Raw genomic sequence first — 144,179 nt, 5'->3', positions numbered from 1 at the left:
TAGGTCATCAACATTTGGAACACATAACCGACTTTGATAATGAAATACTCCATCTCCCCCTTGTGAGAGAACCTCAATCTTCTCATCAACCACCAATTTCTCATGCACTACCAATCATAATTCCAAACTATTTCAAACAAGAACACCACCCTCATTAAAGTCACTCAATCTTACCCTTAAATGGGCCAATTGGTGAACATCTTTAACTAACTCTTTCTCGTCATCTTCCACATGAGCCACACTATTCATGGATAACCGATTAAGATCATAGAGATTAATGTAGGAGAATTCATGAAAAAATTCTTCAATTCAATGCAATAACCATCAATTTATCTTAAAATAGATTCATAACCATGAGTGGAATCATAATTCATGCAATTTGAATAGAGATTATAAAACCCATAAAATTCTATACTTGAATTTAATAGAAAACTTGAGAAATTGATTGGGCTTCATGGATGAAAGAATCCATGAATAAATACCCAATACTTTGATTGAGAAGACCAAGGAATGTGGAAGAATTTGAGAATTTTGATGGAGAGCTTGAGTGAATTTCTTTGAAGTCTTCAATAGATTTCCTTCAGAGCTCTTGTAGAGAGAGGAGTATTTGAGTAGGTGAATTATAGAAGAATGAATGAAATTAAGGGTTTAGGGTAGTTTATAAAGTAGAATTAGGCCCTAAAAATCTCCAGGTTTGATTAACTAACAATTAGGGAAAAGTCTAAAGTGCCATTACTTAAAAACTAAATTCGGATGAAAACTCCCTCCGAAGTCCGTGACGCGGAGCTGTTTCCTGATAGGCTAATTTTGAGCAAATGAGATTTTGGCCAGATTTTGACTCAAGAAAAAATTACACTGAACGGGAGCAAGTGGGCGACACGGACCTTCCGCGCACCTCACTGTTTTGCGCAATTTTTTGAAAAATCTATTTTTCAATATATGGGTCCTAAAAATCCACCGAGACCATTTTTCCATAGATTTTGACCCCCTGATCGATATTTCGGACTCGAATCTGCCAAAAAGATTAAGGATAATGCTTTATGTGAGTGACCTATTGCCAAGGCATTCTTAAGGCACCTATGTGAGTTTTGAGGAATGTTACATTTTGAGAACACATGCCATAAGAAGACAACCGAAGACTACTAGAATTCACATTTGAAAAACTTAGCATACAATTTATGCTCCCCCAGGATACCCAGAACAATACGAAGGTGATTTGCATGCTCCTCCTTATTACTGCAGTAGATCAAAAGATCATCTGTAAACACATCATAATGGAATCCAAGATTGGCTTGAACACACTATTCATCAAACTCATAAAAGTTGATGACGCATTAGTCAACCCAAGCGACATTATCAAGAACTCATAATGCACATATCGTGTTCTAAAGGTTCTTTTAGGTATATCCTTAGGCATAATATTTAATTGATGGTACCCTGACCATAAGTTAATCTTTGAGAACATTGAAGCACCCTGCAATTGGTCATAAAGGTCATCAATGCGAGGTAAAATATACTTATTTTGAATAGTAGCCTTCTTTAATTTCCTGTAGTCTATGCACAATATCATGCCGCCATTCTTCTTTATCATAAATAAAATCAAAGAACCCAAAGTGAAACAATAGGAGAATGAATCATTTTTCTAAAAGCTTCTGAAGTTGAATCTTGAGTTCCTTAACTCTGCCAGAGCTATGCGATAAGAAAGAATAGAGATTGGGCGAGTTCTCAGTACCAAATCTACACAAAAATCAATATTCGTATCCAGAGACATATCATGAAAGTCGATAGAAAATAACTCCTGAAACTCTGAAACTAGAGGAATTGACTCAAGAGAAGGGGATTCTGCGTCAACATCCCGAAGATGAGACAAGTAGGCTAAACAACCCTATCCCACTAGCCTTCTAGCCCAAATAAAGATATGATTTTTGCTACCTTAGGCTTGTACAAACCTTTCCACTCTAATCTATCCCTATCTGGAATTTCAAGAGTTACTGTCTTAGTGTTACAATTTAGCACAACATAATAAGAAGACAACCAAGTCATACTCAATATCACATCAAAATCTAGCATATCCAAACTGATCAAATCTACCCAAGTCTGGTAACCCACAAACATCACAAAACATAACTTGTACACATGGATCACTACCACAAACTTTCGGACTGAGGTAGAAACATAAATAGGGGCATCAAGGATATCACAATTCAAGTCAAGGCTTAAGGCTAATTTAATAGATATGTATGAATATGTAGAATCTGGATCAAACAAAATAAAAGTCACCAGTCACATACAATAATAGTAGCTATTGTCACACGTCAAATATATCAACATCTACCTGGTAGTGCCGCTCCCCTTCCCGCATTACCATTTCCTCAATTTCTAAATATATTATAGCTAAATATAGTTTTTGATAATTCATCATTAATCCGTCACTAGATAGGATTTATAACAAATTTTATTGTTAGCTACAAAATATAGATGTGCTAATTCATGTTTTTAATATGAATTACTATTAAGAAATATTGGTTATATCACTTTGTCAAAATTTTCATGCCACTTCTTTTCGAATTTCTTTTAATCAATATAATGACTTGACCAATTTATATCTTTCATTAGTTTTCATAAGTAATATCTTGTGCTATTATTGCTTAATTTCATATTTATTAGTCCTCATCTGAATTTAAAATAATAGGGATATAATTAGGACCTTCATTCTATTTCTTCAACCAAAACAAACATTGTTTGAGAAGAACTAAATTAAATAAGATCTTGTTATAAAATGTAGGACGCTATGAAGGTGTAAGGTTATTATAAAAATAAGTGAAAAGACATAAAGCCACCATTAAAATTGTCCCATTTTTTCGAAAAGACACTTTAACTTTGCAAGCGTCCTATTATCCCCATAAACAATTTTGAACTGATATTATTACACCAATTTTCGACCAGTCACAAACTTTAAAAAAGCAAGTGTTATCACGCACTAGTTATTACGTGACACGTGTTAGTTTTAATTAAAATATTTTTTTAATTTTAAGTTTTTCTTTATTTTTTTCTTTCTCTTACTTTTTAACTTTTTTCCACTCTATCCACCGTCATGTTTCAGCCCCTCCCCCAATTTTCTTTCTTTCTTCTTCTTCACCTCCCACCCTCACCCTCATGTTTAAGCCCTTCTCCATTTTTTTCTATTTTTTTCTTCTTCAATCAACTTCCTTTCTTCTTAATGACACATTAATTAAGAAGGTCACATTAATTAATATTATAGATAAAAAAAATAGTGAAGTAGATTATAAAAGTGGAGGAAAAATTTAAAGAATTTGTCACCAAAAAATGCTTTTTCGCTGGATAAAATGGTGACTAGTAATGATCATTTTCTTCTTCATTTTTTTCTTGGACTTTTTATTATCTTTTCATTATCTTTATCGAAAAAATTAAACATCAACGATGAAATTTATTACTAATGTAGTGCAAAAAATATCTCTTTGTCGCCGAAAAATATTTTTTCACCGGATAAAATTGTGATCAATAGTAACCATCTCCTTCTTTATTTTTTTGTCATTTTTATTACCTTTTCATCATTCCTATTAAAAAAAAATTAAGCACGACGACGAAAATCGCCATCAACGCATTGAAGAAGATAGGAAAAATAAAGAATTCATTAGAAAATAAAAATTAAAGGAGTCAGCCTAACATGGACAATGATAGGCAGACCAAAGATTTACGCAGTTCTTGCGTGCTATTTTTAGGATTTCTAACTGCGGATGACTGAACACTTTCTTTTAAGAATGTATCTGGTTCCATCTTTCTTTCGTTACTTAAGTCACCTTTTTAAGCCATGCCTTTACTAAAGAATTCTCGCCATCTCAGTAAGGGTTCCCCTCTCTCAAAAAAAAGAATCTGTTCCCATGCGGATCATGGCCTTACCACTCAGAAAGAAAAATAAAAATAAAAAAGTATAAATAAAAATAGAAAAAGGGCATCTTTCTCACACTCCTTTGAACTTATGGATCTCTTCACTTCTTAGCCTTATCTAACATCTTTTTATGCTTTATTGAGTCAAGGGTCTCCCGAAAACAGCTGTTCTACCTTGGTAGGAGTAAGTTCTGCGTACAATTTACCCTCCCCGTATCCCACGTTGTGGGATTACATTGGATTGTTATTGTTGTATTGTTGTTGTTTCTCACTCTCCTTGAGAGAGTGAGCTACACTCTATCTGTCAGGTGGCTATAAATGGTATAATAAAATCAATATAAAATTATTTAGGGAGTCATATTACACCCGCAAAGTTAAAGTATTTTTTTGAAAAAGCGGAACAACTTCAATGGTGATTTTATGTCTTTTCTCTAAAAATAATAGTGATGAATAGTGGATGTTATCTTCATAATGTGGGAGAGTAATGAAGATAAGTAGTTGAATTTCTGACATTGTAGTGGACAACTAAAGTAAATACATTTTACAATATTTTCCATGTCCAATAACCGATAATGTGCGTCGCTAAACCTTATCAGGAAAAAGCCTATGAAAAAAAAGACCCTAGTAAGAATGACATTTTGGCAATATATGATTGGTTGATCCCCCAAAGATATGAGGCATTTCAATAAATCAAAGGGTTTAAGGCTTCTGTATGACGGTATGTATAAGGCTTTATTATATTTTTCAACAGACACTTCAAACCATTTCTTTTAATATATCTTTGATTGAAGTGTTATATTGGAATGGTTGTAATTTTTTTTTTCACTAACGGTATTTTATTAATGTGAATATTTAGTTAAATAATAAGAATATTTTAGTAATTCAATTTTAGCTTAAGATCTTTTTACTTTTAATATAATATAGAATGTAGATGGATAAATTATTTTAATTTATATTTCAAAATGACATATATGGCAAGAAGTGTGATCTAAAAGCATTAAACTAATTCAAGTCAATTTGTTTAGTTTTTCTTTACTTTTAACATTTCAGAATAGTTTAATAAATTGCTACTTTGGAAAGAAAAAATCTTTCCCCTTGAAAAGTTTGTCATTATACCAAACTACAATTTTGTACTTTCTCACTTTATACTTCATAGATATACAAAAGATATTTTGGACTTGGAGGAAGATGATGCCATTCCTTCTTTTGTTTTTAGTTAAATATCCTCCCATTGTGACTTTTTATTGATGTCATCTCTCATTGTTGTTTCCAGCTAATTTTCATTCAGAAATTTTTAAGAATTCTAAATCAAAAAGTAAAACTTCATAGCAAGAGTGAATTGATTGTTAAAAAAAAACAATTCATATTAGATCATTTTAAAGTTTGAATTGATTATTCTAATTTTTTTTAATTATGTAAAAACAAAATGTAGTAAAAGCACTTCAAATTCTATTGAAGAACAATTCGGTTGAAGTCATTTTTTTAGTATTTGATCTTTGTCAATTGTTTAATTTATGTCCAAATAGAATTCGTAATCAAAATTTAATAGTAGATTTTATAATTTCTAGTTAAAGTAGGTCACTATTATAAATAAAATGTTATTCTTTTACCTATTTTCATGTAATATAGTGTCGTGGAGAATTGCATAAAAGCATTAAAAAAATTATTAAGTTTATCAATAATTTTTTTTTAAATTTTTTTCTTTGGCCTTTTTACTCCGATAAGATATATACTTATATCTAACATATCAAATTTAAATACTACACATAACAATTTTAAGTAGGACACATTTCACATTCATATAGGCGATTGTACCATGGGCTTTCATGCATGCACTTTAATTTTCTCTTGCATGATAAAATTTGTTATTTTCCTCATTTGACATATAAAAATAATTAATAAGTTTTATTAGTATATAAGATTATTGGCAAGGGAATATTCCTTTTCTTTAACAAAGTATCTTTGCTTAATAGAAAGGTTGAATATACTCATGTTGTTTGTTTCTCAATTCCATAAACTATTATTACTTTTGTTCATGCGTGTCCTTTCTTACCCCAAGGGATAAATTCTATTACAATCTTTTGGTTATCAAGTGTGTCTTTTTTATAATAATAATAATAATAATAATAATAATAATAATAATAATAATAATAATAATAATAATAATAATAATAATAATAATAATAATAATAATAATAATAATAATAATAATAATAATAATAATAATAATAATAATAATAATAATAATAATAATAATAATAATAATAATAATAATAATAATAATAATAATAATAATAATAATAATAATAATAATAATAATAATAATAATAATAATAATAATAATAATAATAATAATAATAATAATAATAATAATAATAATAATAATAATAATAATAATAATAATAATAATAATAATAATAATAATAATAATAATAATAATAATAATAATAATAATAATAATAATAATAATAATAATAATAATAATAATAATAATAATAATAATAATAATAATAATAATAATAATAATAATAATAATAATAATAATAATAATAATAATAATAATAATATTAATAATAATAATAATAATAATAATAATAATAATAATAATAATAATAATAATAATAATAATAATAATAATAATAATAATAATAATAATAATAATAATAATAATAATAATAATAATAATAATAATAATAATAATAATAATAATAATAATAATAATAATAATAATAATAATAATAATAATAATAATAATAATAATAATAATAATAATAATAATAATAATAATAATAATAATAATAATAATAATAATAATAATAATAATAATAATAATAATAATAATAATAATAATAATAATAATAATAATAATAATAATAATAATAATAATAATAATAATAATAATAATAATAATAATAATAATAATAATAATAATAATAATAATAATAATAATAATAATAATAATAATAATAATAATAATAATAATAATAATAATAATAATAATAATAATAATAATAATAATAATAATAATAATAATAATAATAATAATAATAATAATAATAATAATAATAATAATAATAATAATAATAATAATAATAATAATAATAATAATAATAATAATAATAATAATAATAATAATAATAATAATAATAATAATAATAATAATAATAATAATAATAATAATAATAATAATAATAATAATAATAATAATAATAATAATAATAATAATAATAATAATAATAATAATAATAATAATAATAATAATAATAATAATAATAATAATAATAATAATAATAATAATAATAATAATAATAATAATAATAATAATAATAATAATAATAATAATAATAATAATAATAATAATAATAATAATAATAATAATAATAATAATAATAATAATAATAATAATAATAATAATAATAATAATAATAATAATAATAATAATAATAATAATAATAATAATAATAATAATAATAATAATAGTAATAATAATAATAATAATACTACTACTAATAATAATAGTAATAATAATAATAGTAATAATAGTAATAGTAATACTACTAATAGTAATAATAGTAATAATAATAATAATAATAATAGTAATAGTAATAGTAATAATAGTAATAATAGTAATAATAATAATAATAATAATAGTAATAGTAATAGTAATAATAGTAATAATAGTAATAATAATAATAATAATAATAATAATAATAATAGTAATAATAGTAATAATAATAATAATAATAATAATAATAATAATAATAATAATAATAATAATAATAATAATAATAATAATAATAATAATAATAATAATAATAATAATAATAATAATAATAATAATAATAATAATAATAATAATAATAATAATAATAATAATAATAATAATAATAATAATAATAATAATAATAATAATAATAGTAATAATAATAATAATAATAATAATAATAATAGTAATAATAATAATAATAATAATACTAATAGTAATAATAGTAATAATAATAATACTAATAATAGTAATAGTAATAATAATAATAATAATAATAGTAATAATAATAATAATAATAATAATAATAATAATAGTAATAATAGTAATAATAATAATAATAATAATAATAATAATAATAATAATAATAATAATAATAATAATAATAATAATAATAATAATAATAATAATAATAATAATAATAATAATAATCTTTTCGATTTTATCAAACGTCCTCAAAAGATAATTTAACATCATAAAATAAAATAAAATAAAAATAAAAATAATGTTGTATTATATCAATACACTAATAAATAACTTTCTTTCCATGCCACCTCCAGTTTACATGAGAGCCTATAATTTGAAAAATCCTAATTTCTTGGCTTCATGCGTAAAGTTAACACGTCCAAAATAATTTATTTCCCCTAAATCATCTATACCTTAATCTTTTGGTTAAACTATTTTACTATGCAACACTCTTTACAGAAATGAATACATAATACATATAGCTCCGATATGCAAATACCATTTTGTGCTCTTTCATTTTAATCTGTGTTTTATCGAAAATGTTGACTTCAAGTTTGGAATGAGCCATTTGATTAATTTAGATTACTGTTGAAATTCTTTAGGAGTTATTTAACTACATACTCTTCGTTTGTCTATCTCCCACTTCCAAAACAATTTTTTAAAGATAAATATTTAACGAATTTAAAATAATAAATTATGCGTACATATACATGCTCTAGTCTCTATAGTGTGTCCAACTCTTAACAATTTTTTAAATCTCTTTAAAAATTATTATTATTTCTTTAAATTCGTACTTTGGGGTGGATTTGCAAAGTCAAAACTTCTATGAAGCATTTATAAAGTGTTCAAAGCATATACATCACAAAGTTTCCACGTGTACACCCCAATTTATAATGTATCTTCTTCACAGCTAAGTGAATTTCCTGGAAACTAATTACTTAGGCATAAACTACACGTTTCAAGTGTGAAAATTATTGTATTAGCTTTGACTTAGAATTTTTCTTTTCTGCCAATACAATTGTTAATGTGTTTATCTAAAAAATGGCGCATTAAATTTATATGTGATCAAAGATATGTGTTTCTGTAATCGTAAAAGAAATTAAGCGAGAAAACTTTCGAGTTGGAGAGTTGAAAGGTTCAGACTAGGCTAGATTCAGATGAAATCTGAAGTCCGGGGCAATTCAAGAAATGATTGGGCAAAATGTCTAAGTTCAAGCTAGTTGTCTTTTTATCTAAGACGTTAAGGAGTCCATAGGGCTTTTTGATTTGAGTGAGTAGAACTCCCGATCAAAATCGGCATAAAGGGATTGGTCTGGGACGTCAATGTTTGAAGGTGTGTTACGAAATGGACAATTTTGTTAGGATTTTCGAGATTCTGTTCCATGTCATCCGCTATAGTGGTGACACACCTCTATAGTGGTCGAGGAAATTCCCGCTATAGCAAGCACTCCTGCTACGGCAGCGCCGCTATAGCAGAATTATGCCACTATAATGGGGTAAGTCACAATAAATGTAAAAAATTTCTCAAAACCGTTCATTCTTACTCAAGAACATTTTGGGGAAGAACAGAGGCAATACAGGGTGAATTTCATCATTAGTCACCTCAAAAATTTCTATGCCAAGATCCGAACCATTCTTCATAGGCGTATAGGCTTGAATCCGATGATTCTAATTTAAATATGAGTTAGGATCAATTTCTAAGTATTTGAAGGGTATTAGATGTGGTTTAGGTTCATAAGGGATCTCTAACACCAAGCCAAGTCCAAAGAATTTCCATCGGCTAAGTTTTCGTATGAGTCCAAAATAGGGTCAACTTCAAACGCCCATATCTCCTATTATATGATGAATTAGGTATCCCATAACTTTTAATTAAAGATCTTTGAGTCTTCTTTCCAACGCCATCAATTTACCCCATTTGGAATTCAGAGTAGAAAGTTATGATCGTTTTACCAAAGCACGTCCGGATAGGACAATTCGGCGAGCTCACCAGTCAATTTGGCGACTCGCCAAATAGTTCGGTGAACCACAACCTAGCTCACCGAATAGTGCCCAAAATTCTTCAAAAACTGTTGGATTGGGCGATCTAAAGCACTATTCGGCGACTCGCCGAATAGGTCGGCGACTCGCCGAATAGGTCGGCGAGAAGACCTCCAACTCGCCGATTTGACCGACGGAACTCATTAAAATATCATTTTTCTAAATCTTATAACCTAACAACATTCTTATACTCTAAAATCTCCTCCTATAAAAAAATCCTCTCAAACTCAAGGATTCAAGCTTCTCAATTGAAGGCCTAACATCAAGCTTCTCCAATTCTTCTTAAAGTTTCACTCTAAGGTATGTGGATTTTCATCCATGGGTTCTTCCACCCATGGAGCCCAAATGCTTTCTCAACTTAATATTTCAATTTTAAATGATGAAATCCTATGGGTTTTTACATGATGGTTCCAAATGCATAGATTATGGTGTATTTAAAATTTATTTACTCATATATATATATATATATTGACTCTCAATTTCAAGTGATGAGTATTTTTTATGGGTTTTCATACTACGATTCCAAATGTATAGATTCTTGAATATTTGAAGTTTATTTGCCTATATTGGCTTATGATGATTCTTATTTACATGAAATGGATGGTTTATCAAGGTTTTTATATGAATGTTTGAAAGGTAGTTTTAAAGTACATATGGTGAATTGTTTTTAAGAGGTTTGATTTGATGTATTTATATCACTCTCATGCATACAACTATTCTTTAAATGTATTTGAAGGTCTTTATGAAATGAACCCACCTTGTTCTTATGATAAAGCAAAGTTGAAATGAAGTTTGAATCCAAATGAATGTTATGAAGTAAATGCTTATGAAAGGGGAGTCTTTATGAAATGATTGATTGATGAAGGGTCTTGTTAGCCAAAGTCAGGTTTCAATGTGAAAGGACAATTCTCACATTGAATCAAATGAAATGTTTAAGGTTATGATATGACATGTATGACATCCCTATATGCCGTCAATGCTTTTGAACCATTTTTCCAAAAGAAAAGGTCTGATTAGCATAGTACGCGAAATACCATCACTGATTGTAGACCTAATTTTCTTATAAATCAAGGTTCATTAGTAGAACGGTAAATAGGGCATGACAGCCATGATGATATTATAAACCAAAGGTCTTAATGAGCTATTTCACCGATTGATGTTTTAATGTTAAAGTTATATAATTCTTATGCTATATTGATGTTTAAACATTATTCCATAAGATTTGACCTAGCACCAAATATAACATGTAGATGGGGACTCGACCAAAGGGGTTCTTAAGTAAAGTCTCATGTTGTATTAACTATGTGCCACCATAGGAGCCCTTATCGTCTAGGCCTTTGTAGCCATCCACTATTAAAGTTAAAGTTAGAATATTTTAAAGTTGACCAGAGTTCTACCCCGGCAAGGTAGTCTCCCCTGTCTCGATGTAGGAGTCATCGACCTGCCCCGATGCAAGAGTCATCGGATTTCATATAATAGCTCGCATGGTCTTAAATGTCGGTTATGATCACTTCCCACAAAATGAATGTTTTAAGGTTTCATATGATGATGTCTATGCATGCATTCACTTATACATATTGCTTACCCATGTCTCTCTTATGTTCTTCATTTCATAGAATATTCACATATTTGGTACATTCAAAGTACTAACGCATACTTTTGCCTACATGATATCACCATATAGGGACCAGTGTTCCTCCTCTTCAACATGGTTAGTTTGGATAGTTTGAAGGCCACTTTTGGTGAGTTCCCATTATTTCGGGGATACTACTCCTACCCTTTCTAGCATATGTTATGTTGAGGCATTAAGACACCTATTTTGGTATTTCACTGTTAGTTTATTTGAGGGTGAATTAGGGACATGTCTTAGTCCCCGCCAAGTCTATTAGTAGAGGTATGTTTGGACATAAATGTATGATGATCTACGGTTGATGATGACTCTTATTTTATGACGTTCTCTCCTAGTCCCGCTTTCCCTTTTTTCTTCTGCTTAATATATATTGTTATTACAGATGAAAGGCTAAATGAATGCTAAGAGGCTTGGGTGAGGTACCTCTGAGTTCCTCATTCGCCGTGTCACGTCTAGGCCCTAGGCTTGGATCATGACAATTAGGAATCATCATAAAGTAAGTAATTCATTTTTTCAACTTGATACTTTGATTTCTATGTCTTAGACGGGGTATTTGTTACCCTAGGGGAGATTTTGAGTTTAACCTAAGGTGGGAAAAATTCACTATAATAAGGATTGTGGGGTTTCAAACCTTGGGTTGATTATAGATTATTTGCTCTTGATTTTATAACCGCAATTCACTAGTGTAATCATATAATTGGTGGTTTTAGGTGAATTATTAGTGGTAAAACCCTGAATTGGCTAGAAAGATCATGAAATTGGCTTGGAGTTTGGGATTAAGATATAATTCAGAAATATTTAGACCATTTGAAATTTATTTTGTGTTTGTGTTATTATTTTAGACCTATATTGATTTGAGGTAGGTGATGGTTGAATTATTTTTCAATTTACATCACGTGTGTATGTTAATTGTTTTGTTAGTATGACTTGTAAAATATATGTTAGGGGATAATGTATATTATGGAATGATATATTGTAGTCAACCTCATATAATAAACTTTTCTTAATTGCTTGTGGTTTAAAAGTATGGTTGTACTCATTGTGATTGTGATTATGTATGCTATCTGTGATTCTTAGTTGACTTGGGTACTATGACTTGTACAAATTATTGATTGGCTTGGGTACCACGCCTGGTATGGAATATTTATCGATTGGTTTGGATACCACGCCTGATGCAGGTTAATACATGGTTGACTCGGGTACCATATCTGTTACATGTTTGATTATTCTCCTGTGTATTGGTTCTGTGAGTGAATCAGATATATTCATGTAGTGATGTTGGCCATGTTTTATGTGATTGTTAATCAATGTTGGTGACTGAGAGTCTTGTTGTATTCCTGACTTGGTTTATATATGTGTTATCTTGCATTTACTAAGTTATAGTTGTATGTTCATATTTTGTGTATTGGAGCTTGTCGATAATCCTACCAGTCCATTATTGTCCTTGTGTATTGATATTATATTTTCTCTTTCTTTATTGAGTACAAGATAATTCTATGGTGACTGCCTAACTTTAGTTGTGAGTCCCACATTTTTTGAATCTAAGGTGAGCTACTTCTTTGATGATATCATGGATTCATCGTTCCGTTATGGCCTATTTTTTGGATTTAGACTCTTTTATTTTTGAGTTGCATCTCCATATTCTAGACTATGCAAATATTTTGGTACAAGACTTTTACATTCTAGGGGAGATTATTTCTGCAAAGACTTTCAGTTAATGATTTTGCTATAAATCTTGGTTAATTAATTAAAAATGTTGTCTTCAAACTATTAGTTTATACAAATGATTTGGGTAATTGATTCTCCCATCAAGATTTTAGTGTGGGTGCCTCTCACAACGGTTTAGATTGTGATAGTTTTAACTTAATTTTCTAGATCCAATAATTAGCGATCGAGTATTTTAATACTAATGAGTAAAATAATAAGTAAAGTAAGCAAGAGAGAGAGAGAGTTGCAAGAACCTTCACACTTTGGTGATATTGTGGGTGTTGGGTTCAAAAAAGCAGATCTCGACTCTAATAATAATTGAAAGTAAGAATGCATTTTAAAAAAAATGACTTTGGGACATGTCGACAACTTTTACTGAATATTTATGAAATAAAATAAAAAATTATTGTCCTCATTTTGTCTTATTTCTTTTGATTGTTTTAAAAACCTTTTGTCTTCCTCACTAGTTGAACATCAGCATGGGAGATGTTGTCTTCACCAGCTCATTGTGATGTTCTATAGATGTGATCCTCCGGTAATCTCCTTTAATTCTTTCCATTCTTAGTCTTCTTGTAGTGATTCTTTCTCTATTTATTTTTCACGTTTTTATTTCGATTAATAGAAGTAGATATGTTATTTTTTTTGAGTGTATTCAAGTAGGAACAAAATGTATCTCACTAGATTTTTTAAGCTCGCCGACTTTTTCTCATCCATTAAAGGTCTACCTTCTCTCTAAGCTCTAAATTTCACCCCGTGTGAAAAAGATTCAATTTACTACTAGTTGTTCTTTCTTGCCTTAATTTCCTTACTTTCTTAATCTTGAAATAATTTATAGTACTTTGTCTCATCAAAATTCACCTTTCTGATCTATTTTCAACAGTTTTAGATATGTTTCGTTCTATCTGCTTTCTGTCTCTCCACTTGCTAAGGTGTGGTTTGAATATTTTTTTTAGTAAGATTAAAGTTCTTAGTTTTGAGATTTTTCTGGTGTTGTATCACTGCCTTTCTTTATAGCTACTATGAACTATAATGATTTCTTATTGTCTATGTTTTTCACCATTTTAGTGGGTTTGAGTTATTTTTTCTGAACTTCTTTTGTGCTCCATTGCTTTCTGATCTGCTGCATTTGTTAATTGTTAGTGATAGATTTTGTGTTGACTATGATATTTAGGAACTGAGCTTTGTCCAAATTTACAAGTGTCTTTTTTCTCTTTAGTAACTCTATAAATCATTTTTATTCATGTCGACCAATTTCTTGTTGAGCTAAGTCAGCCATGTAATCAAGAATTAAGTTACCTTATATGTATGTATGCTGAATTGTGTTATGCAATAATCAGTAAGAGCTTTAATGTCTCCTACTATTATACTGATTTTACACTGTATCCTCCACTCCCTTTATATAATGTTTTGCATTAGTAGATAATTAATTTCTAATATGAATCTTTCATACCCCTGCGTTATACAATATGACATAATTTCTCTTATTGACACTGTCTCTGCCTTGAAATTGGAGGTATCTGCAATGATGATTGCTTGTGTAAAATTCACATCTGCTTTATTGCCTCTAATGCAAAATCAATATGAACTTTTTCTAGGATTACACCTATTAGCACCATCAATATTACACTTTATTGTGTGTATTGATAGGGGTTTCCACAATACCTTCTTGTAGTGCATAATAAATTTGAGTTTGTTTAGGTAATCAATATTTTTTTTCAATATATTGGTATGTTCCCTAGTTTTGAAAACTTAGTCTTTACCGATTGTCATATGTCAATATTTACTTGGTACACTAGTCTATTAAAATTTATACTACCATTATGCTTTAATGTATTCTTTCTCTTCCATAATTCATATCATGGTGCTTTAGCTTGGTGTGTTCTTGTAATGTCCATCACTTAGTAATATATTTTAACAATTTTAATCATTTTGAATTAATACCTGCACAAGTAACAAACATTCTCTAGAGCTTTGTACTTGTAGGGGATACTAAAAAAATATGTGTTATAGTCTTTCTTTATGGATTAAAGCAGCAGTAACAGCTAGAAGAAAAATGAATGCCTATTCTTTGTGCCACCTCATCGATGGACAACCTGAATTTTCAAGCCATCCATGAGGTAAGTATCATCTTGAAAGGGTAATCTTTTGCACTAGATGTTGTTAAAGATATCTTCCTCCTCTTCTTTATACCTTATTCAGTTTCATGCACTATAAACTGAAAAATTTCCATTCTGTTCCACCATCCAAGAGGAAGTTTCCTATATGGTATAGAGCCTAGTGGTCTGCTTTTGAGTTTTAGTCGAGTAAATAGGTCTAAAGTTTATCATCAATGACCTAATTATGCTTTACTTCCCCCATGTCTTCCGTAATGGGATAATGACCTTCATAGGTCAGGGGAAGAAAAGTATGCTAGCTAATCTTGATAATTACCATTGCACATGAAAAGAAAGATATGCGTTCATTTGTACCAAATGTATATCTTCATATTGACTTTTTGGAATCACAGAACTTTGACTGTAAGTTATTTTTATTAGTGCTTATTTTTTTTATTCACCCTTCCCCTAAATCTCTTTACACTATTATGCTTTTTACTGGACCTCTTCTCGAGATGATATTGATATCAAAGCTTGGGTCCAAATGATCTTAGATTCCAGGAGAGAGGAGTAGCATACCTGGGAGTTCATAGCTTCGGTTAAGAACTGACAAACAAAATATCATGGTTCAAAACTTTTTTCTTTCTTTTGCTTATTCCTTTTTGTCTTTTGACTTTTTGGATAGTCTGAATTTATTAATTTATCGGAATAAAAATAGAATGCTCCATACTCCAAAGAGATAAGTTCATCAAAAGTCCAAAAGGAGCTAAATTCATATATTACAAGTAAGTGGGGCAACAAAGTAGAAATCATTTGTTTCTACAATTGGTGACACTTCTGGTACTTTCGATCAACTACCTAAAACGAAAAAGAATGACCACTCCTTATTATTGAGGAAAGATGCCAAATCACCCCTTCCCCTTTTGAAGGTTGAAAATTTTCTCATTGATGTATGATTTGTCTCGACTGAGGTGGAACTATTAACTATCAAAACCTTTCAAATAAGGTCCAAACACTAAAATCAAATTGATAGACGGGTGAGACCTCCACCTTAGCTATATTAATATAATTATACTAGAAGAAACATCATAGGAGGCACTCTATATTGAAGATATGGTCCCAAGAGCAAAGAAGAGAAGAAAGAGAAAAAAGAAGAAAAGAAAAAAAGAGAAAAAAGAAGAAGAAGAAAGAACTTGTGGTTCTAGGATCGTTCTGGCGCGTCATTTAGTAGAGATTACAAAAGAGACCCTTTAGATATTTGGCGCCCCAAGGTTTTGAATCCCTTATTTTGTAATCCAAAAAGATAGGCCCTTGCCTTGAGTCCATAGTCTCTGATGAGGACATGGGACTTTTGTGAAAGTATCCTACTTCAACCATTCTATATGAGGTCACTTATCTTTTTGCTTGGATGAGTGATTTTCTTCAACCATTATTTTTATTTTTATTTTTTCATCTCCCAGCCTTATGAAATTTATAATTTTATAGGGTCATACTATTTTCTCCAAAGTTCTTCATCTTTTGGAGAAGGAGGAAAAGGCTTCGGTGTTCAAACTTGATTATCCAAAAAAGGGATTAAAATTACAGAAAGAGAGAAAGAGAGCACGCGCGTCAGGATGAAAAGACTCAATTTGCTCAAGAAAAATACATTCTTTTTATGAAAATGAGCGATTATTTTTAGAGCTGAATGTCCTCCAAATTGAGATTCAATATGTTTAGAAGAACTTAAGGCCTCTACTCAGAGGGAGAAAAAGGTCATCAATGAGATTTTTGCTCTGATAGAGGCACTGAAAAGGATCTTTCTAGAGATATTTCATATTTGCAATAGGAAGTGACATCTTTCCATATAGATGTATCTAAGGCACATTCTCGAATCAAGAAATGAAAAAATTTATTGAGAATCATATAGCAGGGATCGGAGCTCAAAAACTAAAAATTGCTTATTTCTTTAAAAGCCTTTGAGGTGTGGAAAGATAAACTTCAAACTTTGGAGAGGGTCAAAGCCTATCCATTCATTATTAAGGGGATATTTATCTAGCCTGATCAAAGATAATCTAAAAAACAACCTAATAAATGACTCTCAAAGAGCTCGCGTCCTCCTCTGGGGAGGAATATTCAGAAGAAAGTGAGGGGGGAGAGTAGTGAGAGTTACAAAGATGACAATTCTTAAAGCTTGATATCTTCCTGTTCTTCCTCTTTGTAACTTAGATGTTTTGTCTAATTGTATCTTACTCTTGGTTAATGTAATATATTACTTTCTTTGACTTATAACATATTTTTATTATTTTTTTAAAATTTTACCACTTTTATCATTGAATGCTAATATCTCAATATGCAGTTTCTAGTAAAAATAATTTATTATTTTGAACATGCTCAAGAATTTTGTCCATTAATGCGACATGCTTAGAGTGTTTTTCCTATCACCTTATTTTTCTTTTTGGATGATTTATAAGACTATTAATTGTATCAATCACACTTTGTGTCCTTTTATAGCCTTCCTACTTAATAAGTGATGGTAGAAGTTTGTTCCAAAGCAATATCTTTTGAATATTTGAAATATTATTTGCCCGAAGTCGCAAAATGGATGTAGATAGTTACCAACCGAGAATATCTAATTTCGTTCATTCTTTTATAGTCATATATTTATCTTTGTATGGGGTTCTACAACTCTTGTCCAATCTAAAAGTTTATTTTTAATTTTCTAAATACATGACTTTGTTTAATTCTGGGCTCCTTTTTAAATAATTCGGTGCTTATAAGTTATTATGTTTATCCATTATTTTGACATTAAGTATTGAGATGGTTAAGTTCTTCTGTATTTAATATTATTATCTTTAATTTAGGACATACGTAAAAGAGACATGAAAGATAGTCTTTCATTGATAACTCATTTTTCTATATATCATTTTGCGACTATGTCTGTGTTGTTATTTTCTGAGGTCAACCAACATTCTTTTACGTGAATACAAAATATGAATGAATATAAAACATTGGGAATTAGATTTTTTGTTGTACTTCTGGCGACAAGAAGTAGTTCTTTTGTCTATATGGCTCTTTGTGTTGTCCCAATAATTCATTCAGAGTGATCTAAGTGTTTCTTTTTGGAAATATAAGGGGTATCACCCCCTAGTTTTTGTTCCTCAAGCATGATAATTCAAACACTGAGTAATTTATTTTGAGTTTATGTTGAATCCCTAATATGCTTGATGTTTACCTCATTATAAACCTTGCTAGAAAAATTTAATTGAAAAAAAGGTTGGCTGAAGGAAAAGGAGAGTATAGCGCGCATCTTTTTGGGATCCATATTTTGTTTTTAATTTTTCTTCAACAATAGTACTTTTTAGATGACTAATATTTCAGTTATTTTGCAACCGTTTTGTCATTCATATCTTTCAGTAGATAAAAAACGTTTACGTCTATGGCTACCACTTGATATGATCCTTTCCACTTTTAATTCATTTTTTCTGTGCTTGTATCTTGAGTATTGAGAGTTATTGTTTAGAGAACTAAATTTTTGATTTTGAAATATCAGCGTTTAGTCTACCGATTATATTACATTTCTCTTCATTATTTTTGGAACATCATCTGTATGAGAAAACTCGATGCTCGTCCTAATACGTCAGATGAAAATTTCTCTAAATGATTGATTATTAATGATACCAAAGATAAATACTGATTATAGCCTGAAGGGAAATAGTTTTGGACAGGATATATGGACCTCACAAGTCCTGTATTAGTCTCCCCCAAACATGCCTTGGTATAATGCCTGAAAAAAAGTTTTTCTAAGTTTGGTTCAAGTTCGAAGGAAAAAGGGCAAGCAAAGGCTCGTCGAATCACTCGATGACTAGCCAAGTGCATTCAGCATATTGCCAAAATACATGACAGCTCACTAGTTGGTCAAAAGAAATTAGCTTAGAGGGGGAGAAATCAAGTTCGGCAACTGGCCAAATTGGTTAGGTGATCTGAGAAGTCTCACCAAAAAGTCCTGAAAATTTTTCTCAGAAAGCAAGGACTTTAGGAGAGAAGAAGGAAGCTTTGGCGACCCTCCAAATAGGTTCGGAGAGTTGGCATATCTTTCTAAAAGGTTCAAAAAATATTGCTCAGATTCAAGATAAAGTTGTCCAGAAGGGAAAGAAATAGCGGCTCGCCGACTTGGACGACGAGATGAGGAACTCGTCAAATGTTTCAAAGAAAATTTTCAAAAAAATCAAACACTTTGGCAAGCTGAGTAGGAGATCGGCGACTCGCCGATCAGGATGGAGAGCTCGACTGATCTAGCCGATGGGTCCCTACCAGGTATTTAATGGGGTTATTTCAGTCTTTTTTGACTCATTTAATCCCTAAATAATGTCTTTTAGACCCTTTTTAAAGATCTATAACTATCCAAACCCTATGAATTCCCCTTATTTTCTCGCAAGCCTTAAAACTAAAACTCATCTCTCTTGAACTCAAGTCTTCTTCTCAAAGGATCCTCCCAAGGTGAATTAGGGTTATTCAAGCTACAAGTATCCTACTCAAGATTTCAAGCTTGATTTTAATCAAGGTATGTGAGAATGCATCCATGGGTCCTATTCCATCCATGGAGTCTCAAATATTTATTCCTTTTTCTATCAATTTCAATTTAAGAATTTTGATCAATTTGCATTGGGTCAACTCAATTGTGCTTTTTCTCAACTATAATGATCTATGCATGTATTATTTAACTTCACTTACATATTTTCATTGTATTTTACAAGGACCCATGCATTTTTGTTATGAATTTCAAGTATGAACTATGATTTCATGAAGAAGGATTTAAAAATATTTATGAATGATTTATGTAAAGTTATGAACTATGTTTCCAAGTATATTTTATGTAAGTAATCATGAATTGTGAAAGGTTTTCTCACAATACGCAAGAAATCATGTTTTGGATGCTTAGAAAGGTAAGTGTCCACATGTTATGTTATGATTATGATTTTCAAGGAGCTATTCTTATTTTGTTATTTTATGAATGTGAATTGGTATGTATTTGCCTTTTTAATTGCTTATGTTTTCATGTATTCTATTGAGATTGACTTAGCATCGAGCGAACTTTGTAGTAAGGACCATGAGGGAACCCTAGTAGCAACCCTTAGTTTCAAAACTATGTATGGCTTAGCTAGTGTATCCACATATAGCTCATGTTCATGTTCATATTTATATAGAGTCTACCTTGGCAAGTAGACTCTCTCTTCTCAGTGTGGAGTTATATTAGATTATATGTTATAGCTCACATGGTCTTAAATATTGGTTAAGGTTGATATCCCACATACGTATATGCTATGTGTTAACTCGGAAACCCATATCTTTATATATGAAATTACTTCTTTTTTTTCCAAATTCCTTTACTTACAGTCAAGTGGATGAATGCCCCTTTCTTTCTACTAGTTATTACATAAGCAATTTGCAGGAAGTAAACGGCATGAGCAGAGCAAAAACGAAGCAAGGGAAAAGATGAAAAACGATGACATTCCTTATGGAAAGAGTCGACCTCTAAGGTATAGAGGAAGGTTGGAGAATATAGGTTACAGAGTTCATCAGTCCAAGTCTTAAAAGAGAGACTCCTACACATCCATTCTTCCAGTATGAACCTGTCATGACCCGACCTAGGGCCTAGTCGTAACATGATGATCGAAACCTGAAAGGCCCCAACCAAGCCTATTATTTATATCTTAAGCATACATAAGGTATAGAAAATGAGGAAACATCATAGAAAAGAGTCTAACAGAAACATAAGGGAAACATAATCCGATAACATAAGACTCTACATACTTGTCCAACAATGCCTTTAGTCATGAACATGAGCGGGGGCTAAAACATATCCCTAGATCACCCTCAAGTAAAGAAATAAATGTCCTTGGAAGTAAAAACAACAACTCATACTTGTCCTCGATAGATGAGGACTGACCAAGACTTCGCCGTAGGAACTCAACTAGCCACGCAGATGGATATGATCCTCAACCTCAACCCCTACATTATGAGAAAATGTAGAAAAATGTATGTGTTATTATGTTTGAATGTATTACGTATGAGGGCATGACATGCAACATAAATAATGAGATACAATGATCAATTAAAATACATGATAAGTGAAGAAAGATAAGGACATGCGAGAAAAATAATGATCAAGCATTTAAAAAGCATAATTAATTTCGTGAAAGTACATAAGAGATCATACATATGTGGGATAGGAACCATAACCGACATTAAGACCATGCGAGCTATAACATGGAATCCCGATGTTACCCCTACACTGGAAAAAAGGGATTCTACTTGCCAAGGTAAATTCTACCCCGCTAGGTGGGTGATACGTACGCTATATGTGGATCCACTAGCTAAGACATGAAGACAATCTATAGTGGCACGTAGTTTAAGAGACATGAGGCTTCTACTAAGGCTTTTGGTAGGGCCCACTTCTCAAGTCTACTTGGTGCTAAGTCAAATTCCACGGAATACATACATAACATAGAAATCATAATGAACATATATCATAGTCATGATCATAGGCTTGAAATCATAGAGTAGCTCATTTTCATAACATAAGTGCAATGCGGGTATTGTCCTTCCACATTACATGACATACCTACATAGTCGTAGTTCACACATAATTCATATCATACCTTAAGGAACTACATTGGGCCCTAGGTAATCTTTTCCATAATTTGCATGAAATTTATGGTTTGTAACATACTTGTAATTCATGATCATAGTTGAAATACATAATCATAATTCATACTTGGAAATTAGGCTAAAACATGAATTCTTGATCAATTGACTTAAAAATCATGATAATACCTTAAAATCATTGAATTGCTAATCATGCTTCATAATTTATCATAGAAAACAAGCTTCATGCATGGACAATTATAATTGGACTTAGAACTCATGTAATTCATATGGAAATATTGTTATGAAGATCAAAATAATGATTAAAATCATAATTTAAATAGCCCCATGAAATTCATAAAATTAGCGTTACAAACCCAATTAAAATTCATGAGATTTTGGAAGAAATCCTTGGGACTCCATGGGTAAAAGTGACCCATGGATCAATCTCTAAATACCTTAATTAAATTTGACCTTAGAATTGGAAAAGGAGACTTGTTCCTGAAGAAACCCTATCCCAAAAGCTTGATGAAGAAGATGATGTTTGGAGGAGCCTTGAGAGAGAGGTCTTTTAGTTGATTGGGTGTTAATGAGGGAAAATAGTAGATTAATAAGTATTTAGGATATTTTTATAGTGAATCTATTCCCCAAAACGTCCATATACATTAATCAAAGAATAGAAAATATCTAAAATATCGATATTAAACTGCAGCTGGGGTTGCCACAGAAGACCCATCATAGCCCATGGTGCTCACCATGGTCCGTGGTGGTATCCGTGATATTGGACTTAAACTCGAATTTTTTTGAGAGTTGCAGGAAAAGTTTCAGAACTTTCTTCACGGGAACCTTAGGTCCTGCAACTTGACTTGTAGGGGTGACCACCATAGAGCTCACCATGGTCCGTGAAACATTCCACGACCCGTGGTATCCAATCATGGTACTAGCCTTGGGATCAAGTTTTGAGGCTTCAGGGGAGGGGCCTCCACGGAAGGCTTCACGACCCATAGTACTCACCACGGTCCACGGTGACCTGTCTTGAACCTTTCCTTGCAAAGATAAGCTTCAGGAACATCACCACAGTGGATCACCATGGTCTGTGGTGCTTACCACGGCCCGTGATGGCCTCCGTGGTCATCACCTGGTGCCCAAAATTTGCAGCTTTCTAGATTTTTAGGTTTTGATCCTTGTTTCCTAACTTTTCAGATTTCGGGGACTTACAATATCTCCCTCATGGAAACATTCATCCTTGAATGGGACTTGGGATAACATGAATGGAATAGAAAAGGAACATAAAAGCCTAACATAAATGCATAACATCTCGACAATGTATAGAAATATGAAATCTTCAATCTTTAGAAAAAACATAACTTTAAAACTTATTTCATGAACATGAATGCATATGAAAATATGAGAACAACTAGAACATATGATTTGTACTGTTTGGGTCATGACGAAACTAAATACCTCAACTTGGCACGGAAGGAAAGAGATAAGAATATCAGGATATCATGTCAGCTTTGGCCTCCCATGTAGCACCCTTAATCTCTTGGTTCCTCTATAACACTTTAATTGAAGCTATTTCTTTATTTCTCAACTTTCTAACTTGTCGGTCCAAAATCTCAACTAGGACCTCTTTATACGAAAGACTCTCCTTGACCTCAATGCTATTCAATGGCACAATGGTGTTAGGATCTCCAATAAATTTTCTCAATAATGACATATGGAACACCGAATGCACTGATGCCAAATCTGAAGGCAAATTCAACTCCTAGGCTACCTTACCAATTCACCTCAAAATATGATATGGGCCAACATAGCAGGGACTTAGCTTCCCTTTTTACCAAAATGCATCAAACCTTTCATGGGTGAAATTTTTAAGTAAACCCAATCATTAACTTCAAATTCAAGTTCCCTCCTTCTTACATCCGAATAGGACTTTTGTTATCTTTAGTCCAGTTTTATAACATCCCCTAAAAAAAATTGTATATGGTATTTTAATTCTCGATGAAAATGAAATTGCTTCTATATTTTGGGGGCATAAATTTTCAATGGATGGTCTAAATTCGGTGATTCAAATTTTTGAAAAACCCAACATCATTACCTAGAACTTTGGTGAAGATCATAGCTTAATATGTGGAGGCTAAATAGGTCAAATAAATTAATCATTGCAAGACCTAGTGTACTGATGAAATAGAGTATTTGTAGAAGAAAAATCATATCTAACTTTAGGATGCTCTAAAACAGTTGATTGTTGAACGACATGAAAGACGAAGTCTAGAGCTACAATTTATATGAGACATCTAATCTTAATTAGAAAGTTATCTTATTCAACCATAGCTCCAAAAAAGGGTATTTAATAAAAAGAAAATTCATCTCACTAACCATAGAAGATCTAGATCCATTTGACATCACCCATGACATCAATAGTCCTCCATTTGATATCACCTATGACATCACAATCATCCATTAAATTTTTATATTTTTCTGTACTATTATTTTAATTATTGTTAGGTCCCTCCTTCACACCTATAAATACCACCTTATTTCATCATTTTGTTCATCAGGCTTTCTTAAGCAACTCTTCTCTCTATATACTTCTTTACTCATTCTCAAAATATAGTTTTAGTCCTTAGTAGTGTAGAAATACTATGCCGGTGATTCATATACTCTGGGTAGTACACAAAATGCTCCGGCGAGGAGAAAAGGCTAGGATTCAAGAGTGTTCATTAAGTCCTTTGATTCTGAATAAAGCTTTGGATTTCAGGTATGTAAGGCTTCAATGAGAGTATTCTTTCCACTCTCATGCCTAAATTATTTTGATTATATGATAAATTATGTTTAATTACCCAATTCTCTTTAAACTTTACTTCAAGGTATGTGGGTTTTTATCCATAGATTCTTCTACCCATGTAGTCCAAAACTCTTTCAACTAAATCTCTTGATTTCAAATAAGATTTTCTTATGGATAACTTTTATTTCTACTTAATACCATAAATCATGTTTAAACTAATGATTATTGGTCTATTTTAATGCAAAATAATTTTATATGTATGAATTGATGGTTTGCAAGTATTTTCTCTATTTAGCTCTTTAAAGATTCTTGAAATTCATGGTGGGTTGTTTAAAGCATGATTTTTTAATGATAGATTCTGAATGATAGATTCTTTATGCAATAATGAGAATTCTTGCATATTTGAACCACCAAATATGATGTTTTGAATTTTAAGCTATATGCTATGAATATTTTAAAGTATCAAACTATTATATGGGATTGACTTAGCACCGAATGGGGAATTGAGATGAGATTCGATAAGGAAATCCTAGCAGCAACCCCTTGTCTCATTAACTATGTGCCAACATAGGAGCCCTTGTAGGCTTAGTCTAATGGATCCATGAAAGCCCTTAAAGTTAAAGTTAAAGAGTGAATGTAAAGTTGACGGAGTTCTAACCTAGGCAAGTAGACTCCCTGTCAACATAGGGGTTTATGTTGGATTCCATGTAATAACTCACATGGTCTTAATGTCGGTTATAGTCAACTTCCCACAAATGAATGTATCAAATATTATTTACATGATTACTTAGGCATGTATACATCCACATATGTATGATTTAAATGATATCTACTTGATTATTCATGTATGTACTCATTTATGTACTTTACCTTATAAATGGCCTAGATGTTTTAATTTGTAATGCATGTGTACGTACTTAGTACATTCAAAGTACTAACGCATACTCTTTTACCTACATGATATCACCATGCAGGGACCGGTGCTCTTCCTCGTTTTGCTCCACATGTTTAGTTCATATTCCTTTTGAAGGCTACTTTTGGTGAGTTTCCATGTTCCAAGAACAATACTTTTTTATCTTTCTAGCTTATGATATGTTGAGATCTTTAGACAGTTACTATGACATTTCTTTCTATTATGATTGAGTGTGAGCTAGCGACTTATCTTAGCCGCGTTAAATCTAAAAATTAGAGGTATTGTTGGATATATGTAAACTGAAGATTTACTATTATAATTTTTGCTTGGTTATTTATTGTCATTACCTATGAAAAACTAAAAGAATGCTAAGAGACTTGTTTGAGGTACTTTCAAGTTCCTCATTCACCATATCATTTCTAGGCCCTAGGCTTGGGTCGTGAAAAACTTGGTATTTGAGCCTGAGGTTTTGATGGTCCTCGGAGTTCACATACCACATCAAATAAGATCTTATTAATAGTTGTGAAGTTCACCATAACTATGAATAGAAGACTATGGGACGTTTAGAAAAGTTTTCATTTATTTCAAATTTATGTCATGCCTTAGAGTGTCCTAAGCTTTCCTTTAACTAAGAATCATTTCATATTCTCTAGATAATGACTCATGGAAGAGCACCTCCAAAAGCAAGGGTTGGTGATGAGGACTAAGCTCTTTCAGTTCCCAATGCCCCTCATCATGAGGAAGGGGTAAGCCATGTTGAGTTTCACAATATCATTACATTGTTGGCTTAAGTCATAGCCAAACAAGGACATCAAGGTGTTCCTCCTCTCCAAATGCAAAATTCAGTCTAAAGGATGAATTCGCCCCAGTTCGATGGTACTAAACTAGATAAGGATCCTATGGAGTTCATTGATGTGGTATACTAGATTATGGCTATAATAGGTGTACCACCGAATAAGAAGGCAGATCTAGTGGCCTATAAACTCAAAGGTGTGGCTCGAGTATGGTACAAACACTAGGTTATTGAGAGGGATGATGAAATAGAGTCGATAGGATGGGAAAAGTTCAAAGGTTTTTTCCTAGACTGCTTCTTCCCATTGGAGCTAAAGGAGGCCAAAATCCAAATATTCATCACCTCCATTAAGAGAGCATGAGCCTGAGGGAGTATGCTCTCAAATTCACTAAGTTGTCAAAGTATGCTCTTTCATGGTCTCCGACCCAAGAGCTAGGATGAGTGAGTTTATTTCTGGTTTCTCAAGCTTAGTCTCCAAGGAGTACAAAATGGCCATGTTTGTCACAGAGATGGACATCTCTCGATTAATGACTTATGCAGAATAAATTGAAACAGAGAAGCTAAGAGAGAGATCAAGGGGATTCAAAAAGGGTAGAGTAGATGTTGGAGGGTTTAACCCTCAAAGGCCAAGTTAAGATAATAATAGCAAAGGCCAAGGTGGGAAATGATTTATGGGACAAGGTTCCACCAATACTCCTTCTCCAAGGTTCAATAATAATGGTGCTAACCCAATGGTTCCAAGAGAGAATGTTGGTGCTCAAACTTTCCCCTCTTGCAAGAAGTGTGGAAGGAATCACAAAGTGGAATGCTTAGCCATCTCCCATGCAAGCTTCAAGTGTGGCAAGATGAGCCACCATACTAGGGATTGTAGAGGTGGTGGTGGTAGGCCTCAAGGCCAAATTGCTCATGGTCAACAAGCCTAAGGAGGTGTACAATGCACCATCCTTTTTTTTGCCTTGCATGGGAGACAAGAGGTTAGGGACGCACCCAATATCATTACCGGTATGATATGTATGGATTATTAGATCAGGTGCAAATTTATCATTTGATACTCCATTCCTTTCTAATAGGTTTGATGTGTTACCCTTAATGCTATTAGAGCCTTATTTGGTGTCTAGTCCTGTTAGTGAGTCGGTTGTTGCTAGAAAGGTCTATATGGGTTATCCCGTATCTATCTTGCATAAAGTTATTCCTTGTGATATTATTGAGCTTGACATGGTAGATTTTGATGTTATTCTTGGGATGGATTGGTTACATGCATCTTATGATTTCATAGATTATAGGATTCGTCTAGTAAAGTTCCAATTTCCAAATGAGTCCATTATTGAATGGGAGGGTCATGATTCGGTAGTGAAGGGTAAGTTCATTTCTTATCTTAAGGCCTAAAATTGATTGCTAAGGGTTGTATTTACCATATTGTGAGGGTTAGGGATGTCGACTCCAAAAGTCCTCCTCTTGAGTCAATTCCCATGGTCAATGAGTTCCCTTAGGTCTTTCCCGATGACCTTCCCTATGTCTCTCTCGAAAAGGAAGTTGATTTTAGAATCGATCTCCTCCCTGATACCCAATCTATCTCTATTCCTCCTAACCAGATAACCCCGGTGGAATTGAATGAGTTGAAGGAACATTAAAGGACTTGTTAGAAAAGGGGTTCATAAGGCCAAGTATTTCTCTATGGGGTGCTCTCATGTTATTTATGAGAAAGAAGGATGAGTCGCTTCGAATGTGCATAGACTACCGACAATTAAATAAGATGACCATTAAGAACAAGTACCCAATCCCTAGAATAGATGACTTATTTAATCAATTACAAAGGGGCAAGTCACTTATCTAAGATCGACCTTTGGTTCGGCTGTCACCAACTAAGGGTGAGAGAGTGTGACATTCCCAAAATGGCTTTTCGAACAAGGTATAGTCACTTTGAGTTTATGATTATGAGTTTTGGATTGACGAATGCACCAGCAGTATTCATGGACTTGATGAATAGAGTGTTTAAACCTTATCTTGATACTTTTGTGGTGGTATTCATTGATGATATTTTGATTTATCCTCAAGGTGAGGAAGAACATAAGAATCACTTGAGAGTTGTGCTTCAAATATTGAGGGATAGGCAATTGTTTGCAAAATTTAGTAAGTGTGAATTTTGGTTGAGGGAGGTGACATTTTTTGGTTACGTAGTGTCTGGTGATGGGATTAAGGTTGATCCTAAGAAAATATAGGAATTTAAGAATTGGACTAGACCATTGTCTCCTTCAGACATTAGGATCTTCTTGGGTCTATCCAGGTACTATAGAAGGTTCGTCGAAGGATTTTCTTCTATCTCATCTCCTATGAAGAAATTAACCCCAAAAAAAGCCAAATTCATATGAACAGATGAGTGTGAGAAGAGTTTCAATATCTTGAAAGATTGACTTACCTCTGCTCCTATTTTGACTCTACCGGAAGGATTATAAGGGTCTATGGTTTATTGTGATGCTTCAAAGATTGGTTTAGGTTGTGTCTTAATGCAAAACGATAAGGTCATAGCCTATGCTTTTAGGCAATTAAAGGAGCATGAGTGTAACTACCCTACCTATGAAATTGAATTGGCGATCATTGTTTTTTCTTTGAAGATTTGGCGGCATTACCTATATGGGGTGCATGTGGATTTGTATACCGATCATAAAAGTCTTCAATATATGTTCACCCAAAAGGATCTTAATTTAAGGCAAATGAGGTGGTTAGAAATCTTTAAGGACTATGACATGAGTGTACACTATCATCCAGGTAAAGCTAATGTGGTTGTCGATGCACTTAGTAGAGTGTCTATGGGGAGTGTGGCCCATGTTGATAAAGGGAAGAGAGAGTTAGTGAAAGATGTTCACCGATTTGCTAGATTAGGGGTAAAATTATGTGGTACCGATGATGGTGGTATGGTTGTTCAAAATGGGTCTGAATCCTCTTTGGTGGTGGATGTTAAGTCAAAGCAAGATCTTGACCCGACGTTTATTGAGTTAAAGAAGTTGGTAAAGAAAAAGAAGGTAGAGGTCTTTTCCCAAGGGGGGATAGGGTGCTATACTACCAAGGTCAGCTATGTGTTCTAGTTGTGGATAGTCTAAGGATTTTGATCTTGATGGAGGCTTATAAATCTACATATTCCATTCATCCCGATTTGAAGAAAATATACCGAGACTTAAAAGAGTTCTATTGGTGGGGTGGCATGAAGAAGGACATTGCAAGGTTCGTTTTCGAATGTCCAAATTGCCAACAAGTGAAGACCGAGCATCAAAGGCTGGGTGACCCAGCCCAAGACATTGAAATCCCTACTTGGAAGTGGAAAGATATGAATATGGATTTTGTAATGGGTTTACCTCATACCCGGAAGCGTCATGATTCAATTTGGGTAATTGTTGATAGAATGACTAAGTCGGCTCACTTTCTACATGTTAAGACTTCCTATAGTGCCGAAGACTATTCCAAGTTGTATATTCAGGAGTTGGTGAGGTTGCCTAGTGTGTCGTTATACCTTATTTTGGATCATGGTACCCAATTCACTTTTCATTTTTGGAGATCGTTTCAAAAGGGCCTCGACACTAAGGTAAAATTGAGCACCGCATTCTATCCTCAAAATAATGGGCAAGATGAAAGGATGATTCAAACACTAGAGGATATGTTAAGGGCTTCTGTGTTGGAGTTTAGAGGAAAGTAGGATGATCATCTACCGCTCATCGAGTTTTCCTATAATAATAGTTACCACTCAAGTATTGAGATGGTGCCATTTGAGGCTTTGCATGGGAGATGATGTAGATCCCTGATTGGTTAGTTCAAAGTAGGTGAGATGACCTTATTGGGCTCCGATTTGGTACTTAATGCTTTAGAGAAGGTGAAGATCATTAGAGAAAGGTCAAAGAGGGCTCAAAGTCGTCAAAATTCCTATTCCGACACTAGAAGAAGGAATCTTGAGTTTAATGTGGATGATTGGGTGTATCTGAAGGTTTCACCCATGAAGGGTATGGTTCAATTTGGTAAGAAAGAGAAATTTAGCCCTAGGTATGTAGGGCCTTATAGAATCTTGAGACGTATTGGCAAAGTTGCGTATGAGTTAAAGTTGCCATTGGAAATGGCCATGGTTCATCCGGTGTTCCATGTGTCTATGTTGAAAAAATGTGTGGGTTATCCTTCTTCCATTGTTCCTTTGGGAGTAGTGAATGTTGGTGAAAATATAACCTTTGAAGAAGTCCCGATTGAAATTTTGGACTGGCAAGTTAAGAAATTGAGGAACAAAGAAGTTGCATCTATTAAAGTCCTTTGGAGGAATCAACAAGTAAAAAGTGCTACATGGGATGCGGAAGTAGATATGATTAAGATATACCCTCATTTTTTTCCCCTATCCAATCCTAAGGTATTAAGTTGTCTTTCATCAATTACTTGAAATCCTTGCATTTCAACTTTTCTTGTCATATGCAATGCAAAATTATGAAATATGTTTTGGACGATGTTTTAAATTGCAATATTGTATTAATTATAGGTTGTTGGTTTACACTCTACTATACTCAAGAGGGAGATAATGTAACACCCCCTAAAAAATGTTGTATATGATATTTCAATTCTCGATGAAAATGATACTACTTTTGTATTTTGGGCATAAATTTTTATAAGATGATCTTAATTAGGTGATTTAAATTTATAAATAACCCCAACATTATTACCTACAACTTTTGTGAGACCATAGCTTAAGATTCAGAGGCTAAGTAGGTCAAATAGATTAATCTTTGCAATACCTAGTGCTGTGAGAAAATGGAGTTTTTGTACAAGAAAAATCATATCTCACTTTAGGATGCTCCAAACTAGTGGATTCTTGAATGACATGAAAGACAACTTCTAGAGATACAATTCATATAATACATTAAATTCTAATTAGAAAGTTATCTTGTTCAACCATAGCTCCAAAAAGGGTATTTCGTAAAAAGAAGATTTATCTCACCAACCATAGAAGATCTAGATCCATTTGACATCACCCATGAGATCAATAGTCCTCCATTTGACATCACCCATGATATCAATAGTCCTCCATTTGACATCACCTATGACATCACAATCCTCTAGTAAATTTTCATATTTTTCTTTTCTATTATTTTAATTATTGTTAGGTCCCTCCTTCACACCTATTAATACCACCTTATTTCATCATTTTATTCATCAAGCTTTTTCAAGCAACTCTTCTCTCTATACACTTCTTTACTCATTCTCAAAATATAGTTTTAGTTCTTAGTAGTGTAGAAATACTATGCCGGTGATTCATATACTCTGGGTAGTACACAAAATGCTATGGCGAGGAGAAAAGGCTAGGATTCAAGAGTGTTCATTAAGTCCTTTGATTCTGAATAAAGCTTCGGATTCCAGGTATGTAAGGCTCCAATGAGAGTATTCTTTCCACTCTCATTCCTAAATTATTTTGATTATATGATAAATTATGTTTATTTATCCAATTCTTTTTAAACTTTACTCTAAGGTATGTGGGTTTTTATCCATGGATTCTTCCACCCATGTAGTCCAAAACTCTTTCAACTAAATCTCTTGATTTCAAATAAGATTTTCTTATGGGTAATTTTTATTTCTACTTAATAGCATGAATCATAGTTAAACTAATGATTATTGGTCTATTTTGATGCAAAATGATTTCATATGTATGAATTGATGGTTTGCAAGTATTTTCTCTATTTAGCTCTTTAAAGGTTCTTGATATTCATGGTGGGTTGTTTAAAGCATATTTTTTTAATGATGAATTTCAAAGTATTTATACATAATTTTATTTACATACATGTTTGAAATTTGAAGTGATTTGAACCTATCTAGTTTTACCACATTATCAATAAAGTTTGACTTGAAAGCTTTAACTCAAAATAAATGTTTATGAAAGAAATATCTATGATCAAAAGAGAGTCTTATGAAATAAAAGAACGATGAAATGTTATGAATGATAGATGTTTTATGCAATAATGAGAATTTTTGAATATTTGAACCACCAAATATGATGTTTTAAATTTCAAGCTATATGCTATGAATATTTTGAAGTATTAAACTATTATGTGGGATTGACTTAGCACCGAATGGGGAATTGAGGTGGAATTTGATAAGGAAATCCTAGTAGCAACCCCTTGTCTCATTAACTATGTACCAACATAGGAGCCCTTGTAGGCTTAGTCTAATGGATCCATGAAAGCCCTTAAAGTTAAAGTTAAAGAATGAACGTAAAGTTGACGGAGTTCTACCCTAGGCAAGTAGACTCCCTGTCAACATAGGGGGTTATGTTGGATTCCATGTAATAACTCACATGGTCTTAATATCGGTTATAGTCAACTTCCCACAAATGAGCGTATCAAATATTATTTACATGATTACTCATGCATGTATACATCTACATATGTATGATTTAAATGATATCTACTTGATTATTCATGCATGCACTCATTTATGTATTTTACCTTATAAATGGCCTAAATGTTTTAATTTGTAATGCATGCGTACGTACTTAGTACATTCAAAGTACTAATGCATACTCTTTTGCCTACATGATATCACCATGCAGAGACCGGTACTCTTCCTCGTTCTGCTCTACATGTCTAGTTCATATTTCGTTTGAAGGATACTTTTTGTGAGTTCCCATATTTCGGAAATAATACTTCTTCATCTTTCTAGCTTATGATATATTGAGATATTTAGACACTTACTATGATATTTCTTTCTATTATGATTGAGAGTGAGCTAGGAACTTATCTTAGCCCCGTTAAATCTAAAAATTAGAGGTATTATTGCAAATATGTAAGTTGAAGATTTATTATTATAATTTTTGCTTGTTTATTTATTGTCATTACCGATGAAAGGCTAAAATAATACTAAGAAGCTTGTTTGAGGTACTTTCAAGTTCCTCATTCACCATATCATGTCTAGTCCCTAGGGTTGGGTCGTGATAATTTTTAATCTTTCTCTAATGAGTATGACTTTCTCCATAGCTTCAAATACCAACTAGGATCCTATCAAAGCAACCTCACCTACCTCAAACCATCCGGTAGGGGATCTACACCACTTACCATACAAAGCTTCAAATGGAGCCAGCTCAATGCTAGGGAGCCAGCTCAATGCTAGAGTGATAATTATTATTATAAGAAAACTATATTAACGGCAAACAGTCATCCCACTTTTCTTTAAATTCGATCACGCATACTCTCAATATATCTTCTAAGGTCTGAATCGTGCGTTCGTCCTGACCATCTGTTTGTGGATGGAAAGCCATACTAAGGTTTACTTGGGTATCAAGACCCTTTTTGAAAGATTTCCAAAACTGGGATGTAAATTGGGTACCTCTGTCAGAAATAATAGAAAACAGAACACCATAAAGCTTTACCAACTCTCGGATATATAATCTAGCATAGTCCTTGGCTAAGTATGAGGTCCTAACTGAGAGAAAATAAGCCGACTTAGTCATTCGGTCAATAATCACCCAAATAGAATCATGCTGCCTATGAGTACGAGGCAAGCTCGTAACAAATTCCATATTTAATGCTTCCCACTTCCAACTAGGAATCTTAATGTTTAGAGACAAACCTTCTGGTTTTTGATGCTCAACTTTAACTTGTTGACAACTTGGACACTTAGCCACAAATTTTGCAATATCTCTTTTCATGCCATTCCACCAATACACCTCCCTCAAATCTCGATACATCTTTGTAGAACTAGGATAAATAGAATAGCTCGAGTTATGAGCCTTGGCCAATATCATATTTCTCAAGTCATCAACATTCGGTATGCACAATTGTCCTTGATATCTCAAAACACCATCTTCCCTTTAGGACAAAGCCTCAATGGTTTTTTCAACAAGTGATTTCTTTAGTTCAATCAAAGTGAGATCATCATCTTGTTTTGCTTTTACATCCGCCACAAGAGATGATTTGTATCCATTTTGTACAATGACATCACCATCTTTGGAATCAACTAATTAAGCACCCAACCGGGCTAATCGGTGTACATCTCGAACTAACTCTCTCTTTTTACCCTTAACATGAGCAATACTACTCATGGACAATCTACTAAGAGAGTTAGCAACCACATTCGCCTTACTCGGGTGGTACAACACACTCATATCATAATCCTTCAGTAGTTCAAGTCATCTCCTTTATCGAAGATTCAAGTCTTTTTGAGTAAACACATATTGCAAACTCTTGTGATAAGTGAAAACATCAACATGGACACCATAGAGGTAGTGCCTCCACAACTTCAAAGCAAATACCACCGCCCCCAACTCTAAATCATGAGTTGGGTAATTCTTCTAATGCACCTTAAGTTGCCTTAAAGCATAAGTTATTACTTTACCATTTTGCATTAGGACACAACCAAGACCAACTCGTGAAGTGCCACAATATACCATAAAAACATCAAAAACTTTCGGTAAACTCAGCACCAGAGCGGGGGTAAGCCCGTCTTTCAACACTTGGAAACTTTTATCACAAGCCTCAGACCATTGAAATTTCATCTTCTTCTTAGTCAAGAAAGTCAAGGGCGATGCAATGGAAGAGAAACCTTCTATAAACCATCTATAATAACTGGCTAAGCCCAAGAAACTCTAGATATCAGAAGGACTTAATGGTCTAGGCCAATTCTTGGAAGCTTCTGTCTTTTTCGGATCAACCATAATTCCTTCTCCGAAAACATTATGACTAAGGAAGGCAACTGAACTTATTCAAAAATCATATTTGTTACACTTTGCATACAACTGTCGGTCTTTGAGAATTTGTAACACAATCCTTAAATGATTGGCATGCTCTTCCTTACTCCATGAGTAAATCAAAATATCATCAATAAAAACAATCACAAACATATCCAAGTATTGCCTAAATAGCCTGTTCATCAAATCCATAAAGGCCGCAGGGGAATTTGTTAGTCCAAAAGGCATAACCAAAATTTTAAAATGATCATACCGAGTTCTAAAAGTTGTCTTTGGAATGTCACACTCCCACACTCGGAGTTGATGATAATCTGATCAAAGGTCAATCTTTGAAAAGTAACTGCCCATTGAAGTTAATTGAACAAGTCATCAATTCTTGGGATGGGATACTTATTCTTAGTTGTGACCTTATTCAATTGCCTATAATCTATACACATTCGGAGTGACCCATCTTTCTTCCTAACAAATAGCACTTGAGCCCCCAAGGTGAAATGCTTGGTCTTATGAAGCCCTTATCCAACAAATCCTTTAATTACTCTTTTAACTTCTTAAGTTCTACCAGAGCCATACGATAAGGAGGAATAGAGATACTTTGTATCGGGTAAGAGATCAATGCCAAATTCTATTTCCTTTTGGGCAAAACACTTGAGAGTCTTCCAGAAAAACTTTTGGGAACTCATTAACAACTGAAACTGACTCAAATATGGGAGTCTCGGAATCAACATCCTTAACTTAAAATAAATGGTAGATGCAACCCTTGGAAATCATCTTTTGGGGCCTTAAGACATGAAATGAATCGACCATTAACCACTGAATCATTTCTCTTCCATTCTAGAATAGGCTCATTAGGAAACTAAAACTTAACCACTCGGGTTGTATAACAAATAGACGCATAAGAGGCGTGACCAATCCATACTGAGAATAATGTCAAAGTCGGTCATGTCAAGTTCAACAAGATAACAAGAGATGATTTTATGCAAAATTGACACGATACACTTTCTATAGACCCTTTTAGCCATAATCGAGTCATCTACAGGCGTGCAAATGAAAAAGGCTCTATCAATATTTTGGGACTAACATCAAACCTCATAGCCACATATGGAGTACCAAAAGAAAATTTTCACCTGGATCAGGAAAGGCATAAATATTATAGTAAAGACCCATAATATATTGGTAACAACATCAATAGTCTCTTCCATCATGCCTACCATGAAGGACATAAAATCGGTTATTGCATTGACCACCCTTAGGTTGAGCTTGGGCATCTTGTGGATCTTGGCTACCTTGAAAAATGTGTCTTTGAGAATGACCTTTTTACCCTTGTTAGTTGTATGAGGGCACTCGAATTGCCTATGACCCATTTTTCCGCATCAAAAGCAAGCATCTGTTCCCATCAAACATCTCCCCCCATAACTTTTCGCACATTTTTCACACTTGGGAAATGAAGGTCTATTAGCATTCACACCTTCTCCTTGAGTCTTAGGGTATGGCACTCTATTATTTACAAACTTCTTTCCCAAACTTTGGCCTTGTTGAAAATGGCTATAACTACCACCGGACTTAGCATTTGAGAATCCACCGTCATACCGAGCTCTCTTGGAATCTATCATTCTCATCTTCTTAAGTTTCTCTCCTTCAATTTGTTTGGCAAGAGTCATGAGCCAAGATATTTCCATTTCCTTAATAAGCATAGCAGTTCGGCATTCTTTAGCAACCAAGTCGGATACCCCCGATATGAATTGACTGATTCAGGCACGTGGATTGACAACCAATGAAGGAGCATACTTGGAGAGCTTGGTGAACTTGAGGGCATAGTCCGTCATTCCCATGTTGCCTTGTTAAAGATTGATGAACTCCAACACCTTGGCTTCCCTTAGTTCAAAAGGGAAAAAATAATCAAGAAAAGCAAGTTTGAAGGCTTCTTATTCAATAGGTCCTTCATCCACCCTCTCTATCTTCCATCGAGTATACCTCACTTGCGCAACACTCTTAAGTTGATAACATGCTAACTCCGTATTCTCTTAGGATGAAACCCCTATAATACTCACTATTTTATAAACCTCATCAATGAATTCTTGAGGATCCTCATTAGCTTTTGAACCATGAAACTTTGGAGGGTTCATTCTAGCAAAATCTCTTACCCTTGAAGCTGGAGTGGAAACATTAGGAGGAGAAGCAACCCCTTGGTTAGACACAACTTGGGGTAGCATGATTAAAGCAGTCTGGAACTCTGCATGTATCATTTGCTCGGGCAAAGGGTCATTTCCATAAGGATCCGAAAGGATTTGGGCATCATTAGCATTGTTCCCCCTTGGCAATAGTGGTTTTCTTAGAGACATGATTTCTGAAAATCACAAAGAAAGAATGTTAGGGAGAGGAAGTCTTAAGAGAAACTCTATAGCACGACATAGATCATGAAAGAAGTGGAAATTCCTAAAATGCCTTATTTCCTCCTATTCATAGATGTGGCGCACTTCACACCCATGAATAAGACTCTACTTTACGCGGTATGTTGGACTCCCTAGGACAATTAAGCCTTGTGCTCTGATATCAAGTTTGTCATGACCCGACCTAGGGCCTAGTGATAATATGATGATCCTCTTATTCATATCATAAGCATATATAAGGTATAGTAAATGCGAAAACATCATAGAAAAGAGTCTAACATAAACATAAGGGAAATATGATCCGACAATATTAGACTCTACATACCTGTCCATTAATGCCTTTAGTCATGAAAATGGGTGAGGGATGAGATATGTCTCTAGCTCACCCTCAAGTAAAGAAGTAAATGTCTTTGGAAGTAAAAATAACAACTCGTACTTTCCCTCGATGAATTAGGACTCACTAACACTTCGCCGTAGGAACTCAACTAGCCACGTAGATAGATATGATCCTCAATCTCAACCCCTACATTATGACACAATATAGGCAAAAGTCTTCCAGAACAGGGTAGGAGAGTAGATATCCTAGATAATAACTAGGTCCCAAAGCTAAGAATAAAAAAATAGACCTATCAAGCAAGCAGCAGAAACATAATAATACTTAACCTGTTATTCAGGAAAGATAAACATGCATTGTCATAGAGGAGAGTCAGATCATAGTGATAGAATACATAATAGGACTATCTACATAAGTGTATGTCATCTATAGGACATAAAAGTTGTGCATAAAGCTAGCCTAGTATGTACTAGCTATCAAAAAATGACTTTCCCCAATCATCCAGGAGGCACTACTGAGCTTGAAAATCAATGTTCAGATGATAAAGGTTGGAGAGAGGCTCTTTATTCTTAGATTGAATCACCTAAACCTTTAGAAGTAGACCCAAAGTGAAATTCCTATAAGGAGAAAGCTGTTAGCAAGGTAAAGGAAGAGAGAGATTTAGATTTAGACTTACCTTTGGGCGATATTTGTGCTCGTGACGCTTTTTTTCATACTTCCCTCACCCTCAAGTCATAACCTAATGTAAGTTATTTTAGTCCTATTTGAGCTAGCATAACTGTTGATATGGAATAGCTCTTCTCTAGCTTGGAGACTAGAAAAGTAAAGTCCGATCTATGATACGTCATAACCATCCACCCCAACCCAAGCCTCATTTGATAGTCCAAGCGTCTTGGTCCTACGAAGGGAAACTCCAAAGGAATGATCCTTTTGGCCAATTCTGTTGTGAGACTAGCTCTTGAGACTTCATGGATGTAAGGATCCATGGATGAATTCCAACATACCTAGAAGAAATCTAGCCTTGAAAGTTTGAATAGGAGACTTAGAACTTGAATATCCCAAATTTAACTTGAGAGGAATCCCTTTGGAGAAGTTGTCTTCAGAGGATTTTTAGTTTTAAGGGTTTGGGAGTAAATGAGGGGAACTTAAAGGGTTTGGATAATTATAGGTCTTAGATATAGGCTTAAAACAACATAGTCTAGAATTAAACGAGTTTAAAAGGACAAAAATGTCCTTAAAATTGTCTAGGTCTTTTTGGCGAGGTCGATTGAGATCATCGTTTTGATCGGTAAGTCACTGACCTCCTGGCCTAACTTGCCAATTTTCCCTTGTTGTCTGATTAGAAATATCTGAAGAATTTTGTGAGATAGTCTTAGCTCGTCGACCAATTCAGTGAGTTGTCTTTTCTCCTTCTCTTATCCAACTTGCCTTGTATTTTGATCAGGAATATCTTATTTTCTTGGTGAGACCATTTAGTTTGTGTCACAACTCGACCTAGGGCCTAGTCGTAATATGATAATTAAAACTCCAAAGGACTCCAACCAAGCCTATTGACATATCATAAATCATACATAAGGTAAAGTAAGTGTAGAAAAAATAACATACGAAGGAGTCTAAATCATGAATCATAAAGAGTATAAGAATTTGACATCATAGACTCTAAACATATGCCCAACAGATGTCTCTACTATATGAAAATGACAGGGGCTGAGGCATGTCCCTATCTCACCCTCAATATGAAAAAAATAAACGTTTTTAAAAGAAGAAACAAGAAACTCATAAATATTCCTCGGTAGATGAGGACTAACCAAACACTTGTACGATAAGAAACTCTACTAGCCACATGTGATAGGAGCATGATACTCAACACCTACATTATGAAAGAATTTAGGGAAAATAATGTGTTAGTAATTTTGAATATACTAAGTATGAGGGATGGACTTACAATATAAATCATAAGATGCAATGATCAATCATTGACAACATGATAAAGAGGATAAATGAACTCATAAGAAAACCATAATGATCAAAGCATAAACAGGACATATGAAATCACGATTGAGCATAAGAGAATATACATATATGGGATAGAACCATAACTGACAATAAGACCAATGAGAGCTATAACATGGAATCCCGATGTCTCCTTATACAACGGAAGAAAGGTAATCTACTTACCAAGGTAGACTCTACCCCGCTAGGTGGGCTATGTACATACTCTATATGTGGATCCACTAGCTAAGCCATGAAGGTTTCTACTAAGGCTTTTGGTAGGGCCCCTACCTCAAAGTTCACTTGATGCTGAGTCAAATCCCATGGAATACATAACATAGTAAACATACTTAGCATATATTATAACTTGTTCATAAACTTCATAATTCATAGAATAGCTCATTTCATAACATAATTGCAATGTGAGTATTGACCTTTCATCATTAAAAATCATACTTGCATAATTCATATCGTTAGGTCCTAGGTCACCACATTGGGCCTTAAGTCACCTTTCTTCATATTTGAATGAAATTTATAAGTTGAACATACTTGTAATCCACGATCATAATTCATACTTGAATTTAGAGTAAAACTCATAAACATAGTCAATTTGAATAAAAACCATGATAATACTTTGAAATCATTAAATTCATAATCACACTTCATAATATCATCATTGAAAATAGCTTCATGCATGGGAATTCCTAATTCGACTTAAAATTATGTAATTCATGTAGAAATATACTTATAATTATCACATATAAGGATTGAAACATAATTAAAACAACCCAATGCAATTCATCAAATTAGGATAAACCCAATTGAAATTCATGAGATTTTGAGTAGAAACCTTGGGAATCCATGGGTGAAAGGGACCCATGGATCAATCCCTACATACCTTGATTGAATTTGATCTTAGAGTTGAAAAAAGAGACTTGTTCTTGAAGAAACCCTAGTCAAACTTTATGAAGAAGATGAACCCTTGAATGAGCCTTGAGAGAGAAGTCTTAAATTTGATTGGGAATTACTGAGGGAAAAGAATAAGTGTAGGAGTATCTAGGATATTTTCATAATGGATCTAGTCCTAAAAACGTCCATATACATTAATAAAATAATAAGGAAATAACCATATTACCCCTCATTTAATTGGAATTGGGACTCACCACAAAGGACCCATCACGGTCTGTGATGCTCACCACGGCCAGTAGTGGTATCCGTGATGTTGGACTTGGAATTAAACTTTGGGAGTTGCAGAGGAAAGTTTATGAACATCTTCCACTGAACCCTTCATGGTCTATGGAGTGTACTATAGTCCTTAAACCACGATTATGGTGCAGTACCTGTAGGTTAGTCTGTAGGAGTGACCACCACAGAACCCTCCACGGTTTGTGAAGGGCTACACGACCCATCGTGGTGACTTCTGGTCTTTACCTTGGAATCATTTTCTAAGGTCTCAGGGGAGGGTTAACTATAGAGGGATTCACATCCCGTGGTGCTCACCACGGTCCGTGGTCCCTCGTCATGGACTCATCCTGCAGGACTAAGCTTTAGGGTTACCACCATGGTATCTCACCACGAGGTGTGGTGCTTATGTCATGACCCGAACTATGTCTAAGCCGTAATACAGTGATCGAAACCCCGAATGTGTAATGACCTCGAAGGTATTTTTTGATATTTTTGATAAAATTACTATTTTACCTCTCTCGTTAGTTTTATCGAGTTACTTTTGGTTGGGTATGAAAGTTAATTTTTGGAAGTATTGTGAAAAGTTGAGATTTTGCTTGAGAATTGGGTTTCAAAGGCTTAAGTTGCCAAATTTTAAATTTCGGAGTCATTTTGAGCTTTGAGTCTCGGCATGGAATTTCGTCATTTCCACCAGTTCCAAAATATCAAAATTGGTCTGGGAGAGTTGTCGGAATCAGATTTAGAGTTAAAACATGTAATTTAGGTCTGAAGTTGGAAATTGAGTTAAAGTTTGATCAAAGTTTGACTTTGGTTACATTTGGGGTTCGGGTGCTCGAATTAGATTTTTGATGGTTCTAATGGTTTTGAAAGGTGATTCTAATACTAAAAATATCTTCTCTATAATTTTCAGAGGTGCCAAGGGTATTTTGGGTATTTCAAGTGCCAAAACTAGTTTAGTTGTGACTTATCGAATTTTGGGTCAAGAAAGCCTCAAATTCGAATTTCAATGATTCCATTGAGTCTGAAACGTTGAATTTAGTAGGGTTGCATATATGGTTTGTATATACAGGATTTCGAACGAATTCCGAGGGTTCAATCTGAGGCTTGAGTTGTGACTTAGCATAATTTGATGGTGCTGATGCAGCGTCCGCTTAAGGTAACCTTCGCATTAGTGAGACCCATCGCTTAATAGAAGGCACTCACTTAGGCGGAGTTCATAAAAGCGAGCCTCTGCTAAAGCGTAGGTCCAGTCGCTTTAGCGACAACTTAGAGGGTTTAAGGAAGGTTTAAGGTATTTTCACCATTTTAAATATTTCCAATCTCGGTTTATGTGATTTATTTGAGGTTTTTAGGAAAAAACTAATGTGTAAGGTATTTCTAACACTTTTTCTTAATTTCCATTTAATAATTTTGTTTTTTAACTTTAATTTGTGGATTTCAAATTGGAGATTTTGAGTTTTATTGAACATGAACTTTTGAAAGAGAAATGGGGATTTTAAACTCATTTTTGAAGTAATTTTCCCAATTAGATTTCTTATTACTTGAGAAATAATTTCATCTAAAAAAAATCAGATTTTGAGTTCGATTTTTATATGAAATTTTAGACCATTTTACCCTTTTCACATAAATTTCTTGATTTTAGAGTCAATAGCTTTAAAATATGATTGTGAGTCTATATTTGATTAGATTATGGTGATTTGGAGTATCGTCAGAGAGGAAAGGTAGTGATTTCAGATTGTTCATGCCCTTTGGCAAAGACACGTGGAATTCTAATATTTATTAAGTATGTTGAACCTTGTATTTTTCTATGTAAGGGGATTAGAGTGTGTTGGGTCATTATATTGAATTGAATTATATAAGTTGAAGTGTGATAGTGGGAATTTGGATAGGGTTGATTGTCTAGGTGTTGTGAACTACGAAACATTGATCTATTGTGTATTTATGGATTATATGGCATGTTGTCTGAATATTTATCTTGTTTCATAGATTATTTGTGCATTTAATATATTAGTGATGGTGGAGAAATGATATGAGTGAGGTACTGGATATTGAGACCGTGGTTTCTACCGATTGAGGTGATTTGTCGAGGTTTCTTTGGGAGGCCGAGGTCTTTTCTGGTAGATTTTATAGCCGAGGTCTCTTCCGACAAATATTGTATGAGGTCTTTTTCGGAGGATACATGGTCTATATGAAGCAATAAAATCTGATGGTACTTTTTATTGATCACAAATCGCTTGTTATCACACTATACTCCTTTTGCAAGATCAGCTCTTAGATGTGAAAAATCAAATGATAAAGGGGAAAATGAAATGTTGGATTGAATCGTTTTCTATCTGAGGTGATCAGCGGATGTGTATCGTAGGACGAACATGCATCAAGATATTTGACATTGCATTCATATCTATTTTATCTTGTGATAGATTATGAGTTGAGATTTCATGTGTTTGCCTGGTATTATAGTGAGAATGTATTTGTACTTTCTATTTGTGAACTATCTAATATTCTCGTATAATTGTGATATAAACCATATAGATTGGGCTGTCTGAGTGCAGGTGTGTAGTCATGGAGAATTATGGTTAGGATGTCAAGAGTACTTATGTTCTGCATTGCTTTACTTAGGGTTTAGTTTCCATTTTACTGAGTACCATATTGTTGGTGTTCACCCTTGATTCTACATTTATGTAGGATTTAAGCTTGGCACCTCCTGCTCTTAGTATTTCTTTGATCAGGCCGAGCTTTAGGATATGTGAGAGGTAGCAGCTTGTCTTTTTCGGCAGACCCTCGTCGTCCATGTACTTTATGGTTTATTCTACTTGAGGACTAAGACATATAGATTTGTATCTTTTTCATTTCTATTAAAATAGTGGCTTGTAAATTTGACATCAAGTCTTGGATAGTTATAATCTATTTCCATGCTTATCTTTATCTATATCGTATTAGACTTAACATTTCCACTTTTATTTTCGCTTATTTTGAATCGTTCAGACTCTTAGGCTGACTTGTCTTGGTGGGTTAGGCGAGTGTATTTCAATTGAATAAGGATCGTGACAAATTGGTATCAGAGCCCCAGGTTCATAGGTCTAATGTGTATAAGCCAAGTGTAAGTAGAGTCTCGAGGATCGGTATAGAGACATCTATATTTATCTTCGAGAGGCTTTGGATACAGTTAGGAAATACTCTTTTTACTTCTTTCAATTCTGTCGTGCATGAGATTTTGTATAAATGTTAAGTTGTCGCATATTCGTTCGGCAGATGGGTAGGACTCAAACATCAACTTCTACTAGACGAGGAGAGCCAATCCCCAAGATTGCTACTGAGACCCCAGCTCGGGTAGAGGTATAGGTAGAGCTAGAGGCTGAGGTAGGGGTCAGGTCCAAAGAGTGTCACCAGTCAGGGATCACGATAGGGTTCTTTCCCTTGAGCCGGCGATAGAGGCCAGAGGGAAGAAACTTCCTCCTGAGTATGCGGCTATACCATTACTATAAGATACTTTATTGAGGGTGTTGGGGGTGCTCGAGACTATGGTAGAGACTGGTAGTGCAGCGGGCGCACTCGGTACATCACAGACCAGAGTAAGGGTTAGGTTCTAGAACAGAAGCAGCTCCTGAGGCATAGGGACAGGCGGGATAGCTTCTGGTAGTCCTGATAAATGAGGTTCCTTCAGCCCCAATAGTCGAGGTTCAGGATGCATAAGTAGCTGCATTGACAAAGGATGGGCAGCGTTATTATGAGAAGTTTAGGAAGATGGACCCACCTTACTACTAGGCTTGGAAGACCGATGATGCATATGAGTTCTTGACCATTTGTAGAGAGTTGCTTGAGACAATTAGGTTGGCTGAGTCCCATGGTGTTTGATATGTTACTCTTTAGCTTTGTGGGACAGCTAGAGAGTAGTAGAGGATATATTCTAGATCTTTACCAATGGGATCCTCTAGTGACTTGGGAGTCATTCACCAGTGCTTCTTATGATCGTTTTATTCCTTAGAGTGTGAGGCAGAAGAGTCATCTCAGGTGTGAGAGACTAACGTCAGGATGGGATGTCCGTTTTTGAGTATGAGGTTCGCTTTTGTCAGCTATCCAAATATGTCACTGCTATCATCCCCAATGAGACTGAGAGGTTTTTCTATTTTGTGTGGGGTTTGACTTATTCTATTAGGCAGTCAGTATTCTAGGTATCTAGAGATAAAGCCTCCTTTCAGTTGGTGGTTAGTGCCTCCAAGAAGGTGGAGTTGATAAAGAAGAAGGAGTTTGGGGACCCCAAGAGGTCCCGTGCTTCGGGTACCTTATCTGGAGGTAAATGTTCTTACAGAAGAGGTGGTTTCTTTCATTGTAGAGGGTCATTTGATACCTCTATGCTAGCATCTGAGAGAGGACAGAGTTACCGTGGATCATACAATTTAGGTTAGAGTTCATCTAGTTAACAGTATATGCCTATAGGCTGGGGTGGTTACAGTATCCCTTATTTCTCCGCATCAGCCTTTTATTCTGAGATCATATTTTAGGTGTGGATCCCCAGATCATATGGTTGAATAGTGCTGTATACAGACTTATACTGGTCCATATCGTACTTACACAGCAATACTAGTCAAGGGTCAGGTGCCACTAGCCAGAGGTTCAGCCCCACTGACCTATGGTCGTGGTAGGGGTCAGTTCGATAGAGGTGGTCATACCAGAGGTAGGGGAGCGGGTGATGCCCTAGCATAGCATTATGGTAGAGGAGTTTCCTAGGTAGGTGGCAGACGGGGAGCTCATTGTTATGCTTTTTCAGGTAGACCCGAGGCTGAGGCCTCTGATGCAGTCATCACAAGTATTTTTCTGGTTTGTCATCACCCCATATCTATGTTATTTGATCCTGGATCTATTTATTCGTATATGTCAGTATATTTCTCTTTTGGGTTTGACTTTCTATGTGATCGTATACTTGTGCTCGTGCATATTTCTACCCAGTAGGAGAGCTCTTAGTAGTGGATCGGGTGTACCGATCTTGTCTTGTGTCTTTAGCGAGTTATGAGATATGGGTGGACATGATTATCCTTGATATGGTAGACTTCGAAGTCATTTTTGATATGTATTGGTTATCTCCTTATCATTCCATTCTTGTTTGTTATGCCAAGACGGTAATATTACCTATGCCTAGTAGGCTAAGGATAGAGTAGAAGGGTTCAAGTGGTTCTTATCCTAGTAGGGTTATTTTTTGTATTAGGGCACAAAGATTGATCGATAGTGGTTGTTTGGCATATTTGGCATTTATTCGTGATACTAATGTTGATCCTCCTTCTATAGAGGCTATTCCTGTGGTTTGAGAGTTTATGAATGTATTTCGTACCGATCTTCCAGGAGTTCCACCTGATAGGGATATTGGCTTTCTATTGACCTCGAGCCGAGCACCAAGCCCATTTCTATTTTTCCTTATCACATGGATCCAGCTGAGTTGATTGATCTAAAGGAGCAGCTTATAGATCTATTGAGTAAGGGGTTTATTGTCCCTAGTGTTTTGCTTTGGAGTGACCCGGTGTTAATTGTGAAGAATAAAGATGGGTCTATGAGGATGTGTATCGACTATAGTTAGTTGAACAAGGTAACTGTAAAGAACAAGTACCCTCTTCCTCGTGTGGATGATTTCTTTGATCATCTCCAAAGAGCGGACTTATTCTCTAAGATCAATTTGAGATTCGAGTATCATTAGTTAAGGATTCAGCCTTCAAATATTCCTAAGACATCCTTCTGTACCAAATATGGCTACTATGAGTTTCTTGTTATGTATTTTGAGCTGATAATGCCCCAGCAGCATTTATGAAGTTGATGAATGGGAGGTTTCGTCTGTATCTGGATTTATTTGTGATTGTCTTTATTGCTGATATCTTGGTTTACTCCATGACTCAAGAAAATCATATGCAATACTTGAGAATTGTGATCTAGAGGCTTATGGAGGAGAAGCTTTATGCCAAATTCTGCAAGTGTGAGTTTTGGTTGAGTTCAGTGGTGTTCTTACGACATGTGGTGTCCAAGGAGGACATTAGAGTCGATCCATCTAAGATTGATGTGGTCTAAAGATTGACTAGGCCTATCTTAGTTATAGAGATTTATAGTTTTGTGGGTTTAGCAGGGTATTATCGCTATTTTTTTGAGGGCTTCTCTATGATAGCAGCTCTATTAACTAGGCTCACTCAGAAGAATGTGGTATTTCATTGGTCAGATGAGTGTGAGGAAAACTTCCAAAGGCTCAAGGTATTATTGACTACTGTGCCTGTGTTGTCTTTGCCTAAGGAGGGTGTTAACTTCACCGTGTATTGTGATGCATTAGGAGTGGGCTTAATTGGAGTGTTGATCTAAAAAGGGAAAATAATTGCCTATTCCTCAAGAAAATTAAAGGCTCATGAAAAGAAATATCCCACTCATGATTTAAAGTTGGCGTCGGTTATCTTTGTTTTAAAGTTACAGTGGCATTAGTTGTATGGAGTTTATTATGAGATATTTACTGATCATCGAAGTCTGCAATACATCTTTCACTAGTGGGACTTGAATTTGAGGAAAAGGAGGTGTATTGAGTTATTGAAAGATTATGATTTGAATATCCTATATCACCCTAGGAAGGCCAATGTGGTGGTCGATGCATTGAGTAGGAAGACTTATAGCATGGGAAGTCTTGCAGCTATTCGAGCTGAGGAGCGACCCTTGGCTAGGGATGTTCAGAGATTGGCCAATGAGTTGGTGAGATTGTAGCTTTATGATGAGGGCCAAGTGCTTAATTTTATAGAGGCCCGCTCTTCTTTAATGTATCAGATCTGAAAGAGGTATTTTGGGGATAAGAAGTTATGCATCATTCGAGATAAGGTGACGGGAGGTGAAGCTAAGGAAGCATTTCTTGATTCAAAGGGTGTTTTAAGAATTGGGAGTTATATTTGTGTGCCCAAGGTAAGTGAGTTGGTCAGATTGTTACTTGAGAAGGCCCATTGCACTCGATATTCTATTCATCCGGGGATAATAAAGATGTACCATGACTTGGTTCAACACTATTGGTTATGTGGTATAAAGAAGGACATTAACAAGTTTGTGTCTAAGTGTTTGACATGCTAGTAGGTTAAGTGTGAGCACCAGAGTCTTGAGGGTGAGTTTCAGAGGATGCTCATTCCTTCTTGGAAGTGGAAAAGGATCACAATGGATTTTGTGGTAGGTTTGCCCACTACCGTGGGAAGCTTTGATTCCATTTGGGTTGTTGTTGACTGATTAACTAAATTGACTTATTTTATTCTGGTTAAGGTTAATTTCATGGCAGATAGGTTGGCTTAGCTCTATATTAGTCATATTATTAGGCTTTATAGGTTCCTATTTTAATCATATCGGATCGGGGTTCATTGTTCACATTTCACTTTTGGGAGGCCTGCAACGTGGATTGGGTACTCGATTAGATCTGAGTATCGTATTCCACCATCAGATAGATGGACAGTCTGAGAGGACTATTTAGGTACTTGAGGATATGCTATGGGTTTGTGTGATTGATTTTGGTGCTCGGTCGGATCAGCACTTGCCCTTGGCAAAGTTTTCTTATAATAATAGTTACAATTCCAACATCCAGATGGCTCCTTTCGAGGTCTTGTATGGCTGGAGATGTAGATCGCCCATTGGATGGTGTGATTATGTGGCGGTGGATAGCCTAGAAAGCGATTTGCTTTGAGATGCCATGAAGAGGGTCTGGCTGATTCAGGGTAGGTTATTGATAGATCAGAGTCGCCTAAAGAGCTATGCTGATAGGTAGGTTTGACCTTTGGTATTCATGGTCGATGATCAGGTATGGTTGAGGGTCTTGCCCTTGAAAGGTGTCATGAGGTTTGGGAAAAAGGGCAAGCTCAGCCCTAGGTTTATTGGCCCTTTTGAGATCTTAGATCAAGTAGGAGAAGTGTCCTACAGACTAGACTTTTCACCTATTCTATCCTCTATGCATCTAGTATTTTATGTCTCGATGCTACAACGCTATATTCTAGATGAGTCTCATGTGATCTCCCATGATTCGGTGGAGTTGAGACTAGATTTGACATATGAGGTAGAGCCTGTGGCTATTTTGGACAGGCAGGTTAGGAAATTTAGGACTAAAGAGATAACTTCAGTGACGGTCCAGTGGCGGCATTGGTCTGTGGGGGAGGCTACTTGGGAGTTAGAGTCAGACATTTAGGCCCGTTACCCCCCCTCCCCCCATTTTTTTAAGATTCTAGGTATGTCCCTTGCTTTATGTTCAAGGACGAATATTATTTTTGGTAGTGAATGATATAATGACCCTGTAGATCATTTTTGGCAATTTTCATAAAATTACCATTTTACCCCTTCTGTAAGTTTTCCCGAGTCACTTTTGGTTGGGTTTGAAACTTAATTTTTGGAAGTCTTGTGAAAAGTTGAGGTTTTTCTTGAGAAATGAGTTTTAAAGGCTTAAGTTGCTAAATTTTGAGTTTTGGATTCATTTGGATTTTTGAGTCTCGTAATGGAATTTCGTCTATGCCATCAGTTTTCGAATATGGAAATTCATCTAGGATAGTTTTTAGAATTAGATTTGGAGTTAAAAAGTAGAATTTAGGTTCTAAGTTGGAAATTGAGTTAAAGTTTGATCCAAGTTTGACTTTGGTAAACATTTGGGGTTCAAATACTCGAATTTGATTTTTGATAGTTCCAATGCTTTTGGGAGGTGATTCTAACGCTAGAAATGACTTCTTATAATTTTCATAGGTACCGAGGGTATTTTGGGTATTTTGAGTGCCAAACCTAACATAGTTGCGACTTATTGGATTTCGGGTCAAGGAGACCTCAAATTCGAATTTCGATGATCTAGTGAGTCTGAAACGTCGAATTTAGTAGGGTTGCATATATGGTTTGTGTATAAGGGATTTTGAACGAATTTCGAGGGTTCGATCAGAGGCTTGAGTTGTTACTTAACTTATTTTACTGGTGCTGATACAGGATCCGCTTAAGTGGACAAGCGAACCTTCGCTTAAGCGAAGGTCTAGTCTCTTAAGCGACAACTGAAAGGGTTTAGGCGAGGTTTAAGGTATTTTCACCATTTTGAACATTTTCAAGCTCGGTTTAGGCAATTGCTTTGAGAATTTTCATGACAAAACTATTAGATAATGTATTTATAACACTTTTCCTTACTTTCCATTGAATAATTTTGTATTTTAACTTCAAATTGTAGATTTCAAATTGGAGATATTGAGTTTTCTTGGACATGAACTTTGGAAAGAGAAATGAGGATTTTGAACTCGTTTTAACCTAGTTTTTTAAATGGTTTTCACCATTAGATTCTTGATTATTTGAGGAATATATTTATCTAAAAATAATCAGATTTAGAGTTCAATTTTTGATATGAGATTTTTGACCATTTTATCCTTTCACCCGAATTTCTTAATTTTAGACTCAATAGCTTCAAAATATGATTATGCGTCTATTTTTTATTAGCTTATGGTGATTTGGAGTATTGTCGGAGAGGAAAGGTGGTGATGTGGTGATTTTAGATTATTCGTGACCTTTGGCTAAGGCAAGTGGAATTCTAACCTTTGTTAATTATGTTGAACCTTGTATTTTTCTATGTGAGGGGATTAGGGTGTATTGGGTCATTAGATTGAATTGAATTATATAATTTGAAGTGTGATAGTGGGAATTTGGATAGGGTAAATTGTCTAACGGGACATTGATCTATTTTGTGTTTGTGGATTATATGGCATCTTATGTGAATATTTATCCTATTTTACTTATTATTTGTGCATGTATTATATTTTTTGTGGCATAGAAATGATATGAGTGAGGTACTAGATGTTGAGACCGAGGTTTCTACCAGTCGAGGTGATTTTCTGAGGTTTCTTTCGATGCTCGAGGTCATTTTCGGTGAATATTGTGGACGAGGTCTTTTTTGGCGGATACATGGTCTATGTAAGACCACTATGGTTTCTGGTCTAATTTGATCAGTGGATGTGTATCATACAACAGACATGCATCATAATATTTGACATTGCATTCGTATCTATTTCATCATGTGATTGATCATGATTTGAGATTTCATGTGTTTGCTTGAGTATTATGGTGAGAATGTATTTGTACTTTCTATTTATGGACTGTCTAGTATTCTGGTATAATTGTGTTATAAACTATATAGATTGGGTTGTCTGAGTACAAGTGTGTAGTTGTGGAGGATTGTAGTTGGGATGTCAGGAGTACCCGTATTCCGCATTGCTTTACTTAGGGTTTAGTTTCCATTTTGCTGAGTACCATATTTTTGGTGCTCATCCCTTAGTTCTACACTTATGTAGGATCTGAGCCCGGCACCTCCTGCTCTTAGTACTTCTTTGATCAGGTCGAGTTTCTGGACGCGTGAGAGGTAGCAACTTATCTTCTTCGGCAGACTCTCATCGTCTATTTACTTTATGTTTAATTCTACTTGAGGACTAAGACATATAGATTTGTATCATTTTCATTTCTATTGAAATAGTGGCTTGTACATGTGACATCAGGTCTTGGGTAGTTAGAATTTATTTTCACGCTTAGCCTTATCTATAACATATTAGACTTTACATTTCTTCTTTCATTTTTGCTTATTTTGAATCGTTCAGACTCTTAAGCTGACTCGTCTTTGTGGGTTAGGCGAGTGCCATCACACCCGAATCTAGGTCATGACAGAAGGGATCCAACCAAGCCTCTTGACATATCATACATGAACAAATACAAGGCATAATCAACATCAACTCAATAGACTTAGAGAAATGTGGAAGTACCATAGTCATATCAAATGACAACATAGACTCTACATAGTGTCTCCAACAAGTCTCTACTGATCAACATGAGCGGGAGGCTAAGACATATTCCTAGCTCACCCTCAATGTAATATAGCAAAGTCTTTAAATAAGAACAAAAGAGATAACTCATAAACTCGCCCTCGAATAGATGAGGACTCACCAATCTTGGAGTACTAGAACACAACCTTAGCAACGTGGAGTATGGATGTGATCGTCAACTCCTACATTATGATACAATGTAGGCAATAAAGTATGTGTTAGTATGTTTGAATATACTAAGTATGTGGGTATGCTATGCAATATGAAACATTAGATGCAATGATCAAATAATATACATGCTATATAAAATAATAAATAGTGATCTCTTTGAAATAAAGAGCCTTTACTTTATGTAAAGCGCACTCACTCTAACGACGTACCTTTTGCATGATGGGTCATCGTGCTGGATTGGCATAGAAGGATGGCTACCCAAAGAGTCATTTTCGCAGCTTGGTCCGCATAAGCTCAATTCTTATGGCTTTATGGGTAGCAGTCTCCCATAGAAATGACCTTGTGGTCAATTTCTACTCTTCTTGTTGGAAGGTTCGTTCAGATCTCTTCCGGGGTTAACCCACTCAATATCTGAAAGAGGTTAGGCTTTTAGCAGCCGCAGAGACGGCGGATAACATAGCGGATGATACGTACTTGAAAATAAGCAAATCATATGAAGTTTATAGTCAACCTCTGCCTCTCAGATAGCATTTTTTTCCAACACTTCAATGTGGAGATAGATGTAATATTAATATGATTGATAGTTTCAATTTACTATTTGAGGTTTTTTAAAGTCTCAAATTGATTCCGGCCTTATTCCGTAGTGAATTTAAAGGACATTAGAAAAATATAGTTGATCAAGCATTTGAAAAGCATAATTGAAATCATAAAGGGTACATAAGAAAATTATACATATGTGGGAGATAACCATAACCGACATTAAGACCATGCTAGCTATAACATGGAATTCGATAATCCCCATATCGAGAAGGGGGGAGACTACTTGCCAAGGTAGGTTCTGTCCAATAATTATAATCATGTGGTATATATGGATCCACTAGATAGGCAATCAAGGCAACCTACGGTGGCAATATAGTTTAAGAGACTAGAAGTTGCTACTAAGACTTAGATCGAGCCCCAACTTCAATCCTACTCGATGCTAAGTATATCAACCCACAGAATACATATCATAATCATAATCATAAATCATACTTGTAATTGTCATAAGCTTTTCATAGTAAAATATTCATAAACTTATTCATAGGAATAACTTATTAAGGATCTCAAGTCACCCCTTTAACAAGGATCTTGAGTCACCTTTTCATAAACTTGCAACGCAACTCATACTTGAAACATACTTGAAATCGTACTTGTATAGTCGTACTAGAAAGCAACATCATGTAATGTAGTAGTAATGCTTGCTTAGATTAGATTTAAATCAAAAATAAAACGTAATTCATGCATTTGAAAGAGTAGTGATGAGAGGTAAGGATTAATAAATAAATTTAAAAAATATTTTTTTCACATAAAGCAAACTTGGTGAATGCAATTTATTCACAAAACATAAATCGCGTCCACTGCATGTATTTTATGGCTTACTAGGTGATGTCGCTCTGCTTGTGAGTTTCCTCAGCCCATAAATTATTGGGGGTTGTTCCTGGCGCGATGATGGCGCACCGCCCCACCCTTTTCCCCGATAAATTTCCAAAGTTTTCAGCAAATTCAAAGAGTATTCATCCCTAAAATAAAGTCACATTCTTTAAACATCAATCTAAAGATTATATATGTAAAATCTACCAATTCCCATGCATTTATGATCAATTTAAGATAGAATAGAGTAGAGATCACAAAATGCACAATATTTTATGAAATCAATTTGTAATTTAGAAGATCATGAGTCATAGATGTGAAATTGAGTGAAATAAGAAGAAATCCTTTGAACTCCATGGGTGAAAAGTTCCCATGGATCAACTTCCTCATACCTTAAAGAAGAATTTTGAAGAATTTTGAAGAAACCTTGAAATTTGAAAAGATCTTGAGAGAATATCTTGGTATTCAATGGAGGTGTAGATACCCTTTTGTGGAGAGAAGATTTTTAGGATGGGTGATTATTGAATGAATGGGGAGAATTAACAGCTTTGGGGATTAAATAGATTATGAACCTAGCCACTAAACTGTCTAGATTCGTCCCACCTATAAAAATAGGGAAAAAGCTATATTGTCCTTAATGAAAATCTCCCTTAACCCATAAATGAGTTCACCAAGTCTAATTATTCACCTTATTATATCATGCTCTATCTTTCTCATACACGGTATATTACAATATCTCCCCCTTGAAAACATTCGTCCTCGAATGAGATAAGAGCTAGATTGAGTAGAATAGAGTGAGTTTACAACAACCCAACGTGAATGCAATAATGCAACTTCTAACTATCAACATCATTTAAAAATAATTTTCATGGTATGGATGCATATGTCATGACATGGAGAAGTTGAAACATAGGAGTTTTTAGATTATTTGAGTATAGATGTCTTAAGTACATTAGCATGGATCGGAAGTGAAGAGGTAAGGATATCATTTCCTCATATTTTCTTCCGCTTCCTAAGTAGCGCTTTCAACCTCTTGATTCCTCCATAAAACTTTAACGGATACAACCTCTTTGCTCCTTAATCTTTTTACTTGACTGTCCAAAATCTCAATCGGAATCTCCCCATAAGTCAAATTCTCTTCAATTTGGCGCAATAGAATTTGGATCACCCACAAACTTCCTCAACATTGATACATGAAACACCGGATGAACCATATCCAACTCCAATGGAAAGTCTAATTCATATGACACCTTACCAATACGCTTCAAGATTTTGTTGGGTCCTACATATCTAGGGCTCAACTTTCCTATCTTACCAAAACGCATTACACCCTTCATGGGCAAAACCTTTAAATAGACCCAACATTCACACTAAATTCAAGATCTCTTTTGTTATTGTCCGAATAGGATTTTGGCGACTTTGGGATGCCTTTAGCCTTTCCATATGGTCTTATCTTCTCTATATCATCAAATACCAAATTGGAACCAATCAAAGCTACCTCTCCTACTTCAAACCATCCCACTGGGGACCTACATCCATACAGAGTTTTAAAAGGAGTCATTTCAATACTTGAGTGATAACTATTATTATAGGAAAACTCGATCAATGGTATATGTTCATTCCAACTTCCTTTGAAATCAATGACACATGCCCTTAACATATCCTCCAAAGTTTGAATCGTTCTTTCGGCTTGACAATCAGTTTGAGGATGGAAAGTGGTACTTAGCTTGACTCTTGTACCAAGACCCTTTTGGAATAACTTCCAAAAATGTAGTGAATTGAATACCACAATCCGATATAATATACAAGGAAACACCATGAACCTTTACCAACTCATGAATATACAACATAGCATAATCTTCGGCACTATAAGAAGTCTTAACTGATAGAAAATGTGTCGATTTAGTCATTTGGTCCACAATAACCCAAATAGAATCATCTTGTCTCCTAGTATGAGGCAAACCCATTACAAAGTCCATATTCACATCTTCCCACTTCCAAGTAGGAATCTTAATGTCTTGAACTAAACCTCCTGGTTTTTGATCCTCAACTTTAACTTGTTGACAATTAGGACACTTAACCATAAATTTTGCTATGTTCTTCTTCATGCCATTCCACCAATACACTTTCCTCAAATCATGATACATAGTAAAGAAACACCCAATACATCATACATTCACCCTCATGCCATCAATACTACACCCAAGCCTAATTTCATAACCATTCAAATACACTCACTTGAAACCCCTACAAGAAGTCATTAATAGCCTATCAAAATCACCCACATATCGACAACCACACATTCAATCCTACTATTTTAACCACTTCATAGCTTCCTTGAAGTAAGTATATCCTATGAGCTCTCATGTCTAATTTAGCATCTTGACTCCCACATTTGCACTAATCCCTACTAAAGGACACACCAACATGTTGTTACTTAACTATTGCACTCAATAAGATCTCATCTAACTCTCCCTTCACATCTATAGTCTTAAATGGAATAATCATACTTCAATCTTTACAATATGGAACACCCACTTTACCCCTAATCTTTTCTAACTCATTTATCAAGAACTATGAGTTCCACTCAAAACCATTTCTCTTAGGCCATTTACATTCGGAACTCCTAAGCAATCTTGGTAATAAAATACTCCATCTCCCCCTTGAGAGAAAGATTCAATATTCTCATCAACCACCAATTAGAGTCGCGAATACCATCCTTATTAGAGTTACTCCACCTTGCCTTAAATACCGAATCACAATGGGGCATTAATCAAAATAAAAACTAGCACGATTTTGGGACATACCTCAAATCTTATAGCAAAGTTCGGAGTAACAGAATATAATTCACACATAGATCAAGAAAAGCATAAACATCATAGTAAAAGACACGTAACTTACCGAAAACAACATTGGGAGTCTACTCCATCTCTTGCCTACCATGAAGAGTATACAACTAATTATTGCATAGACCGCCCCTTAGTTGAGCTTGGGTACCTTGTTGTAGTTGGCCTCTATGAGAAACTTGTCCTTGGGGATGACCATATTTGACCCTACACTCCTTAGCATGGTGACCCGGTTTTCCACATCGATAGCACATATTTAAACCCGCTAGACACTCTCTTTGGTGGTTCTTTTCACACTTCTTACATGCGAGATAGATATGACCCCTAACATCAACATATTTGTACCTAGGATTAGGCACCCTATACTTGTGATACTTAGGCACTGTAGCATTATCAAAAGATGTTCCATCCTCAATCTGGACCTTCTTAGTCATCCTAACACCCTCCTTGAGTTTTTTCTCTTCAATTTGCTTGGCATGCGTCATGAGTCTATATATATCCATTTTCTTTAATGACATGGCCATCTTAGATTCTTTAACCAGCAAATCTGATACCCCCGATATGAACTTACTCATTTGGGCTCAAAAATCGGACACCAAGGTCGGAGCATACTTGGAAAACTTCATGAACTTGAGGGCATACTTCCTCATACTCATATCACTTTGATTGAGATTTATGAATTCTAACACTTTCACCTCCCTTACTTCAATTGTAAAGAAATGATCAAGAAATGCAAACTTAAAATCCTCCCATCCTATGGGGCCTCTTTTAATCCTTTCAGCCTTTCATTGGTCAAACCTCACTCGAACAACACCCCTAAGTTGATTGGCCTCCATCTTCACCATCCCCTCCGAAAACATCCCCATAATATCTATAATTTTATATACCTCATAAAAAAAGTCTTGAGGATTCTCATCAACTTCTAAACCATGGAACTCAGGAGGGTTCATCCTTGTGAAGTCTCTAACTCGTGAAGACAATGTGATCATATTTGGAGGTTTCATTACTCCTTAGTTGGCCATCACATAAGCTAGCATAGTGATAAAAGTCCAAAACTCCTCATTATTTACTTGATCGAAAAGAGGACCATTAGCTTAAGGGACTAGTCTTCTTGGAGGCATGTTCTGAAAATCACAAAGAACAATCGTCAAGAGTGAAGGAAGTCTTAGAAAATACTCTATCTCATGATATAGATCATGAAAGAAGTGAGTATTCCTAAAATGCCTTATAGCCTCTTATTCATAGGTGTGTCATACTTCTAAAAATGAATAAGACTCTATTTGATGTGACATATTGGACATTTTAGAACACTTTTAAACTCTGAAGATCTCCAACCAAGCCTCTAGACATATCATACATGAACACATACAAGGCATAATAAGTATCAACTCAATAGACTAGAAGAAATACGGAAGTACCATAGTCATATCAAATGATAACATAGACTTTACATAGTGTGTCCAACAAGTCTCTACTAATCAACATGGATAAGAGGCTAAGACATGTTCCTAGCTCATCCTCAACGTAATATAGTAAAGTATTTAAAGAAGAAAAAAAGTAAGAAATCATAAACTCATGCTCGAATAGATGAGGACTCACAAATCCTTGGAGTACTAGAACACAACTTTAGCCACATGGAGTATGGATGTGATCGTCAACCCCACATTATGATACAATATAGGAAATGAAGTAAGCGTTAGTACGTTTGAAGGTACTAAGTATGCGGGCATGCTATGCAATATAAAACATTAGATGCAATGATCAAATAATATACATGCTATATAAAATGATAAGTAAGGACATGAGAAAAATATAGTTGATCAAATATTTAAAAAGCATAAGTGAAATCATAAAGGGTACATAAGAAAAGTATACATATGTGGAAGATAATTGTAACCGACATTAAGACCATGCGAGCTATAATATGAAATCCAATGATCCCCATATCAAAAAGGGGGAGGCTACTTGCCAAGGAAGGCTCCATCCAATTATTATCATGACGTGTTATATGTGGATCCACTAGCTAGGCCATAAAGGCAATCTACGGTGGCAACTTAGTTTAAGAGACTATAAGTTAATACTAAGGCATTGGTCGAGCACCCATTTCAAGCTTACTAGGTGCTAAGTATATCAACAGAAGGAATACATATCATAATCATACTCATAGATCATACTTGTAATAATCATAAGCTTTTCATAGTTAAAAGTTCATAAACTTATTCATAGGAATAGCTCATTAAGGATCTCAAGTCACCCCTTTAACAAGGGTCTAGAGTCACCTTTTCATAAACTTGCATGAAAATCATACTTGAAACATACTTGAAATCGTACTTGTATAGTCATACTCGAAAGCAACATCATGTAATATAGTAGTAATGCATGCTTAGATGTTAAATTATAAATAAAACATAATTCATGCATTTCAAGAGTAGTTGATGAGAGGTAAGGATTAATAAATAAATAGAAAAAATATTTTTTTCACATAAATCACACTTGGTAAATACGATTTATGCACAAAACATAAATCACAACCACTACATGCGTTTTATGGCTTAATGGGTGATGGCGCTTTATTGGCGCGTGCCCCCAACCCATAAACTACTGGGGGTTGTTCCTAGGGCAATGGTGGCACACCACCCCACCCTAAACATCAATCTAACAATTATATATGTACAATCTACCAATTCCCATGCATTTATGATCAATTTAAGATATAATAGAGTATAAATCACAAAATACACAATAGTTTATGAAATCAATTTGTAATTTAGAAGATCATGAGTCATAGACGTGAAATTGAGTGAAATAAGAAGGAATACTTTGAACTCTATGGGTGAAAAGTGCCCATGGATCAACACCCTCATAACTTGACGTAGAAGCTTGAAGAATTTTAAAGAAACATTGAAATTTGAAGAAGCTCTTGAGAGAATTGCTTAGCCTTTAATGGAGGTGTAGAGAGCCTTTTGTATAGAGAAGATTTTTAGGAAGGGAGATTAGTGAATGATGTGGAGAACTAAGAACTTTGAGGATCAAATAGATTAGGAACCTAGCCACAAAACTATCTAGATTCATCCCCCCTATAAAAATAGAGAAAATACTATATTGCCCTTAATGAAAATCTCTTTTATACCATCAATGAGTTCACCAAGGCTAATTATTCACCTTATTATATCACTCTATCTTTCTCATACCCAAGATATTACATCTTACCACGGCCCGTGATGGACTTCCATGGTACTTACTGGTGCCAAAAATTACAGGTTTCAGAATTTTTATGTTTTATTCCTCGTTTTATGACTTTCCAAATTCCAGGGTCTTATAGCTTGCTAAGTTGATTTAGTGAGTCGGCGATCTTTCCCTTACCATGCCAAGTCCATCCTTTCTCTACCAACTTACATGAATATTTTGGTGAGGTTACTAAGCTCTCAAAGACCATTTGGCAATTCGCCAAACCCAATATTACCTTTCCAATCCTCCTTGCCTTCTGAGCCTATTCTTAAAACCTCTTGGCAAGATCTTTCGCCACTTAGCAAGTCGCCAAGGCTGACTTGGCGAGTTTCCAAATCCTTTGGGTGAGCTTCTACCTTAATTTTTTTTTACTGTTTTCCCTTTTTACTCAAAATTCTAACTTTCAACTTTGAGGGCCTCACAATATCTCCTTCTTGAAATATTCATCCTCGAATGAGACTTAACTAGCATGTAAAGAGTAGGAAAAGAAATATAGAATTCTAACATGAATGCAATAACATATTTAAAATGCATAAACCATGAGAATTTCTACTTTAATATAGATCGTAGCTTAAAACCAATTTCATGAACTTGCATGCATATGAAAAACATGGAAAAACTAAAACTTAGGACTTCATGAGAGTAAATCATGAAGGAACTCAATACCTCAACTGGGAACGAAAGGAAACAGATGAGAATATTGTGAAATCATATCGACTTCTGTCTCCCACGTAGCACCTTCAAACTCTTGACTTCTTCACAACACCTTAACTGATGTAACCTATTTGTTTCTCAACTTTCGCACTTGCTAGTCTAGAATCACAACTGAAACCTCCTCATAGGAAAATCTCTCCTTTACACCCACACAATCCAAAGGCATAATTGATCTAGGATGACTAATATATTTCTTCAACAAACACATATGAAACAACGGATGCAGTGATGCCAACTCCGAAGGTAAATCCAATTCATATGCCACCTTACCAAATCGTCTTAACATTTGATACGGGCCTACATACCAGGGACTAAGATTTCTCATCTTACAAAAATACTCACACCCTTCATGGGTGAGATTTTCATGTAAACCCAATCATTAACCTCAAACTCGAGTTCCCTTCTTCTTACATCCAAATATGACTTCTGTTGGCTTTGGGCGGTCTTTAAATTTTCTATAATGAGTCTAACCTTCTCTATAGCCTCATGCACTAACTCATAACCAACCAATATAAGACCTATATCTACTACCATATAGAGCCTTGAATAAAGCCATTGGAATACTAGAATGCTAGTTGTTGTTATGGGCAAATTCGATCAAAGGCCAATGATCATCCCAATTTCTGTTGAAGTCAATGACACAAGCTCTCAACATGTTTTCCAATTTTTAATGGTACGCTCAGCTTGACCATTAATTTGCGGATGAAAAGTCATATTAAGCTTAACTTGAGTACCAAGACCCTTTTGAAAAGACCTCCAAAAAATGAGATGTAAATTGAGTATCTCGATTCTAGATGATAGATTACTGAAAACATGAAGCTTAACCAACTAACAAACATAAAGTCTAGCATAGTCCTTGACCGAATAGAAAGTCTTAATGGGAAGAAAATGTGCCAATTTACTCATTCGGTAAAAATAACTCAAATTGAATCATGTTGCCTATGATTATAAGGCAGACCCATTATAAAGTCCATATTCAAATATTCCCACTTCTAAGTAGGAATATCAATTTATTGAGCTAAACCTCCCAATTATTGATGCTCCACCTTCACATGTTGACAATTTGGGAATTTAGCCACAAACTCTGTAATATCCCTCTTCATGCCATTCCACCAGTACACCTCCCTCAAATCCCAAGACATCTTTGTGGAACCTAGATAAATAGAATACCTCAAACTATAAGCTTTGGACATATTATTTTCCTTAAGCCATCAATATCAAAAATACACAACCGGTCTTAATATCTAAGAACACCATCTTCCTCTTGGGAGAAAGACTCAATGGCTTTTTCAGCAACTGCTTTCTTCAACTCAACCAAAGTAGGATCATTATCTTTTTTTGCCTTAACATCTGTCATAAGAGTCAATTCAAAACCATATTTCAAAACAACACCACATCACCCGAATGAACTAAGTGAACATCCAAATAAACTAGTCTATGAACATCAAGAACTAACTCCTTCTTCTCATCCTCAATATATGCAACATTATTCATGGACAATCTAATAAGAATATCAACAATCACATTTGCCTTACCAAGATGGAACAATATACTCATATCATAATCTTTCAACAATTTCAGTCATCTCATTTGTTGAAGGTTCAAATCCTTTAGGTTTAACACACATTCCAAGCTCTTATGGTCGGTGAATAGATCAACATGGACACCCTAGAGATAATATCTCCAAATTTTCAAAGCAAACACAACCCCACCAACTCTAAGTCATGAGTCAGATAGTTTTTTTTATACACCTTTATTGCCTAGAAGCATAGGCTATCACCCTACCAGTTTGCATCAAAACACAATCAAGAAAAACCCTTGAAATATTACAACACACAACTAACCCATCGAAACCATTTGGTAAAGTCAACATCAGAGCAGAAGTGAGCCTATACTTCAACTCTTGCAAGCTTTTGTCACATGCTTCTGACCATTGGAATTTCACCTTCTTCTTAATCAAAGTAGTCAAGGGCGATGAAATGGAAGAGCATGCCGAACATTTGAGGATTGTGTTGCAAATTCTCAAGGACCGTCAGTTGTATGCAACATTTAGTAAATGTGAATTTTGGCTAAGATCAGTTGTATTCCTTGATCACATCATCTCTGGTGAAGGAATCATGGTTGATCCAAAAAAGACCGAGGTAGTTAACAATTGGCCTAGACTGTTGACTCTTTCCTATATTTGGAGTTTATTGGGATTAGCCAGTTATTATAGATGGTTTGTGGAAGGTTTATCTTGCATTGCATTGCCCTTGAATACTTTGACTCAAAGGAAGGTGAAATTCCAATGGTCTGAGGCATGTGAGAAAAGCATCCAAGAGTTGAAGGACAGGCTTACCTCCGCTCTAGTTTTGACTTTACCGGAAGGTTCCAATGGGTTATGATGCTTCACGAGTTGGTCTTGGTTGTGTTCTAATGCAAAATGATAAAGTGATAGCTTATGTTTGAAGGCTACTCAAAGCATTGGAGAATAATTACCCAACTTATGACTTGGAGTTGGCGGCAATGGTATTTGCTTTGAAGTTATGGAGACACTACTAGTATGGTGTCCAGGTGGATGTTTTCACCAATCACCAGAGTTTGCAATATGTTTTCACTCAAAAAGACTTGAATCTTCGACAAAGAAGATGGCTTGAGTTGTTGAAAGATTAACACATGAGTGTGTTATACCATTCGGGTAAGGGAAATGTGGTTGCTGACGCTCTTAGTATATTGTCCATAGACAGTGTTGCTCATATTGAGGAAGAGAAGAAAGAGCTAGTTTGGAATATGCATACATTAGCCTGTTTGGGTGTTCTATTGGTTGATTTTGAGGATGGTGGTTCTATAAAGCAAAATGGTTATGAATCCTCTCTTGTGGCGGATGTAAAAGCAAGAAAGAAGGTGATCCTGCTTTGGTTGAGTTGAAGAAAGCGGTTGCCAAAAAAGCCATTGAGGATTTCTCCCATGGAGGAGATGGTGTGTTGAGATATCAAGTCCGGTTATATAATTCGAATGTTGGTGGCTCAAAAGATATGATATTGTTCGAAGCTCATAATTCACGATATTTTATACATCTTGATTCAACAAAGATGTATCGTGATTTGAGGGAAGTATATTAGTGGAATGGCATGAAAATGGATATTGCGAAATTTGTGGCTAAGAGTGTGTTTTGTATGAAGGGAAAATGTTTTCCAATTTTCTCATTTTGGTTGGCTTAAATATTTTGGAAAATATTTTCCAAATCAAATTACAATGTTTTGTTCTTACCCTGCCCCACCCCTACCATGATCCCCTCCCCCCAAAAAAATTCAAATTTCCTTTTTAAGAAAAAATTAAAAGTTGATTTTTGAAAATATTTCACATTTTGAAATTTTCATTTTTTTACCCATTCCTACCTCGGCCACCCTATCCCCGCCCCTCCAAAAAAATAATTTAAAACTTTACTTTTTTGAAAAATATTTCAAAATTTAAAATTTTCATTTCTTTTACCCCATCCCCACCCCCTCCCCCTACTTGCCCCCCATCCCCCTTCACCGCCCCCATCTCCCGTCCCACAAAAAAATTAAAAATTTATTTTTGAAAAATATTTTAAATTTTAAAAATTTTATTTTTTACCCAACCCTCTACCCTGACCCCCTACCCGCCACCACCCAACCAGTCCTCCCCTCCGCCTCCACACACAAAAAAGAATTTAAAATTTATTTTTGAAAATATTTTCAAATTTTCAAATTTTATTTTTTTATCCCACCCCTAACTCTGACCCCAGTGCCAGCCCCCACCCCTTGCACCCCACTCCCAAAATTTTTTTTTTTTTTTAAAAAAACATAAATTATTTGAAAGTTAGATCTGGAGTGGGTGTAGTCGGATTTCGGTTCGAAAGTCGGATCAAATCTAAATTTAAAAGTCAAATCTTGGGTTGAAAGCCAAGTTGGGTCCCAAATCAAAGGTCGGGATCGGATTTCAAGTCAATTACTAGGGTTGATTTTTATGTCAGAAACTATTTTTCTAAAAATAAAATCTACTCTCTAGCCAAAAATAAAAGATAATTTCTAAAAAACTATTTTCATTCACTAACCAAATAATAGACAATATTTTTTACGAAAAGTATTTGTCACTTACCAATTAAAAATGAGAAAATAAGTTAGAAACCAACTTGTTTTCCAAGAAAGCATTTTCCTTCGTACCAAAAACACCATAAGTGTCCTAACTATCAACAAGTAAAAGTTGAGCATCAAAAATCGAGAGGTTTGGCTCAAGTCATTGAGATTCCTACTTGGAAGTGGGAATCCTTGAATATGGACTTTGTTACTGGTTTGCATCGTACTTTTAGGCAACAAAATTTTATTTGGGTAATTGTTGACCGAATGACTAAGTCGGCACATTTTCTTTCCATTAAAACTTCATATTTAGCCGAGGACTATGCTAGATTGTATATTTGAGAACTGGATAAGCTTCATGGTGTTCCATTGTCTATCATTTTAAATCGAGGTACTCAGTTTTGGAGATATTTTCAAAAGGGTCTTGGTACTCAGGTAAAACTTAGTACATCTTTTCACCCATAGACGGATGGTCAGACCTTAGAGGATATGTTGAGACCATACATTATTGATTTTAAAGGAAATTGGGATGATCATTTGCCATTAATAAAGTTCGCCTATATTAACAGTTATCATTCTAGCATTGAGATAGATCCACGCCCGAGATTCATAGACTGTAATGACCTCGATGGACCGTGAAGGTCTACATGGAGGAGGTTCTAAAATGCTTCTCTGAAACCCCTAGATTAAAGATCAAGTCAAGAACCATAGATGACCACCATGGGCCATGGTGAGGATCACGGACTGTGATGGTTCCTCCGTGTAGACCTAATTTTCAGTTAAATGAAAGGTAATTTTGTCATTCCCTATTCTTTCATTAAGGTATATGGAAGTTTTTGGGATTAGATTCATTATGTAATTTTCCTAAATACACCTAAGTCTATGTTTTTCCCTCATAAACTCTAAGATCACTTTTAAGACTTCTCTCCCAAGGTTCCTCAAGAGATCGTCATCTTCCTCAAGTTTTGGTAAGAGTTTCTTCAAGAACAAGACACCTTTTTCAATTTCAAGTTCAAATTCAATCAAGGTATATGGGATTGATCCATGGATTCCTTTCACCCATGGATTCCTAACATTATTACTCAAAATCTCATTAATTTCAATTGGGTTTTTAACCCTAGTTTTATGAATTGCATTGGACTGTTTCAATTATGTTTTTGTCAAGACTCTACCTAGGGTCTAGTAGTAACACAACGATAAAGATTTGAGGGACCCCAATCATAAGCCATCTTAGCATTCATTGCATACATAAGGTAGAGAACCATATAAATATAAGAAGAAGTAATCATAAGTGAGGTAAGGGACTTAGGGAAACTCAACTCTATAAACGTCTAAATTGGACTACACCAATACATAGTCTAAACATGCTTCTAGTTTAATCTTCAGTGGGGTTAGGACAAGCTCCTAGCTCATCCTAGAAATAGAAGAAATGTCTAATCAATAGAAACATGAAATAAAGTCTTATGCTCGGTTGAATGATGACTCACTACCTTTTTGTAGATCTAGAGAAAACTCTAGCCACGAGCGGGGTAGTCGTGAGTGTCGTCCGTCCCTATATTATGAGACAATGTAGGCAAAATATGCGTTAGTATGTTTGAATGTACTAAGTACATGAGTAATGCATGACAAGTAAGAGAACATAATCAATATGCCATAAGATGCATGACCAATCATAATGAGCATGAGTATTTTAAAAGAAATTTTTAAACATAAAAAATTCTTGGTCAATGCATATTATAAAACTTCAACTTTCAACTCATAACTTGATATCTTAAAGCTTAACTTGAAATTGTATGGGATAAGACCTTTAGCCGACAACTAAGACCATTCGAGCTACTACATGGAATCCAATGACTCATGCGTTGAGACAGATCGATTACTCCTACATGGAAATAGGGATGGCTACCTTTACAGAACATTCTCCAAAGATAACTCAACTCAACTCAACTAGACTATGTGGATCCACTAGCTAGGCCATGAAGGCAGCCTATGTGGGCAATATAGTTTGGGACATTAGGTTGCTACTAGGAATCCCTTGGATAACCAACTTCGTTATCCGACTGAACCCCACCTAGAATTCTTCTCGGTGCTTTGTCAATATTCCAACGGAAACTCATAAAAGATACTCATAACATAGTTGGGAAAGATAGTAACTTTCTATTAATCCATCTTTAAAATATTTAGGAATAGATCATCTAACTTGGTGATTCATAAGAATCTATAACCTCGGTGAGGATTGTTCTTATCACCATTTTTAAATATCCAATGATCATAACTCTCATCATTATCTCAACTTTAACTTCAAAAAATCATAATCTCAGTTGTAACTCATTGAAAACTATATTTGTAAATAATTTAACTCATGATTAACTTATAAAAATCATCTTTAACTCATGATCATAGCTTGAAAATAACTCTTATGCATGGGCATCTATGATTCAATGTGAAATCATGCAATTTTTATGAAAACATGCATATAAATATCATTGATAAAATCTAAAAACAAAATCAACTCAGCCCAATGCAATTCATCAAAACTAGAGTTCATAATCAATTGTAAATTGAATGAAAACTTGAGAAATCTTTGGGACTTCATCGGTGGAAAGGGCCCATGAATCAATTACCACATACCTTGCTTGCATTCACTAGGAATTGAAGAACAACCTTGAAGACATCTAGAAACCCTACCTAGAATTTAGAGAGAATCCTTGAAAGACCTTGTAAGTTCTTGCCTTAGGAATTTTAAGAGAATGAATTAGATAGGAGGGGATTTTGAAGAAAAGAGTATTTATAGACTTTGAACTTGGCCATAAAAGTGTCTAGGTTCATTGAACTGAACTTTGGAAAAGATACAATTGCCCTTTATTAATTCTAGAAAATTGACCTTATAGACCCTGTTATACGGGCCATCTTGGAAATGACGATTCGTCTAAATGACTCTTCCTGCAGGTCTAAGAAAAGGTTTGAAAATAGAGTCTTTGAAGTTTTGTGATGGGTGGTCTTTATGACCCGTCCTTACTTCTACAAGTAGTTTTTTCAAGTCGTCATATTGGCTTGAGAAATCCTTGAAACTTGGTCTCTAAAATTGGTTTACGAGGGCTTTGTATGACCCATAATCTTAAGGACAACCTGTCCTGACAAGCTGTAGAACCTCTCCTAGGAAAATATCAAACTATGCTCGAAGGGTCACTCTACGACCCAACCTTATGAGACATGGAAAGCTCTACGAGTCGTAGAGGGACTCTTTCCCATGGATGGGTTGGAAATTTTGAGACTTTTCTCCTTGGTTCCATCTTTCTGACTTATGATGTCTTAAAACTTTTTTTATTACCATTAATCATTATAAGTATGTTTCTACATAAATTGTATGACTTCAAGTTGAATTATGAATGCCCATGAATGAAGATATTTTCACTGATGAGTTACTTGAAGCATGATTATGAAGCTCAATGATTTCAAAGTATTCTTATGGTTTTTACTCAAATTGACTATGTAAATGAGATTTACTCTAAATTCAAGTATGAATTATGATCATGGATTACAATTATGTTCAAGTTATGAATTTTATGAAAGTTGATGAAGAAAGGTGACTTAGGATTCTTAATTGGTGACCTAGGAACCAAATGACATGAATTATACAAGTATGATATTGTGATGTTGAAAGGATTATACTCGCATTGCAAGTATGTCATAAAAATGAGCTAATCTATGAATTATGATGTTTATGAACAAGTTTATGATTATATGTTAAGTATGATTACTATGTTATGTATTCCGTGGGCTTTGAATTAGCATAGAATGATGACTTGAGGTGGGGGCTCGACCTATAGGGTCTTTATATAAAATCTCTTGTCTCATAAATATATGTCAGCATAGTATTTCCCTTTGGCCTAGCTAGTGTATCCACATTTAGCACATGTTCATGACACCCGCCTAGTGGGGTAGAGTCTACCTTAGCAAGTAGATTCTCCTTTCTTTCGTTGTTTGGGGAGACATCGAGATTCCATGTTATAGCTTACATGGTCTTATTGTCGGTTATGATTCTATCTCAAATATGTATATTCTCTTCATGTTCTTTTTTTATTTCAACTATGTCTCTTAAATGCTTTGATCATTATGAGTTTTTCATGATCTTACTTATCCTCTTTATATGTACGTTAATTAATTATTGCATCCTTTGATTTATATTGCCCGGCATTCCAGCATACTTAGTACATTCAAATGTACTAACACATATTGATACCTACATTTTCTCATAAAGTAGGGGTTGAGGATCAAACTCCCTCATGTGGCTAGTAGGGTTTCCATCCGATGAAGATTAGTGAGTCCTCATTTATCAAGGGAAAGTTATGCATTTATACCATTTCACAGACTTTTGTTGTATTCATTTTTTGGGTGAGATAGGGTCATGTCTTTGCCCCCGTTCTTCTTGAGTAGTAGAGGCATATGTTAGACAAATGTTATAGAGTCTATACAGTCCAGTTTAAATCTCTTTTATGATTTATGTTTTAGGCTCATCCTATGTAATTTTCGCATTCACTTTACCGTATGTATGCTTATGATATGTCAAGAGGCTTGGTTGGAGATCTTTACAGTTTCTATCGCCATGTTACGACTAGGACCTAGGTCAGATCCTAACAAATTTGGTATCATAGCACAAGGTTTAAGAGGTCCTTGGGAGCCCACACATGACATGTCAAGTAGAGCATTATTCATGGGTGTGAAGAGTGCCATATTTATGAATAGAAGGCTATAAGGCATTCTAGTAAATCCTCACTTTTTTCATGATCTACGTCGTGTGATAGAGTATACTCTAATATTCCTTTCCTTAATGATTGTCCTTTTTAATTTTCAGAAATGCCTCCAAGAAGAGAACCTATGAATAGAGAGGCCAATTCTAATAAAGACCAAAACCCTTCAGCCCCTGAAGATAATGGTCCCCTACCCGACCAACTGACTAATGCAAAGTTCAAGACCTTTATTACCATGCTAGCCCAAGTTGTGGTCAACTAAGGGTTTGTATTTCCTCTTAATTCTTCTACTGCGGTTTCTAGAGTGAGGGAATTTTCAAGGATGAATCCTCTCGAGTTCCATGGTTCGAAAGCTTATGAGGATCCTCAAGAGTTCATTGATAAGTTTTAGAATATAGTAAGTATTATGGGGGTGATTTTAGAAAAATGACCAGAGTTGGTGGTTTACCAACTCAAGAGTGTTTCTCAAGTTTGTATACTCAATGGAAGTTAGAAAGAATGGGTGAAGGTCCCATTGAGTGGGAAGACTTAAAGCTTTCTTATCTTGATTACTTCTTCCCTCTTAATCTAAGGGAGGAAAAGGTGTTGGAGTTCATTAATCTTAGGCAAGTAAACATGGGTATGAGGGATTATGCCCTCAAGCTCACCAAGCTATCCAAGTATGCTCTTTAATTGGTTGCCGATCCACATGCCCGAATGAGTCAATTCATATAAGGGGTATCTGACTTGGATGCAAAGGAATTCCATACTGCTATGATTGTTAAGTAAATAGACATATCTCGATTCATGACTTTTGCAGAGCAAATTGAAGGAGAGAAACTCAAAGAGAAGGATGAGAGACTCTAAGAGGGCCCGGTATGAAGGTGGGTTCTTTAACGCTAGGACTGGTGGTAGTAGTGGCCGTTTTCAACAAGGCCAATGTTTAGAAAATAAGTTTTATAAGGATAGGGTGCCATCCCTAAGATTCAAAGTGGAGGTGTGAGTGTTAGTAACTCCACTTGTCCAAGGTGTGCTAAGTGTGGAAATAATCATGGAGGAAGATGTTTGATGGAAATGGGTGCTTGTTATGGATGTGGAAATATGGTCCATAAGCAATTTGAGTTCCACAAGGTGCCTAAGTTCAATCAAAAGGTGTCCAATACAACAACCGATTCTATTCTCTTCATTCTAGGAAAGATATGGATGAGACTCCTAATATGGTCATGGGTATGTTACGGGTCTTTCACTTTGATGTTTATTCATTGCTTGATCTGGGTGCCAACTTCTCTTTTGTTACTCGTTACCTTGCTATGGGATTTGATGTATGCCTCAAAGTTCTGTTTGAACCTTTGTCGGTTTATACTTCCATTAATGATTCGGTGTTACCCAAGAGAGCTTTTAGAGATTTTCCTGTGTCGGTCTTGCATAAAATTATCCTTTGTGATCTTGTTGAACTTGACATGACCAATTTTGACATTATTCTTGGTATGAATTGGTTACTGTTACACCCCACATTCTTGAACTCGAAAGGTTCCTACAGTTACTTAGAAGCTATCATGTAAACCGCCTAAGTTACGATGCTATTAAAAAACTCCAAGGAGGGAGAGTGTGACACCCCACAGTAGGGAAGATTGGAGATAAGGTCAAGAGAAGTCGGAGGAAGTTGGAGGCCAAACGATGAGTCGTAGGACTTGATTTGCTTACGTACGCCTCTAACTTAGAAGTTTTACTTACCTAAAGCTATTTGAGTACATACCAAGCTTTCATAGCATAAATGACATAGGCTCTTAAACAAAGACGAGATTACGAACCCACGAGGAAGAGAAAAAAAATTCACGGGGCAGCCAATAGGAGGGTGACACGTGGCAGCCCTAAGCAAGCAGGTGAACCACCTACTTGGGGTCAAGTAGGTGACCCACCTGCTTGGGGGAGGTGGACCCCGCTGCCACATGGCAGCACCCCATTGGCCGCATGGTTGAGTTGGCCCAATGAGGTCCTGACACGTGTCACCCTTAGGGGATGACACATGTCACCTCATATATATATGAATATGTAATACTTCAGTTGTTAATTTATCCAAAACAGCAGCTATACTTAGAGAAAAAAACGTGAGAAGAGAGAAAAGAGAGGCAGCCTTGGTTCTTGAAGATTAAAGGTGAGTTTCTCAACTTTCTTCCGTGAATTAATTATATACGGTGTATATTAAGTACGTGGATACGTATATATGTGTTTTAAGACGTTCATGGAACTAAAACTCCAGCGTAGCAACTGAAATTTGGAAGGAAAAAAGGGGAGAAAACGTGAAAAGGGGCAAGGGAGAGGGCTACTGATTTGACCCTTGTTGGGTAAGCTTCCGGGTTTCGTTCTGTGAATTAATTATTTGACGTGTACCTAAGTTGTATATTGGTGTTTTATAACCTAAAAATTCAATTTGGGGCAGCGAGGAAGTACCACAAGCAGCCCGCTCAATTTCAGCACGTTGAAGAAGTTCCGAGGCACAATTTCGGCTAGTTTTAGCCAATTTCAGGAAAGGTAAGTTCTTCCCCTCTAATTTAAAGTTTATTATGTTAAATTAGAGTGTATTATACACCTTAGGAGCTGATGGAAGTTGGGGAAAAGTCTTCAAAAGTTCGACGTTCGAAATAAGCGAAATTGAAATCGCTATAGTTAATTGTAATCGAATAATGCCTTGTGCTTGTGGTATGTGACTGCTGGTCGTGTGATGATTTGTTAGGGTGCTGGAATGTGTGTTTATAAGGGCGTGGGTGTCTTCTGGTTGCATCCACACGACCCTCCGCTTTGCAATTAAAGAATTCGTGAAAGGAAGATTAAAAACTCTAGTTTTGGTATCTTAGTTTCGAGTGAATTGTTGAGGGTTTATATTGTGTAATATTGTCGTAATATGTATATTTTTGGACTGCTGGTTGTATTGTTGGTTAGCTGCAGGTGCTAAGGACATGTTTGTGTATTCGGATAGGGCACGTTAAAGGGGAGGTGCTGTCCGATTTTCGTTAACTTCTTAACTGGTTAAGGAACTAGTCGAGGATGTGAGCGAGGGGGCGAGCTCGATGAATACTCGTAGGTAGTCTAAGTTGCTGAAAAGTCTAAGGTTGTTAATACTTGCCTTACTTCCGTGTTAAATAGGTTTCGAGGACAACGACGTGGACACGATTACGGGGAATCCATAAGAGGTAGGTAAAGCCTATTCTTTCTCTTCTTTTGGCATGTCGTAGAGGTAAGTAAACAATGATGTGATCTCTGAAGTAATTCCATTTCTAAGTGTCTTTTATTCACTTCTGGGTAATGAACTTTTATAATAGTTAAGCTACTTTCCTTGAGCCTTACCTATACTAAGGACTTAATGAATATACGGGCTCCTAGTTGTAAGGACTATATGAAAACATGTATTCTGGAGTCCTTAAGCAGTTAGCATTATCTTAGTACGTGTCTAAGGACCCCGAAACACTAACTAGTATAGCCCCTAATGGCATTTAAAGGGCATTTAAGGTGATTACATTACAATCCTGATTCTCAGACAATAGCTTAATTTTCTTCTACGGTTGAGTCTTCGATAATGATTTAAATTGCATATGTTCTCGTGCGCAGCTCACTGCATTATTCTTTGAGTCCCTCACTAGAGGGCCGGGATACGTGTGTATATATATGATGATGCGTGTAATAAGGTGGTGATGGCACTGGGCTGTGACGATATTACAGATGTATCCACCGGACCCCTGATAGGGCCGGCTATACGATATAATGTAAACATGCATACTTTGATACTTCACAGGGTACAGGTATAAGTTTTCATATGATATGTTATCCCCTGCTTCGTTGTTTCAGATATGTGTTCAGTTGTGCTATATTATGTTTTACATACTCAGTACATATGTCGTATTGACCCCCTTCTCCGGGGGGCTACGTTCATGCCCGCAGGTACAGGTACACAGTTTGGGGATTCGCCAGCATAGGGGTTCCACTTAGAAGTCTAGAAGTGCTCCATTGTGCTGGAGCCTGATTTTGGTACTAAACGTGGTGTATATATTCGTTTGGTTACGGGTACGGCAGGGGCCCTGTCCTGCCTTATATTACTGTTTTCTTACTTTTAGAGGTCTGTGGATACGTATGTGGGTTGTGCCTGTATATGAGTGGTGTATGAGCCGTATATAAGTTGTATATAAGTTGTATATGAGTGAGATCTGAGTTATATATATGTATGTACAGCTGTACTGATATGACCTGTGATTTAGGGCGTTCCATGTATTATGGCAGCCTTGTCGGCTTGCGTATATGTGTGTTATGGAATGACCCTATATATAGTACTACAGCCTCGTCGACTTGTATGTTTTCGTACATATTGATGCATTTTGGGTATAAATAGGAGACAGGTTATGTATAGGTAGCAGGGGTACGCGTGTGTGTCCGGTTCGGGCACCCGTCATAGCCTACTGGGTTGGGTCGTGACAGAAGTGGTATCAGAGCAGTTCTTCCTTGGAGTGTCCACAAACCGTGTCTAGTAGAGGCTTGTTTATCGGTGTGTTGTGCACCACATCTATAAACAGGAGGCTACAGGACATTTAGGATGTTACTTTCTTTCTTATCATAGATCGTGCGATAAAGTTATGTTTTAGGATGATCCTTCACTAACCTACCTTTATGTTTGTAGTGATGCCTCCACGGAAAGCAACCACTGCCCAGAAAGGCAAGTCAGCAGCTGGGGAAAGTAGTCAGACCCCAAGAATTACTAGGGCCCGTGCCCAGTCTATGCCGAGGATTGTACTTCAGTCTGCGAGCTCTACTACGCTGCCACCCTCAGAGGAGTTTAGGGCAGCAGCAGCTGCAGATCCTGAACCTCCAGTACAGGATCCTCCAGTCCTACAGCAGGGGGAGGAAGACAGAGCTATGCGATAGGTAGTGCAGTTGTTGACTGGACTGATGGCAGGACAGGCCTAGAGGCATGGCCCAGATGATGCAAATAGACAAGATAGCTTGAGGGTTCGTGACTTCCTAGCCTGCAATCCCCCAGAATTTCATGGATCGAGACCTACAGAGGACCCTCAAGAGTTCACTAGACAGATGCAGCGTATACTGCGAATCATTAGGGCCTCGGAGACTGAGTCGGTGGAATTAGCCTCCTATCGGCTTCGTGATATGGCTGTTAACTGGCATGAGTCTTGGGAGTTATCGAGGGGAGAGGGTGCTCCTCCAGCTGAATGGGATGAATTTGCAGAAGCCCTTCTTAGCCACTTCCTGCCTCCAGAAATGAAACGAGCTAGGATTGATAAATTTTTGCAGTTAAAGCAGAACGGCAGGAGTATTCGCGACTATAGCCTCGAGTTTGACTCATTGGCGAGGTATGCCCCAACAGTTGTGGCAGATATGGCAGACAGGGTGCATCGGTACATCATGGGCTTAGATCTTTATTTGGTTGATAGCTGTATGGCCATGGCTTCTCAGCCAGGCATGGATATTGCCCGGGTACAATCATATGCCCAAGGGGTAGAAGAGCGACATAGAAGGCGTCAGCCTGACAGATAGTTTGATAGAAGTCAGCCTAAGAGGGCTAAGTCAGTTGGTTATCCCGGGGAATTTCGTAGTGGGCAATTCCAGCAGTTTGGTAGATACCCCTCCCAGCCAGCTCGAAGTGTACCTCCACAGTTTCTAGGTGGAAGAGTTGAGAGCACCAGATATTTGGGGCCTGGTCAAAGCTCCAGAGCTTCAGGTACATAGGTGGACCAGAGTTCTCGACAGTCAAGACCACTAGTACCACAGTGTCCCCATTGTAATAGACTTCATTTTGGGGAATGTCGCCGAAGTATAGGTGTCTGTTTTTCTTGTGGCTGCCAAGGCCATATTGCGAGGGAATGTCCGTTTAAAAGTACTCCAGGTGGTATAGCTCAGCCAACTGGGTCGGTTGCGGGTTCTTCTTCTTCTGTGGCTATGCGCCCGATGGAGCGGGGTATGCAGATACCGGTAGGCCGTGGTAGAGGTCGTGGTGGAGCTTCTAGTTCTGGCGGCCCTTCTAATCGTATATATGCTTTGGCTAGTAGACAAGATCAGGAAGCATCGCCAAACGTAGTCACAGGTACATTATCAATCTTTGCTCGGGATGTATATGCGTTGATGGATCCCGGCTCTACTTTATCATAAATATCTCCTTTTGTTGCTAATAGAATTGGGATTAAGCCTGAATTAATAGAAGCATTTTAGGTGGTTACACCAGTAGGAGACTCTCTTGTGGTGAAACAAGTATATAGAAATTGCCCGGTTAATGTATATAGTCATCGTACCTTGGCTGATTTGATAGAATTGGATATGGTGGAATTTGATGTTATTATGGGTATGGATTGGTTAGCTTCTTGTCGTGCCAATGTAGACTGTAGAAATAAAGTAGTTCGGTTCCAGTTTCCAAGTGAATCAATTGTTGAGTGGGCAGGAAACACGGCGTCGCCGAAGGGTAAGTTTATTTCATACCTTAAGGCAAGGAAAATGATTAGGAAGGGGTGTATTTATCATTTAGTCCACGTGCATGATCTGGAAGCAGAGGTGCCAACTCTTCAGTCGGTACCCGTGGTTAATGAATAGCCAGATGTGTTTCCAGATGAACTTCCAGGTCTTCCTCCCAAATGGGAGATAGAGTTCACGATAGACATGCCACCAGATACTCAGCCTATTTCTATTCCCCCATATAGAATGGCACCCACAGAATTAAAGGAGCTAAAGGAGCAACTGAAGGACTTGCTGGAAAAAGGCTTCATTAGGCCCAGTACATCTCTATGGGGAGCACCGGTATTATTTGTTAAAAAGAAAGATGGATCGCTGCGAATGTGCATTGACTATAGGCAGCTGAACAAGGTAACAATTAAGAACAGATATCCCCTCCCTAGGATTGATGATTTGTTTGACCAGTTGCAGGGTGCTAAATGCTTTTCGAAGATAGACCTACGGTCAGGCTACCATCAGGTATGGGTAAGAGAAGAAGATATCCCAAAGACCGCATTCAGAACCCGATACGGGCATTATGAGTTCAAAGTGATGTCTTTTGGGTTGACAAATGCTCCAGCGGTGTTTATGGACTTGATGAACCGAGTGTTCAAACCATTTCTAGATTTGTTCGTGATCGTATTTCTTGATGATATTTTGGTCTATTCACGATCAGAAAAGGAACATGTGGATCATTTGCGGGCAGTACTGGGAATACTCCAACACCAGAAATTATACGCTAAATTTTCTAAATGTGAATTTTGGTTCACTTCAGTGGCTTTTATGGGGCATATTATTGGGATCGATGGTATTCGCGTAGATACACAGAAGATTGAGGCCGTGAAGGCATGGCCAAGACTTACAACTCCTACGGAGGTACGTAGCTTTTTAGGGTTAGCAGGATATTACAGAAGGTTCGTAGAAGGGTTTGCTTCCATTTCGGCGCCTTTAACAAGGCTGACTCAAAAGGCAGCTAAGTTCTAGTGGACTGATGTTTGTGAACGGAGCTTTCAGTTGTTAAAAGAAAAGTTTACTACGGCTCCTGTTCTAACCCTTCTCGTGGTCTTGTTATTTATTGTGATGCTTCCGGTATCGGACTTGGATGTGTGTTGATGCAACAGGGTAAAGTTATAGCTTATGCCTCCCGGCAGCTCAGGAAACATGAAATGAATTATCCAACTCATGACTTGGAATTAGCAGCGGTGATTCATGCCTTGAAAATATGGAGGCACTATTTATATGGTGTACATGTGGATATCTATACAGATCACAAAAGCCTCTAGTATATCTTCAAACAGAAGGAATTGAACTTATGGCAGAGAAGGTGGTTGGAATTGCTGAAAGATTATAATGTCGACATCTTATACCACCCAAGGATAGCGAATGTGGTGGCGGATGCGCTTAGCCGTAAATCAATGGATAGCTTAGCAGAGGTACGACCGGGACAGAAGGAAATGATCCGTGAGATCTGCCAGCTTTCCAGTCTTGGAGTCCGCTTAGTTGATTCAGGTAATGACGGGGTTTCTGTTCGAGGAATTGCTGAATCCTCCATCATGGAGGAAGTAAAGCGATGTCAATACCAGGATCTTGTTCTAACGAAGTATAGAGATGAAATTCTCCAAAAGGAAAAGACTCCATTTGACCTTATGGCCGGTGGGATATTACGATACCAAGGCAGAGTCTGTGTACTGGAGGTTGCAGGATTACGACAGCAAGTACTGGGAGAGGCACATTACGCTCGCTATTCTATTCATCCGGGGTCAACCAAGATGTATCACGACCTCAGATGTCTGTATTGGTGGGACGGTATGAAAAGGGATATAGCAGAGTTCGTAGCCCAATGCCCAAACTGCCAACAAGTTAAAGTTGAACATCAGAAACTGGGTGGGCTACTACAGGAGATGGAGATTCCAACTTGGAAATAGGAAGCGATTAATATGGACTTCATTACAGGTTTGCCTCGGACTCTTCAAAAACAGGATTCCATATGGGTTATCGTGGATAGGCTGACAAAATCAGCCCACTTCCTTCCAGTCCGGACCACTTACTCAGCCGAGGACTATGCAAAGTTGTACATTAAGGAAATAGTACGACTTCATAGAGTTCCCACATCTATTATTTCAGACAGAGGAGCTCAGTTTACAGCCCGTTTTTGGAAGTCATTCCAGGAAGGCTTGGGGACACAGGTAAGCTTTAGTACAGCATTTCATCCTCAAACTGATGGGCAAGAGAAGCGTACGATTCAAATGTTAGAGGATATGTTGCGGGCCTGCATAATTGAATTCAAAGGTAGTTAGGATGATCATGTACCACTTATTGAGTTTGCCTACAATAACAGTTATCACTCTAGCATCCAGATGGCGCCGTATAAGGCTTTATACGGCAGGAAGTGCAGGTCGCCTATCGGTTGGTTTGAGGTTAGCGAAACACAACTAATAGGCCTAGACATGGTCTAACAGGCGGTAAATAAAATAAAGCTTATTCGGGAAAGATTATTAGCAGCCCAGAGTAGACAAAAATCATCTGCAGATAATCGACGTCGACCCTTAGAATTTCAAGTAGGTGATTGGGTGTTCTTAAAAGTATCGCCCATGAAAGGGGTAATGAGGTTCGGCAAAAAAGGGAAGCTGAGTCCAAGATACATTGGCCCTTACCTGATTCTTCGCCGAATAGGCAAAGTGGCGTACGAACTAAACTTACCAGCGGATCTAAAAGTTGTACATCCAGTCTTTCACGTGTCAATGCTTCATAAATGTGTGGGTGATCCATCCCGGGTACATCCCGTAGACGATATCCAGGTCACAGAAGAGTTAGCCTATAAAGAGTAACCTATCACCATCCTGGATCGGCAAATCAGAAGACTGCGGACTAAGGATGTAGCTTCTGTCAAGGTGTTATGGCGAAATAGGAATCGGGAAAAAATGACCTGGGAAGCTGAAGAGGACATGAAAAACAAATATCCGTACTTGTTCTCGATATCTACAGGTAACCCCAACTCTTAGAACTGGTATATTAGTTATTTAGATGAAAATGTATGTTATCATAGTAGAAGGAAACCTCCCTATAATCGGCATAAAGTCTTAAGAGAAGTTTTATTCAACATTCGGGGACGAATGTTCTAAAGGGGGGAAGGATGTTACACCCCACATTCTTGAACTCGAAAGGTTCCTACAATTACTTAGAAGCTATCATGTAAGCCGCCTAAGTTACGACGCTATTAAAAAACTCCAAGGAGGGAGAGTGTGACACCCCACAGTAGGGAATATTGGAGATAAGGTCAAGAGAAGTCGGAGGAAGTTGGAGGCCAAGCGATGAGTCGTAGGACTTGATTTGCTTATGTACGCCTCTAACTTAGAAGTTTTACTTACCTAAAGCTATTTGAGTACATACCAAGCTTTCATAGCATGAATGACATAGGCTTTTAAACTAAGACGAGATTACGAACCCACGAGGAAGAGAAAAAAATTTCGCGGGGCTGCCAATAGGAGGGTGACACGTGGAATCCCTAAGCAAGCAGTTGACCCACCTACTTGGGGTCAAGTAGGTGACCCACCTGCTTGGGGGAGGTGGACCCCGCTGCCACGTGGCAGCACCCCATTGGCCGCATGGTTGAGGTGGCCCAATGAGGTCCTGACACGTGTCACCCTTAGGGGATGACACATGTCACCTCATATATATATGAATATGTAATACTTCAGTTGTTAATTTATCCAAAACAGCAGCTATACTTAGAGAAAAAAACGTGAGAAGAGAGAAAAGAGAGGCAGCCTTGGTTCTTGAAGATTAAAGGTGAGTTTCTCAACTTTCTTCCGTGAATTAATTATATACGGTGTATATTAAGTACGTGGATACGTATATATGTGTTTTAAGACGTTCATGGAACTAAAACTCCAGCGTTGCAACTGAAATTTGTAAGGAAAAAAGGGGAGAAAACGTGAAAAGGGGCAAGGGAGAGGGCTACGGATTTGACCCTTGTTGGGTAAGCTTCCGGGTTTTGTTCCATGAATTAATTATTTGAAGTGTACCTAAGTTGTATATTGGTGTTTTATAACCTAAGAATTCGATTTGGGGCAGCGAGGAAGTACCACAAGCAGCCCGCTCAATTTCAGCACGTTGAAGAAGTTCCGAGGCACAATTTCCGCTAGTTTTAGCAAATTTCGGGAAAGGTAAGTTCTTCCCCTCTAATTTGAAGTTTATGATGTTAAATTAGAGTGTATTATACACCTTAGGATCTGCTGGAAGTTCGGTAAAAGGCTTCAAAAGTTCGGCGTTCGAAATAAGCGAAATTGAAATCGCTATAGTTAATTGTAATCGAATAATGCCTCGTGCTTGTGGTATGTGACTGCTGGTCGTGTGATGAGTTGTTAGGGTTCTGGAATGAGTGTTTCTAAGGGAGTGGGTGGCTTCTGGTTGCAGCCACACGACCCTCCACTTTGCAATTAAAGAATTCGCGAAAGGAAGATTAAAAACTCTAGTTTTGGTATCTTAGTTTCGAGTGAATTGTTGAGGGTTTATATTGTGTAATATTGTCGTAATATGTATATTTTGGACTGCTGGTTGTATTTTTGGTTAGCTTTAGGTGCTAATGACATGGTTGTGTATTCGTATAGGGCACGTTAAAGGGGAGGTGCTGTCCGATTTTCGTTAACTTCTTAACTGGTTAAGGAACTAGTCGAGGATGCGAGCGAGGGGGCGAGCTCGTTGAATACTCGTAGGTAGTATAAGTTGCTGAAAAGTATAAGGTTGTTAATACTTGCCTTACTTCCGTGTTAAATAGGTTTCGAGGACAACGACGTGGACACGATTACGGGGAATCCATAAGAGGTAGGTAAAGCCTATTCTTTCTCTTCTTTTGGCATGTCGTAGAGGTAAGTAAACAATGATGTGATCTCTGAAGTAATTCCATTTCTAAGTGTCCTTTATTCACTTCTGGGTAATGAACTTTTATAACAGTTAAGCTACTTTCCTTGAGCCTTACCTATACTAAGGACTTAATGAATATACGGACTCCTAGTTGTAAGGACTATATGAAAACATGTATTCTGGAGTCCTTAAGCAGTTAGCATTATCTTAGTACGTGTCTAAGGACCCCGAAACACTAACTAGTATAGCCCCTAATGGCATTTAAAGGGCATTTAAGGTGATTAAATTACAATCCTGATTCTCAGACAATAGCTTAATTTTCTTCTACGGTTGAGTCTTCGATAATGATTTAAATTGCATATAGTTGCTCATTACTATACTCGTGTATACTGTGACCCATCTTTCCCTGAGTCCCGGGCCAGGATATGTTCTCGGGCGCAGCTCACTGCATTATTCTTCGAGTCCCTCACTAGAGGGCCGGGATACGTGTGTATATATATGATGATGCGTGGTAATAAGGTGGTGATGGCACTGGGCTGTGATGATATTATAGATGTATCCACCGGACCCCTGATAGGGCCGGCTATACGATATAATGTAAACATGCATACTTTGATACTTCACAGGGTATAGGTATAAGTTTTCATATGATATGTTATCCCCTGCTTCGCTGTTTCAGATATGTGTTCCGTTGTGCTATATTATGTTTTACATACTCAGTACATATGTCGTATTGACCCCCTTCTCTGGGGGGCTACGTTCATGCCCGCAGGTATAGGTACACAGTTTGGGGATCCGCCAGCATAGGGGTTCCACTCAGCAGTCCAGAAGTGCTCCATTGTGCTGGAGCCTGATTTTGGTACTAAACATGGTGTATATATTCGTTTGGTTACGGGTACGGCAGGGGCCCTGTCCCTCCTTATGTTACTGTTTTCTTACTCTTAGAGGTCTGTGGATACGTATGTGGGTTGTGCCTGTATATGAGTAGTGTATGAGCCGTATATAGGTTGTATATAAGTTGTATATGAGTGGAATCTGAGTTATATATATGTATGTACAGCTGTACTGATATGACCTGTGATTTAGGGCATTCCCTGTATTGTGGCAGCCTTGTCGGCTTGCGTATATGTGTGTTATGGAATGACCCTATATATAGTACTACAGCCTCGTCGGCTTGTATATTTTCATACATATTGATGTATTTTGGGTATAAACAGGAGACAGGTTATGTATAAGTGGCAGGGGTACGCGTGTGTGTCCGGTTCGGGCACCCGTCACAGCCTACCAGGTTGGGTCGTGACAGTTACATGCCCCTTATGCATCCATTGATTATAGGACCCATAGGGTCAGGTTTTAATTTCTTAATAAACCTATTCTTGAATGGAAGGATAATGATTTGGTGGTTAAAGTTCGATTCATCTCATGTCCTAAGGCCCGGAAAATGATTTCCATAGGGTGCATTTACCACATAGTACACGTTAGGATGTTAATTTTGAAGCACTCCACATTTATGTATAGAAGGCTATACAACATTTTAGGAAATCCTCACTTCTTTCATGATCTATATCATGCGATTGAGTATATTCTAAGATTTCCTTTTTGTAATAATTATCCTTTGCGATTTTCAAAAATGCCTCCAAGAAAAGCACCTATGCATAGAGGGGCCAATGCTAATGAAGACCAAGCCCCTCCGGCCCCTTAAGATAATAGTCCCCTACATGACCAAGTGACTAATGCAGAGTTCTGGACCGCTATTACCATGCTAGCCCAAGTTGTGGCAAACCAAAGGGTTGTGGTTCCTCCTAATGCTCTTACTATAACTTCTAAAGGGAGGGACTCTACAAATATGAACCCTTCTTAGTTCCATGGTTCAAAAGTTGATGAGGATCCTTAAGAATTCATTGATGAGGTTTATAAGATAATGAGTATTATGGGGGTGAATTTGGAAGCGAAATCAGAGTTGGTGGCTTACCAACTCAAGAGTGTTTCTCAAGTTTCGTATACTCAATGGAAGTAAGAAAGGGTGGGTGAAGGTCCCACTGAGTTGGAAGCCTTCAAGCTTGTTTTTCTTGATCGAATCTTCGCTCTTGAGCTAAGGGAGGCAAAGGTGTTGGAGTTCATCACTCTTAGGTAAGGCAACATAGGTATGAAGGATTATGTCCTCAAGTTTGCCAAGCTATCCAAGTATACTCCTTCATTGGTTGCTAATCCACTTGCCCGAATAAGTCAATTTATATTTGTAAGACCCCGTAAGTTGAAAAGTTAGAATCAAGGAGAAAATTCTCAAATCTTGAACTGAACCCAAGTTTATGACTATCTCTACGAGTCGTAGAATTTTACACAACTTCATAGAAATGAGTCGTGGAGGAAGTCGTTAGTGGTAGTCATGACCAACGTTAAAGTGAGGTCTTATGACTCATGTTGACAACCCATTCTCACTTAGACTATTCGTAGACACAAATCATAGGAAGAGTTCTGAGGCTAAGTTCCAAAAGTCCCTCAAGGTCAAGTCTACTACTTGATAAGACTATTCATAGAAGATATGATGAGTCGTAAGAACCACCCATCACAAAACATCAGAAATTATATATTGGCAGGTTTTTGGGACCAGCAGGATGAGCCAACAGGACGAATCGTAGAGAAGATGAGGGGCCGTAAACCTTGTCCGTTCCCAAACTTCAAGGACTCAATTTTTATGTTTTTTTCTCAAATATGCAGGATGAGTCATTTAGATAATTCGTTAGCACTTTGATGACCCATAGAAATGGATCCGTCGGGCTAAATTTCAAAATTTAATAAGGGGTAATTGTGTCGTTTCCAAAGTTTGGTTCAATGAACCTAGACACTTTTATGGCCAATTTCAAGTCTATAAATATTCAATTATTCAAATTCCCCTCCTATTCAATTCATTCTCTTAAAATTTTCTTAGGCAAGAACAAAGTCTCTCAAGGTTTTCTCTTCAAGCTAAAGCTAGGGTTTCTAGATTTCTTCAAGGTTGTTCTTCTATTCTTAGTGACCTAGCAAGGTATGTGGTGATTGATTCATGGACTCTTTTCACCCATGAAGTCCCAAAAATTCCTCAAGTTTTCATTCAATTTTCAATTGATTATGAACCCTAATTTTGATGAATTTCATTAGGTTGGTTTGATTTTATTTTTAAATATTTTCAATGATCTTTATATGTATGTTCTCATATGAATTGCATAATTTCAAGTTAAATTATAGATGCCCATGCATAAAGCTATATTTTCAAGCTATGATTATGAAGTTAAGATGAGTTTATAAATTGATCATGAGTTAAATGATTTTCAATGAAAGTTTTATATGAGTTAAGTTTAGCTATATGATTCTAAAGTTAAAGTTATGATGATGATCAGAGTTAAGATCAAAAGATGTTTTAAATATGGTGATAAGGACAACTCTCACAAAAGTTATAGATTCTTATGAATCACCAAGTAGATGAGCTATTCCTAATATATTTTAAAGATGGATTGATAGACAGTTTCTATCTTTCCCTACTATATTATGATCATGTTTATGAGTTTTCATTAGGATATTGACTAAGTACCGAGAGGGATTCTAGGTGGGATTCGGTCCAGTAACGCAGTTAGTTATCCAAGGGAATCCTAGTAGAAACCTAAAGACCCAAACTATGTTGCCCTCATAGGTTACCTTCATGGCCTAGCTAGTAGATCCACATAGCCTAGTTGAATAGTTACTTTTGGAGTATGCCCTGGCAAGTTAGCCTCCCCTATTTTGATGCGGGAGTCATCGACCTGTCTTGATGAAGGAGTAATCAAATTCCATATAATAGCTCACATGGTCTTAATTATCAGTTAATGGTCCTATCCCACACAAGTTAGAGTTAAGTTATGAGATGTCAAGTTATGAGTTTATGATATGCATTGACCAAGAGTTTCTTATTTTTTAAATTGCTTTTATGCTTTAGTCATGTTCATTATGATTGGTCATACATCTTATGGCATATTAATTATGTTTTTTACTTGTTCATATATACCTCACATACTTAGTACATTCAAATGTAATAACACATAATTTTTCTATATTGTCTCATAATGTAGGGATAGGTGACACTCACGATCATCCTATTTGTGGCTAGAGTTTGCCCTAGAGTCTTGAGAAGGTTTTGAGTCCTCATTCTATAGAGGATATGACTTTTATTCATGTTGCTATGGTTTTGACTTTCTTATTTTCTTAGGTTAAGTTAGGAGGTTGTTCTAAGCCCCCATATAATAGCTCGCATGGTCTTAGTTGTCTGTTAATGGTCCTATCCCACATAAGTTGGAGTTAAGTTATGGGATGTCAAGTTATGAGCTTATGATATGCATTGACCAAGAGTTTCTTATGTTTTAAATTGCTTTTATGCTTTACTTATGTTCATTATGGTTGGTTATGCATCTTATGACATATTGATTACAATCTTTTACATGTTCATGTATACCTCACATACTTAGTATATTCAAATAAACTAATGCTTATTTTGCCTATATTGTCTCATAATATAGGGACGGACAACACTCGCAATCATTCTATTTGTGGCTAGAGCTTTCCCTAGATTCTTGAAAAGTTGGTGATTCCTTATTCTATCGAGGACATGACTTTTATTCATTTTGTAATGGCTTTGACTTTCTATTTTTATTAGGGTGTGCTAGGAGGTTGTCCTAAGCCCCCATCAAATATTAGACTAGAGGCATGCTTAGACAATATTATGGTGTAGTCCGGTTGGACGTTTATTGAGTTGATCTCCCTTAGTCACATTCTCTTGTGATGATTACTTCTGCTTATCATTATCATGTTTTTTACCTTATGTATGCGATGTATGCTAAGATGGCTTATGGTTGGGGTCTCTTGTATCCCAATAGCCGTGTTACGACTAGGCCCTAGGTTGGATCTTGATAATATCGAGGGCATTTGAAATAGTTGTAAAGAAATGTCATATCGCTATGCTTGTTAAGGAAATGGACATATATTGGCTCATGACTTTTGCCAAAAAAATTGAAGGAGAAAACTCAAAGAGATAAGGATGAGAGACTCTAGGAGGGCCCAGTATGAAGGTGGGTTCTTAAATGCTATGACTGGTGGTAGTAATGGCCGTTCTACAAAAGGCTAAGGTTCGAGAAAGAAGTTTGTTAAGAATAAGGTAACATACCCTAAGAGTCAAGGTATAGGTGTGAGTGTTAATAGTCCCACTTTTCCAAAGTGTGCTAAGTGTGGAAAAAATGATGGAGGAAGATGTTTGATGGGAATGAGTGCTTGTTATGGATGTGGCAAGATGGGCCATAAGCAATTTGAGTGCCCTAGTATTGCTAACAAAGGAAAGGAACGTCGTCCTCAAGGCCAAGTTGCTCAAGGAGGCCAAGTGCAACAATGTGCCCAAGCTCAACCAAATGGTAGCCAACGCAACAACCGATTCTATTCTCTTCATGCTAGACAAGATATGGATGAGACTCCTGATGGGTATGTTATGGATCTTTCAGTTTTATATTTATGCATTGCTCGATCCGGGTTCCAATTTGTCTTTTGTTACTCCTTACCTTGCTAGGATATTTGATGTGTGCCCTGAAGCCTTGTTAGAACCTTTTTCAATTTATATTCTCATTGGTGATTCGATGTTAGCCAAGAGAGTTTATAGAGATTGTCCTGTGTTAGTCTTACATAAAATTATCCCTTGTAAACTTGTTGAACTTGATATGACCAATTTTGATATTATTCTTGGTATGGATTGATTACATGCAGCTTATGCATCTATTAATTGTAGGACCCGTAGGTTCAAGAGTCAATTTCCTAATGTGCCTATTCTTGAATAGAAGGGTAATGATTTGGTTGTTAAAGGTCGATTCATCTCATGTCTTAAGGCCTAGAAAATGATTTCAAAAGGGTGCATTTACCACATAGTATGAGTTAGGGATATTGATTCCAAAGCTCCTAATCTTGAGTCAGTCCATATACTTAATGAGTTTTTCGATGATTTGCCTGTTGTTTCTCCCGAAAGGGAAATTGACTTAAGCATATATATCCTTTTCGATACTCAACCTATTTCTATTCCTCCCTACTGTATGGCTCCGGAGAAACTTAAGCAGTTGAAGGAACAATTGCAGGATTTATGGTATATGGGTTTTATCAGGCCAAGTATTTCACCATGGAGTGCTCCTGTGTTATTTGTTAGGAAGAAAGATGAGGCATTCCAAATGTGTATAAACCACCGATATTTGAATAAGGTCACCGTAAAGAAAAAGTATCCAATTTAGAGGATTGAAGACTTGTTCGATCATCCTCAAGCAGCAAGAAACTTTTCAAAGATTGATCATCGATCGGGTTACCATCAACTTCGAGGAAGGGAATGTGACATTTCAAAAATAGCTTTCAGAACTCGGTATGGTCACTTTGAATTCTTGGTTATGTCTTTTGGACTAACAAATGCCCTTGCAGCTTTTATGGATTTGATGAACAAGGTGTTCAAGCAATACTTGGATATATTTTTGATTGTCTTCATTGATGATATTTCTATACATTCTTGGAGTGAGAAAAAGCATGCCAAACATTTGATAATTGTGTTGCAAATTCTTAAGGACCGTTATTGCATACAAAGTTTACCAAATCTGAATTTTGGCTAAGGTTAGTTCCTTTCCTTGGTCAGATTATTTTTGGAGAAAAAATTGTGGTTTATCCAAAGAAGACCGGGGTAGTTAAGAATTTCCGTAGACCATTGAATCCTTCTGATATTCAAAGTTTCTTGGGGTTAACTGGTTATTATAGATGGTTTATGAAAGATTTATCTTTCATTGCGTCGCCTTTGAGTACTTTGAGTCAAAAGAAGGTAAAATTTCAATGGTATGAGGCTTGTGAGAAAAGCTTCCAAGGGTTGAAGGATAGGCTTACCTCTGCTCTGGTGTTTACTTTACCAAAAGGTTCAAATGGATTTGTTGTTTATTGTGATACTTTCCGAGTTGGTATTGGCTGTGTTCTAATGCAAAATGGTAAAGTGATAGCTTATGCTTTAAGGAAACTAAAGACACATGAGAAGAATTTCACAACTCATGTCTTGGAGTTGGCGGGGGTGGTTTTTGCTTTAAAGTTGTGGATACACTATCTCTATGGTGTTCATGTAGATATTTTCACTGATCTAAAGAGTCTGCAATATGTGTTCACTCAAAAGGATTTGAACCTCCGATAAAGGAGATGGCTTGAGATGTAGAAGGAGTATAATATGAGTTTGATATACCATTAGGGTAAGAAAAATGTGGTTGTCGACGCTCTTAGTAGATTGTCCATGGATAGTGTTGCTTATATTGAGGATAAGAAGAAAGAGCTAGTTCGGGATGTGCATAGATTAGCCTGTTTGGGTGTTCAATTGGTGGTGTTAATGTGCAAAATGGTTCCAAATCATCTCTTGTGGCGGATATAAAGGAAAACAAGGTTATGATTCCGCTTTGGTTAAATTGAAGAAAATAGCTGTCGAAAAAGCCATTGGCATTTTCTCCCAAGGGGGAGATGGTATTTTGAGATATCAAGTCTAACTGTGTGTTTCAAATATGAATGGATTGAATGATATGATATTTCTGAAGCTCATAACTCATGGTATTCTATTCATCCCAACTCCACAAAGATGTATCGAGATTTGAGGGATGTGTATTGGTGGAATGGCATAGAAAAGAATATTGCGGAATTTGTGGCTAAATGTCCAAATTGTCGACAGGTGAGGGTTGAGCATCAAAATTCAGGAGTTTTGGCTCAAGATATTGAGATTCCTACTTGCAAGTGGGAAGCCTTGAATATGAACTTTGTTACTTGTTTGCCTCTTACTCACAGGCAACATGACTTTGTTTGGGAGATTGTTGACCTAATGACTAAATCGGCTCATTCCTTCCTGTTAAGACTTAATATTCAGCCGAGGATTATGCTAGATTGTATATTCGAGAATTGTTTAAGCTTCATGGTGTCCTATTGTCTATCATTTCAAATTGAGGTACTCAATTTACATCTCAATTTTGGAGATCCTTCTAAAAAGGTCTTGGAACCCAAGTGAATCTTAGCATAGCTTTTCACCCATAAATGAATAGTCAGACTGAGCGTACCATTCAAACAATAGATGATATGTTGAGAAAATGCCTAATTGATTTTAAAGGAAAGTGGGATGATCATTTTCCATTGATAGAGTTTGCTTATAATAACAATTATCATTCTAGCATTGAGATGACTTCGTTTGAGGTCTTGTATAGTAGGCGTGTAGATCCCCTATCGGTTGGTTTGAGGCAGGTGAAGGTTCTTTGATAGGACCCTAGTTGGTATTTGAGGCTATGGAGAATTTTAGACTCATTAGAGAAATATTGAAAATGGCCCAAAGTCGACATAACTCATATTCATACGTGAGGATAAGGGAACTTGAAATTGATGTTAATGATTAGGTTTAATTGAAAATTGCACCCATGAAGGGTGTGATCCATTTTGGTAAGAAAGGGAAGTTATGTCCCCGCTATGTTTGCCCATATCAAATTTAGAAGCGGATCGACAAGGTGGCTTATGAGTTGGATTTGTCTTTCGAATTGGCATTGGTGCATCTGGTGTTCTATGTGTCATTGTTGAGGAAGTTTATTGGTGATCCTAGATCCATTATTCTTTTGATAGCATTGAGGTCAAAGAGAGTCTTTCGTATGAATAGATTCTAATCGAAATCTTCGACCAGTAAGTTAGAAAGTTAAGAAACAAAGAAATAGCTTTAGTTAAAGTGTTATAGAGGAATAAAGAGGTTGACGGTGCTACATGGGAAGACAAAGAAGATATGATATCCCTATATCCTCATATTGTTTCTTTCGTTCCTAGTTGAGGTATTCAGTTCCTTTATCATCCAATCAGCCCAAATCATGTATTTAAGTTATTCTCATGGTTTCATATGCATTCATGTTTATGAAATGAGTTTTTAAGTTATACTTTAGCTTGAGATTAAAGATTTCATGTTTTATGCATTATCGAGATGTTTTGCATTTATGTTGGGTTGTTATGTTACTTTCCTATTCAATTCATGCTAGCTTGAGCCCTATTTGAGGACGAATTTTCCCAAGGGGGAGATATTATAAGACCCCGGAAGTTGGAAACTCAAACAATAAGGAACAAAAGATGAAATCTCAGAAAAATATAGCTTTTGGCACAAGGGACATCACAGGCCGTAGTCAACACCAAGGCTCGTAATGAGCAATTGTGGTGGTGGTTCTGAAACTCAATCCTATAGAAAAGGGACCATGATAAGGACCCATGGTCCGTGGTGGCCCCTCCCCTGAGACCCTCAAAATATTTCCCAAGGCAGGGACCACATCTCCCCACCATGGGCTATGTTGCCCTTCATGGACCATGGTAGGCGCTCCTACAGACCCTTCTATAGGTCCTGCACTAAGCCTGAGATTCACACACCATATTGACCTCGATGGACCATGAAGGTCTCCGTGGAAAAGGTCCTAAAAATATTATTTGGAACCCCAAGATTCAAGATCAAGTCAAGCACCATAGATGAAAACCATGGGTCGTGGTAAGGATCATGAACTGTGATGGGTCCTCCGTGTAGGCCCAGTTTTTAGTTAAATGAAGGGTAATTCGGTCATTCTTTATTCTTTCATTAAAGTATATGAAGATTTTTGGGACTAGATTCAATATGTAATTGTCCTAAATACTCCTAAGTATATTCTTTTACCTCATAAACTCTAAGATCACTTTTAAGACTTCTCTCCAAAGGTTCCTCAAGAGATCTTCATCTTCCTCAAGTTTTTGCTAGGGTTTCTTCAAGAACAAGTCTCATTTCTCAATTCAAGTTATGTGGGATTGATCCATGGGTTCCTTTCACCCATGGATTCCTAAGGTTTTTACTCAAAATCTTATTAATTTCAATTGGATTTGTAACCCTAGTTTGATGAATTGCATTGGGCTATTTCAATTATATAATTTTTGTTACCAACAATCATTATATGTATGTTTCTACATAAATTGCATGATTTCAAGCTGAATTATGAATTCCCATGATGAATATATTTTCAATAATGAGTTACATGAAAGCATGATTATGAAGTTCAATGATTTCAAAGTATTCTCATGGTTTTTACTCAAATTAACTATGCATACGAGTTTTACTCTAAATTCAAGTATGAATTATGATCATGGATTACATTTATGTTCAAGTTATGAATTTCAAGAATGTTGATGAAGAAAGTGGATCCTTAATTGGTTACCTAGGAACCTAATGACGTGAATTATGTAAGTATGATATTATGATGTTGAAAGGCTTGTACTCACATTGCAAGTATGATATGAAAATGAGCTAATATATGAATTATGAAGTTTATGAACAAATTATGATTATATGTTAAGTATGATTACTATATTATATATTTTATGGGATTTGAGTTGGCACCGAATGATGACTTGAGGTGGGGGCTCGACCTATGAGGTCCTTATACAAAGTCTCTTATCTCATAACTACGTAACACCGTAGGATTGCCCTTTGGCCTAGCTAGCGGATCCATATATAGCACATGTTCATGATACCCGCCTATAGGGGTAGAGTCTACCTTGGCAAGTATATTTCCCTTTCTTCCATTGCATAGGGAGGCATCAGGATTCCATATTATATCTCGCATGGTCTTATTATCAATTACGATTTTATCCCACATATGTATGTTCTATTTTTGTTCTTTTATGATTTCAATTATGTCTCTTAAATGCTTTGATTATTATGTTTTTCTCAAGACTTTACTTATCCTCTTTATCATGTACGTTAATTGACCATTGCATCCGATGATTTATATTGCATTGGAGTAAATGGAGCAATCTATGTCTACCATAAAATGAAAGTGGATTGGGTTTTAGACTAATGCATGATGTTTTTATGGCCCTTTTCTGTAAGTTATGGTGGAACTTTCTAAAAAAGCTGTCAATATGAGGTGAATACATGAGAATTAAGTATTGCAAGGACATACATCTAATCTAACCATGTGGAAGCCAATAAAAAGAGGATCATAAGTGTGGAAAAAAATATTACAAGGTAGGGATGTAATAGAACATCAAATACTCTAGCACACAAAAAAAGAAGAATCTTGGTATGGCATGATAACTGGATAGGATTATGTGATATTTATACCATGATAAGACATAATATGGAGTGAGATGATAGATATGTGATGGTGGAGGGCATTACCAGGCAAGGGGAATGTGATATTGATATCATGAGAAATATACTTCCAGAAGATTTTGTTGATCATATATTAGAACACATTAAACTACCCAAAGGAGATCAGGATGATAGACCCATATGAATGTTGGATACAACAAGAAGTTTCTCAGTTAAATCAGCTTGCATATATAAGACATGGGGAGGATCCTAATAGAATCTATAAATGGATATGGAATAAAGGAATTCCTTTCAAATTGGCTTTTTGAGTTGGAGGTTATGGAAATATAAGATCCCAGTAGATGACAAACTGAGAAGATGGGGTGTGGAAGGGTCATCTAGATGTTGGTGCTATGATCATCCAGATCAGGAGACTATTTCCTATGTCTTCTTAAAATCAAATTTTTCTAACAGGATTTGGTCCTACTTTTGTTCTTTTGCAGGATTAAACATGTATGGACTACCTTTGAGGGAATTCATAATGTTATGGTGGAATTCACATACCAAACCTAGAATGAAACCTTACTATAGAGCTATTCCAAGCTTATAATTTGGGAATTGTGGAAAAGAAGGAAAAAAGGATGTATGAAGGCAAAACCACTTATTTTATCAGAATAATTCTTAATGTTACGAGGAGCATGTACATGCTTCTCAAACTAAGAAGGCCTACAATGAATATCTCAGGGAGTTGGCCAGAAATGCTACCAGAATTGGAAAAAGGGAGCACAAGTTTTAAGGTCACTAGGGTAAAATGAGAATTTCCTCCTGAAGGGTGGGTGAAATATAATATTGATGGAGCATCTAAAGGTAATCCAGGAGTACATTCCTATGCATTTTGCCTAAGAAACCATAATAGAGATATCATACATGCAGAAGGAGCCACTATAGAGAATACTACCAACACAGTAGCAGAAGCTAAATCTATACTAGAAGCATATAAACATTGCAAGTAATAAACACATCAACAAGTAATTATTTAATCAGACTTTATATTAATTTGTAAAGTGTTGGAAAATCAGTGGAAAATTGCATAGATCATTTGTGATGTAGTGGAGGAAATCAATGAGTGTTTACAAGGTAAGCAATATTGCTTTCAGCACATAATGAGGGAGGGTAACCAACTTGCAGACTATCTAGCAAATTTATCCATAGAGAAGGAAAATTGTAAATTCACAGATTTTTAAGGCATGGATACACAAGGAAACATATTAGTGAATAGTGATAAACTAAAAAACCCATATATAAGAGTCGCAGTGATAAAACAGATAATGTGGAAGGGGAGGCTACAGCATATAGTTCTTCACATATACAACATTTACATGGGACTTATATATAATAAAAAATATGAAATTTTGTCTAGCCTAGGCTACTATCAGCCATCAAATAGGAGCCAGCAAAAGGGGAGGATCTAGGTCAGATGGAGTGCACTAATTTCAAGCACCATCTGCGGAAAGGAGAAAAAAGTATAAGTACAAGAAGTAGGAATAAAAAGTTCAAAGAAAAGGACAAATACCTAATGAGTGAGATCTCCTCCATGACTGTAAATCCGGATGCACCACAATAGAAGCAATATCCACCATTCTTAAGAACTCATCTGGAAAGACACAAAAATTTAATAGTGACAATGGGAAAAGGAAACAACAAATACAAAGAAGATAAAGAAGATAACTTACTCTTGTTAGCTAAGGAAGAGAAGAGCAGAAAGAAGATCACAACTCCCTTATTTACCTATAGCATTAGAAGGCGGAAAGTCATGTTCTACCAAAAATGATGCAAGACAAGAGCGAGAGGCAGAAAATGTGGAAATAGGATTAGGAAACCTTACCTAAAAGAAGTGTTATATAGACAGGATAGTGGGCTTGTCTTTTGGGGTGAAGACCCGATTTTTTCTTGTATTTATTTTACAGTTTGTGTGATGGATTTAGGTAATAGGCCCAAATAAGTTTTGTATGTTGAATAATTCTTATGAATAAAATACCAAAATTTATTTTAAGAAAAAGCATGGCCTGACCACATGCTTAGTACATTCAGACGTACTAACATATATTATTGCCTCCATTGTCTCATAATGTAGGGGTAGAGGATTGTGTGAAGGGTTTCCATCCAATGAAGATTGATGAGTCCTCATTTATAGAGGGTGATTTATGCATTTATTGCATTTCATAGACTTTTGTTATATTCATATTTAGGGTGAGTTAGGGACATGTCTTAGCCCCCGCCATTCTTGAGTAGTAGATTCATTTGTCAAATAAATGTAATAGTGTAGGTAGTCTAATTTACATATCTTTTATAATTCATATTTTAGACTCTTCCTATATTATTTCTGCATTTACTTTACCTTATGTATGCTTACGATATGTCAAGAGTCTTGGTTTGAGCCCTTTAGGATTTTGATTGTCGTATTATGACTAGGCCCTAGGTTAGGTCATGACACCCAGCTAAATGAGTTCCTGAGGTGGTAACCATGAGGGGCCACCACGAGTCGTAGTGCTAACCATGGTCTGTTATGGGATCTGTGGTGAGCCTTTCATACAGGCCTCTAATTGGCCCTACACCACGCCTCTTGTTCATGGACCATATTTCCCTCCATGGACCGTTATGATCTCCATGGAGGGGATCCGAAAACCCAACTCGTTTTACCAAAATTTCAAAGTTTAAGTCCAATATCATGAACGGCCACCACAGGTCGTATTGCCTTTCATGGTTTGTGGTGTGTCCTGTGGTTGGCAAGGTCTTTTTTCAGAAGTTGAAGTCCAACCTCATGATGGGGACCACGACACGGATAGGCTTTCAAAGGTCATGGTGATGGAACGTTTTGGTTCCAGATTTAGTTTTAATTTTGGGTTAGTTAGGTCTTTTTCCAATATTTCATTAATGTATGTGGATAGTTTTTGGGACTAGATTCTTACCTATTAACTAACTTGAAGTCTTCTAACCCTCTTATTCTCTCCATAATTTTCAAAATCATAAAACCTTCTCTTTCAAGTTTCACTCTAAGGTCTTCTTCTTCCTCAAGCAATTCAAGGGATTTTATTCAAGGTCAAGCTTTCATTCTCTTAAACTTAGGGCTCATCAAGGTCAAGGTATGTGGGACTTCATCCATGTGTTCCTTTCACCCATGGAATTTCAAAGATTTTTTCTCAATTCTCCTATGATTTCTTCAATTTAAAGCCTTAATTCTATGATTTGCATTGGGTCTTCTCAGTTATGTTATGTATCTATGCTATTAGCATAATTATACATAATTCATTTTATATTACAAGATTTCAAGTTGAATTTCACTGACACATGCTATATGTTAGTTTTAAGTATGATTTATGAGATACGATCGTGATTTTCTAGTTATTTTAATGAAAGCTTTATGAATGAGATTAAAGATATGATTTATGAGATACAATCATGATTTTTGAGATATTTCAATAAAATCTTTATGAATGAAATTAAAGATGCTTTATGTAAAGAACCTTTTGAGTAATGCTTTAATGATGTTTCAAATAAGTTTATGAGAAAGGGTGACTTGAGATCCTTGAAGGTGACTCAAGACTCTAATGAAAGAATGACTTAAGAACCTTGATGAAAAAGTGACTTAAGACTCTAATAATATTTTATGAAAAGGATTCATAATGATGGAAGGCCTGCACCTACATTACATGAATTAAATAATAATGAGTTATTTCTATGAACAAGTTTCTATGAGTTATGATTAGGAAAAGCTTATGACTATGACAAATATGATTTATGATTATGTTATAATGTACATTCTGTGGGATGATTTACTTAGCACCGAGTGGACTTGTAGATGGGGGCTTGACCTAAGCTCTAGTAGCAATGTCTAGTCTCTTAAACTACGTTGCCATCATAGGTTTGCCAATATGGCATAGCTAGTGGATCCACATATAGCACATGATGATATAAATTGGATGGAGCCTACCTTGGCAAGTAGCCTCCCTCTTTCTCAATGTGGGGATCATTAGATTTCATATAATAGATCGCATGGTCTTAGTGTTGGTTACGATTATCTCTCACATATGTAAGTTCTTATAATGATTATGATGTTTTGATGCATTGAACAACAAGATAAATATTTTATTATTCTCATGACTTTACTCATGTTTTAATGATATTGGTATTACATCCATGATCCATATTGATTATGTCTGATATTTATTTTTCATGCATATTCTCACATACTTAGTGTATTCCAAGTACTACCACATAGTTTTTACCTACATTCTATCATAATGTAGGGTCTGACGATCACGTTCACCCTTCTCTTGTTCGTGGCTAGAGTTCATTACCGTCGCTTAGTTGGTGAGTCATCATGTTCCAAGGATGAGACATTTACTTGCTTGTCACTCTATGACTTCTTTTATCCTTTTTATTGCGTGAACTAGGAAATTGTCTCATGCCCCCATCTAGTATTAGAGGCATGTTATATGTTCATCTGAATCTATGTTGTCTCTTATTTTGCATTTTTTAGACTTATATTTTGTTTGAGATTTTTGCTTTCGTAACTTGATTTAGCTTTATTGCTTATTCACCTTATGTATGCTCATGAATGTTATGCTAAGAGGCTTGGTTGGAGTTCTTCGAGATTCAAATTATCATGTTATGACTAAGTTTTAGGTCGGGTCGTGACACTTGTGTAGGTTACGGGCCCTGAACATCTTGATTACCCCTTCTCATCTTCCTTTAAGGTTTACTTTTTGAGTTTGTGATATAGTTTCTTATCATTTCGGCAGACATCATTTACTCTTTCATTATGTCCTTGTTCGACTATAGAAACGGAGATATTTAGACTAGTATTTCTTTGAATCTATTGTAATACTTAGAGGCTTGTACACGTAATACCAGGTTTTGGAGGCATTTGAGTTATATTCTATTTTTCGTATGTTTAAGGTAAGTTTAACTCTTATTTTATTTTTTCTACTTCCGCAATTACCCTAGTTGAGGGTCATTAGGTTGACCTGTCTTGTGCAATAGAACAAGTGTCATCACACCTAGTTTTTGGGTCATGACAAATTGGTATTAGAGACCCAAGTTCCTAGGTCTCACAATGTACAAGCCAAGTCTAATAGAGTTTTGAGGATCTGTGCGGAGACATCTATTACTTATCTTTGAGAGGCTATGGTGATTTTTAGAAAAGTATTCACTTCTAAATTCTCTACCATATGTCCTTGGTCTAGTATAATTCCTATCACCTCAATCCATTCCCCAAATATTAATACGGACTCGTGCATGGTGTTGCACGCTTCATTTGGGGATTAAATGAGTAGTTTAGTGTAAGATTTGGTACTAAAGATGTAGTGGTGGACTTACTGAAAGATGTGTGGTCAGAATTGAACTATTTTGTGATTTGAAAAGTTTAAATAAGGTCATGGTTTGATGATGCGTCTTAAGGATATTCGCTTGGAAAGATGGATAATGGTTTGAGGGGCTTCATGAACATCTTATGTTTTATGGTTATTATTTAGCAACCAACAGAATTTTTGTTAAGTGTTATGCTATGACTGCTTCAGCACTACCTGTGTTCCCTTATTTAGAGTCATGAAATATGTTACTTTTGCTATCGACCTGGTTTACAAAGGGGTGCATATTACTTAGGGCTGGAGACTGAATGGGTTCGATAATGTATTCTAGTTATGTAATGGCAGAAATGTGTGTGGCTATATGGGTATGACATTTTTTATGGTTATGATGTGCTCTGTGGTGGATCTAGTAGGATTTCACAATATGGTACTAGTGATAAATGAAAATGGAGACATCGATTATCAAGTATGAGGACTAACTACTTAAGCAGATATCAATTTTTTCATATATTTAGGTAATAAAGTTCAATGTTGCATTCAAATTTGAGAAACTAATTGTTGTTACTACGGACCCTTGAGTTAGGCATCATTTATATGGAAAACTATATTGGTAGATCATTAGTAAGGTTAAGGTTATTTTCCAACGGTAGTGGATTAAACATTGAAATAATGATCTTATGGATAAAAAATGTTTTCAGTAAGTTTTCACGGCCCAAGCCTAGGGCCTAGACGTGACATGGTGAATGAGAAACCTGAAAGTACCTCAAACAACCCTCTTAGCATTCATTTAGCATTTCATAGATAATGACTATAAATAAACAAGTGGAAACCATAATAGTAAATCTTCAACTTACGTATGTCCAATAATACCTCTATCTTTTGGATTTAGCGGGGACTAATACAAGTCCCTACATCACCCTCAATCAAAATAGAATGAAATATCATAGTAAGTGTCTAAATATCTTAACATATCATAAGCTAGAAAAATAAAGGAGTATTATTCCCAAAATATGGGAACTCACCAAAAGTAGCCTTCAAACAAAATCTCAATTAGCCACGGAGAGAAAAATGAGGAGGAGCACCAGTCCCTACATGGTGATATAATGTATCCAAAAGAGTATGTGTTAGTACTTTGAATATACTATGTATGCAGACATGCAATACAAAGTAAAACATTTAGGACATTTATAAGATAAAGTGCATAAATGAGTGCATGCATGAGTAATTAAGTAGATATCATTTAAATCATACATATGTGGAAAGATGACTATAACCAACATTAACACCATGTGAGCTATTACATGGAATCTAACATAACCCCCTATGTTGGCTGGGGAGTCTACTTGTCTATGTTAGAACTTCGTCCACTTTACATTCATTCTTTAACTTCAAATTTAAGGGATTTCGTGGATCCATTAGCATAAAAAGTCTATAAGGGCTCCTATATTGGCACATAGTTAATGAGACAAAGAGTTGCTACTAGGATTCCCTTACCAAATCCCACCTTAATGCCCCATTCGGTACTAAGTTAATCCCACGAAATAGATTAATACTTTAAATAGTTATAGCATATAGTTTGAGAATTCAAAACATCACATCCAGTGGAATAGCTCATTAAAACCTTTGATGATTCAAATATGCGAGAATTGTCCTTATTGCATAAAGAATCCATCATTCATATCATTTTATCATTTTTTTATTTCATAAGACTCCCTTTTGATCATAGACATTGCTTTTATAAACATTCATTTAGAGTCAAAGATTTCAAATCAAACTTCATTGAAAATACAGTAAAACTAGGTGGATCACTTCAACTTTCAAACATGTATGTACATAAAATTGTGCATAAATACTTTAAAATCCATCAATTAAAAATCATGTTTTAAACAATTCACCATGAATTTCAAAACCTTTAAAGAGCTAAGTAGAGAAAATACTTTCAAACCATCAATCCATACGTATAAAATCATTTTGCATCAAAATAGACCAATAATAATTATTTTAACCATGATTCATATTATTAAGTAGAAATAAGAATTACCCATAAGAAAATCTTACTTGAAATCAAGAGATTTCGTTGAAAGAGTTTTAGACTCCATGGGTGGAAGAATCCATGGATAAACACCTACATACCTTAGAGTAAAGCTTGAAAAAATGGGTAAATAAACATAATTTATCATATAATCAAAATACTTTAGGAATGAGAGTGGAATGAATACTCTCATTGAAGCCTTACATACCTGGAATCCAAAGCTTTACTCAAAATCGAAGGACTCAATGAACACTCTTGAACAGCTAGTCTTTTCTCCTCGCTAGAGCATTTTTGTACTACCCGAAGTACATGACTCACCAGAATAGTATTTTTACACTACTAAAAATTAAAACTATATTGGAGAATGAGTAAAGAAGTTTATAGAGAGGATAGTTACTTGAGAAAGTTTGATGAACAAAAGAAGGAAATAAGGTGGGTATGTATAGGTGTGAAGGAGGGACCTAACAATAAATAAAATACTTATAAATAATGATCTTGAAAATTCAATGGAGGATTGTGATGTTAAATGGATCTGGATTTTCTATGGTTGGTGAGATGAATCTTCTTTTTAAGAAATACCTTTTTTTTTAATCTATGTTTGAATAACATAACTTCCTAATTAGGATTTGATGTCTTATAAATTATATATCTAGAATGTTCATTTTAAACCGTTCAAGAATCAACTGAATTAGATCATTCTACAGCAAAATATGATTTTTCTTCTACAAATACTCTATTTCGTCACAATACCATGTCTTGCAAAACTTAATTTACTTGACCTACTTAGCCTCCAAATCTTAAGCTATGGTATTCACAAAAATTATAGAGAATGATGTCGGAGTTCTTTAGCAACTTGAATCACCTAGTTTGGACTAACCTATGAATCTTTATGTCCCAAATACCGAAGTAGTATCATTTTTATCGAGAATTAAAATACCACATATAATGTTTTAGGGGGTTGTACATAAATACACTTCAAGGCAATTGAGAATGTTAATAAGAAAGTGCATGTAGCAGTTGATTGTTTACAAGATTGGACCGGTATGTCTTGGGTTAGAAGTATCATATCAATGTTATAATTGGTTTTTGGGGGTGAAAAAACTTTGTTTGTCTTGTTCAGGTTATGGTAATAAGGTCACATGTTCATTAGATAGGTTAAAAACTCTTGGTTAATCTTTGAGAAAGAAGTCTACAAACGTTTGACTCGATGTTGTGATAAATTCTATATTGTTCTCAAGTTTGTTAACTAGTACAATTTGGGTTTCTAATGAAACATATAGTAAGACCGACAGATAGGTTATAGATGATAAACTAAGGTATGCAATTTCATAAAATTTTCAAGGTATGGGATTATGTTGATTGATTAAGGGATTGGTTTACATGGTGTAGATCAGAATTAAGATTTTTCATGGTAAGTATACACTTATGATAGTAGGTTTTGTCAAGGTATGAATTTCTAAGGTAATAAATTATTGATCGTGTCGATTATTGAGCATTTGGAAGGACTTGTACATGGTTTGAGTTGCAAATTTTATTACTTAAGATTTTTAAAGCGCCTAATGAAGTGATTCACTTGAAATTTTTGGTTTAGACTATGAGATGGGCTGGTTCTACAAACTTATCAAGGGTTATCAGTCACTTTTTTTAAGATTTGGTTTTTGGTTTGGGTGACAAACAATGATGATAGGAGATTCTATTTTTTATATTGGGTTTGATTGTTCAAATTATGGTAGGTGACTTACGAGTATAGTACAGGAAGGACTTACAATCCTACATAGTTATTGAGGATTTTGAGCTGGATTGATACTTCTTTGTTAATGGAAACTACCCAGACTATTATGATGAGTTACATAGACACTTGGTGGTAAATAAAGCTTATATATTTATGGTATATAGAATTTTTGGGGTAATTCCTTTAAGAATTGGCATGAGTATACAATTGTTTGAATAGTGGTTGAGGCAAGGCATGTGAAGGGTAGCATGTAGTTGTTATTCATTTATGATTAAATAGCTTTAACATAATAGAAAAAGAACTATCATATTTGGTATTAATGGTATAAGTCTTGGTGTCACAATCCAAGCTGGGTCCTAGGTGTGATACGGTAATTAAAATTCCTGAAGAAACCCCAACCAAGCCTCTTAACATATCATAAGCATACATAAGGTAACAATGAAGCAGAAACTCATAAGAAATCCAAAAATATAGCATAGCTATAATGAAGTAAGACAACATAGACTCCATACATATATCCAACATTCTACATGAACTTAAATAGGCGGGGACTAGGACATGTTCCTAGCTCACCCTCAAAAAAAATTAATAACATAACATGGAATAGCCTCAATATACCAACATAGTCCAAGAATGACAATAAATAGAAAGATAGACTCGGCTTGCCCTCGTATCATGAGGACTCACCACACAATCTTCAATAGATCACCAATTAGCCACGAGAATAGGATGGAGCATCCGTCCTTATATTGTGTTATAATTTAGGCAATGAAGTATGCATTATTAAGTTTGAATGTACTAGTATGTAGGCAATGTAATGCATAATAAAACTATGTTGTGAAAATGATCGTTTCAAATAGGATGATAAAAGAAGTTATAAAATCATAAGTAGACATGAGAAGGATCAATGCACAAATAACCATAGGAGTATCATATAAAAGTAAAGGCTAGGACTAGTTAAGTAATGTAACACCCCAGAAGTTGAAAAGTTGGAACAATGAAGAAATCCTAAAAATGTTGACTGGGCTCAAGACTACAATTGACTCTACGATTTGTAAAGGTTCCTATAACTCATAGAGACGAGTCGTAGAGGGAGCCCTTGGGTTTGTTCTAGAACAAAACTCAGGAGAAGTCATACGACTCAATAGGATGAGTCATCGTCTAGTTAACGAGTCGTAAGGATAACTCATAATAAATACTTCAACAACCTATATTTTTGCAAGTTTTTCAAACCTGCAGGACGGATCGAGTCTATGACTCATAGAATGGTTGATGAGTCATAACAATGACTCATAAAAGTAGTCTTTAGAGACTCAAGTCTCAGAGTTTTTCATACCCTGCAAGACGAGTCAGGACTACGACTCATAGACTTAGAGGCAAGTCATAGGGACCAATTCGTAGGTCCAAATCTGAGTTTAATGAAGGGCAATCTTATCTTTTCTCAAAATTAGATTCAATGTATCTAGACACTGTTAAGGAAAATTAAAAGCCTATCAACACCCATTCCTTCAAAACTTACTCTATTCTAAATCATTCTTCAAAAATTCTCCTAAGTCAAGATCACAAATCCTCTAAAGTTCTCCTTCAAATTCCAAGCAAGGATTTCAAAAACTATAAGATTCTTTTCCAATTATGAGTTGATTTCACCAAGGTATGTGGAAATTGGTCCATGAGTTCCTTTCACCAATAGAGTACCAAGGTTTTCTCAAAGCTTTCCTTAAATGTCAATTATCTATTAACCCTAGTTTTAATGAATTGTATTGGGCTGTTTCAATTTCATTTTAATTTGTTATCAATGATTATTTTAAGAATATTTTTACATTAATTGCATGATTTTAAGTTCAATTATTAATTTCCATACATAAAGCTACTTTCAATTATGATTATGAGATTCAATGATGATTTATATGAGTTTTGATTATAAGTTCAATGATTTTCAAAGAAAAGCTTGTATGAATGAAGATTGAGATTCATGATTTAAATGATGAAAGTTATGATGATGATCAATTGTGATCCAAGGAAGTTATTATGGTGTGATAAGTACAATTCTCACACAAATCATATTTAGATGGTGCTAAGGACAATTCTCACCAAAGTTATGGATTCTTATGAATCACTAAAGTTAATGAGCTACTCTTATGATTATTTTTATGATGAAGTTAATGATGATGTTCATATGTTTTTAATGAATTCCATTGAAAAATTTACTAAGCACCGAGAGGACTTATAGGAGGAGTTTGGTCTGGTAACGTAGTTAGTTACCTAAGGAAATCCTAGTAGCAACCTAAAGTTCAAAACTACGTTCCCCACTTAGGTTGCCTTTATGGTCTAGCTAGTGGGTCTACATATAGCTCACAAAGTTAAAGTTGTTCTCATGGAGTCTACCTTGGCAAGTAGACTCTCACTTCTCGATTTAGGAATTACATCGAATTCTATGTTATAGCTCGCATGGTCATAAGATGTCAATTAAAGGTTTTATCCCATATAGGTTTAGCTAGGTTATGAGTTGTTATGATAATTATGAGATTTTGATGCATTGACCAATGAAATGAATATTTTAAATGTTTTCATAATGTTATACATATTTTAAAAGATATTATTCTTGCATCCCATGATTCATATTGAGATGTCCTATGTTTATTGGTCATGTCTAACATACTTAGTACCTTCAATGTACTAACATATATTTTGCCTACACTGTCTCATATTGTAGGAGCGGGGGACGATCACCCTATTTGTGGCTAGAGTTGCTTAAGTTATCAAGAGTTGGTGAGTCCTTATTCATCAAGGACATGACTTTTCTTTCATATTGCTACTTTGACTTTCTTGTATGGTTCGGGTATGCTAGGAGCTTGTCTTAAATCCCAATAAAAGTCCAGTATAGAGGCATGCTAAGAAGATTAAATTGATGTAAGTCAATTTTGGACATTGGGATTGAATTTAATTTCCTTGACTTCTATGTTGAGTTGATTCTTCTGCTTATCTTGTTAAGTTTCTTTTACCTTATCCATGCAATGTATGCTAAGATGGCTTGGTTGGGATCCTTCATGTCACGTCTAGGTCCTAGGCTAGGGGCGTGACAAGTAAGTCATCATAAAGGATCAAACATACATGGGAAATAATTGTAGCTGACATTTAAGACTATGCGAGCTATAATATTGACTCCAAGGTAAATCCCACATCGAGAAGAGAGAGGTTACTTGCCAAGTTAGAGTTACATCGAGAAGAGAGAGGCTACTTGCCAAGGTAGACTCTGTATCATAAACATAAACATGAGCTATATGTGGATCCACTAGCTAAGCCATAAAGGCAAACCTATCGTGGCAACATAGATAAGGGAATATAGATTGCTATTAAGGATCTCTTGGGTCGAGTCCCCACCTCAAAGTCCTTTCATTGCTAAGTCAACATCCCACATAATACATATAATCATCATAAATCATATTTGTCATAAATCATAATTTATTGGAATAGCTCATTATCATGTGATTTATGTAATGTGGGTGTAGGCCTTCCATCATTATAAATCTTATTTCATAAAGAGTCTGACTAGTCTTAAGTCACTCATTTTCATAAACTTGCTTGACCACTTGAAATTTCATGATCATGACTTATACTTGAAATTAAGGTGAAAAGATCAGTTCACAATTCGTTGACTTAAAATTCATGAAATTGAATTGAAAACATGCATGATCATATAATTTATATCAAACCATATATAATTCATAAAAATATCAATTGGAAGTATAATTAAAAATATCCATCATCCATGTCATGAACCCTAAAGAGTTATGTAGAAAATTCATAGAAAACTCTTCAATTACATACAATAATTATTAATTCATGTTGAAATAGGTTCATAATCATAATTTAAATCATCATTCATGTAATTGAAATTGAGATCACAAAATCCATAAGAATACATATATGAATTGATTAAAAAAGTTGAAAATTGGTTGGGCTCCATGGATGAAAGGGACCCATAGATGGATACCCACATACCTTGAATAAGAAACTAGAAGAAATATTAGATTTTGGTGAAGAACTTGAGAGAATTGCTTGTTGGTCTTCAATGGAGTTTTTAAAGCCTTTGTAGAGAGAGTTTTGTAATTGGTGAATTGTAAAAGAGGGAAAATTGAGGATTGTGGGTAGTTAATAGGACAGAATTTAGTCTCAAAAATATCCAGATTCATTAACTAATAGGTTGGGAAAGGTCCAAAGTGCCCCTACTTAAAAACAAAAATTGAACAAAAAAACTAACCCAAGTCCGCGATGCGGAGATGGTCCCTGATAGGTCAATTTTGAGCAAATGAGAATTTTGGCCAAATTTTGACCTAGGGAAAAATTGCACTATGTGGGAGCAGGTCCGCGCGCACTCTTTTAGAAATGTAATTTTTGGAAATTTTTATCTTTCAAAATAGTTGACGTAAAAATCCACCTAGGCTATTTTTGCAATGTTTAACCTTATTATATCATATTCCAACCTTCAAATGCCCAGGTTATTACGTTATCTCCCCTTTGGGAACATACGTCCTCAAATGAGGTAGAATTAGCTTGAGTAGAGTAGAGTATATAGCTAACAACCCTCATGAATGCAACAACGCAATTTAAACATCATTTAAAAATCGGATTCATGAGCATGCATGCATGTAATAAGGACATAAAGAGGTTGAAACGTAGAAGTTTGGAGGATTTGAGCATGGTTAGCTAAATACCTTAGGTCAGAATGAGAGGACAAAGATAAGGATATCATTTCATCGTGTCTGCTTCTGTTTCCCAAGTAGCAGCTTCAACTTCATGGTTTCTCCACAAGATTTTAACGGATGCAATTTCCTTTTTTCTCAATCTTTTAACTTGACAATCCAAAATTTCAATCTGAAGCTCCTAATTTTGAGTCGGTTTCGATTGTTAAAGAGTTTTTGAGATCTTTCCTCAATGCCCTCCCAAGTATTCCTCTTGAAATGGAAGTTGACTCTAGTATCGATCTTCTTCCTGATACCTACCCTATCTCTATTCCTCCTTATTGAATGGCCTCGATAGAATTAAAACAGTTAAAGCATCAGTTGAAGAATTACAATATGAGAGTGTTTTATCATTAGAGGGATAGTTAATATGATTGCCAATTTCGTAGAAGATTGTAAATGAGTGTTGCAGCCCATGTTGAGGATGATAAGAAAGAGTTAGTTCGAGATGTTCATAGATTAGTATGTTTAGAAGTTTGATTGGTTGAATATGATGATGGTAGTATTCTTGTTCAAAATAGTTTGAAATCATCATAAGTAGCGTATGTAAAGGCAAATCAAGCCATGGATCAAACCTTAGTTGAGTTAAAAAAATTTGTGGGTGATAAGAAGATTGAGGTTCTCTCAAAAGGGGGAGATGAAGTAGTTCATCACCAAAGTCGGTTATGTGTTCCAAATATTGATGGACCAAGAGAAATGATATTGATTAAAGCTAATAGCTCTTTATATTCTAGTGATCCTCCTTTTTTAGTCTTAATAGCAATGTTGATGATGCTAGATGATTTACGACAGATGGGGGAAGAGCAAAATGGGATCTTGTTGTGTGCAATAGATAGGTAAGAATATATTGATGTTCCCTTGGGTAGAAGTTAATACAAATGCAAATGTACAGATATAAAGATAGACATGAAAATTCTTAAGTGATGCTTACTTCAAAGAAGCCATAAAGTGGTTAGAATGATAGGTTTCAATATGTGGTTGTCATTATGTGAATGATTGCAGTAGGCTATTTATAAATTCTTATTAAGGGTTTTAAGTGAGTGTATTAGAGTGGGTATATAACTAGTCTTGAATGTAGTGTTGATGGAATATGAATGAATGTACGGTGTATTGGGTGTTTATTGATTAGGACTCAAGGTTTGTTGAATGTGGTGGTAAGGAGTGGTACTCTTGGGATAAAACTCCCTATAAAGGGATAGGATCCTAAGCTGTATTGGTAATAAGGGCCTATGAACTTGATTTGCCATTAGAGTTAGCCTCTGTACATCCAGTTCTATTTGTTAGAAAGAAGGATGGTTCCCTCCAAATGTGTATTTACTATCGGCAATTGAAAAAGGTCACAATTAAGAATAAGTATTCCATTCCAAGGATTAACGACTTATTTGATCAACTTCAAGAAGCAAGTTATTGTTTAAAGATTGATCTTCGATCAGTTTATTATCAACATCGAGTAAGAGAATGTGACATTCCAAAGATGTCTTTTAGAACTCAATATGGCCACTTTCAATTCTTGGTTTTGTCTTTTGGACTAATAAATGCTCCCATAGCTTTTATGGTATTGATGAACAGGGTGTTCAAGCAATAATTGGATATATTCGTAATTATATTTATTAATGATATTTTGATCTACTTTAGGAGTTAGTAAGAGAATGTCAACCATTTGAGGATTATCTTGCAAATTCTCAATGACCATCAATTATTTACTAAGTTTAGCAAGTGCAAATTTTGGTTGAGGTCAGTTGTTTTCCTTGGCCATATCATCTCCGGTGAATGTATTATAATTGATCCTGAGTAGATCGAAGTAGTTCAAAATTGGCCAAGACCATTGTCACCTTCCGATAATCAGAGTTTCTTGGGCTTAGCCAGTTATTATAGACAGTTTGTGGAAGTTTTATCTTCCATTGTATCTCCCTTGACTACTTTAACTCAAATAAAGGTGAAATTCCAATGGTCTGAGGCATGTGAGAACAGTTTCCAAGAGTTGAAGGATAGGCTACCTCTGCTCTGGTGTTGACCTTTCCAGAAGGTTCTGATGGATTTATTGTCTATTGTGATACTTCATGAGTTGGTCTTTGTTGTGTTCTAATGCAAAATGGTAAAGTGATAGCCTATGCTTCTAGGTAAATCAAGGTTCACGAAAAGAATTACCCGACCCATAACTTTGAGTTAGCGGTAGTGGTCTTTGCTTAGAAGTTGTGGAGACACTAACTATATGGTTTCCATGTTGATGTATTCACCAATCATAAGATTTTGCGATATGTGTTCACTCAAATGGATTTGAACCTTCTACAAACAAGATGGGTTGAATTGTTTAAGGATTATGGCATGAGTGTATTATACCTTCCGAGAAAATCGAATTTAGTTGTCGATGCTCTTACTAGACTATCCAAGAACAGTGTTGCCCATGTTGAGGATTAGAAGAAGGAGTTAGTTTGAGGTGTTCATAGATTGGCCTGCTTGAGTGTTCGATTAGTTAATTCCGAGGATGGTGGCGTTAGTGTACAGAATGGTTCTGGATCATCTCTTGTGGCAGATTTTATGACAAAGCAAGATCATGATCCTACATTGGTTGAGTTGAAGAAAGCGATTAAAAAAAGGTCATTGAGGCTTTCTCCTAAGAGAGATATGGTATTTTGAGATATTAAGGTCGATTATGTGTTACAAATTTAGATGGTTTGAGGGAAATGATATCGTCTGAAGCTCAAATGTTTTGGTATTCTATTCATCCGAGTTCCACAAAGATGTATCATGATTTCAGGGAAGTGTATTTGTGGAATGGTATGAAGAGAGATATTACGGAGTTTGTGGCCAAGTGCCCTAATTGTCAACAAGTGAAAGTTGAATACCAGAAACTGGGAAGATTGGCTCAAGACATTGAGACTCCTACTTTGAAGTGCGAAGCCTTGAATATGGACTACACTACAGGTTTGCCTCGTACTCGTAGGAAACATGATTTGATTTGGGTGGTTGTTGACCGAATGACTTAGTCGATTCATTTTCTTCCTATTAAGACTTAATATTCAGCCAAGGATTATGCTAGATTGTATATCCAAGAGTTGGTTAAGCTTTATGGTGTCCCATTTTCTATGATTTTAGATTGAGGTACTCACTTTACATCTCAATTTTGGAGATCTTTCCAAAAGGGTCTTGGTACCCAAGTGAAACTTAGTATATCTTTTCACCCTCAAATAGATGGTCAGGCCGAGCGTTCTATTCAGACCTTGAGGACATGTTGAGAGCAGGTCTTATTAATTTTAAAGGTAATTGGGATGATCATTTTCCATTAAAACAATTTGCTTATAATAAAAATTACCACTCCAACATTCAGATAGATGTATTTAAGGCCCTATATGGTAGGAGGTGTAGATATCCTATCAGTTGGTTCGAGGCTGGTGAATTTTCCTTGATAGAACCATAGTTGATACATGAATCTATAGAAAAGGTGAGATTTATTAGAGAAAGATTGAAGACAACCGAGAGTCGACAAAAGTCCTATTAAGATGTGAGGAGAAGGGAATTTGAATTTGAGGTCAATGACTAGATTAATTTGAAAATCTCACCCATGAAGGGTGTGATGCATTTTGGCAAGAAAGGAAAGCTTAGTCCCTGCTATATTGGCCCATATCATATTTTGAGGAACATTGGCAAGGTTACACATGAGTTGGATTTGCCTTTTAATTTGGCATCGGTACATCCGTATTCCATGTATCTTTGTTGAGGAAGTTCATTGGTGATCCTAGCTCCATTGTTCCATTGGACATCATTGATTTAACGGATAGACTTTCATATGAGGAGGTTTTGATTAAGATCCTAGATCCGTAAATTAGAAAGTTGAGAAACAAGGTAGTAGCTTCAGTCAAAGTGTTATGGAGGAACCAAGAGGTTGAAGGTGCTACATGGGAAGTCGAAGCCGATATGATGTTTTGATATCCTCATCTCTTTTCTTCCATACCTAATTGAGGTATTTATATCCTTCATGATCCATTCAGCCCAAACTATGTGTTTCAGTTATTCTCATGTTTTCATATGCATTCATGTTCATGAAACGAGTTTAATGTCATGTTTTAGATTGAGATTGAATACTCCATATTTTTTGTATTTTTGAGATATTTTGCATTCATGTTGGGATGTTATATTTCTTTCCTATTCCATTCATGACAGTTTGACTCCCATTCAAGGATGAATGTTCCCAAGGGTGTGATATTGTAAGACCCCGAAAGTTAGAAACTCAGAAAAAGAGGTTCAAAAGAAGTTTCTTAGAAAAATCTCAGCTTTTGGCACCAGGTGGTCTTTCATGGTACCTTTCAGGGGCTGTGGTTCCCTTCACGAGCTATGGAGATCAATCTTCAAGGTGCACTGGTGATATGAAGTTTTGTAGGAAGGACCATGGATGGCTCCAAAGCATGTGGTGTAAAAAATGAGCCATGTTTAGACCCATAAAACCAACTCCTCAGACCACTAGCTAGGCCATGAAGGCAACCTACGTGGAAAATATAGTTTGGGACTTTAGGTTGCTATTAGAATTCCCCTGGGTAACTAACTACGTTATTGGACTAAACCCCACCTAGAAACCCTCTCGGATATTCGAACAAAAACTGATAAAAACATGATCATAACATAATAGGAAAAGATAGTAACTACCTATAAATCCATGTTTAAAACATATTAGGAATAGCTATTCTTAACTTAGTGATTCATAGGAATCCATAACTTCGGTGAGAATTGTCCTTATCACCGTCTTGAAACACACTTATGTTAGAATTAGACTTAGCACACTATAATAACATCTTTAATCATAAATTTGATCATCATCATACTCCCTCACCCTCAATTGGTGATAGCCGAAATGAAGGTCTATTTTGGAGAAGTAACTTACCCCTTGCAATTGACCAAACAAGTCATCTATCCTCGGAATTGGATACTTATTCTTGATGGTTACATTATTCAATTATCGGTAGTCAATGCACATACACAATGAACTATCCTTCTTTCTAACAAATAATACGGGGCACCCCATGGGGATATACTAGGCCTAATAAAACCCTTGTCTAACAAGTATTTCAATTGATCCTTCAACTCTTTTAACTCTGTTGGAGCCATCTAGTAAGGAGGAATAAAAATAGGTTGGGTATCTAGAAGAAGGTCTATCCCAAAATCAATTTCCCTTCCAAGAGGAACACTGGGTAAATCAGCAGAAAACACATCCAGAAACTCATTTACAGTTGGGACCGACTCAAAGATAGGAGCTTTAGAATTTTCATCCCTAACCCTCAAAAGATGGTAAATACAACTCTTTGAAATCATTTTCAACCTTTAAGACACGAAATGAATTAACCTTTAAACACGGAGTTACTACCGTTCCATTCTAGGACCGGCTCATTTGGGAACTGGAACTTAACCGCTCGGGTTCTACAATCAATAGAAACATAACATGCATCTTGTGATTCCTACCACACTTCTTACATGTGAGAGTAGCTTGGCCAATAGGAGCGCCTCGTTGAGTCTTAGGGTTGGGCACCCTATCCTTGTAAAATCTTGAAGTAGTGGATTTAGAAAAACCTTGGTCGGAGTACTTTTGGAAAAAATGAGGACGTCCACCACTTCTAGACTTGACATGGGAGAAGTCACTATCATCGGTCCTTAGCCTCTTAGACTCCCTACTCTTCACCGTTAGCTTCTCATTCTATATTTGTTAAACGTTGTTCTTGATTCTAGATATATCCATCTCCAAAATCAATATATCCATTTTGCACTCCATCGTTACCATAGCTGACACCCCCAAAATGAACTTGCTCATACATGCTCTTAAGTCAGCAACAATGAATGGAGAATACTCCCTCACACTCATACCACCTTGCTTAAGGTTGATAAAGTCTTGCACTTTAGCTTCTATCAACTCTAATGGGAAAAAGCGATCAAGAAACATTCCCTTGAACTCATCCTAAGTCATGGAACTCGCCTCTCTATGCCTCTCACGTTTGCATTGATCAAATCAATTTTGATCAACACCCCTTAATTGATATGTATCTAACTCCATCCTTTCGATCGAGCTAATCCCCATGATCTTAACAATCTTATGGATGCTATTAACTAAATCTTGTGGATCCTCATCAACTTTAGAACCCCAAAACTCTAGAGGATTCATTCTCATAAAATTATGAACTCTTGTTACCACCGTACCCACATTTGGGTTAATGGGAGCCACTACCTCACGGTTTACTTTCACCATAACAGCTTGAGCAAGAACTTGAAAGGCCATTCGAAACTTGGGATTGGAAACTTGATCATTTATAGGGTCATTCGAATCTTATTTCTCTCTTTCGACCACGTTCCTTCTAATGGGGTATCTCTATGAAGGCATATTCTAAAAATTGCAAAGAACAAGCATTAGAGGGAAAAGACTTGACCACTCTACCGCACGACATAGATCATGAAAGAAGTGAAATTTTTCCTAAGATATTTTGTAGCCTCCTATTTATGGATGTGGTGCACTTCATACCAATTTATACGAATCTACTTAACATGGCATGTTAGACTCCCTAGGACTCTTCTAAATCTTGTGCTCTTATATCAAGTTTGTCACAACCCGACCTAAGGCAAGCCGCAACATGGCGATCGGGATGTGAGGGACCTTAACCATAAGCCATCTTATATTATATTGCATACATAAGGTAAAGAATATGATAAATACAAGAAGAAGTAATAATCTCAAATGGTATGGGACTAAGAGATAAAATCAACCAATCAAGGTCTGCAAGGACTACATCACATTATCGTCCAAACCTTCTTCTAGTTTAACCCTTGACAGGGGCTTAGGACAAGCTCGTATCTTACCCTAATAATAGAAGAAATTCAAAACAATAGTAACGTGAATAAAAGTCATGTCTTTGATAGAATAAGGACTCACCAACTTCTTAAGCAATCTAGGGCAATCACTAGCCACAAATAGGATGATCACGAGTGTCGTCCATCACAATATTATGAGATAATGTAGGAAAAATATGGGTTAGTACATTTGAATGTACTAAGTGTGTAAGTATGCATGAGCTAGTAAAGGAACGTAATCAATATGTCATAAGATGCATGACCCATTTATAATGAATATGACTAAAGCCTAAAAGCAATTTAAAACATAAGAAACTCTTGGTCAATGCATATCATTAAACTTCATCATAAACTTATAACTTGACATCTCATTACTTAACTTCAACTTGTGTGAGATAGGACCATTAACTAATAACTAAGACCATCTAATCTGTTACATAGAATCTGATGACTCCTGCATCAAGATATGCGGATGACACTTGCATCAAAATAGGGGAGGCTACCTTGTCAGGGCATACTCCTAAAGTAACTATTCAACTAGGCTATGTGGATCCACTATCTAGTCCATGAAGGCAACTTATGTGGGAAACGTAGTTTGAGAATTTAGGTTACTACTAGGATTCTCTTGAATAACTAACTATATTATCAGACCGAACCCCACCTTAGAAGCCCTCACGGTGCTTAATTAATATCCCAGTGGAACCTCATAAAAACATGATCATAACATAATTGGGAAAGATAGTAACTGCCTATCAATCCATCTTTAAAACATATTAGGAATAGATCATCTTAACTTAGTGATTCATAGGAATCCATAACTCCAGTAAGAATTGTCCTTATTACCATCTTAAAACATACTTGTGTGAGAGTTGGACTTATCACACTATAATAACATCTTTGATTATTACTTTGATCATCATTATACTTCAACCTTAAAATCAGAATCTTAACTTTAAATTATAGAACATTTTCATTGTAAATCATTGAATTCGTGATCAACTCATAAACTCATCTTTAACTCATAATCATAGCTTGAAAATAGCTTTATGCATGGGCATTTATAACTCAACTTAAATTCATGAAATTCATATGAGAACATGCATATAATAATTATTGATAACATCTAAAAATAAAATTAAATCAGCCCAATGCAAATCATCAAAACTAGGGTTCATAATCAATTATAAATTGAATGAAACCATTAGGAAACTTTGGCACTTCATGGGTGAAAACAGCCCATGAATCAATCCCCACATACCTTGCTTGAATTCACTATGAATTGAAGAATAATCTTAAAGAAATATGGACACCCTAGCTTGAATTTAGAGAGAAACCTTGAGAGATTTTGTTCTTACCTTCGTCAAATTTTTGGGAGAATGAGTTGAATAAGAGGGGAATTTGAAGAATTAAATATTTATAGACTTTGAACTTGGCCATACATGTGTCTAGGTTTATTGAACCAAACTTTAGAAAAGACACAATTCACCTCATTAAACATTGGATTTTTGAATCTATGAACCTACTCCTATGGGTCGTTGAAGGGATGAGATGACTCATCCTGTAGGTCTGAAAAAAGGCCTAAAATTGAGTATCTAAAGTTTGGGAACGTGTCAAGGTTCTAAGGCTTGTCCTGCAGGTCTAAAAGCCTGTAATTTATAGGGTCTCGGAAATTTTACGATGGGTGGTTCTTATGATTCGTAAGGTCTTCTATGACCCTTCGTGTCAATTCCTCACCTTGACCTTGGGGAAACTTCAAACAAGGCCTCTGAACTCTGGTTGACGAGGGGTTTCGAGAACCCATCAACAGGACGACGACTCATCTTGTTGAGTCGTAGAACCTCTCCTGAGGGAAATATTTATTTTGCTCGAGGGGTCACCCTATAACTCGACGTTACGAGCCATAGAGATCTCTACGAGCCTTAAAAGGGACTCTCATACTTGAGTCAGTTCAAGATTTTGAGACTTTTCTCCTTAGTTCCAACTTTTCGCCTTCTGAGGTCTTACAATATCTCCCTCTTGAAAACATTCATCCTCAAATGAGATTAACTTATCATAGAAAGGACACGAAAAAAGGACTAGCAATCCAACATGAACATGATGGCATCTTAAAATGCATGGAACATGAACACTTCAATCGAACATAAAATCATGACTTAAAAATCAACTTTTTCATGAACATTCATGCAAATGAATGATATAAGAGGAACTTAATAAGTAAGAGTTCAATTAACTTGAATAAGAACAACTTACTATTTTAGGCTTGAGTAGAGGGAAAGAGGTACGGGTACCATTTCATCATATCCACTTCCGCTTCCCAAGTATCACTTTCTACTTGTTGAATCCTCCATAACACTTTGACGGACACAACTTCTTTGTTTCTTAACTTCTTAACTTTTTGGTCTAAGATTTCCACCGAAACTTCTTCATAAGTCAAATATTTTGCAAGACTTAAATCTTCTAATGGAACAATGGAGTTTGGATCAACTATGAACTTCCTCAACCTAGATACATCAAATACCGGGTCAACCATGGCTAGTTCAAGTGTCAAATCTAACTCATAAGACACTTTGCCAACATGTCTCAATATCTTATAAGGTCCAACGTATCTAGGACTCATTTTCCCTTTCTTACCAAAATGTATTACACCCTTCATGGGTGAAACCTTCAAATAGATCCAATCATCCACTTCAAATTTAAGCTCTCTTTTCCTAACATCGGAATAGGACTTTTGACAATTTTGAGTTGTCTTTAACCTCTCCCTTATGTGTCTTTTCTTCTCCATAGCATCTATTACTAAATATGGACCAATCAAGGTCATCTCACCTACTTCAAACTATCCCATTTGGGATCTACATCTCCTCTCATACAATGCTTCAAAAGCAGCCATTTAGATGCTAGAGTGATAGCTATTATTATAGGCAAACTCAATTAATGGCAAATTTTCATCCGAGCTTCCTTTAAAATCAATAACACACACCCTTAACATATCCTCTAAAGTTTGGATCATTCTTTCAATTTGAACGTCGATTTGAGGATGGAAAGTGATACTTAACTTAACCTTTGTAGCCAGACCCTTTTGAAATGACCTCCAAAAGTATGAAGTGAATTATGTACCTCGATCAGATATAATAGACAAGGGCACACCATGATGTCTTACCAATTCACGAACATACAACTTAGCATAATCTTCGGCACCATAGGAAGTCTTAACTAGTAGAAAATGTGACTTGGTCATTTGATCTACAACAACCCAAATAGAATCATGTTTCTTCCTAGTACAAGGAAAATCTATTACAAAGTCCATATTCACATCTTCCCACTTCCAAGTAGGAATGTCAATGTTTTATGCTAGACCTCGCGGCCTCTGATGCTCAACTTTAACTTGTTGACAATTGAAACACTTAGCTACAAACTCCATTGTATCCCTCTTCATACCATTCCACCAATACACTTCTCTCAAGACACGATACATCTTGGTGGAACTTGGATGGATCAAATATTAGGAACTATGGGCCTCATTCAATATCAACTCTCTCAACCCATCAGCATTTGGTACACACAAACAACCATGGTAACGTAGGACACCATCACCCCCTTGGGATAAAGCCTCAATGGCTTTTTCAGCAACTGACTTCTTTAACTCAACCAACATTGGATCTTGGTCTTGATTGGCCTTAACCTCCGCTGCAAGAGATGATTCTAAACCATTATGCACAAGAACACCTCCATCATCAGAGTCAACCAACCATACACCTAAACGTGCTAATCTATGAACATCTTTGATCAATTTTTTCTTATCTTCTTCAACATATGCCACACTAATCATGTATAATCTACTTAGTGCATTGGCAACCATATTTGCCTTACCCGGATGATACAACACACTCATGTCATAATCTTTCAACAATTCAAGTCATCTTCTTTGTCGAAGGTTCAAGTCATTTTGCTCAAACACATATTGTAAACTTTTGTAGTTGGTGAACACATCCACATGGATACCATAAAGATAGTCTCTCTAAATTTTTAAAGCAAACACAGCCACCGCTAGCTCAAGATCATGGGTTGGATAATTCCATTCATGTACCTTAAGTTGCCTAGAAGCATAGGCTATTACCTTACAATGTTGCATCAATACACAACCAAGACCAATCCTTGAAGCATCACAATATACTACTAAACCATCAGACCCTTCCGGCAAGGTCAAGATAGGAGCGGTAGTAAGATAAAAATTCAACTCTTCAAAACTCCTTTAAGATGCTTCTATCAAAACTTCACCTTTTATTGAGTCAACTTGGTCAAAGGTGATGAGATCAATGAAAACCCTTCCATAAATCTCCTATAGTATCTGTCTAGGCCCAAGAAACTCCTAATATCCGAAGGAGATAATGGACTAGGCCAATTCTTAACCACCTTAATTTTCATTTGATCAACCATAATCCCTTCACCAGGCATAATGTGACCAAGGAAAGCCACCTCCCTTAACCAAAACTCACATTTGTTGAACTTTGCAAATAGTTGCTTGTCTCTTAGAGTTTGCAACACAATCGTCAAGTGATTACAATGATCCCCTTCACTCTGAGGGTAAACCAAAATGTCGTCAATGAATAAAATCACAAATATATCTAAATATTGCTTGAACACTCTATTCATTAAGTCAATGAAAGTTGCGGAAGCATTAAACAAACCAAATGACATGAACAAAAACTCATAATAGCCATACCTTATTCAAAATGCCATTTTGGGAATGCCACACCCCCTCACCCTTGATTGGTGATAGCCGGAATGAAGGTCTATTTTGGAGAAGTAACTTGCCTATTGCAATTGATCAAACAAGTCATCTATCCTCAAAATTGGATAATTATTCTTGATGGTTACCTTATTCAATTGTTGGTATTCAATGCACGTAATGAACCAAGACCAATCCTTGAAGCATCACAATATACTACTAAACCATCAGACCCTTCCGGCAAGGTCAAGATAGGAGCGGTAGTAAGATAAAAATTCAACTCTTCAAAACTCCTTTAAGATGCTTCTATCAAAACTTCACCTTTTATTGAGTCAACTTGGTCAAAGGTGATGAGATCAATGAAAACCCTTCCATAAATCTCCTATAGTATCTATCTAGGCCCAAGAAACTCCTAATATCCGAAGGAGATAATGGACTAGGCCAATTCTTAACCACCTTAATTTTCATTTGATCAACCATAATCCCTTCACCAGGCATAATGTGACCAAGGAAAGCCACCTCCCTTAACCAAAACTCACATTTGTTGAACTTTGCAAATAGTTGCTTGTCTCTTAGAGTTTGCAACACAATCGTCAAGTGATTACAATGATCCCCTTCACTCTGAGGGTAAACCAAAATGTCGTCAATGAATAAAATCACAAATATATCTAAATATTGCTTGAACACTCTATTCATTAAGTCAATGAAAGTTGCGGAAGCATTAAAAAAACCAAATGACATGAACAAAAACTCATAATAGCCATACCTTATTCAAAATGCCATTTTGGGAATGCCACACCCCCTCACCCTTGATTGGTGATAGCCGGAATGAAGGTCTATTTTGGAGAAGTAACTTGCCTATTGCAATTGATCAAACAAGTCATCTATCCTCAAAATTGGATAATTATTCTTGATGGTTACCTTATTCAATTGTTGGTATTCAATGCACGTAATGAACCATCCTTCTTTCTAACAAATAATACGAGGTCACCCCATGGGGATATACTTGTCCTAATAAAACACTTGTCTAACAAGTCTTTAAATTGATCATTCAACTCCTTTAAATTCGTCGGAGCCATCCGGTAAGGAGGAATAGAAATAAGTTGGGTATCCAGAAGAAGGTCTATCCCAAAATCAATTTCCCTTCCAAGAGGAGCATCATGTAAATCATCAGAAAACAAATCCAGAAACTCATTTATAGTAGGAACCGACTCCAAGATAGGGGCTTCGGAATTTTTATCCCTAACCCTCACAAGGTGGTAAATACAACCTTGGTAAATCATTTTCGAGCTTTAAGGCACAAAATGAATTGACATTTAAACACGGCGTTACTACCCTTCCACTCTAGGACCGGCTCATTTGGGAATTAGAACTTAACCACTCCGGTTCTACAATCAATAAAAGCATAACATGTATATAACCAATTCATACCAAGGATAATATTAAAATTGGTCATTTCAAGCTCAACAAGATCACATAAAGTAATTTTATGTAAGATCATAACTGGACTACTTCTATAGACTCTTTTAGTTACAATCGACTCACCTATGGGAGTATAACCGGAGAAAGGATCAAATAAGTTCTCGAGACTAACATCAAATCTCATGGCCACATAAGGGAAAAACAAACAAAAAGTTTGCACCCGGATCAAACAAAAAATAAACATTATAGTGAAAGACCCGTAACATACCAGTGACAATATCGGGAGTCTCTTCCACCTGTTGCCTACCATGGAGAGAATAAAACCTATTATTGCGTTGATCACCCTTTGGTTGAACTTGGCCACCTTGAGCAACTTTGCCTTGAGGATGAATATCTTTGACCTTGCATTCCTTAGCATGATGAACCAGCTTACCATATCGGTAGCACACATTTAATCCAGCTAAACATTTGCTCTTGGGGTTCCTACCACACTTCTTTCATATGGGAATAGCTTGGCCAATAGGATCGCCTCCTTGAGGCTTGGGGTTGGGCACCCTATCCTTGTCAAATCTTTGAGTGGTGATATTAGAAGATCCTTGGCCGGATTACTTTTGGCAAAAATGAGGAAGTCCACCACTTCCGGACTTGGCATGGGAGAAGTCACTATCATCAGTCCTTGGCCTCTTGGACTCCTTATTCTTCACCTTTAGCTTCTCACTCTCTATTTGATCTGCGTAGGTCATGAATCTAGATATATCCATCTCCCAAATAAACATAGCCATTTTGTACTCAGTCGCTACCATATTCGATGCCCCCAAAATGAACCTACTTATACGAGCTCTTAAGTCGACAACCATAAATGAAGCATACTTTGACAATTGAGAAAACTTGAGGGCATACTCCCTCACTCTTATACCACCTTGCTTAAGGTTCATAAACTTTTGCACTTTAGCCTCCCTCAACTCTAATAAGAAAAAGAGATCAAGAAACACTCCCTTGAACTCATCCCAAGTCAGGGAACCCGCCTCTCTGAACCTCTCACTTTTCCATTGATCAAACCAAATTAGAACAACACCCCTTAATTGATACATAGCAAACTCCACCCTCTCAACTAGGCTAATCCCCATAATCTCAACAATCTTATGGATGCTATCAACAAAATCTGATGGATCCTCATCAATTTTAGAACCCCAAAACTCTGAAGGATTTATTCTCATGAAATCATGAACTATTGTCACCACCGTACCCATATTAGGGTTCATGGGAGCCACTACCTCACATTTATTTGAGTCTTAACGTCTTGAACAAGTACTTGAAAGGCCACTCAAAACTCGGCCTTGGAAACTTGATTATTCATAGGGTCATTTGGAGCTTTCTTCTTCTCTTCAACCACGTTACTTCTAATGGGTAATCTTCATGGAGGCATATTCTGAAAAAAATTAAAGAACAAGCATTAGAGAGAAAAGACTTAACCACTCTACCATACGACATAGATCATGAAATAAGTGAGACTTTTCTTAAGATATTTCGTAGCCTCCTTTTCATGGATGTGGCGCGCTTCACACCAATGAATAAGACTCTACTTAACGTGACATGTTAGAATCCCTTGAACTCTTATAAGCCTTGTGCTCTGATGCCAAGTTTGTCATGACCTAAACTAGGATCAAGCCACGACACAGTGATCAGGATGCGAGGGAATCCAACCATAAGCCATCTTTTTATACATAAGGTAAAGAATATAATAAAGATAAGCAGAAGTAATAATCTCAAATGGTATGTGACTAAGGGGTAAAATCAACCAATCAACGTCCACATGGACTACATAACAATATCGTCTAAACATGCCTCTATTTTAACCTTTGATGGGGACTTAGGAAAAGTTCCTAGTTCACCCTACCAATAGAAGAAAGTCAAAACATAGTAATGTGAGGACTCACCAACTTCTTGAGAAATCTAGGGCAATCAGTAAGAAAGAATAGGATGATTGAGAGTGTCGTCCGTCCCTACATTATGAGATAATATTGGAAAAATATGTGTTAGTACATTTGAATATACTAAGTATGTAAGGTATACATGAGCTAGTAAAGGAACGTAATCAATATGACATAAGATGTATGACCCATTTATAATGAATATAAGAAAAACTTAAAAGCAATTTAAAACATAAGAAACTCTTGGTCAATGCATATCATAAAACTTTATCATAAACTCACAACTTGACATCTCATAACTTAACTTCAACTTGTGTGGGATAGGACCATTAACCAATAACTAAGACCATGTGAGCTATTATATGGAATCTGATGACTCCTGCATCGATACAGGCTGATGAATCCTACATCAAAATAGGGGAGATTACCTTTCCAGGGAATACTCCAAAAATAACTATTCAACTATGCTTTGTAGATCTACTAGCTAGGCTATGAAGGCAACCTACATAGGTAATTTAGTTTGGGACTTTAGGTTACTACTAAGATTCCTTTGGGTAACTAACTACATTACCAAACCGAACTCCACCTAGAATCCCTCTTGGTACTTAGTCAATATCCCAATGAAAACTTATAAAAACATGATCATTACATAATACGGAAAGATAGAAACTGTCTATCAATCCATCTTTAAAAAATATTAGGAATATCTCATCTTAACTTAGTGATTCATAGGAATCCATAACTTTGGTAATAACTATCCTTCACCATCTTGAAACATACTTGTGTGATAATTGGACTTATCATGCAATAATAACATATTTGATCGTAACTTTGATCATCATTATACTTCAATCTTAAAATCATAATCTCAACTTTAAATTATTAAAAACTTTCATTGTAAAGCATTGAACTCATGATCAACTCATAAACTCATCTTTAACTCATAATCATAGCTTGAAAATAGCTTTATGCATTGGAATCTATAATCAACTTAAAATCGTGTAATTTATATGAGAACATGCATATATTGATCATTGATAACATCTAAAAACAGAATTAAATCAGCCCAATGCAAATCATCAAAACTTGGTTTCATAATCAATTATAAATTGAATGAAAACTTTGGAAAACTTTGGGATATCATGTGTGAAAAGTCCTCATGAATCAATCCCCACATACGTTGCTTGAATTCACTATGAATTAAAGAACCTTGAAGAAATATGGAAACCCTATCTTGATTTTGAAGAGAAACCTTGAGACACTTTGTTCTTGCCTTATCAAATTATTTGGAGAATGAGTTGAATAGGAGGGGAATTTGAAGAATTGAATATTTATAGACTTTAAACTTGGCGATAAATGTGTCTTGGTTCATTGAAATAAACTTTGGAAAAGACACAATTACCCTACATTAAACTTTGGATTTTTGAACCTGTGAACCTACTTCTATGGGTCATCGAAGAGATGACGAGTCATCTAAATGACTCATCCTACAGGTCTGAGAAAAGGTCTGAAAATCGAATCTATAAAGTTTGGAAATGGGTCAAGTTTATAACCCGACAACTTGAAAGCGAGATATTCCTGAGGCTCATCCTGCAGGTCCCAAAACTTGCAATTTTTAGGGTCTCTGAATGTTTGCGATGGGTAGTTATTATGACTCGTAAGGTCTTCTACAACCCGTCCTGTCAAGTCGTCACTTTGTCCTTCGTGAAACTTTGAATAAGGACTCTGAACTCTGGTTGACGAGGGGTTTTATGACCCATCAATAGGATGATGATTCATCTTGTTGAGTCGTAGAACTTCTCCTGAGGACAACATCTATTTTTTCTCAAGGGGTCACCCTAAGACTCAACTTTATGATCCATAGAGAGCTCTATGAGCCTTAAAAGTGACTCGCAAAATTGGGTCAGTTCAAGATTTTGAGATAATTCTACTTGGTTCTAACTTTTTGACTTCCGGTGCCTTACATTATCTATCATGACCCAAGCTAGGCCCTAGGCATGACACAGTAATTAGAATCTAGGAGGACCCCAATCAAGCCTCTTAGCATATCCTTCATGAGCATAAATAAGTTAAATAAGCAAATAAGCTAAAACATAAACACGGAAGCAAATCTCAATAAAAGATCATAAGTCTGAAAACTCGAGATGAAAGATAACATCTGTAGGAATTTTACTCTAAATTCAAGTATGAATTATGATCATAAATTACAAGCATGTTCAAGATATGATCTTCATGCAAGTTGTTAAGTAATGTGACTTAGGGCCCTATGTGGTGACCTAGGACCTAATTATATGAATTATGCACGTATAATTTGTAATGATGAAAGGACAATATTCATATTGCAATTATATTATAAAATGAGCTATATGAATTATGAATTTTATGAACAAGTTATGATATATGCTAACTATGATTACTATGTTATGTATTCCGTGGGATTTGACTTAGCACCAAGTGGACTTGAGGTGAGGGCCCTACCAAAAGCCTTAGTTGCAGCCTCAAGTCTCCTAAACTACGTGCCACTATAGGATTCCTTTATGGCTAAGCTAGCGGATCCACATATAGCAATGTACATGATTCGCCTAGTAGGATAGAGTCTACCTTGGCAAGTAGATTCCCATTTTTTTCATTGTGTGGGGAGACATTGGAATTCCATATTATAGCTAGAATGGTCTTATTGTAGGTTATGGTTCTATCCCACATATGTATGACTTCTTATGTACTTTCATGATTTCAACTATGTCATTCAAATGATTTGATTATTATGATTCTCGCATGACTTTACTTATCTCATCTTGCCTTCACTTTACTTGATATTTGTATCTTATGATTTATATTATATGTCATTCCCTCATATTTATCACATTAAAAAGTACTAACGCATATTTGTTACGTACATTGTCTCATAATGTAGGGGTTGAGGATCATATTCCCACAGGTGTCTAGTAAAGCTTATTATGGCAAAGTTTTGGTGAGTCATCATCCATCGGGTTATAGTTATGAGTCATTTTTTTCATTTCAAAGACTTTGTTATATTTCATTTGAGGTAAGTTAGGGACATGTCTTAGCCCCATCCATTATCATAAAGTAGAGGCATTTGTTGGACCTATACCGTGGAGTCTATGTAGTCAATTTACTCTTCTTCCTTTGATCACGTTTAGACTCTTCTTATTTCATAATCCGCGCTTACTTTACCTTATGTATGCTTTATGATATGAAAAGAGGCTTGGTTGGAGACTCTTCGGGGTTTCAATCACTGTGTTATGACTAGGCCATATGTTGGGTCTTGACACAAGGTCGGTTGTGTGTACCTAATGTGATGGATTAAGAGAGTTGAAATTGAATGAGACCCATCGTTCTTGGTATTTGATTCACTCGAGATCTACCAATATGTATCTTGATTTTAAGGGAACTGTATTAGTGGAATGGTATGAAGAAGAACATAGTGTAATTCATGTTTGAGCATTAAAAACTGAGAGGTTTAGCTCAAACTTTAGAGGATATGCTGGGGTCATGTGTGATTGATTTTAAAGTAAGTTGGGATGAGCATTTACTGTTTATTGAGTTTGCCTACAATAATAGTTATCACTCTAGCATCCTAATGGATCCTTTGAACTATTGTATGGGAGAAGATGTAGGTCCCTGGTAGGATGGTTTGAAGTAGGTGAGATGGCCTTGATTGGTCCAACTTTAGTGATAGATTCTATACAAAAGGTGAGACTCATAAGGGAGTGGGTGAAGATGTCTCAAAGTCATCAAAAGTCTTATTCAGATGTTAGGAAAAGGGAGCTTGAATTTGAGGTAGATGATTGGGTCTATTTGAAGGTTTCACCCATGAAGGGTGTAATGCATTTTGTTAAGAAAGGGAAGTTGAGTTCTAGATATGTGGGACCTTATAATATATTTAGGCGTATTGGCAAGGCAGCTTATGAGTTAGATTTTTCCAATTGAATTAGCTATGGTTCACCCGATGTTTTATGTATTTATGTTGAGAAAGTTTGTGGGTGATCCGAATTCCATTGTACCATTGGAAGATGTGAGTTTTAAAGAGAATTTGACTTATGAGGAGGTTCCAGTAGAAATCTTAGACCAAAAAGTGAAGAAGTTAAGAAATAAAGAGGTCGTGTCTGTTAAGGTGTTTTGAAGAAATCAACAAGTAGAGAGTGCTACTTGGAAAGCAGAGGCGGATATGATGAAATGATACCCATATCTATTTCCTTATACTAAATCCTAAGGAAGTAAGTTGTTCTTATTTAAATAGATTAAATTCTTACGTATTCAATCCCTCCTATGTCATTCATATGCATGCATATTCATGAAAGTTGATTTTAAGCTATGTCTATATAAAGTTTAAAATTTTCATGTTCTATGCACTGTAAGGTGTCATTATATTCATGATGGGTTGCTAGTCCTCTTTTTGTGTCCTTCCTATGTTAATTTAATCTCATTCAAGGATGAAAGTTTCTAATAGTGGGATATTGTAAGACCTCGAAACTCAGAAAGTTAGAACAAAGAAGAAATTCTAAAAATAGTTGTTGCGCTAAAGACTACGACTGACTCTACGATTCATAGAGGTTCCTAGGACTTATAAAGATGAGTCGTACAGACATCCGTTGGGCTTGTTCTGGACTAAAACACATAAGAAGTCCTACCACTCAACAGGATGAGTTATCGTCCTATTGACGAGTCATAAGGATGATTCGTACAAAAAACTTCAGAGACCTATATTTTTGCAGGTTTTTCAGACTTATAAGATGGATCGAGAGTCTACGAGTCATAACATCGACTCATAGAAGCAGTCTTTAGAGACTCAAGTCTAAGGTTTTTTCATACCCTACAAGATGATTCAAGACTACGACTTGTAGACTTGGAGATGAGTCATAGGGACCATTTCGTCGGTCCAAATCCTAGTTTAATGAAGGGCAATCTTGTCTTTTCTCAAAGCTTGGTTCAATTTTTAGCAAATGAGAATTTTGGCCAAATTTTGACCTAGGGAAAAATTGCACTATGTGGGAGCAGGTCGCGCACTCTTCTAGAAATATAATTTTTGGATATTTTTATCTTTCAAAATAGTTGACGTAAAAATCCACCTAGGCTATTTTTGCAATGTTTAACCTTATTATATCATATTTCAACCTTCAAATGCCCAGGTTATTACATTATCTCTCCCTTGGGAACATACGTCTTCGAATGAGGTAAAACTAGCTTGAGTAGAGTAGAGTATATAGCTAACAACCCACATGAATGCAACAACGCAATTTAAACATCATTTAAAAATTGGGTTCATGATCATGCACGCATGTAATAAAACATAGAGAGGTTGGAACGTAGAAGTTTGGAGGATTTGAGCATGATTCGCTAAATACCTTAGGTCAGAATGGGAGGAAAGACATAAGGATATCATTTCATAATGTCCGCTTCTTCTTTCCACATAGTAGATTTAAATTCTTGGTTCCTCCACAAGACTTTAACGGATGCAATTTCCTTGTTTCTCAATCTTTTAACTTGATGATCCAAAATTTCAATCTGAAGCTCCTACTTTTGAGTCAGTTGAGATTGTTAAAGAGTTTTTGAGAGATTTCCTTGATGACCTCTCAAATATTCCTCTTGAAATGGAAGTAGACTCTATTATCAATCTTCTTCCTGATACCTAACCTATCTTTATTCCTCCTTATCGAATGGCCCCGATAGAATTGAAAGAGTTAAAGAATCAGTTGAAAGATTACAATATGAGAGTTTTTTATCATTAGAGGGATAGTCAATGTGATTGCCGATGCTCATAAAATATTTTCAATGAGTGTTGCGGCCTATGTTGAGGATGATAAGAAAGACTTAGTTCAAGATGTTCATAGATTAGCCCGTTTAGGTGTTCGATTGGTTGAATCAGATGATGGTAGTATTCTTATTCAAAATGGTTTGAAATCATCATAAGTAGAGGATGTAAAGGAAAATCAAGACAGAGACCAAACCTTAGTTGAGTTAAAGAAATTGGTGGTTAATAAGAAGATTGAGGTTCTCTCAAAAGAGGGAGATAAAGTAATTCGTCACCAAGGTTGGGTATGTGTCCCAAATATTAATGGATTAAGAGAAATGATATTGTTTAAAGCTAATAGCTCTTGATATTCTAGTGATCCTCCCTTTTTAGTCTTGAAATCAACATTGATGATGCTAGACGAGTTATGGCAGATGGGGGAAGAGCATGATGGGATCATGTTGTGTGCAATAGATAAGTAAGAGTACATTGATGTGCCCTTTGGTAGAAGTTAATGCAAATGCAAATGTATAGATATGAAGATAAACATGAAAATTCTGAAGTGATGTTGACTTAAAAAAAACCATAAAGTGGTTAGAATGATTGGTTTGAATATGTGGTTGTCATTATGTGAGTGATTGTAGTAGGCTATTAATGAATTCTTATTAAGGGTTTTAAGTGAAGTGAGTGTATTAGAGTGGGTATATAACTAGGCTTGAATGTGGTGTTGATGGCATGTGAATGAATATACGGTGCATTGGGTGTTTCTTGATTAGGACTCGAGGTTTGTTGAATGTGGTGGTAAGGAGTGGTACTCTTAGTATAACACTCCCTATAAAGGGATAGGATCCTAAGTTGTATTGATAATAAGGTCCTATGAACTTGATTTGCCATTATATTTAGCCTTAGTACATCCAGTTCTGTTTGCTAGAAAGAAGGATGGTTTCCTCCAAATGTGTATTTACTATCGGCAATTGAACAAGGTCACAATTAAGAATAAGTATTCCATTCCAAGGATTGATGACTTATTTGATCAACTTCAAGGATCAAGTTACTGTTTAAAGATTGATCTTCGATCAGTTTATTATCAACATCGGGTAAGAGCATGGGATATTCTGAAGATGGATTTTAGAACTCGATATGGCCACTTTGAATTCTTGGTTATGTCTTTGGACTAACGAATATTCCCACAGCTTTTATGGAATTCATGAACAGGTTGTTTAGCAATAATTAGCAAGTGCAAATTTTGGTTGAGGTCAGTTTCTCTTCCTTGGCCATATCATCTCTGGTGAAGGTATTATGATTGATCCTGAGAAGATCAAAGCGGTTAAAAATTAGCCTAGACCATTGTCCCCTTCCAATAATCAGAGTTTTTTAGGCCTAGCTGGTTATTATAGATAGTTTGTGGAAGGTTTATCTTCCATTGCATCGCTCTTGACAACTTTGACTCAAATGAAGGTGAAATTCTAATGGTTTGAGGCATGTGAGAATAGTTTCAAATAGTTAAAGGATAGGCTTACCTCTGCTCTGATGTTGGCATTTCCAAAAGGTTTTGATGGATTTGTAGTCTATTTTGATGCTTCACGAGTTGGTATTTGTTGTGTTCTAATACAGAATGGTAAAGTGATAGCCTATGCTTCTAGGTAACTCAAGGTTCACAAAAATAATTACCCGACCCATAACTTTGGGTTAGCGGTAGTGGTCTTTGCTTAGAAGTTGTGGAGACACTAACTGGTGTCCATGTTGATGTATTCACCAATCACAAGATTTTGCAATATGTGTTCACTCAAATAGATTTGAACCTTCGACAAATAAAATGGCTTAAATTGTTTAATGATTATTGCATCAGTGTATTGTACCTTCCAAAAAAAGCAAATTTGGTTGTCGATGCTCTTACTAGACTATCCAAGAATAGTGTTGCCCATGTTGAGGATTAGAAGAAGGAGTTAGTTTGAGGTGTTCATAGATTGACCTGTTTGAGTGTTCGATTGGTTGATTCCGAGGATGGTGGCGTTAGTGTGCAGAATGGTTCTGGATCATCTCTTATAGCAGATGTTATGACAAAGCAACATCATGATCCTACATTGGTTGAGTTGAAGAAAGCGGTTGCAAAAAAAGCCATTGAGGCTTTATCCCAAGGGAGAGATGGTATTTTGATATATTAAGGCCGATTATGTGTTACCAATTTAAATGGTTTGAGGGAAATGATATCGTCCGAAGCTCATAGTTTTTGGTATTCTATTCATCTGAGTTCCACAAAGATTTATCATTATTTGAGGGAAGTGTATTTGTGGAATGGCATGAAGAGAGATATTGCGGAGTTTGTGGCTAAGTTCCCTAATTGTCAACAAGTAAAAGTTGAATACCAAAAAATGGGAAGATTGGCTCAAGACTTGAGATTCCTACTTCGAAGTGCGAAGCCTTGAATATAGACTACACTACAGGTTTGCCTCGTACTCGTAGGAAACATGAATTAATTTGGATGGTTTTTGACCGAATGACTAAGTCAACTCATTTTCTTCCTATTAAGACTTCATATTCAGCCGAGGATTATGCTAGACTATATATCCGAGAGTTGGTTAACCTTCATGGTGTCCTATTGTCTATCATTTTAGATTGAGGTACTCACTTTATATCTCAGTTTTGGAGATCTTTCCAAAAGGGTCTTGGTACCCAAGTGAAGCTTAGTACAGCTTTTCACCCTTAGACAGATGGTCAGGCCGAGCGTACCATTCAGACCTTAGAGGAAATGATGAGAGTAGGTGTTATTAATTTTAAAGGTAATTTGGATGATCATTTTCCATTAAAATAGTTTTCTTATAATAAAAATTACCACTCCAACATTCAGATAGATGCATTTGAGGCCTTATCTGGTAGGAGGTGTAGATATCCTATCAGTAGGTTCGACGCTAGTGAAGTTTCCTTGATAGGACCATTGTTGATACATGAAGCTATGGAAAAGGTGAGATTTATTAGAGAAAGATTGAAGACAACTAGGAGTCGACAAAAGTCCTATTAAGATGTGAGGAGAAGGGAACAAGAATTTGAGGTCAATGACTTGATTAATAGGATGATCGCGAGTGTCGTCCATCCCTACATTATAAGATAATGTAGGAAAAATATATGTTAGTATATTTGAATGTACTAAGTATGTAAGGTATGCATGAGCAAGTAAAGGAACAAAATCAATATGCCATAAGATGTTTGACTCATTTATAATAAATATGAGTAAAGCTTAAAAGCAATTTCAAACATAATAAACTCTTAGTCAATGCATATCATAAATCTTCATCATAAACTCATAACTTGACATCTCATAACTTAACTTCAACTTATGTGGGATAGGAACATTAACTGACAACTAAGACCATGTGTGCAATTACATGGAATCCGATGATTTCTGCATCAAGACAGGCCGATGAATCCTGCATCAAAATAGGGGAAGATACCTTGCTAGGGCATACTCCAAAAGTGACTATTCAACTAGGCTATGTGGATCCACTAGCTAGGCCATGAAGGCAACCTACATGGACAATATAGTTTGGGACGTTAGCTTGCTACTAGAAATCCTTAACTTCGGTGAGAATTGTCCTTATCACCATCTTGAAAAATACTTGTGTTAGAATTAGAATTATCACACTATAATAACATCTTTGATCTTAAATTTGATCATCATCATACTCCCTCACCCTCAATTGGTGATAGCCAGAATGAAGGTCTATTTTGGAGAAGTAACTTGCCCCTTTCAATTGATCAAACAAGTCATCTATCCTCGGAATTGGATACTTATTCTTGATGGTTACATTATTCAATTATCGGTAGTTAATGCACATATGCAATGAACCTTCCCTCTTTATAACAATCAATATGGGGGCACCCCATGGGGATATACTTGGCCTAATAAAACCCTTGTCTAACAAGTCTTTCAATTGATCCTTCAACTCCTTTAACTCTGTTGGAGCCATTCGGTAAACAGGAATAAAAATAGGTTGGGTATCTAGAAGAAGGTCTATCCCAAAATTAATTTCCCTTCCAAGAGGAACACTGGGTAAATCAGTGGAAAACACATCCAGAAACTCATTTACAGTTGGGACCAACTCAAAGATAGGGGCTTTCAAATTTTCATCCCTAACCCTCAAAAGCTAGTAAATACAACTCTTGGAAATTATTTCCGAGCTTTAAGGCACGAAATGAATTGACCTTTAAACACGGAGTTACTACCATTCCATTCTAGGACCGGCTTATTTGGGAATAGGAACTTAATCACTTAGGTTCTACAATCAATAGAAGTATAACATGCATGTAGCCAATCCATACCAAGGATAACATCAAAATCATTCATCTCAAGCTCAACTAAATCACATAGAGTAACTTTATTGAAGACTGTAACAGGACAACTTCTATAGATTCTTTTAGCCACAACCAACTCACCTACGGGAGTATAAACGGAGAGAGGCTCTAATAATATTTCAGGACTAACATCAAATCTCATGGCCACATAAGGGGAAACAAAAGACAACTTTGCACCCGAATCAAGTAAAATATAAACATCATAGTGAAAGACCCGTAACATATCGGTGATAACACCGGGAGTCTCCTCCACCTCTTACCTACTGGGGAGAGCGTAAAACCTATTATTGCGTTGACCACCCTTTGGTTTCACTTGGCCACCAGAGCAACTTGGCCTTGAGGATGAGCATATTTGACCTTGTATTCCTTAGCATGATGAAGCGACTTACCACATCGGTAGCAAACATTCAATCCGACTAAACATTCTCTCTTGTGGTTCCTACTACACTTTTTGCATGCGGTAATAGCTTGGACAAGAGGAGTGCCTCGTTGAGTCTTAGGGTTGGGCACCCAATCCTTGTAAAATCTTGGAGTAGTGGCTTTAAAAGACCCTTGGACGGAGTACTTTTGTAGAAAATGAGGACGTCCACTACTTTCAAACTTGGCATGGGAGAAGTCACTATCATCGGTCCTAGGCCTCTTGGACTACCTATTCTTCACCTTTATCTTCTCACTCTCTATTTGCTCTGCGTAAGTCATGAGTCTAGATATATCCATCTCCCAAGTCAACATATTGCTTTGCACTCCATCCCTACCATATTCGACACCCCCAAAATGAACTTGCTCATACGCACTCCTGAGTCAGCAACCATAAATGAAGCATACTTTGACAATTGAGCAAACTTAAGGGCATACTCTCTCACTCTGATACCACCTTGCTTAAGGTTCATAAACTCTTGTATTTTAGCCTCCCTCAACTCTAATGGGAAAAAGCAATCAAGAAATACTCCTTTGAACTCATCCTAAGTCACGGAACCCGCCTCTCTAGGCCTCTCACTTTTCCATTGATCAAACCGAATTTGAGAAACAACCCTTAATTGATACGTAGCCAATTCCACCCTCTCAACCAGGATAATCCCCACAATCTCAACAATCTTATGGGTTCTATCAACTAAATCTTATGGATGCTCATCAACTTTAGAACCCAAAAACTCTAGAGGATTCATTCTCATAAAATCATGAACTCTTATCGCCACCATACCCACATTTGGGTTCATTGAAGACACTACCTTACGGTTTAGTTCAGTCGTAATGGCTTGAGCAAGTACTTTAAAAGCCACTCAAAACTCGGCATTGGAAACTTGATCATTCATAGGGTCATTTAGATCTTGCTTCTCCTCTTCAATCAAGTTCCTTCTAATGGGCATCTTCATGGAGACATATTCTGAAAATTGCAAAGAACAAGCATTAGAGGGAAAAGACTTAACCACTCTACCACACGACATATATCATGAAATAAGTGAGACTTTTCCTAAGACGTTTTGTAGCCTCTTATTCATAGATGTGGCATGCTTCACACCAATGAATAAGACTCTACTTAACATGGAATGTTAGACTTCCTTGGACTCTTATAAACCTTATGTCTGATGCCAAGTTTGTCATGACCTGAACTAGGGCCAAGTCGCGATACAGTGATCGGGATGCAAGGGAATCCAACCATAAACCATCTTTGCATACATTTCATATATAAGGTAAAGAACACGATAAACATAAGCGGAAGTAATAATCTCAAATGGTATAGGACTAAGGGATAAAATCAACCAATCAAAGTCTACATAGACTACATCATATTATCGTCTAAACATACCTCTATTTTAACCCTTGATGGGAACATAGGAAAAGTTCCTAGCTCATCCTAAGAATAGAAGAAAGTCAAAATGTAGTAACATGAATAAAACTCTTATCCTCAATAGAATGAGGACTCACCAACTTCTTGAGAAATCTAGGGCAATCACTGGCCACGAATAGGATGATCGCAAGTGTCGTCTGTCCTGACATTATGAGATAATATTGGCAAAATATGTTATAGTACATTTGAATGTACTAAGTATGTAAGGTATGCATGAGCTAGTAAAAGAACGTAATCAATATGTCACAAGATGTATGACCCATTTATAATGAATATGAGTAAAGCTTAAAAGCAATTTAAAACATAATAAACTCTTGGTCAATGCATATCATAAAACTTCATCATAAACTCATAATTTTACATCTCATAACTTGACTTCAACTTTTGTGAGATAGGACCATTAACCGACAGATAAGACCATTAAGCTATTAAATGGAACCTGATGACTCCTGCATTGAGACAGGCTGATGACTCCTACATCAAAATAGGGGAGGCTACCTTTCCAGGGCATACTCCAAAAGTAACTATCCAATTGGGCTTTATGGATCCACTAGCTAGGCTATGAAGGCAACCGACGTGGGTAACATAGTTTGGGACTTTAGGTTGCTACTAGGATTCCTTTGGGTAACTAACTACGTTATCAGACCGAACTCCACCTAGAAGCCCTCTCGGTGCTTAATCAATATCCCAACCGAAACTCAAAAAAATATGATCACTACATAATAGGAAAGATAGTAACTGCCTATCAATCCATCTTTAAAACATATTAGGAATATGTTTGTAGGACTCGTAAGAGAGTCCTGAGTTTATTTTTTACTAAGTGAAGGGGGGAACTTGACGAGTCATTTGTAGGACTCGTAAGAGAGTCAATGACTCATAAGGGTGAGTCATATAAGCCAAAGGTGCTTTCCAGTAGTGTTTTATGGACCTTGGTTATGTTTTGGGTCTACAACCTGTGGAGGAAATAACGATCCATAGAGGGTCATTCGTAAAGTCGTACTAGGTGATACTTAATTATGCATAGATGTTAAGGTCAATTATTCAGTGTAGGTATATATTAGGATATGCTTTAAGGTCACAAGAATCCTCTAGCATAAAGTCTAGTTGAAAGCTTCCTTACCGATTGAGTTTTGATGAAACATTTTACTTGGGTCAATTTTAAACAATCAAACCTCCTATAATATAAATCATTAGGTGGTCTATGACCTATTAAATTAAATTTCTTTGATTCCTCTTTCCAACTCCACCGTATTTTCCTCATTTGGAGTTCTGGGTAAAAAGTTATGACTGTTTTACCATAGACTGCGAGATCAGAAATTTTAGGATCTTGAGTTATGACTTGTCGAAAAAAGCTATGAATCATAGAAATGTTTATTAATCATAAAGATGAATTGTAAAATAAGATCAGAGGCTTATCTTTTCAGCATTTTTCAGGGGTTGTCAGGATTTATTGGGTCTATGATCTGTAAACCTTAGGATGACTCGTAAAGAGTGATTCTAGGGTCTTTCGATCAGGTTTTATAAGGGGTTGTTTGGTCTTTCTCCTATAAGTTCCTTAATGTATGTGAAAATGTTTGGGACTAGGTTCTTAACCATTGACAACCCTAAGAATTCCTAAACTCTCATTCTCTTATAAACTCTCAAAAAAATCACAACTCTTCTCTCTCAAGACCCCTCTCAAAAGTCTTCTTCATCATCAAGAAATTTGCTAGGGTTTCTTCAATATCAAGTCCCTTTTTTCAAGTTCAAGTCTATACTTCATCAAAGTATGTGGGGATTGATACATGGTTTCTTTCATCCATGAAGTCCCAAGATTTTCCTCAAAAATCTCTTTAGATTTCATTGGTTTCTAGCCCTAGTTTTGATGAATCGCATTGGGTTGCTTCAATATAACTTTTAATTGTTATCATTGATCATTATAAGAATGATTCTATATTTATTACATGATTTCAAGTTGTGTTATGAATTTCCATGCATAATGTTATTTTCAATTTTGATTTTCATAAATTATGATTAGTTTCAAACGGTTTTTCAATGAAGGCTTTTATAAGATGTTTGAGACTTATTAAACTTTGGTGAAGAATATAAATAATGATTTCAATGAGTTTTCTATAAATTTCCTACATTGATCTTTAGGGTTATGACATGAATTATGGGTACATTCAATGTTGCTTCAAATAGATGGCATCTTCATAAAATAGGTGTGGGTTGATATAAAGTATATGGTCGTGCATGCTTTCCATCAAATTTGATGATGTCAAGTCAAATTATTCATGTATGCATGCTTCACCTAAGTTACAAGTATAATTTATGATCTTGAGTTCCAATTTATATTCAATGAAAGCTTTATGAATATTTGACAAGGTCTACAAATGAGTTTAGAGGTATTTTTTACAAAGAAGTTTTATGAATGATGATTCTATAATATTCAAGCAAGTTAATGATTGGGTGAGTTAAGTCCCTAAAGATGTTTTGCAAATAAATATATGTAATTATGAAAGCTCTATGCTCTCATTACAGAAGATAAACTTAAGGAGCTATTCTATGATTATTTTCTTATGAAGAGTAGACGGGTAGTAGATATGGCCCCTCCCACAGGATGTTGACTCTATGTCCTATGGTTTGTGTATTTTATTGAGAGTTTACCTAGCACAAAGTGATAGTTGTGGAAGATACCCGCAGTAAGATCCCATTGTCCCATAACTATGTGCCACCATTGGATAAAGAATCACCTGTAGTAGAGGCTCGAGTCCTTTGAGGGTCACCCGTAGTTAAGACTCAATCTTGTAATATAGCTTTGTGGATCTACTTAGTCATGGAAGATTATACCTTGGCAAGTAGTCATCCCCTTTCTTCCGGTGTAGGGGTAACATAGGGACTCCATATTATAGCTCACATAATTTGTGTCGATTAACGGTCACTCTCACAAAGGTACAAGCTCCCTTTTTCCAATGTTTAAGGTATTTTTTAGTTTGGATAATATGTCTCTCACAAGTAAAGTATGCTCTCTCACCCATGGTTTATGACTCTTAATGTAATTTAAGATCCTTACTACCACTTATGAACTTGCAAGCTCTTTTATTATTCCTTATTATGACTCATGACTATCCATGCATTGTATAAGCTCTCTTCATAAGATTTCATTATGGTTTTAAATGATAATAGCCTTACTCTTGATTCATTACCATGTATAAATAGTATACTTATTATGTGATTTAGCCTTGATCATACGTTATTGATTTAATGTCATGTATTACATTGCTCAAAGTACTAATGCATACTTTTGTTTGCCTACATTGTGTTAAAATGTAGGCTCGGCGATCACCCTACACACTCTCATGGCTAAATAGAAGACTTGTTCACTTGATTTGCTAAGCCCTCATGCTTTGGGGATTATCTATCAATCTTATTTCTTTTCTTGCTACCTCTAGACTATGTTGCTATTTTTAGATGTTTATTTCTTGTTGGGGGAGCTAGTGGATTATTTTTATGACCTGACCTAGGTCCTAGTTGTAACATGGCGATTGAAATCTCGAAAGACTCCAACCAAGCCTCTTATACATATCATAAGCATACACAAGGTAAAATAAAAGCGGAAATATCATAAGAGAGTCTAAACCATGAATAGTAAATGAAGAATGTCACATGACAATATAGACTCGAAACATTTGTCCAACTATATGCCTCTACTCATAAATATGGACGGGGTCTAAGACATGTCCTTAGCTCACCCTCAAAATAAAACATAATGAAAGTCTTTGGAAACAGTAACTAACTCAACAACTAGTCCCCGATAAATGAGGACTCACCATAAATGCCGCTAAATAAGAAAGCTTAAATAGCCATGTGGACGAATATGATCTTCAACCTCAACCCCTACATTATGAGACAATGTAGGCAAAAAGTATGCATTAGTACGTTGGAATGTACTAAGTATGAGAGCGTGACATGCAACGTAAATCATAGAATACAAAGGTCAAGTAAAACACATGATAATATGGGACAAGTAAAGTCATGATAAAATCATATTGACCAAAGCATTTTAAAAGCATAACTTCAAAATCATAACATACTTAAGAGATCATACATATATGGGATAGGAACCATAACTGAAAATAAGACTATGCGAGCTATAACATGAAATCTCATTGTCTCCCCATACAACGCAGAAAAGGAGAATCTACTTGCAAGGGTAGACTCTACCCTGCTAGGTGGGTCATACATATTCTATATATGGATCCAATAGCTAAGCCATGAAGGCAACCTATGGTGGCACATAGTTTATGGGACATGAGGCTGCTGCTACTAAGGCTTTTGGTAGTGCCGCCACCTCACGTCCACTCGGTGCTAAGTCAAATCCCACAGAATACATACATAGCATAGAAATTATAGTTACATACATCATAGTCATGATTATAGGTTTGAAATCATAAAGTAGTTCATTTTCGTAACATACTTGTAATGTGAGAATTGTCCTTTCATCATTACAATGAGATTTGCATAATTCATATCGTTAGGCCTTAGATCACCACATAGGGCCCTAATTCACCTTTTAGGCCTTAGTTCACCACATAAGGCCCTAAGTCACCTTACTTCATAATATGCATGAAATTCATATCTTGAACTTAGAGTAAAACTCAATTGCATAATCAATTGAATTTGAAAATCATGTAATTCACTTGTAAACATGCATGATCATAAACTTTATATCAGCCCATACATAATTCATATAGATAATATCATTAGGAAGTATAATTGAAAATACTCATATTTTACATCATGAACCCTAGAAATCAAAATAGGAGAATTCATGGGAAAACTCTTCAATTTAATGCAATAACCATCAATTTATATCAAAATATACTAATGATCATACTTTAAATCATAATTCATGTAATAGGAATAGAGATCATAAAACCCATAAAAATCATACTTTAATTTGATAGAAAACTTTGAAAAATTGATTGGGCTTCATGGATGAAAGGATCCATGAATTAATACTCACATACCTTAAGTGAGAACACCAATTAATTTGGAAGAACTTGAGAGTTTTGATGGAGAGCTTGAGTAAATTTACTTGAAGTCTTCAATAGAGTCCTTGAGAGTTTTTTGTAGAGAGAAATATTTGAGTAGGTGAATTGTAAAAGAATGAATAGAATTAGGAGGTTAGGTTAATTTATAGAGTTGAATTATATCCTAAAAGCATCTAGGTTAATTAGCTAACAATTTGGGAAAAATCTAAAACGCCCTTACTAAATATCCAACTCGGCTAGAAAACCCTTGCCAGGTTCACGACACAGAGGCAAGCAAGTCCGCGATGAGAAATTGTCGCTGACCTTACTAGTTTGCGCAGTTCCTTGAGAAATCTATCTTTCAATCTACGAGTCCTAAAAATCCACCGAGACTATTTTCCTGTAGGTTTTGACCCCCTGATTGATATTTCAAACTTGGATTTTTTAAAAAGATTAAGGATAATACATTACTTGAGAGTCCTAATCCCAAGGCATTCTTAAGGCACTTGTGAGCATTTTTTGAGGGATGTTACAATTTTTCTATGCCCCCACCTATGTTAGTATGATAGAGGCATGGTTAGACATAAGAGTTGATGTAGTCCATTTGGATATATGACTTGAGATTTTGTTTTCATTTCTAGACTTCTATGTTTGAGATTATTCTTCCACTTGTTTTGATTATGTTTTATCTTACCTTATGAATGTAATGTATGCTAAGAGGCTTGGATGAGATCCTTCAGATTCCCGATCACCATCTCATGGCTAGGCCCTAGTACAGGTCATGAAAAACTTAGTATCAGAGTACAAAGTTCAATTGTCCTCGTTTGTCTAACATGTCGTGTTTAGTATAGCCTTGTTCATTGGTGTAAAGCGTACCATATCTATGAATAGAAGGCTATAAGGCATTTAGGGAAATGTTTCACTTCTTTCATGATCTATGTCGTGCGATAGAGTTGTGCCCTAAGGTTTTTTTCCTAACAATTGGTCTTTGTGATTTTCATAAATGCCTCCAAGAAGACAGGTCCCTCAAACTAGTGGTCCCCTTCTCAACAAAGTGACCAATGTGGAGTTTTGGACCTCTACCACTAAGCTAGGTCATGTTGTGTCAAACCAAGGAGTTGTTACTCTTCCTAATGTTCCTACTCCGGCTTCTAAAGAAGGGATTTTGCAAGAATGAACCCTCCCGAATTTCATGGTTCAAAGGTAGATAAACATCCCCAAGAGTTTGTTGATGAAGTGTATAAGATTGTGGATATCATGGGAGTGTCATCGTAGGAGAAGGAGGAGTTGGCTACTTATCAATTGAAAAGTGTTGCTAGGATTTGGTTTGATCAATGAAAGAGTAAGAGGTCTAGGGAGATGGATCCCGTAAATTAGGAAGAGTTCAAGGGAGTGTTTCTTGATCTCTTTGTACCATTGAAGTTGAGGGAGGCCAAGATACAAGAGTTTATTAACCTTAATCAAGAGAATATGAGTGTGAGGGAGTATGTCCGTAAGTTTACCTAATTGTCAAACTATGCTCAATTTATGGTTGCCAACCCTAGAGCTCGGATGAGCAAGTTTATTTTAAGAGTTTTGTACTTGGTGTCCAAAGAGTGCAAGACAGTGATGTTGGTAAGGGAGATGCATATTTCCCAACTCATGACATATGTGGAACAAATAAAAGATGAAAGGCTAAGGGAGAAACATAGGGACTTCAAACAAATGCAGACCGATAGTGGTTCATTTTTTGCTAATGCCCCAATGTTTAGGCCTAACAAGGAGGAACATTCCTTTCACCCTTGTGAGAAGTGTGGTAGGACCCATCAAGGAAAATACATGGCTGGTAAAGAGGATTGCTACAAGTGTGGTAATATGGGGCATAAGATGAGGGATTGTCAAGTGGCTACTAGAAGAGGAAGGGAGATGGCTTGGGCTGCTTCATCCGGTATGTTATAAGTTCCCTTTGGTTACGATAATGGTTGGTATGGATTGGTTTTGTTGTCATTTTGCCATGAATCACTTGATAACCCGAGTGTTTGAATTTCCATGCTAGTTGAATATCAGCTTTTCATGTCTATCCGTACGAATTCCCAGTTTTAGTTATTCTCATGTTTTCATATGTATGCATCTCATGAAGTTGATTTTAATCTATGTTTTATATTAAAAAGATGAAAATTGCATGTTCTATGCAATTTGATGTGTTGTTGTATTCATGATGGGTTACTAGTCCTCTTTCCATTCCCGTTCTATGCTAGTAATATCTCATTTGAGGATGAAAGTTCTCAAGGGGAGATATGGTAAGACCCTGAAAGCTAAAACATTGAAATGAGGGAGATTTGGGAAAACTTTGGACTGTGTCAGTCCTCATAAGTCAACCTATGACTCGTAAAGGATTCTATGGATCATTGGATGGAGTCGTAGGATTGGCACTATGGACTGAAAATTTGGTTAAGCATAAGGAAGGTCTACGAGTCGAGTTATAACCCATAAGAGAGTTGACGACTCATAGAAATGAGTCGTAGGGTCAATGTCTGATGTATAAAAAATAACAAGCCTCGGTACTTTTCAAACGAATCAATAGGACGAGTAATAGAGAGTTTGATGAGTCATAGATGGACTTGTAGGATTGGGTCCTGAGTTCATTTTTAACTAATTGAAGCAGGAACTTGAAAATTCATTTGTACGTGTCGTAGGAGAATTGACACATCATAAGGGTGAGTCGTAGAAGCCAAAGATGCTTTCCAATAGCTAATGTTTCATGCACCTTGTTCTATGATTTGGGTCTACGTCCCGTGGAGGAAATGACGATCCGTAAATGACCATCCGTAAGGTAGTACTGGGTGATTTTGATTTGTGCACATGTTAATGTCAATTTTTCAGTGTGGGTATAGATTTGGAGATGTTTTAAGGTTAAAAGAAACCTTTAGCACAAAGTATAGTTGAAAGCTTCCTTACCGATTGAGTTTTGGTGAAAGATTTTACTTTGGTCAAATTTAAACGATCATACCTCCTAGAATATAAAGCATTAGGAGGATTATGACCAATCCCATTAAAGTTATTTGAGTCCCCTTTCCAACTCCACCACGTTTGCCTCATTTAGAGTTTTGAGTAAAAAGTTATGACTATTTTACCATAGACTTCAAGATCAGAAATTTTAGGATCTTGAGTTATGACTTGTAGGAAAAATCTATGAATCGTAAAAATGTTTACGACTCGTAAAGATGAATTGTAAAAGAAGATCAGAGGCTTATGTTTTCAGCATTTTTCAGGGGTTGCAAGGATTTATTGGGTCTTCGATCTGTAAACCTTTTGACGACTCATAAAGAGTGATTCTAGGGTCTTTCGATCAGGTTTTATAAGGGTTATTTTGGTATTTCTCCTATAAGTTCCTTAATGTATGTGGACATTTTTGGGACTAGGTTCTCAACCATTGAAAATCCTAAGAATTTTTAAACTCTCATTCTCTTATTAACTCTGGAAAAAATCACAAGTCTTCTCTCCCAAGACCCCTCTCAAAGGTCTTCTTCATCATCAAGAAATTTGCTAGGGTTTCTTAAAGATCAAGTCCCCTTTTTCAAGTTCAAGTCTAGAATTCATCGAGGTATTCAGGAATTGATCTGTGGGTTCCGTTCACCCATGGATTCCCAAGATTTTCCTCAAAATCTCTTTAGATTTCATTGGTTTCTAGCCCTAATTTTGATGAATTGCATTGGATTGCTTCAATATAATTTTTTAATTATTATCAATGATTATTATAAGCATGATTCTATATTTATTACATGATTTCAAGTTGTATTATGAATTCCCATGCATAATGCTATTTTCAATGCTGATTTTTATAAATTATGATTAGTTTTAAAGGATTTTCAATGAAGGCTTTTATAAGATGTTGGAGACTTACTGAAGTTTGGTGAAGATTATAAATGATGATTTCAATGAGTTTTTCATAAAATTCCTACATTGATCTTTAGGGTTATGACATGAATTATGGGTACGTTCAATATTGCTTCAATTAGATGCCATCTTCACAAAATAGGTGTGGGTTTATATAAAGTATATGGTCATGCATGTTTTCCATCAAATTCCATGATGTCAAGTCAAATTATTCATGGATGCATGCTTCACCTAAGTTACAAGTATAAGCTATGATCTTGAGTTCCAAGTTATATTCAACGAAAGCTTTATGAATGTTTGACAAGGACTATGAATGAGTTTAAAGGTGTTTTTTGCAAAGAAGTTTTATGAATGATGATTCTATAATGTTCAATCAAGATAATTATAGGGTGAGTTATGACCCTAAATATGTTTTACAAATAAATATAAGTAATGACGAAAGGTATATGCTCACATTACATGAGATGATGTTAAGGAGCGATTCTTTGATTATGTTCTTATAAAGAGTGGACGGGTACTAGATATGCCCCTTCCACATGATGTTGACTTTATGTCTTATGGTTTATCTATTCCATTGGGAGTTTACTTCGTACCGAGTAGACCTTGGGATAGGCATTCTCTTCCGTAGTTGAGGCAAGAGACCTCATAGTAAGCTCCCATTATTCCATAACGACGTGCTACCATAGGATAAAGGATCACCCATAAGAGAGGCTCGATTTCTTTGAAGGCCACCCATCGTTGAGGCTCGATCCTACAATATAGCTTAGTGGATCCACTTAGGCATGATGGAGTCTACCTTGGCATGTAGTCTCCCTATTTTTTCTAGTATAGAGGAAGCATCGGGACTCCATATTATAGCTCACATGATTTATGTCGGTTAACGTCACTCTCACAATGGTAAAAGGTCCTTTTTTCTAATGTTTAAGGTATTTCTTACTTTGGCTAATATGTATCTCACTACTACTTATGAACTTCCAAGCTCTTATGATTCCTTATTATGAGTCAGACTATCCATGCATTGTATAAGCTTTCTTCATCAGATTTCATTATGGTTTTAAATGACAACAGCCTTACTCTTGATTTATTACCACGTATAAATAGTGTACTTATTATGTGTTGTACCCTTGATCATACGTAATTGATTTTATGTCATGTAATGCATTGCTCACATATGTAGTATATTCAAAGTACTAATGCATACTTTTATTTTCCTACATTGTGTTATAATGTAGGGCTCAGCAATGACCCTACACACTCACATGTGTAGATAGATGATTTGTTCACTTGATTTGGTAAGTCCTCAAGCTTTGGGGATTACCTATCGAGCTTATTTCTTTTCTTTCTACATCTAGACTATATTTCTATTTTGAGATGTTTCTTTCTTGTTTGTTGAGCTAGTGGCTTGTTCTATACCCCCATCTATGTTGGTATGGTAGAGACATGTTTATACATAAGACTTGATGTAGTCCATTTGGACATATGACTTGAGATTTTATTTTCATGTCTAGACTTCTATGTTTGAGTTTATTCTTCCTCTTGTTTTATTTTTTATCTTACCTTATGAATGCTATTTATGCTAAGAGGCTTGGTTGGTATCATCGGGTTCCTGATCACCGTGTCACGACTAGGCCCTAGTCTGAGTTGTAAAAGATTTTGATTATCAAGATCTATGATTTTCAAAGAAAATCATTTATGAATGAAATTGAGATTTGTGATGTAATCATAAAAGTTATGATGATAATCAATTATGATCCAAGAAAGTTATTATAGTATGATAAGGACAATTCTCACACAATAATCTTTAAATATGGTGATAAGGACAATTCTCACCCAAGTTTATGGATTCTTATGAATCACTAAAATTAATGAGCTACTTTTATGATTATTTTTATGATGAAGTTAATGATGATGCTTTGATATTTTTAATGAATTCTGTTGGGCTATTTATTAAGTACCGAGAGGAATTATAGGTGGGGTTCTGTCTAGTAACGTAGTTAGTTACCCAAGAGAATTCTAATAGCAACCTAAAGTCTCAAACTATGTTTTTCCCGTAGGTTTCCTTCATTGCTTAGCTAGTGAATCCACATATAGCTCACAAAGTTAAAGTTGTTTTCACGGAGTCTACCTTGGCAAGTAGCCTCTCTCTTCTCGATTTGAGAGTTACATCGAATTCTATGTTGTAACTCGCATGGTCTTAAGATGTTGGTTAAAGGTCTTATTCCACACAGTTTCAGTTGATTTATGAGTTTTTATGATGAATATGAGACTATTTTAATGCACTGACCAATGAGATGAATGTTTTTAAAGTTTTAATGATTTTATACAGGTTTTAAAAGATATTGGTCTTCAATGTCATGATTCATGTTGATTATACCCTATGTTTATTATTATGCATATCTCACATACTTAGTACCTTTTACAAATTAACGCTTATTTTGCCTACATTGTCTTATAATGTAGGGGCGGACGAAGTTCATCCTATTCGTGGCTAGAGTTGACTTAGCATTCTCAAGTTGTCATTGGTGAGTCCTTATTTCTCGAGGATGGGACTTCTTTTATGTTGGTCATTTTAAATTTAATCTTATGATTCGGGTGAGCTAGGAGCTTATCCTAAAGCCTCCATTAAATATAGAGTTAGAGGCATATTTAGACGTTGCAAGCATTATAGTCCATGTTGGACATTGATTTGAGTATTCCTTAGACTTTCATTGCTGAGTTGTTTCTTCCACTTCATTTTGTTATGTTTAATTACCTTATGTATGCTAAGTTGGCTTGGTTGGAATCTTTTGGGTTTCCTATCATCGTGTTACGAATAGGCCCTAGGTCTGGTCATGACAAACTTGTTATTAGAGCACAAAGTCCAATTGTCTTAGGGAGTCTAATATGCCGTGTCAAGTTGAGTCTTTTTCATCGGTGTGAAGCGTGTCATATCTATGAATAGGAGGCTATAAGGAGTCTTAGGAAACACTTTACTTTTTTCATGATCTCATCATTATATAGAGTTGAAC

At 35.8% G+C, this 144,179-nt stretch overlaps 1 protein-coding gene across 1 annotated transcript; it reads left to right on the top strand.

Annotated features, from left to right (window-relative positions):
* Nucleotides 1-6,499: 6,499 nt before the first annotated feature.
* Nucleotides 6,500-8,143, top strand: LOC129884176 (uncharacterized; the record flags this gene model as incomplete). Its single annotated transcript, XM_055958518.1, has 1 exon — nt 6,500-8,143. A coding segment is annotated over one exon (1,644 nt), but the record flags the coding sequence as incomplete, so codon positions are not given.
* Nucleotides 8,144-144,179: the final 136,036 nt, after the last annotated feature.

This window comes from Solanum dulcamara, chromosome 4, assembly GCF_947179165.1.
Source record: "Solanum dulcamara chromosome 4, daSolDulc1.2, whole genome shotgun sequence".
NCBI lineage: Eukaryota > Viridiplantae > Streptophyta > Magnoliopsida > Solanales > Solanaceae > Solanum > Solanum dulcamara.
The sequence above is the reverse complement of the archived record's forward strand: the minus strand, read 5'-3'. Positions and strand labels throughout refer to the sequence as shown.